The 144,179-nt window shown below is 38.5% G+C and overlaps 8 protein-coding genes and 1 pseudogene across 8 annotated transcripts; 4 read left to right on the top strand and 5 right to left on the bottom strand.

The window, feature by feature from the left end:
- Window positions 1–25,840: 25,840 nt before the first annotated feature.
- On the top strand, window positions 25,841–29,426 carry LOC138898110 (subtilisin-like protease; annotated as a pseudogene).
- A 4,508-nt stretch (window positions 29,427–33,934) lies between these two features.
- Window positions 33,935–35,912, top strand: LOC138898109 (uncharacterized). Its single transcript, XM_070184146.1, has 4 exons — window positions 33,935–34,223; window positions 34,302–34,996; window positions 35,072–35,641; window positions 35,781–35,912. The coding sequence occupies exons 1-4, from the start codon at window positions 33,935–33,937 to the stop codon at window positions 35,910–35,912; spliced, it is 1,686 nt and encodes a 561-aa protein (XP_070040247.1).
- A 38,436-nt stretch (window positions 35,913–74,348) lies between these two features.
- On the bottom strand, window positions 74,349–76,909 carry LOC104103629 (subtilisin-like protease). Its single transcript, XM_009611540.4, has one exon. The coding sequence runs from the start codon at window positions 76,871–76,873 to the stop codon at window positions 74,645–74,647; it is 2,229 nt and encodes a 742-aa protein (XP_009609835.4). The 5' UTR covers window positions 76,874–76,909; the 3' UTR covers window positions 74,349–74,644.
- Window positions 76,910–78,185: 1,276 nt separating this feature from the next.
- LOC104116383 (subtilisin-like protease) lies at window positions 78,186–80,546 on the bottom strand. The gene has a single exon (XM_009627228.3). It carries the CDS (start codon window positions 80,276–80,278, stop codon window positions 78,332–78,334), a length of 1,947 nt encoding a protein of 648 aa, XP_009625523.3. The 5' UTR covers window positions 80,279–80,546; the 3' UTR covers window positions 78,186–78,331.
- Window positions 80,547–83,839: 3,293 nt separating this feature from the next.
- LOC104116382 (intracellular protein transport protein USO1) lies at window positions 83,840–106,333 on the bottom strand. Its single transcript, XM_070182762.1, has 18 exons — window positions 105,954–106,333; window positions 96,009–96,230; window positions 93,862–93,957; window positions 93,153–93,205; window positions 92,924–93,020; window positions 91,735–91,808; window positions 90,959–91,073; window positions 89,884–89,994; window positions 88,858–88,934; window positions 87,990–88,056; window positions 87,788–87,853; window positions 86,713–86,820; window positions 86,442–86,572; window positions 86,246–86,312; window positions 86,092–86,159; window positions 85,930–86,011; window positions 84,636–84,706; window positions 83,840–84,543 (listed from the first exon to the last, which is right to left on the bottom strand). The coding sequence occupies exons 1-18, from the start codon at window positions 106,089–106,091 to the stop codon at window positions 84,165–84,167; spliced, it is 2,022 nt and encodes a 673-aa protein (XP_070038863.1). The 5' UTR covers window positions 106,092–106,333; the 3' UTR covers window positions 83,840–84,164.
- Window positions 106,334–108,275: 1,942 nt separating this feature from the next.
- LOC138898108 (uncharacterized) lies at window positions 108,276–109,625 on the top strand. Its single transcript, XM_070184145.1, has one exon. The coding sequence runs from the start codon at window positions 108,276–108,278 to the stop codon at window positions 109,623–109,625; it is 1,350 nt and encodes a 449-aa protein (XP_070040246.1).
- A 2,068-nt stretch (window positions 109,626–111,693) lies between these two features.
- Window positions 111,694–114,154, bottom strand: LOC104119699 (subtilisin-like protease). The gene has a single exon (XM_009631272.4). The coding sequence runs from the start codon at window positions 113,832–113,834 to the stop codon at window positions 111,879–111,881; it is 1,956 nt and encodes a 651-aa protein (XP_009629567.1). The 5' UTR covers window positions 113,835–114,154; the 3' UTR covers window positions 111,694–111,878.
- A 6,144-nt stretch (window positions 114,155–120,298) lies between these two features.
- Window positions 120,299–122,807, bottom strand: LOC104119700 (subtilisin-like protease). The gene has a single exon (XM_009631273.4). It carries the CDS (start codon window positions 122,752–122,754, stop codon window positions 120,484–120,486), a length of 2,271 nt encoding a protein of 756 aa, XP_009629568.2. The 5' UTR covers window positions 122,755–122,807; the 3' UTR covers window positions 120,299–120,483.
- A 3,586-nt stretch (window positions 122,808–126,393) lies between these two features.
- LOC104119698 (subtilisin-like protease) lies at window positions 126,394–128,825 on the top strand. Its single transcript, XM_009631271.3, has one exon. The coding sequence runs from the start codon at window positions 126,462–126,464 to the stop codon at window positions 128,730–128,732; it is 2,271 nt and encodes a 756-aa protein (XP_009629566.1). The 5' UTR covers window positions 126,394–126,461; the 3' UTR covers window positions 128,733–128,825.
- The last annotated feature ends 15,354 nt before the right edge of the window (window positions 128,826–144,179 follow it).

The raw sequence follows: 144,179 nt of genomic DNA, 5'->3' as shown, positions 1-144,179 counted from the left end.
GGTTGACCGGAGTTTGACTTTTTGTGCAAACGACTCCGGAATTGAGTTTGATGATTCCAATAGCTTCGTATGGTGATTTTGGACTTAGGGGTGTGTCCAAAAAATTATTGGGAAGTCCGTAGATAAATTAGGCTTGAAATGGTGAAAATAGGAAATTGAAAGTTTAGAAGTTTGATCGGGAGTTGACTTTTTAAAATCGGGGTTGGAATCCGATTCTGAAAATTGGAATAGGTCTGTTATGTCATTTATGACTTGTGTGCAAAATTTGAGATCAATCAGACTTGATTTGATAGGTTTCGGCATCGAATGTAAAATGTGAAATTTCTTAGTTTCATTAAGCTTGAATTGGGGTATGATTCGTGGTTTAATTGTTGTTTGATGTGATTTGAGGCATCAACTAAGTTCGTATCATATTTTAGGACTTGTTGGTATATTTGGTAGAGGTCCCGAGGGCCTCGGGTGGATTTCGGATAGTTAATGGAATTTAATTTGGATATTTCTAGAATGTTTTGTCTTCGATTCTTAAGGAATATGTGGTATAAAATTAAGAAAATGAGCTCTAAATTCAGTTTTGATTGAAGAATTAGATCCGTATTGAAATTACGAAGCTATAGCAAAAAGCATCTTCGAATTCGGACATTGTACGAGAGAGTTATACCTATTTCCGTGTCCGAAAAAAACAATCCCGTCACCAGCGCCCATGGTAGCATGGGGCACTAGCCCTGGCGCTAGGATGTTTAGAGGTTCTGGAAACAGTTCCACAGGCAGCTCTCCACGCCACCTGTAGCGCTCAAACATTAAAATCCCTATAAACAGGAGGTTTTTGCCATTTTTGATGAAAACAGAGTTGGGGAACTCGGTTTGGGCGATATTCAGAGGCAAATTTCACCACACAACTTGGGGTAGGTGTTCTTCACTCCCTTGTGATTGTATTCCATGAATTAATCTTCTTTTTTGGCGTTAGATTATTGATTTTTCAAGAGTAATCGGAGAATGTTTCTACAATTGAATAAAATAAACTTTCGAGATTTGAATATCGATTCAGTGTTAGATTTGAGTAAACTTATTATGGTTGGACTCATAATTGAATCGGTTGTCAGATTTTGTGAGTTTCGTCAGATTCCGAGACTAGGCCCCACTGTCAATTTTTCGAGCGGAGTTGGGAATTTTGTAAATTGTTAAATTGTAAGAATTAAATTAAATTGTGATTAATTTGCACGTTGTTTGAATATATACGAATCGTTTGGCTTGAATTGAGGAGATAGGAAGGCGTATGAAGGTTGATATGCGCGGAATGGAATTTCGCCTGTTCGAGGTAAGTAACACTTCTAAACTTGGTGTTGAGGGTATGAACCCTGAATATACGTGTTATGTGTTTTGTATTGAGGTGACGCACATGCTAGGTGACGGGCGTGCATCGTGTTAATTGTAACTCTGTTACTTATGTGGTACTGTGTAGTTACCTGATCTTATCTCTAACCATGAAATCTCTACGTACTAGAGCTATTGAGCTGCGATCCATGTTATAAACCATGTCTAGGGAACATGCCTATTCTGTTGAGACCCACTGAGGTCATTTCTGTTGTTGAGTTAACTGATTACATTGCATTTACATACTCAGTCATACGCATTCATATGCATATCATATCTTAGTCTCTATTACCATTTATTGATACATCACATCATTATTTTTGGGCTGATTATTTTCATGACACTGAGAGTCCGAGAGACTAGAGAGATTGATGACTGAGTGAGGCAGAGGGCCTGATGGTGAGGATGTTTATGGGATCGGGCTGCACGCCGTAGCAGGACATATTCGCTTTATATATATTTATTTATGATGGGATTGGGCTCCACACCGCAACATGTTTTATTGATTTATGCCATGATTGGCTTGTTATAGCGCTTGGGCTGAAGGAGCCCCTCCGGAGTCTGTACACACCCCTGTGAGCGCAGATACCTACTGAGTGCTAGTGCCAAGTGCCGAGTAATTGGGAGGATTGAGTGACTAGAAGGACTGAGTGAAATAATACTCTGATAGTATGCATATGGTTTTATTACTGAGTTGGATCGCATTGACATGTACACTTGACATACATGCATAGAGATGCATTTTTTCTCATGTTGTACGATATTGCATCATTCATGACTTCACATACTCATTGACATGTAGGCATAAAGATGTATTTTCCTCATGCCATTTGAAAATGAAACATCCTATCTGTTGTTGAAACGTTTTTGGGAAAAATCACAGTTTTACACAACGTACTCATATTTTGGTGAGTTCGGTAAAAGATCTGAGTTTCGCTGATATACTTGAAAAGCATGCCTATTTTTCTGGAGTTGTGAACGAGCTGAGCATTTTATCTGTGAGATACTTCTTTTATTTCTTCCATTATGTTGTTATGAACTGTTGTTGGCTATTGGTGTTGGAATCCGACCTGTGTTCCAGCTCGTCACTACTTTCAACCTAAGATTAGGTTTGTTACTTATTGAGTACATGGGGTCGGTTGTACTCATACTACACTTATGCACCTTGCGTGCATATATTGGATGTTGATATTGTTGTGATCGACGAGAGATAGATTTGAAGACGTACCTGTGTTCCGGTCATAGCTGCCTCTTGTTCATGGTAGCCCTAAAATTATAAAAATCTATTTTTGTACATTTCAAACAGATGATGTATTTATTTCATACCAGCTTTGTAAATTCTAATCTTAAAAGCTCATGATTTGTACTATCAGTCCTTGATAAATTTTTGTATAAAAGTGGTGTATTATCATTTCTTATCATAATAAATCTCATTAAATTGGATAGTTGTTAATTGGTTTATCTGACGGGTCGGGTTAGGTGCCATCACGACTAGATAAATTTTGGGTCATGACTGATAGATTTTGTCATAAATATGTTCACACTCGTTGAGTTCAAAACCAAAGTAACGCATTAATTAAAAAATAAAAAGTAATGTGGAAAAAAGTAACAATACTACCTATAATGCATATGTTAGGCATGCGCTATACCAATATGGGCTAAAGGCCCAGCCTAACGGCCTTGACTGGGCCTTTAGTCAAGTCAAAGTGGGTATAACATACACTATTTGTCCCCTTATTTTATTTTGTTTTTCATCTTAAGTGTATTTTACTTATAGGTATTATGCGATATTTGCTTGCTTCGAATGTATGACGATTTTTACAAGTTAATAAAAAAAGATAATATTAAATTATACTCATATTAAAAAAATATTTCCACAAAACTATTAAATATGTATGATATTATTGAGAAAATAAATTTAAGGGCCAAAGAACAATGCGTAACCGAAACCTTCCCCCAATAAGCAAATGTCCAGCAATAACCTTGTCATCGGCTCTTGTGTAACCAAAAGAGCGCGATGACTTGCAGCCACTGTCCCTGTTGTTGTAGAGCCAACAGTGAACAGTCTGCAGCGTCTCCAAGCCATTGTCATAACCGTCGTCAATAAAGCCGGTGAGGAACTTCAATAAATCGTCAAATGTAATGGAATGAATGGAGAGGAAAAGATCAATTCATCCTCATTGTCCTATGGGTTTAATTCTCAAATTGGGTATATTAGGTTAGTTTGAAAGTATAAGAATTTTCGTATATCCGTGACGAAGAGGAATGTGATGACGAAGAGGAGTGATGTACGGTGAGGGAACAAAAGAGTTTGCACCTTCTTAAACATCTTTTAAGAACAGTTGTATCTATAATTATGACTCTTCACTTGTCATTTTTTTTAAAAGGCTGTTGGATTTTCATACTAAGAAAATAGATGAAAAAGGCAAAAAAAGGAAAAAAAAGGAGATAAATAGGCTTTTTAGAGGTGCCACACCACTCCTTCATGTCCCTCTTTTATATTAATGTATTAATTTTTTATGTGAATGCAGTGATGCCCAATGTATGCCTGATTGTGTAATTGTATTTCATCATCTTTTCATTTTAGGCAAACACATGCCTTATATCGTTAAATTGGTAGTTGACCTTCAGCTAAATGTTATGCATTGTTGAAGCTGGTCAATCATAGGGTCCGCTTTGACTACTAAATACAAGAATTGTACCTTTTCACATTTATGTATAGATTCCATATTAGTATTGAACTTGCTTCAACTAAACTTGAATGATGAAAAATGAATATGGAGGAAACAAATTCTTATTGTGATATTAAGGACATGTGTTTAATTACCAGATGTAAGATTAACGGTATAATTTTCCTTCCGGCGTATTCTTCATGTATGGTTTGCCACAAAACTTATGGGAAAGTCATTCTTACAGCTAACCGAATATTAAACCGAGTACCCCATAGCAAAACGCAGTCCATTCCATATGAAAAATGGAAAGGAAGGAAGTCCAACTTGAATTATTTTAAAGTGTGGAAGTGTTTGACAAAAGTACAAGTTCATAAACCCAAAAGGGTAAAGATAGGACCGAAAACCGTTGATTATGTTTTCATAGGATATGCAACAAATAGTAAAGTATATCGATTTCTCGTTCATAAATCAGAAAATTTCGACATTCATAATAATACAGTCATAGAATCAAATAATGCTGAATTTTTCGAGAGTATATATCCGTATAAAAAGGAATGCGAGTAGATTGGTGAAAGATCTAAACGACTTCGGGAAGAAACAAAAGAAAGTACGTATAATCAAGAGGATCCAAGATGTAGTAAACATCAAAGAACGTCTACTTCGTTTGGACTAGATTTTGTGACTTTCTTATTGGAAAATGAGCCTCGAACATTTAAAGAAGCTATGACTTCTTCTGAATCATGATTTTGGAAAGAGGCAGTCAATAGTGAAATGGAATCCATACTGAACAACCATACATGGGAATTGGTTGATCTTTCTCCGGGCAATAAACCATTGGGTTCTAAGTGAATTTTTAAAAGGAAAATGAAAGATGATGGTAGTATTAACAAATATAAGGCAAGATTTGTGGTCAACGGGTATAGACAACGAGAAGGTCTTGACTATTTTGATACATACGCTCTAGTTATAAGAATTACGTCCATACGAATGTTAGTAGCATTAGCTGCGATATATAATCTTGAAATTCATCAAATGGACGTTAAAACGACCTTCTTAAATGGAGATTTGGAGGAAGAAATTTACATGGAACAACCTGAAGGGTTTTTGGTTCCTGGTAAATAAAATAAGGTATGCAGACCTATTAAGTCACTTTACGGACTAAAACAAGCACCTAAACAATGGCTTGCAAAATTTGACCAAACAATGTTGTCAAATGGTTTTAAGATAAAGGAATGTAATAAATGTGTGTACATTAAAAATGTTACAAATCATATAGTCATTGTTTGCTTATATGTGGATGATATGCTGATAATGAGTAATGACATTGCCAACATAAATGCGAACAATCGTATACTAACTAGCAAGTTTGATATGAAAGACTTGGGAGTTGCCGATTTAATTCTGGGTATTAAGATCCATAAGACTCCTCAAGGACTAGCATTATCGCAATCTCATTACAATAAAACAGTACTTGAAAAAATTTAAGTACTTAGATTTTAAAGTTGCAAAGACTCCAATTGACGTGAATCTTGCACTTGCAAAGAACAAAGGCTAGAGCATATCACCATTGGGTTATGCTCGTGTGCTGGGATGCATAATATATATATCATGAATTGTACTCGACCAGATATAGCTTGTACTATAAGTAAATTGAATCAATACACGAGTAATCCAGGTCAGTCTCATTGGATGGGCATGGAATGAGTTTTGGGATATTTAAAACATACCCAAGACTTTGCTTTGCACTACAGTAATTATCCTACGGTGATTGAGGGATACTGCGATGCAAATTAGATCATCGGTTCAATTGATTCTAAGTCCACAAGTGGATATGCATTCACTATTGGTGGAGGAGCGGTATCTTGGAAGTCATCCAAACAAACGTGTATTGCCTGCTTTATAATGGAGGTTGAATTTATGTCCTTAGATAAAGCCGGTGAAGAAGTTGAATGGCTCCAGAATTTCTTGGAAGATATTCCATTTTGGCCCAAACCGTTGGCACCAATATGCATACATTGTGATAGTCAAGCGACAATTTGAAAGGATGGGAGCGTTATGTATAACGGTAAATCTCGTCATATACGACGAAGACATAAAACCGTTAGGTAGCTACTCTCTAGGGGGATCATCATAGTTGACTACGTAAAGTCAAGCGACAATGTGTCGGATCCACTTACAAAAGGCCTAACTAGAGAGGTAGTTGAAAGATCATTGAGGGGAATAGGACTATGATCGAGGACAAATCATTGCGGTGGTAACTCTACCTAAAAGACTGAAGATCCCAAGATCTAGGTTCAAGGAGATCAAACAAAGTCATTAATGACGGTTCAACATTGTCAACTAAATTTTTTGGTCCATTCTCGTGATGAGACAATGTTCAATACCACGGATAAAGCATTAAGGCTTTTTAATGATTTCTAAATTTGATACGGGGTATATCAAAAAGTGTATCTACGGGATCACACGTGTAGGAATCACCCATGTAAGTGAGAAGTGTTAGACGCTTCAAGGAGAATTTTGCAAGGCCAGTTCTCTACACACTTATGAAACCAGGCGGTGTTCATGGCTGAAACGAACACAACAATGAGAACCAAAGACGGTTAAGGGTTTGTTGTGTGACTTATGGTTGTCTATGTATATACCAAAGTTTGACGGTGCAAAGATATCTAATCTACCGATTGATCGAGTATATCCAACATAAGTTCACTACGGAAAGTTCAAAGGGAATCCTACTTATCCAAACGCGATTAATCCTGCTTATAATTCACACAATGTTTCATGCATACTTTCGTGATATAGCCATTCCCCATTCATGTGAAGGGTTGTTGGGTTTAAGCTTCTTAGAGCTTAAAAGAGGGTGAATGAGAAATGGAGGGGAAAATAAAATTTTGATTTTACCTCCTTGACAAAGGGCATTGTCCCATATTGGAGGAGAAAAATACTTTTAATGGGTATATATACAATTGTTCTTCTTCTAGCTCTAAGAGATAAGAAGAAAGCAAGCCTCGCGTCGTCGTCGTCGCTCGGCTTCAAATTCAGATTTGGTCAATTGATTGATTAATTTTTTGGACCAAATTTATTTATTAATATAAAGATTATTTTAATCCAAATTAGCCGTTCTTTTTCCTCCGCATTTTGATTTCCAGTTTGGTTTTGCGTAAAACGCCATTTACGTAATGACCGTTTTACGTGAAAATTCATAACAGACATTCTGAAGAGTTGCACCTCTTCATTTAAAGTCAACACGTTGGCTATAAATAGCAGACTATTCTCTCAGATTTTCCTTACGAAAATTCTGATTTCTTCTTCTTTCTGCATTGTTTTAACAGAAAAGAAAGCAGTAAGTGTGATTTACTACTGTTCTTTGCATTCGTTGTCACTGGGTTTTGAAGTACCGCTATACCAGTGAGGTTATCCGTTCTATCATGGAAGAAAATAATCCTAAACCTCGGGTACTAAGAGGGGATTAAGTTCCTTAAGGAAACACTGTGAATTCAGTGGGCTCGGATTAATTCTGTTCTTCTTCATTTCTAGTTATACATTATTTAAATTTTTTGAATATATTTTTGAATAAAGAATACTAACGACAAACCCTTAGAAAATGTAAATGGGTTTAGTGAACGTATCACTCTTATTCTTTATTTTTTTATGTGAATGCAGTTGTCACGACCCCAAATTCCCTCTGTAGGGTGTCGTGATATCACCTAGTTTCTAAGACTAGGTAAGCCTATCAATGCGGAATAACTGAATATAAACTGAAATTTAATCTTTAACAGTTGAATAAATAAGAACTACAATTTAACAATTACAATCTCCCAAAACCCGGTAGGAATAAGTCACAAGCTTCTAAGAATTTATCCTCAATATCTCTATATATCATAGTCTAAAGAAAATAAGGAAGCAACATAATAAGGATAGAAGGGGACTCCGGAGTCTGCGGACGCTGGCAGATATACCTCGAAGTTCCCCTACTAGCCACGCGTATCAAAGCCACCCTTATCTCACCGCATGCGTTTCAACATCCACACCTTATACCACCGCATGCGTATCAATATCACAATATATCACCAATTTGCACCTCAAGTGTCCAAATAATTCAACTTACCAAAATAAATCAACAACAACAATATTTTTCACAATAAGGAGCTCACGACTCATGCCAAAATAAATCAACAATAATATTTTTTCCACAATAAGGAGCTCACGGCTCAATCACAATGAATACAAAAATCTTCACAAAATATTCAGCAAAATAATATTTCATAAATTTAACATCTTGACTTAACATCAAATTTTTAAATGTAAAATATTTCATATTTAAGAATATTTAAATTAAGAAATTCAACCTTCAGATAATGCACGGAAAAAAAAGAAATAGAGTTTCAACTAAACAGGTAAAACACTTAGTAGGAACATGTCAAGAAAATTTAAAATACAAAAATATATTAATGATGATGAATTATAACAAAATAAAATAATTTAATTAATATGCAACAATGCTCTACATAATTTAAAGACACAATCTTCCACATGTATCCCGTATACACACTCGTCACCTCGCGTACACGACTTTCAACACATCACCATTTTTATATCAATACCAATCCTAAGGAAACTTTCCCCCAAACAAAGTTAGGCAAGTCACTTACCTCAAACCCCGCTCAATCAGTCAAGTAGTATGCCTTTTCCTTGATTTTTCGACTTCGGTCGGCTCGAATCTAATCATAATTAATTCGATTCAATCAATACAAATTATAGGAAATAAATTCCACAAGAAAATACAAATTATTTCTAACAAAATCTGAAATTTAACCCAAAATATTGCCCGTGGGGACCATGTCTCAGAATCTGACGAAACTCACAAAATCTGACAACCCATTCAATTACGAGTCCAACCATACTAGTTTCACTCAAATCCGACTCCGAATCGACATCGAAATCTCAAAAATTCGTTTTATGAAATTTCTACAATTTTCCCCAAATTTTCATATCAAAACACTAATTAAATGATGAAAACAATGATATATTCGTGTATATTGACCAAATCCGAGTTAGAATCACTTACCCCGATGTTTTTCCTTGAAAATCTCTCAAATAATGACTCACCCGAGCTCTTAAAATCCAAAAAATGGGTAAAAATGGCCAACCCCCGAATTTATATGTTTTGCCGAGGGCATTTCGCATATGTGACTAACTTAGCCATTTCTGCGACCTCGGCCTCAACCCATGCCTGGTCGCGACCACGACCCATCTGCTCGCTTCTGCGACCTCGGACTCAACCCATGCATGGTCGCGACTTCAACCTCAGCCCATGCTTGGTCTCGACCTTGGACCATCTTCCCGCTTCTGCGACCTCGACCTCGACCTCGGCCCATGCTTGGTCGCGACCTCGACCTCGGACCATCTGCCCGCTTCTGCTACCTCGACCTCGACCCATGCTTAGTCGCGACCTCGACCTCGGCCCATGCGTGGTCACGACCTCGTCCTCGACCTCGGCCCATGCCTGGTCGCGACCTCGTCCTCGACCTCGGCCCATGCCTAGTCGCGACCTCGACCTCGGCCCAAACCTGCAAGCTAAATTCTGCAGGTGCGATTGCATCAGAAAGCTAAAATTTCCAACAGGTGTTTAAGTCCAAATTTCGATCTGTTAGCCATCTGAAACTCACCCGAGGCCCTCGGGACCTCAACCAAATACACCAACAAGTCCTAAAACATCATACGAACTTAGTCGAAACCTCAAATCACATCAAAAAATGCTATAACCATGAATCATACTCTAATTCAAACTTAATGAAACTTAAGAATTTTCAACTTCTACATTCGATGTTGAAACCCATCAAATCAATTCCGATTGACCTCAAATTTTTCACACAAGTCATAAATGACATAACGATGCTATAAAAATTTTCAGAACTGGATTCCGCCCATGATATCAAAAATTCAACTCCCCGATCAAATTTAAAACTTAAATTCTTATTTTAGCCATTTCAAGCCTAATTTAACTACGGACTTCCAAATAAAATTCTGGACACGCTTCTAAGTCCAAAATCACCTTACAAAGCTGTTGGAATCATCAAAACTCTATTCAGGGGTTGTTTACACATGAGTCGACATCCGATCACTATTTCAACTTAAACTTTAAACCTTGGAACTAAGGTTCCAATTCATCCAAAACCTTACCAGACCCGAACTAATCACCCTGGCAAGTCACATAACAATTGTAAAGCATAAATTTAGTAGTAAATGGGGGAACGAGGTTATAATACTCAAAATAACTGGCCGGGTCTTTACATTCTCCCCCTCTTAAATAAACGTTCGTCCTCGTACCGATTTAGAATTATACCTAGAGTGGTAAAAATAAGAGGATAGTAGCTTCGCATATCATTCTCGGTCTCCCAAGTCGCCTCCTCGACCGGATGACCCCTCCAATGTACGTTTACTGAAGAAATGCTCTTCGATCTTAGCTTTCTAACCTGTTTGTCCAAAATGGCCATTGGTTCCTCCACATAAAATAGATCCTTGTCCAACTGGACAGAGCTGAAGTCTAACACATGAGACGGATCGCCGTGATACTTTTGGAGCATGGAAACATGGAACACTGGATGAGCTGCAGTGAGACTAAGTAGTAGTGCAAGTCTATAAGCCACATCTCCAATCCTTTCAAGTATTCAAAAGGCCCAATATACCTAAGTCTCAACTTGCCCTTCTTCCCAAATCTCATAACACCCTTCATGGGCGAAACCCGGAGCAAGACCAGCTCACCAACCATGAATGCAACATCACGAACCTTCCGATTCACATAACTCTTTTGTCTAGATTGGGCTGTACGAAGTCGATCTTGAATCAATTTAACCTTTTCCAAATCCTCTTGAACCAAGTCCGTACCCAATAGCCTAGATTCACTCGGCTCGAACTAACCCATTGGATACCGGCACTGCCTCCCATATAAGGCCTCATACAGAGCCATCTGAATGCTCGACTGGTAGCTGTTGTTGTAAGCAAACTCCACAAGTGGTAAGAATTGGTCCCAAGCACCCCCAAAATCTATCACACACGCACGAAGCATATCCTCAAATATCTGGATAGTGCGCTCCGATTGTCCGTCCGTGTGAGGGTGAAATGTTGTACTCAACTCTACTCGAGTACCCAACTCACGATGTACGACCCTCCAGAACCGTGATGTAAATTGCGTACCCCACTCAGATATGATAAATTCTAGTACTCCATGAAGCCTGATAATCTCGCGAATATAAACCTGAGCCAGCTGCTCTGAAGAGTAAGTAGTAACCACCGGAATGAAATGAGCTGACTTGGTCAATCTATCCACAATCACCCAAACTGCATTGAACTTTCTCCGAGTCTGTGGGAGCCCAACGACGAAATCTATAGTGATCCGCACACATCTCCATTTTGGAATCTCTAACTTCTAAAGAAATCCACCCGGTCGTTGATGCTCATACTTCACATATTGACAATTTAGGCACTGAGCTACATACTCCACTATGTATTTATTCATCCACCTCCACCAATAGTGTTATCTCAAGTCCTGATACATCTTTGTAGCATCCAGATGAATGGAGTACCGCAAACTGTGAGCCTTCTAGAGAATCAACTCACGCAAGCCATCTACATTGGGTACACATAGCCTGCCCTGCATCCGTAACACACCGTCATCTCCAATAGTGACTTCCTTGTCATCACCATGCTGAACTGTATCCTTAAGGACAAGCAGACAAGCAGATGAGGGTCATCATACTGACGTTCTCTGATATGATCATAAATAGAAGACTGAGAAACCACACAAGCCAAAACTTGGCTCGACTCAGAAACATCCAATCTAACAAATTGGTTGGCCAAGGCCTGAACATCGAAGGCTAAAGGACTTTCTGCTACCGGTAAATATGCTAAGTTACCCAAACTCTCCGCCTTATGACTCAAGGCATCGGCCACTACATTGGCATTTCCGGGGTGATAGAGAATGGTGATATCATAATCCTTAAGCAACTCCAACCACCTTCGTTGCCGCAAGTTAAGATCCTTCTATTTAAACAGATGTTGTAGACTCCGGTGATCGGTATAAACCTCACAATGGACACCGTACAAATAATGCCGCCAAATCTTCAAGGAATGAACAATAGCTGCTAACTCAAGGTCGTGGATCAGATAATTCTTCTCATGTACCTTTTAAATTTATGGATGCATCGGCAATCACCCTACCGTCTTGCATCAGCACTACGCCGAGACCAATACACGATGCATCAAAATACACAGTATAAGACCCTGAACCTATAGGCAACACCAATACTAGGGATGTAGTCAAAGATGTCTTGAGCTTTTGAAAGCTCTCATCACAATCCTCGATCCACCTAGACGGAGCACCCTTCTGGGTAAAATTGGTCATAGGTGTAGCAATAGAGGGAAAAACCTCTACAAATTGGTGATAATACCCTTCCAAACCAAGGAAACTCCAGATCTCCGTAGCTGAGGATGGTCTAGACAAACTCTGCACTGCTTCAATCTTCTTTGGATCCACTTTGATCCCTTCGCATGAAACTATATGACCCACAAATTTCACTGAATCAAGCCAGAATTCACACTTTGAAAATTTTGCATATAACTTCTTTTCTCTCAAAGTCTGAAGCACAGTCCTCAGGTGTTGCTCATGATCTTCCCGACTCCGGGAATACACAAGAATGTCGTCAATAAACACAATGATGAAAGAATCAAGATAGGACTGAAATACACCATTCATTAAGTGCATAAATGTTGTTGGGGCATTGGTCACTCCAAATGACATTACAAGGAACTCATAATGACCATACCGAGTCATGAAGGTAGTCTTCAGGATATCTGGCTCCCGAATCTTCAACTGATGATAGCCTGAACATAAGTCGATCTTAGAGAATACTCTGGCACCCTGAACCTGACCAAATAGGTCATCAATATGTGGTAATGGATACCTATTCTTCACTGTAACCTTGTTCAGCTGGAGGTAATCAATACACATCCGCATTGAACCATCCTTCTTCTTCACAAATAAGACAGGAGCACCCCAAGGCGATACATTGGGCTGAACAAAACCCTTATCAAGCAACTCCTGTAACTTCTCCTTAATTCCTTCAATTATGTTGGGCCATACGATATGGTGGAATAGAAATAGGCTGAGTGTCCGGTAACAAATCAATGCCAAAGTCAATATCCCTATCGGGTGGCATACCCGGAAGATCCGCTGGAAATACATCAGGAAATTCCCTTAGTACAGAAACTGACTCCACGGTAGGAGTATCAACACTACTATCTCTCACATAGGCCAGATACGCATCACACCTCTTCTCAACCATTCGCTGAGCTTTAAGAAATGAAACAACTCTACTAGGAATGTGATCCAAGGCACCTCTCCACTCTGTCCGCGGTAGACCTGGCATAGCTAACATCACAGTCTTGGCGTAACAATCAAGAATACTGTGATAGGGTAACAACCAGTCCATGCCCAAAATAATATCAAAATCCACCATATTGAGCAATAATAAATCAGCTCTGGTCTCAAAACTACTGATAACAATCAAACACGAAAGATATACAATAATAGATTCACCCATGGGTGTAGATACATAAATAGAAGAACTCAAAGAATCACGGGATACGCCCAAATAAGGGGAAATAAGATGACACATAAGAATAAGTAGAGCCTGGATCAAATAAGACTAATGCATCTCTATGATATATCGAAATAATACATGTGATAACAGAATCGGATGCAACTTCCTCCGTTCTAGCAGGAAGGGCATAATATCTGGCTCGACCTTCCCCTTTAGGGCGACCTCTATCTGTCCGACCTCCACCTCTAGTTGGCTGTGCAGGTGGAGTGGCAACTTGTGTAGTGATCATGGCCTAAGAAGCCTGAGAGCCCTGTGGAATGGGTGGGGCTTGAGAAATCTGTGGAGGTGCACCCCTCCTAAGTCTGGGGCAATCCCTCATGAACGGAGTGTCACCACACTCAAAACAATCCCTCGGAGGACGTGGCTGCTGGGAATGGCTCGGGCCTGATCGACTGGACTGCCCGCTGAAAGCACCATGTATAGGAGGTACAGTAGATATTGGCGGTGCATAATATGGAACATGAGGTCTGGGAGTAGCCGGAATACCGTTGGAAGTTAGAATTACTGAATGAATAGGACGACTCACATAGCCTCTTCCATGACGGACAACAGCTGGGGCACGAGAACTGGTATATGTGCTAGACCCGCGAGGTCTCTTAGCTTCCCTCTCTTCTCTCTACTGAGTCCACATACCCTCCAATCTCATAGCAATTGACACCACATGTTGGTATGTGATGTCCATCTCCAGTTCTCAGGCCATACTGAATCTTATACTAGGGTGGAGCCCCTTAATAAATTGATGAATCCACTCTCAAACAGTAGCAACTAAGGCTGGTGCATGCCTAACCAAATCACTGAATCGGACCGCATATTCTGACATGGTTATAGAACCCTGACGCAGCTGCTCAAACTCTGCGCGCCATGCATCTCGAAGACTTTGAGGAACATACTCCCTCAAGAACATATCTTAAAATTGAGTCTAAGTGAATGAAGTTGTCTCAACCAGACTATCCAACTCGTATGCCCGCCACCACTAGTAGGCCACTCCTCTAAGCTAGAATGTCATGAAAGAAACCCCATTGGAATCCAAAATACCTATAGTACATAGGATACGGTGATATTCCTCAAACAAAACCCTAAGCATCCTCTGAAACTAAACCGCTAAATGTAGGAGGGTGGTACTTCTTCTACCTCTCGAGCATGAGCTGCTCCCTCTCTGTAACTGCTACCCTAACCTCGGGTCGAACTAGGACAACTAGTTGCACTGGTATAACCTCTGAGGCATGGTCAACCTGGGCCTGTGGCTCTGGGGTACGGGCAGCGGGATTATGTGCTCCTCCCCCGTCCTGAGATGTGGCAGGAGCAAGTGGAATCAACCATTCCTGAGCTAGAGTGCTAAACATGCTCAAAACCTGAGCAAGAGCCTCCTGAAGTGCAGGAGTAGTAACAGGCGTTTCAGGTGCCTACTCTCCAACTGGAACTACTGGTGGCTCCTCTGCAGCAGCTCGTGCAGGTGCCCTAGCTGCACCACGTGATTTTCATCGGCCTCTGGCTCGACCCCAGACACTTGCGGATCCAACAGGGGGCGTGGGTGTCTGATCATCGGATCCAGTTGTACGTGTCCTCACCATCCATGAGAGAATAGAAAGACAAGCGTTTAGAATATCGAAGTCAACAAATGCGCACGATAAGGAATCAAAAAAGTGAACATTTTCCTAACAGTTCCATAGCCTCCCGAAGATAAGTACAGACGTCTTTGTACCGATCCATGGGACTCTACTAAATCTGCTTGTGACTCATAACACCTATGAACCTAGAGCTCTGATACCCACTTGTCATGACCCCATATTCCCTCTGTAGGGTGTCGTGATGGCACCTAGTCTCTAATAGTAGGTAAGCCTATCAATGCGGAATAACTGATTATAAACTAAAATTTAATCTTTAACTGTTGAATAAATAAGAACTGCAATTTAATAATTACAGTCTCCTAAAATCCGATAGGAATAAGTCACAAGCTTCTAAGAATTTATCCTCAATATCTCTATATATCAGAGTCTAAAGAAAATAAGAAAGCAGCATAATAAGGATAGAAGGGGACTCTGGAGCTTGCGGACGCTGGCAGATATACCACAAAGTCTCCACGCACGGCTAATTCACGGATGCCTGGTCTGACAGGAAGTACCTGGATCTGCACAAAAAGATGTGCAGAAGCGTAATATGAGTACACCACAATGGTACCCAGTAAGTGCCAAGCCTAACCTTGGTAGAGTAGTGACAAGGTCAAGTTAGGCCCTACGGGAAATAATAAAAGACATGATGAAATATTTAACAATGTAATAGCAATAAAATAACAATGGAATGAATCAAATAAGTAGTATGTCACCATTTAATTACACAGAATGAGGGCAAATAATACCTCGCGAAAAGAAAATAGAAATTTACAACTTTAAAGAAATCACCAAAATAACCAAAGGCAAATGCAACCATAAAGAAATATCAACAAGGGCACTCCCGAGGTATCGCCTCGTAGTCCCAAATCATAAATAAATTCACAATATCTTATTTTCTTATATCACCACGAGGGCCTTCACATTTAATTTTAAAGAAAATATTTTTTTCTGAAATAGCATCCCGCATTTTAGCCACCCTTATCACACCGCATGACTTCTAGTAGTTCCCCTACTAGCCACATGTATCAATCCACCCTTATCTCACTGCATGCGTTTCAACACCCAGACTTTATACCACCGCATGCATATCAATATCACAATATATCACAATTTGCACCTCAAGTACCCAAATATTTCAACTTACCAAAATAAATCAACAACAATAATATTTTCCACAATAAGGAGCTCACGGCTCATGCCAAAATAAATCAACACCAATATTTTTTCACAATAAGGAGCTCACGGCTCAATCACAATGATTACAAAGTCTCACAAAATATTCAGCAAAATAATATCCATTATTTCCACAATACGGAGCTCACGACTCAATCACAATGAATACAAAAATCTTCACAAAATATTCAACAAAAAATATATTTCACAAATTTAACATCTTGACTTAACATCAAATTTGTAAATGTAAAACACTTCATTTTTAATAATATTTAAATTAAAAAATCCAACCTTCAAATAATGCACGGAACAAAAGAAGCAGAGTTTCAACTATACAGGTAAAACACTTAGCAGGCACAAGTCAGACACATTTAAAATAAGAAAATATATTAATGATGATGAATATAACAAAATAAAATAATTTAATTAATATGCAACAATGCTCTACACAATTTAAAGACGTAATCTTTCACATTTAGCTCGTGCACACGACTTTCAACACATCAACATTTTCATATCAATACCAATCCTAAGGAGAATTTCTCCCACACAAGGTTAGACAAGTCACTTACCTCAAACCCCGTTGAATCAGTCAAGTAGTATGCCTTTTCCTCGATTTACTGACTCTGATCGGCTCGAATCTAATCATAATTAATTCGATTCAATCAATACAAATTATAGGAAATAAATTCCATAAGAAAATACAAATGTTTCTAACAAAATTTGAAATTTAACCCAAAAATCGTCCATGGGGCCCATGTCTCAGAATTCGACGAGACTGACAAAAACCGACAACACATTCAATTACGAGTCCAACCATACTAGTTTCACTCAAATCCGACTTTGAATCGACATCGAAATCTCAAAAATTCATTTTATGAGATTTCTACAATTTTCCCAATTTTCCATCTCAAAACACTAATTAAATAATGAAAACAATGATATATTCCTGTATATTGACCAAATCCAAGTTAGAATCACTTACCACAATATTTTTCCTTGAAACGCTCTCGAAAATCTACTCACCCGAGCTCTTAAAATCCAAAAATGGGTAAAAATGGCCAACCCCCGAATTTATATGTTCTGCCCAGGGTTTTTCGCACATGCGACTAACTTAGCCATTTATGCGACCTTGGACTCAACCCATGCCTGGTAGCGACCTCGACCCATTTGCTCGCTTCTGCGACCTTGGCCTCAACCCATGCATGGTTGCGACCTCGACCTTGGCCCATGCTTGGTCGCGACCTCGGACTATCTGCACGCTTCTGCGACCTCGACCTCGGCCCATGCTTGGTCTTGACCTCGACTTCGGCCCATGCTTGGTCGCGACCTCAACCTCGGCCCATGCTTGGTCGCGACCTCGGACCATCTGCCTGCTTCTACGACCTCGACCTCAGCCTATGCTTGGTCGCGACCTCGACCTCGGCCCATGCCTGGTCGCGACCTCGACCTCGGCCCATGCCTGGTCGAGACCTCGACCTCGGCCCAAACCTATGAGCTAAATTCTGCAGGTGCGATTGCATAAGAAGGCTAAAATTTCCAGCAGTTGTTTAAGTCCAAATTTTGATCTGTTAACCATCCGAAACTCACCCGAGGCCCTCGGGACATCAAACAAATGCACCAACAAGTCCTAAAACATCTTACGAACTTAGTCAAAACATCAAATCATATCAAACAATGCTAAAACCACAAATCATACCCCAATTCAAGCTTAATGAAACTTAAGAATTTCCATCTTCTATATTCGATGCCGAAATCAATCAAATCAATTCCGATTGACCTTAAATTTTGCACACAAGTCATAAATGACATAACGGAGCTATAAAAATTTCAGAACTAGATCCTGACCCCGATATCAAAAAGTCAACTCCCCGGTCAAACTTTCAAACTTAAATTCTTATTTTAGCCATTTCAAGCCTAATTTAACTACGGACTTCCAAATAAAATTTCGTACACGCTCCTAAGTCCAAAATCACCATATGGAGCTGTTGGAATCATCAAAACTCTATTTCGGGATCGTTTACACATAAGTCGACATTCGATCACTATTTCAACTTAAACTTTAAACCTTGGAACTAAGTGTTCCAATTCATTCCAAAACCTCACCGGACCCGAACTAATTATCCCGACAAGTCACATAACAATTGTAAAGAATAAATTTAGCAGTAAATAGGGGAACGAGATTGTAATACTCAAAATGACCATCCAGGTCTTTACAACAGTGATGCCCAATGTATGCATAATTGTGTAACTGTATTTCATCATCTTTTCATTTTAGGAAAACACATGCTTTATTTTATTAAATTGGTAGCTGACCTTCAGCTAAATACTATGCATTGTTGAAGCTGGTCAATCATAGGGTCCGCTTTGACTATTAAATACAAGAATTGCACTTTTTCACATTTATGTATAGAATGCATATTAGTATTGAATTTGTTTCAACTAAACTTGAATGATGAAAAAGGAATATGGAGGAAACAAATTCTTATTGTGATATTAAGGACCTGTGTTTAATTACCAGATGTAATATTAACGGTATAATTTTCCTTCCGGTGTATTCTTCATGTATGTGTTTTTCTTAATTACTGGAACTCAAAGGATTTGTTATAATGATATTGATGTTGATTAACGACATGAATCAGTAGAGTGTTGTTACTTTTCTCTCACTTGGTTTTTATCTGCGAAAGACCTTTCTTTTGTGGGGCTCATATTGAATAAAAATAAAAAAAAATGAAGAAAACTTAGATGGGAGGTGTCTAACTTTGTTGAAAAAAAATGGGATAGGTGCCTGCCTAACTTTGTTAACAACTTTGTTGAAGAAAATGGGAGGTGCCTAACTTTGTTGAAAAATTATAGGACTAAATCAACAACAAGCCATCTTCTTTGTAGTAGTTGGATGGCATCTCTTACTATAAATAGAGGCCTCCATTCTTCATTTCAAACACACCAAAATAAGAGACAAGCAATAGAAGTTAGAGAGAGTAATTCATATATTGTAGTCTGTGAGATAAATAGTGAGTATGAATAATATTGTAGTGAGGTGTTTTAAATAAAGAGTGTTATTTCTTTTAAAATTGTAGTAGTCTCTTGACACTACTAAGTTGTAATATTATAGTGGTTATATTGCTCCGCTCGGGTATTATATTTTACCCATTAAAAGAGTTGGTGTCGTTGTTACTCTCTTGTGTTATTATTATTTGCCGTGGATATAATTTCTGGGCGGGATTATTATTTTTCCCAACAATGTGGTATCAGATCCATGGCGAATAATGGTACACTGTCTTTTCAGTACCCCCGTCTCACAAAAGATAATTATGAGAAATGGTGTCTACGTATGAAAGTCATTCTTGGCAAGGACAAGGAAGAAGGATCAACAAGCCCTCACGCTCATCCACCAATATTTGGATGATTCCATGTTTGAGAAGGTGGTAGTTGCTACCACCTCAAAGGAAGCTTGGGGGATTTTACAAAATTTTCTTCAAGGAGTTGACAAGGTGAGGAAGGTCAAACTTCAAACTCTAAGGGCTGATTTTGAATTTTTAAAAATAAAAGAATCCGAATGCATTTTGGATTATTGTTCAAAAGTGAAGGTTGTTGTAAATCAACTAAGAAGATACGGGGAGGACATAGAAGATGTACGTGTGGTAGAAACGATCTTTCACACGTTAACACCTAAATTTGATTTTGTGGTATGTGATATTGAGGAGTCTAAATATTTAGACTCTATGATGGTAGAGCAATTGGAGGGCTCTTTACAGGCCCACGAAGAAAAGATCAAAAGAAGACAAGAAGTGCCATTGGAGCAACTTCTTAAAACTCAGGCATCCTTCAAGGATTATGGAGGTGAAAAGAGCTATCCCGGGAATGGACATGGACGAGGCCGTGGCAGTCATGGAAGAGGAAGAAGTAACGGTAACAACTTCAACAATAAAGTTAAAATCTACCAGACATTCAGAGGTCGTTGCCGTGGACATAAAGAAGGAAGAGGACGTGGCTACTACCAAGAAAATAATGGACAAAGGTATAACAAATCTAAAATTGAGTGTTATAATCATTATAAATTTGGCCATTACTCTTGGGAATGTCATAACAATGTTGAAGAAAAAGCTAATCTTGTTGACGACAAGAAAGAAGAAGTTGAGTCAACGTTGTTGATGGCACTCAAAGAAGAAGAAAAGGATGATTGCAGCTCGTGGTATTTGGACAATGGAGCAAGCAATCATATGTGTGGATGCAAAGAGAACTTTGTGGAGATCAATAAAACAGTGAGAGGTAATGTGTCCTTTAGAGATACCTCAAAAATTCAAATCGAAGGGATAAGTACGATTCTAATCTCCTGTAAAACTGGTGACCACAAGTTAATTCAAGATGTTTATTATGTCCCAAAATTAAAATGCAATATTTTGAGTTTGGGCCAACTTCTTGAAAAGGAATATGACATCCACATGAAAAATATGCATCTTTGGCTTAGAGATTCAAGTGGAATTCTAATTACTAAAGTGCATATGGCTCAACATAGATTATTCTCTCTAAATCTTAAGACAATTGATGCAAAGTGTTTAAAGGCTAATGTGCAAGATGAATAATGGTACTGGCAAATGCGATTTGGGCACTTGAATTTGGAAGCGCTCAAATCAATGGGAGAAAAGAACATGGTGGATGGGATACCGTCAATCAACCATCTCAATCAATTATGTGAAGTTTGTGTTCTTCGAAAACATGTAAGGAAGAGTTTTCCAAAGGAGGCCATGTCAAGATCAACCAAACCGCTCCAGCTTGTTCACACTGGTGGGTGTGGGCTAATCAATCCATCTTCCTTTGGTAAAAGTAAATACTTTCTACTCTTCATTGATGACTTTAGTAGAAAGACTTGGATTTATTTCTTGAACCAAAAATCTGAAGCTTTTGCTGCTTTTAAAAATTTTAAAGTACTTGTAGAAAAAGAAAGTGGCTATGAAATAAAATCTTTAAGGAGGCGAAATCACTTCAAAAGAATTTAATGACTTTTGTTAATCTCATGGAATTTGTCGCCCTCTAACGGTACCTTATTCACCCCCAACAGAATGGAGTTGCAGAGAGAAAGAATCGAACAATTCTTAATATGGCTAGATGTGTCACGCCCCAAACTCGGGGAGCGCGATTGGCGCTCAACCGAGAGAACCCGGCGAGCAAGCCTATTAGATTTCCTTCTACCCAAACTCATCCATGAATAAAGAGAAGATGTACTACATTAATCAAACATTGAAAAGATTTTATTAACAACTTCCTTTTTATTCCCATTAGCAGCTCCATTCATAATTTCCAAAAAATTACGAGTTTATAGAATTAATGAAAAACATGATTTCCAAATACCAACATTTATAGTTCAATTCCCAACATCAACTGCAACCCACAACCTGTCTACGGAGCCTCTAAGTACAATAGAAGAGTAATATGGAAATGCTGGCAACAAGGCCCCGGCTATACCTTAAAATACAGTACATGAAAAATAAAAGATACATCACCCCGAAATGAAGTGGGGATCACCAAATCAGCTGAAAAGAGTGTACTGCTATCACTGATCAATGCCGCCTGCTGTAGAACTACTTGCATCCATTAAAGATGTAGCGCCCCCGACAAAAGGGACGTTAGTACCGTCGAATAGCACTGGTATTTATAGCTAAAAGTCCTCTTTCAAAATAGAATGCCCATATAAGAAAAGGCAACACATAGAAATAGCAAGTCACAATCATCAATATCCAAATGTCCAGTTAAAACATAATATTTTTCAAAATACAAACTTCATATACAATTTTGGTTGGGAGATCATTAGCACCGATATACCACCATCTTTGTTAGCACGGATTCCGATCACTCCCCGATCGGCTAGGCCATATCCCCACTAACAATATGGTTTGACATGTGATGCGAAAGAAAGTTGTTACCAAGAGTAGTGCCACCATGTGCGCAACATGGCGTCCGATCTCCACCCGATCAGCTAGGCCGCATTCCCACATATGCCGTGTGGGTTGACTTTTCCAATCCACGATTGTTACCAGTTTCATCCAAATTAAGGGAAATAATATCACAATTTCTCCAAAATTTCAATTTCATCCCAAATAAGGGGAATAATTACAATCTACCCCTACACCGACAGTGTAGTTTCAGGTGCGGGCCTTATGACCCACCCTTCCTCAGTTTTGCTAATGATGCTCCCAAAAAAAAATTTGATTTGATTTGCACACAGAGGTAACATAAATACAATTGTACTCACCACAACATCTTTCACATTATATAAATTCTCATTAGTATTTCCAATCATTCACAACGATAATATTTCCTTGGCTCATTTGGCCATTCACAAGATTTTTTATTCATGGTACGATGGATGTATTTCATATTTCACACTTTAACCTCTTTTAATTTCAAAGATCACCATCAAATATCAACATATAGAATATTCCCGAAATCACAACTTTAAGTTCATTAGAAATGAACAATTTAAGCACAATAGATTTCTTTCCGAGAAATGGAGTAAAATAATTGGCAATTGATGCACACGTTAAAATCATCAACAAGTAACACACCATTTATTCTTGAAATATTTTTCTCCAAAAAGGGCAATACACAATTTTCACTCACAAATATGTAAGAACGCAAAATACATTAAAAATACTCACAAAGCATAGTATTTGTTAAAATAGCCATATATGGCATGACTTGAGTACAAAAGCTTTTAGGCAATTCTATTTTCGAAGTCATTTTAAAAATAGTTGAGTCGAGGCTCATTTCATAATCTTTATCACATATTCTCATTTCATTGGCACCACTAGCCACAACTATAACTTAAATTCTTGTCACGTTGGCCACACTCTATATCCACAATTCACTTATTTCACTTCCAACAATCTTTATATATTATCAACAATAACATTTCCAATCAAGACTTTAGGTACACATATGACAATTAAGAGTCTTAAGAATATTGAGGTTTTCTTACACAATTTGGCATCATAACCTTCATTTGGAACACGACTCAAAGACATGGCATTTTAATACACATATCATTCTTGAACACACTCCCAAAGGATAACATAATGTGATAGGAACATTCGAAACAAGTTTTGATTACACAATTCTCATCACATTGCTTATTCTGGACAATTGAATTTATTGGGAATGACTCGGAACATAGAATAAGGAACTTGAGACAACTATACTTGGAACCTACGGGAACATCATGGAATCCAGTTCTAAGAGAGAAAATTTAGCCATTATACCTCGCTTTGAGATATCCTTTAATTACTACAACGTTCCTATAATTCTAGCAATCCCAATCTATTTTGAGACTTAACAAAATTGAACCATAATTAGGAAGATATTTATGGTTTCAGCTCATTTGAGCATTTTATCAAACACTAAGTGTGCAAATTTAACTACAAGGTTCTTCTACAAGATTTCCTTCACTCCACAACCCAATCTTTACTTATTTGAGCTTAACAATCTTCCCACAAACCTTATTAGTACAAGCATGTATAAATAATACTCTTACACCCAAGAATCATACTCCAAATCACCCATCTTTTACCCCAAACTCGAAATTGAAGACTAGGGGTTTGAATCTTACCTCTTAGATGAAGATATTGTAGGTTTTCCTTGTCAAACCTCCAAGATTTGAGCGAGACTTGATGAATAATTAGCCTAGGGTTTCCTCTATCTCTCTAAAATACTCTCGCTTCTCTCTAAAACATCAGATTTTGGCTCAAAAATGGTCCTTTGCGTGTATTTAACGAAGTAGCATCGGGTTATAAAAATCCAAAAACGAAGCTCCAGAACAGGATATGCGGTCGCATATGCGACAACATAATGGATATGTTGTCCGAAAAATTAGCCTCCAGAACTGGAAAAATCTGCCTGGGTTTACGATCACTATGCGGCCCGCATACCTGTTCTGCGGTCGCATAATGAACCACAGAGAAGTTCTACAGTCGCATAGTCGACCTCATAATGGCATCCAAAACTGCCCCTTTTCCTGCCTCACTCTGTGGCCATTATACGGTGCGTAGAGTGATTCTGTGGTCACATAATGGATCGCAGAAACGCATTTCTCTGCCAAAAAATTTCCTTTATCCCTCAATGCATTATTCAACCCAAAAAGTCCATAAGCCTACTCCGGCACCACGAAACCTTGAATTTATTTGCGAAATTTTATGGGGCTTTACACTTAAATACTTTAAAATTTTTCCGGGTGTTACAATATGCCCAAGAAATTTCGGGCAGAAGTTGTATCTTGTGCAGTTTATTTGAACAACAGGTCTCCAACAAAGGATGTTAGAGATCAAACCCCTCAAGAAGCATGGAGTGGAAGAAAGCCAAGTGTCAAACACTTAAGAATCTTTGGGATCATAGCCTATGCTCATGTGCCACATCAAGGGAGAGCGAAGCTTGACGATCAAAGTGTCAAACATGTGTTTGTTGGCTATGATACGAGTTCAAAAGCCTACAAGCTATACAACCCAAGTAGCAGCAAGATATTGGTAAGTCGCAATGTTGAATTTGATGAAGAATTGGCATGGAATTGGGAAGCTCAGGAAGAAACTTCATATGATTTTCTTCCATAATTTGGTGATGAAGAAGAACCAGAGACCGTAGAACCTGCGCAGGATACAACTCCACCTCCTTCTCCAACTAATATTGCATCTCCCTTTTCTTAAGAAAGTTCAAACGAACAGTAGCAATGGACAAGGATTATTCAAGAGCTCTATGACGACATAGAAGAAGTTACTAATTTTGATTCTTTATATTGTCTTTTTGCTGACAGTGAACTAATGAACTTTGATAAATCTGTTACAGATAAAAGGTTGAGATAAGCCATGGAGGAGGAGATCAAGTCAATAGAGAAGAACAACACTTGGGAGTTAACAACACTTCCCAAAGGTTATCAAGCAATTAGAGTTAAATGGGTATACAAGGCAAAGAAGAATGACGATGGAGATGTGGAGAGATAAAAGGCATGACTTGTGGCTAAAGGCTACAATAAAAGGCAAGGCATTGACTATGAAGAAGTCTATGCACCTGTTGCCCGCATGGAGACGATTCGTTTGCTCATCTCTTTTGGCGACGCAAATGAAGTGGAAGATCCATCAAATAGATGCCAAGTTATCTTTGTTGAATGGATATCTTGAAGAAGAAGTCTATGTTGAACAACCATTGGGCTTTATGGTCAAAATCCATGAATATAAAGTGTTGCGGTTGAATAAAGCCTTATATGGATTAAAGCAAGCCCCACGAGCATGGAATAGTTGCATCGATAAGTATTTTCAAGACAATGAGTTTACTCGTTGTCTCCATGAATAAACTTTTTACCTTAAAGTCCATGAATAAGCTCTTTTCAAGACATATCTTACTTGTTTGTCTTTATGTTGATGATCTTATTTTCACGGGTAATAACCTAAGTTTGTTTGAAGCTTTTAAGAAAGATATGTCTCATGAGTTCGAGATGGCAGACATAGGGCTCATGTCATACTACTTGGGCCTAGAAGTGAAGCAGATGGAGGATGAAATTTTTATCTCACAAGAAAGCTATACAAAAGATATATTAAAGAAGTTCAACATGCTCGATTGCAACCCCGTGAACACACCGATGGAGAGTGGGATAAAATTGTCCAAGTTTGATGAAGGAGAAAAAGTGGATCCTATATTTTTCAAAAGTCTTGTGGGAAGTTTGAGGTATTTGACTTTTACCAGGACAGATATACTCTTTGAGGTTGGAGTAGTAAGTAGCTTCATGGAAGCTCCTACCTCCACTCACTTGAAGGTCACTAGAAGAAGTTTTCGTTACCTAAAAGGTACGATCGACTTTTGGTTATTTTATTCTTCTTATAATGATTTCAACCTTATGGTATTTTGTGATAGTGATTATGCGGGAGATATTGATGATAGAAAAAGCACAACTAGCTTTGTGTTTTTCTTGGGTGATTCTGCTATTTCTTGGAGTTCAAAGAAATAGTCCATAGTTACTCTCTCGACTTGTGAAGCCGAATATATAGCATCAACATCATGTGCTTGTCATGATATTTGGCTAAGAAGATTATTGAAGGAGCTCAATTTGCCACAAATTGAAGCTATAGAGATTTGTATTGATAACAAATCTGTACAGACACTCGCCAAGAATCCGGTGTATCATGATCGAAGCAAGCATATAGATACAAGATATCACTTCATCAGAGAGTGCATTGCCAAGAAAGAAGTCAAGCTCAAATATGTGAAGTCTCATGATCAGGCTGCAGATATCTTTACAAAGCCTCTTAAGTTTGAGGATTTTTATAGATTGAGATCAAGTCTTGGAATGAAAAAGAAAAAGAAAAATTAAGGGAGAGATTTGTGGGGCTCATATTGAAGAAAAATGGGATAGGAGGTGCCTAACTTTGTTGACAAATTTGTTGAAGAAAAAATGGGATGGGTGCCTAACTTTGTTGAAGAAAATGGGAGGTGCCTATCTTTGTTGAAAAATTATAGGACTAAATCAACAACAAGACATTATCTATTTATAGTAAGAGATGCCTCTATTTTTCATTTCAAACACACCAAAATAAGAGAGAAGCAATACAAGTTAGAGAGAGTAATCCACAGATTGTAGTCTGTGAGATAAATAGTGAGTGTGAGTAATATTGTAGTGAGGTGCTTTAAATAAATAGTGTTATTTTTTTCAAAATTGTAGTAGTCTCTTGACACTACTAAGTTGTAATATTATAGTGATTATATTGCTCCGCTCGGGTATTGTATTTTACTCATTAAAAGAGCCGGTGTCGTTGTTACTCTCTTGTGTTTTTCTTGGGTGATTCTATTATTTCTTGGAGTTCAAAGAAACAGTCTATAGTTACTCTCTCGACTTGTGAAGCCGAATATATAGCAGCAACATCATGTGCTTGTCATGATATTTGGCTAAGAAGATTATTGAAGGAGCTCAATTTGCCACAAATTGAAGCTATAGAGATTTGTATTGATAACAAATCTGCACAGGCACTCGCCAAGAATCCGGTGTATCATCACCGAAGCAAGCATATAGATACAAGATATCACTTCATCAGAGAGTGCATTGCCAAGAAGGAAGTCAAGTTCAAATATGTGAAGTCTCATGATCAGGCTGCAGATATCTTTACAAAGCCTCTTACGTTTGAGGATTTTCAGAGATTGAGATCAAGTCTTGGAATGAAAAAGAAAAAGAAAAATTAAGGGAGAGATTTGTGGGGCTCATATTGAAGAAAAACAAAAAAGAAATAAAGAAAAATGGGATAGGAGGTGCCTAACTTTGTTGAAGAAAATGGGAGGTACCTATCTTTGTTGAAAAATTATAGGACTAAATCAACAACAAGTCATTTTCTTTGTAGTAGTTGGATGGCATCTCTTACTATAAATAAAGGCCTCCATTCTTCATTTCAAACACACCAAAATAAGAGAGAAGCAATAGAAGTTAGATAGAGTAATCCACATATTGTAGCATGTGAAATAAATAGTGAGTGTGAGTAATCTTGTAGTGGGGTATTTTAAATAAAGAGTGTTATTTCTTTCAAAATTGTAACAGTCTCTTGACACTACTAAGTTGTAATATTATAGTGATTATATTGTTCCGCTCGGGTATTGTATTTTACCCATTAAAAGAGTTGGTGTCGTTGTTACTCTCTTGTATTATTATTATTTACCGTGGATATTATTCCTCGGCGGGATTATTATTTTTCCCAACATATTTTATTGCATTTTATAGAATTTATTTGAATGAAAATTGTAGGGAAAATGATCTTTTGTTTTTAGGTCATGGCTTTCAACTTTAGAGAGGCGAATGTTTCATTATTGGCAGCAATGTTCGTCTTAGGTAGATAGAGTACTATTTTATAGTATGTTATGTTGGTAAAGGTTGTAGTCCACCAATACAATGGAATGCTTCTGTAACCTTTTATGATAATAGTATTGTTATTGGTGCATTTGCTATAGTTCACAATGGCATTCTTGTGATCGCTTCTGTCGGTAACCGTGGTCCACATAATACTACTTTGTCTAAGGAGGCACCTTGGATTCTCACAATTGGTGATAGCACCCATGATAGAAAGATAGTGGCAACAGCTGTGCTAGGGAATGGACAAGAATATGACGGTGAATCGATTTTTCAGCCCACAGACTTTCCTCATACCTTATTTCCCTAGGTATACCCTGGCTTGTTAGATCAAGAGGCTGCATTTTGTTTATCAGGATCGCTGGAAAGAACTAATGTTAAAGGCAAGATTGTGGTGTGTGATAATGGTGTGGGAGATGGAATTACTCAAGGCCAAACTGTAAAGGATGCTGGTGGTGTCGCCATGGTCTTAATCAATTCAGAGGTCTTGGGCGATACCACAATTGAAATTGTTCATGTCCTTCCAGCAACTACTTTGAGTCATGCCGATGGAGAAGATTTTAAAACCTACATTAACTCATCCTCCGCGGCAAGGACAGGAATCCATTTCAAAGGAACAAAGATAGGCTTTAGGGATGCACCATCTGTAGCATCTTTTTCCTCCAGAGGCCCAAACTCCGCAAGTCCAGGCATACTCAAGCCTGATATTAGTGGCCCTAGACTGAATATTCTTGTTACATGGCCTTTCTCATTAGAGAATATAAAAGGCACAGATATGACATTTAACACCATCACAGGTACCTCACCTAAGCGGCACTACAACTTTGCTCAAAAGTGCACATCCAGATTGGTCACCATCTGCAATTAAATACGCAATTATGACTATAACTGATCAATACAACCTCAAGGGTCAACCTATCCTCGATGAAAGGAAACTTCTTGCTGATGTATTTGCCATTGGTGCTGGCCAAGTAAATCCATTAAAAGCAAAATAACCAAGGGCTTATTTATGATATTCACCCCCACAAACTACATTCAATACCTGTGTGGTCTTGGCTACACAGAAAAGTGAAAGTACAAGAGGCGGGGTGAATTGTAGCCTGCTAAATTTTCTAGTCGACTATGGTATGCACTTAGTCGACCGATGCGGAAACATCCTGCACAATACTATTAGTACTTCGAGTCAATCAAATACTAATCTCAACAAACAGTAATTGCTTATAATAACATATGAAAGCAGTAAGGTAAATGACACCACGAATCTTATAATGGTTCGGAACCAATATGGTATCATACTCCAGTTTCATTGGGTTGCAAGGATATTATCTCTTGATCTCTTTGTAATATGAGTTGTGTACAGCTTGTGTGATTCACCACCAACGTTTACAAGGTTGATTTTCACTCGCTCACCATCAACGAACAAGGGTTGGTTTTAACACGTTCACCAACAACGACTCTTTGATTTTCACTCGCTCACCAAAGTACCGAATAATGACACAACATCTAAGGACACACTGCCTCTCCAATATTTTTCAGTCTCTCTTCACTCTTTTGTGTGCATAGTAAATCTATTAAAAGTAAATTTCAATGCTTGTTAAGAGTAGAATAAAGAACTTGTAGTTGGATAAACAATTGTATAGAAGTTTGCATATCTAATCCTTGAGTTTGCCAGTCTTCTTATAGGCGAGATTTGAGAACTGTTGTAGATTTGTCTTTGATAGATGCACACAATATTTTACTGATATTTGATTCAAGAAAGGTGCCTCTAATTTCTTCATGAGAGATGGGCTGGATTTAATAAATCCAGGGAGTGTTCCATGCCGAGATGCTTTGAAGAAAGGAGTAGCACTTCAAATTGTCTCTATTTGATAGGCTGGATTAACTTATCTAGGGAGTGCTTGGATGCTCCATGCTTTATTGAGGAAAGGAGCAGCACTTCAAATTATCTCTCATTATGTTATGTTTCCCATTCAAATTGTCTCTCATTATGTTGTGTTTCCCTTCCACTTTGAATCTCCCGTTTTACAGAATCTGCATACACTTGTATAACATTAGTCAACACTTCTTTACGGATATTGATCATGATTAAAATTCTAAACTTAACCAAAAGGAGATTGGGCTCATTGTGCATCAAAGTGTCAATTGTTTGTCAATATCGAGCATATCTGATGCGGAGCTGAACTATCCTTCTTTCTCCATTATACTTGAAGTGGAGAATCAAAACTATACAATGATAGTTGCAAATGTCGGTGATGCAAATTCCATTTATGTTGTTAGCATTACTCAGGCTTGTCTTCACCAAGGCGATACGGTGGTTGAGCCTATCAGGTTTGTCTTCACCAAGGCGAACCAACAAGCCACATATATGATATCCTTCACTAGAACAGGTGAAATTTCGGGAGGTTTTGTTCAGGGGTCGATATCCTGGATTTCAGAGAAGCATGTTGTTAGGAGTCCAATTTCTATCAGATTAACACAAGGAATACTTGCCAACGAGTCACCGGATGTTCACTTTGGCTTTGTATTTCGGGCCACACTCTGCTTGATTTATTTCATTGTATTTAAAGTTATCTTGTGGAGTTAAGATAGTACCCATAAATTCAAGCCAGTTTTTCTAATCCTTATTATTCTGTCACCGTGACACCGATTTCACTGTCTGCCATTATTGCCATCCCAAGTATTGGTTATACTTAAAATCTTTGCTCAAGCAGGTTTGAACAATGTAAGTTGAATCCTGTTACCTTGGCTGTTTTGAGTAGGTTAATTTAACCCATTGGGATGAAATTATAGTATTTTCTGAAACCAACTATTAGTTTACAGTTCATCACAGGAAATCTTATAACCTGTAAGTGTAATAAGTAAAAACATTAACTTGTTGCATTGTGGGTGAGAAGTTACAAGTACTGTGCACATGCTTTTATCCAATGTTTCCGCAGAAGCACAATTTCAAGTCTCCCAAGATTATTTGTTACTATAGTCAATGATCACTTATTCATGCACTTCTAAGCATATTCTTTTTATAGGTCTTAGGTGTGTACAAATATTTACAGTAAAATTTAAACCATTTGTTCTTAAATTCCTTTGTCTTTTTACCTCTTTCCCTTCTCGTTTTGATTGCTACACAAGTTACGATATTGTACTGATAAGTGATTCCTAATTATGGAGTTGGCATTTCATTACTTGAGTTTAAAATTGCTAGCCGTTATTTAACTTTGATAGCTCATTTTGAAGTTCTTTTATCTCGTTTTTTTATCATTGAGGTCCTCACATTTTCTTGGTTTTCTTCTGCACTGTTCTTGTTGCTTTTGCTTCCCAAAGCAGTCATAAATGTTTATACGTTTTAATACCTCATTACCAAGAAATCGTTCATCTACACCACATGGTCACTAAAAGGAATTCTTTATTATAGATGTCGAGAAGAACAATGAAAAAACAAAAGAAAGACCACATCTATTTACAATGAAAAATTCATCTGTTGGTCTGAATTTAGTCCTTGTGGAGGTTATGCCAAGGGGAAGAATGTGAAAGCAGAATTACATAGACTGATTTACGCAGGTTGGCATATATTCCATATGGCAGGAAAGAAACTTCTGTTTTATTAAGTTCCTTGAAAATGGCTAAATTATTTGCCAGAGCATACGCTTTTGAGCTGAAGCTACATATAAAACTTGATTGCATATACATTTTCTGATTATATGTCCATATTTTATTTTTAAGAGAAAAATAAAGACTAAAAAAAACCGACAAAACCCAACAAAAAATTGGATTGATGAAAACGACTTAATTTTTTTATTTAATTTCACTATTTGAGGAAGGAGAGAGAGAGAAAATAAGGCATATTAAATTTTAAGATATTATTTTGTATATAATTAGTAAATTGTATATCAATTTCAAATTAAATTAAAACTTCAATATTGAGGTTAAATAAGTTTGAAATGTAGATGTTTACCTCAAAAACGGATATAGTTGAATTTGTACGTAGTTCCAAAGGTACGTGGTATAACTTGACACAAATCGTAAAAGTTGGTAGAAATGTTGAATATTGACCGTAAATAATGAAATACAAACAAAGTTTAAAGGGGAATGATTTATGAATAAGCAAGATGAATCAATTATAAAGCTCAAAGGGATAATCTTTTAGAATAGGAGCGTATCAAAAGTATCTCAGTTATATTCTATATCACTGCCTTTTTTCTCCTCTTTACAGAAATATAGTCATCCCCCTTATAGTGGAGGGATCCTACTTTGGATATAATTAAAAATACATAGTGGGGAACCCATGATAGATTAGTTTTTCCCTGATTCCTGCCGAGATTCTCTCCCTTAGTGCGGCTGTAACGGCTCTTGTCCCTTGGCTCAATCTTGATCGAACTCGATATTGACTCGGGGCCCGGTATTGGTCGGTCTCTGTCTCTTAAGCTCGATGACGCCGCTTCACATCATAGATCGATTTTGGATTCGAGTTCGGTAATGACTTCGAGTTCGGTATTTGATCGGTCCTGGAAATTATAGCTCGGTAACCTGGCTTCGGATCTGATATCATGAAGATGACCTTCGGTCCATTATGTTCCAACCTTGACCAATCATATGAAGGTCGGAACTAGTTTTGACCGTAAACAAATAGTCCCCTCGTTTCTTGGAAAGAATGTGGCGCGAAACGATATGATTTTCAAGCGGTGTGACTCGATTCAAACTGACGTTTGCATCGATCCTGAACATGACGTACGTGATAGATGTCCCGTCAGTTTAGTTTACCAAGGTATTAAATGTGTGTCAGACAATGGTCGGCCATTGTCGATACTGAACTGTTATTGCCAACCCTATAAATAGCCTTTCTTCTTACCATTTTTCACTTTTACATCTTCAAGTCTTCTAAGTTCCCTTTCGCACCTTCTGAGTTCTTCATCTGTAAACTAGAGATTTTCACTGTAAAATTCCTCTTTTAGAACACCAAATCTTGTCATCTTCCTCTATCTTCAATCTTCAGATCCTAATGGCGAAAACATTAAAAATTGTTTCTCAGAAAGAAAAAGCTTCTTCTTCGCGGCCCACCGGCGACAAAATATCGGTGGAGCCACGACCTGAGGAGTGTGTTCCCGGGGGGTGTGTTCTTACCTCCGATTTTAAGATCGATAAAGCTTCGCCGATCCCCGGTCGATACGAGCCAGTATCGAGATATATGTGCTCGATAATCGAGGGCAATCTTAAACAGCTAAGGAAAGATTGCAACTGGGAGGACATAGAAGTGGTAATCCCGGCTCCCAAAGAGGATATTACTACTCATGTGAAAGAGTTTCTAAGTGTGTACACTTACCTTTCACGTTGGGCCCCCTCGACCTTGTTGTCATCGACTTTTGTCGTCAGTACCAAGTAACTCTAGGCCAAATCCATCCTTCTTTTTGGCGGATCGTTATTCTGATCCGCTTTTTCATGAGCAAAGTCGAGGGGATGCCTTTCACCCTCGACCACCTCATTAGATAATACAGCCCCCGCCTCTATCGAGGTGGGTTAATAAAACTCCAACACCGAGCTACCAAAGTGATGTTCTCGATCATAGATGAGGACAAAGACCGGGGCTAGATGGAAAGGTTCGTTCGAGTGAAGACTTTGGACCTAATCTCGGTCGAGAAGATACCATTTCCCGAAGAATGGAACATGAAGCATAAGTATAAGTCTATTGTTAGCTCATATTGTCTTGCTCCTTCATTTCTTTCTCACCGATATCGTTTTTGTGATGTAACTGTTGCTTGGATGCCTGGTGCAATTCTTGACCTTAATAGATGGGTACGGGACCTGGCTTTGACCTCTACATACGCCAAGCGCTTGTGGCGCGATTTATCGAAGGGACGATGGGAGGCCAAAAACCATGGTAAGCCACTTTCCCATGTCTTTGATAGTTCGAACAAAATATTCTTCTTATACTTATAATCAATCTTTTTGTGTGTAGGCTTGGGCAAAGATGCGGTTGTGAGGCCCCCGTCTAGCGAGAAAAAGACTTTGGCCCTGGTTCCAAAACCAGTGAAGGACAACAAAAGAAAAAAGGCCTCTACCTTCGAAGATCCAATACTTAAGATGAAGATGACTCGTAAGCTGAGGAAAACTATCATCTCTCTGACCGAAGAATTAGTTCGGCGCCTAAGAGATGAAGACGAAGAAGAAGATGATGACTCCGGGTTGATGTCCCGAGTAAAAATGAGCGCCGAGGCTCCAAAGGCTACTGAATCGATGATGGCCGTAAAGATTCAATTTTGTGATGGGGGAGTCTCGGCAAGAGAACTGGTCAAAGTCCCTGAGTCATCAAGAATCGAGGCTACCTCCCACCATAATAAGCCAATAGTGGGTACAATTGTGGGGGCTGGTCTCGAGGCCCCTCGAGATGGAGAGAACGCCCCAAGTAATTCACTTGGGGCAATAGAAATTGGAGGTTCCCCGCTGCTCCACTCGTTTTTCGAGGAAATAATTCGAGAGGCTCGGGCCTTGAAGACCCTTTCTGTCGAAGGAGGCCACGGAAGGGAGGATCCCTTTCATGATTATTTTCCTGGGGTCAAAGATGCTACCGTCCTGAGCGATTTGGAAGTCTCGAGGAAGGACTCGGTTGAGGCATCAAGCCTTTTTAACGAAGTGCAGCGAGATCTGAATCGGGTAAGCCTTAACTCTCTTGGTTAGCATTATCTCTGTGTTTGTTTTCCTCTTCTAACTTCTTTTCTTTCTGCATAGGCCTCAGCGCTTCATCGGAAAGCATGTTCTCGGTCCCGAGCTAAGCTTAGTCGGTACAAGGCCGACCTCCGAAGGTTCATGGAAGAGAGAAATGCCCTCAGACTTCGTTGTGAACAAAGAGAAGAGGAGAGCAAGGACCTCCGAGCCGAGTTGACCAAGGCTCACCAAGATCAGACCAGTCTGATCAAGAAGGTAATAAAAATCTTAAAATATCATGGGCTCGATTCAGGATCGGAGGCTAATATTTCGATCTCACAGCTGCAGCAGAAGCTCGAGATGATCGGGCAGCTTTGTGAGGAGGTTAATATAATAAAGGCGGAGACGTTGGGGTGGAAAGAAGGCATAGATCGCCTTGCTGCAGAGAAAGAGGTTGTTCGAGACCAATTATCTTCGGCCGAAAGTCAACTTCAAGGCATGAAGGAGAGGAGCTCGGTGAAAGCAAGAAAAATAGAGGAGCTTGAAGCTCGGTTGACTTCTGAACTTGCCAAGGCCAAATCTGAAGCTGAAAAAGTAAAGGCCGAGGCAGATGCATACGTGGTTGTCTATCGGGCCGATACCGAAGCCGCTCAAGTACAAGCGAGAAAAGCAGTTGAGACCGCTCAAACTCGAGCATACTAGGTTGCTGAACACACCAAATGCCAATCTCGGAGGGAGACCCTTGAGGTAAATCCATGCTCGAGGTTTCAATCTCACCGAAGAGATAAAAAAGGCTAAAGAACTTAAAGCCGAAGCTGGAGCTCTGGCTTCTAATGATGATGATGATGAGAGAAAGAGCGGGTCTGAGAGTGGGGAGGAGATCAATGGAGAAGAGGCTGCTCCCAGAGATAATCAGGAACCTTAGGGTTTTTTGTTTTTGTCCTTTTTTTGTGTAGGGTCCTGATGGGACCTTGTAAATACTCATATATATGAAGATCTTTTCCTTTCCCGATTTGTCTTTGTTTCATATTCTGCCTTGTGAAAACTTTGTTTCAGTCATGCCTTATGAAAACTCTGTTTCATTCATGTCTTATGAAAGTTTTCACAAGTTCGAGGCTTTAGGCAATTTGATCGAAGCCGGATCTTGAAGTCTTTATAACCGAGTGAGTGATTGCTCGAACTCGAAGTAATGTAGTCTGTAGGCTCTTAGACTTAGTAGCTGGTTTTGACTTTTATGGCCCCGGCATGTGCTTTTACGAAAGAATCTGCAAGCATAGCAAAAGAATCGATAGAGTTAGACGGTAAATTATGATACCATATCATTACTCCCTTCGACAGGGTTTCACCGAATGTTTTCAACAATACAGATTTGATCTCATCGTCCTCTAGATCGTTCATTTTGATGGCACATATGTAAGAGGTGACATTCTCGTTTGAGCCGGTCATTCCGTTATATTTAGGAATCTCGGGCATGCGAAACTTCTTTGGGATCCGTTTAGGAGCCGCGCTCGGGGGGGAAAGGCTTTTGTATGAATTTTTTGTAATCTAAGCCCTTCAATATCGGTGGTGCCCCCGAGATCTGATCAACCCTGGAGTTATATGTTTCCATTTTTTTGTCGTTTGCTTCGATCCTCCTTTCTCCTAACTCTATTCGTTTTTTCAGTTCTTAGAACATCTTAACAATTTCGGGATTAGTCCCCGATTCTTGCCCATTTGACCTTACTATAGCTGGCCCTGTTTTGTGGGTGACTTCTTGGGGTGGACTGGGCTCGAGTCTAGTCGGTGCCTGGGTTTGGCTCTGCAACTGAGCTATTGCTACTTGTTGAGCTTGCAACATCTCGAAGATCATACGCAAGCCGATTTCGTTTTTCATAGCGTTTTGGGTATTTTGAGCTGCAGACCGAGTTCCACCATGAACGTTGTTTTCAGGGTCGGAACGTTGGTTCTCCTCGATAGCCGCATGTGAATTGACGTCTATTGGTTCTTCGACCCGTGCTCCAACGGGATCGACGAGTGGCCTTCCACCCCCGGGGGTTAAGTTGTTGTTCTCATCTTGAAAGCCAGCTTCGTTGTCGATAGATAGGGCCATTAATTGAGAATTCATCATTTTCAACCTGAAATCAAAGAAACTTCCAAGAGCAAGTGTAAAATGGTGTGTTTTGTAGAGATTCGTACCAAACAACCACTGTTATCCTTGGACTCATAGTGGGCGCCAAATTGTTTACCCGAAAAATGGATAGAGTTGAATTTGTACGTACTTCCAAGGGTACGTGGTATAACTTGACACAAATCATAAAAGTGGGTAGAAATGTTGAATATTGACAGTAAATAATGAAATAAAAACAAAGTTTAAAGGGGAATGATTTATGAATAAGCAAGATGAGTCAAAGTATAAAGCTCAAAGGGATAATCTTTTAGAATGGGAGTGTATCAACAGTATTTGAGTTATATTCTATATCACTGCCTTTTTTCTCCTCTTTACAGAAATATAGCCATCCCTCTTATAGTGGAGGGATCCTACTTTGGATATAATTGAAAATACATAGTGGAGAACCCATGATAGATTAGCTTTTCCCTGATTCATGTCGAGATTATCTCCCTTAGTGCGGCTATAACGGCTTTTGTCCCTTAGCTCGATCTTGATCGGACTCGATATTGACTTGAGCTCGTATTGACTCGGGGCCCGATATTGGTCGGTCTCTGTCTCTTAAGCTCGATGATGCCGCTTCACATCATAGCTCGATTTTGGATTCGAGCTCGGTAATGACTTCGAGTTCGGTATTTGATCGGTCCTGGAAATTATAGCTCGGTAACCTGGCTTCGGATCTTATATCATGAAGATGACCTTGGGTCCATTATGTTATAACCTTGACCAATCATATGAAGGTCGGAACCGTTTTTGACCGTATACAATAGTATAAATTCCTTAAAAAATCCTATATTATTAAAACAGTATTGCAATAGGAACCATGTGTATATGAAAAAGTCTTATCACCATAGTTTATATTGCCCAAATGCAAAGTTTTGGTAGAATGACCCAATTAAGTGGGTACTTATCTACTTATATTTGAGATTTGAAATGTACATAAGTGAGAGGTGTGAACATATATATTACTAAATCTGAAAATAGATTCAACAAAAGAAATAAAATCAATAAAAGGTGTGAACATATAATACAAGATATTAAAAATCTATTCTAATATCTCTATAAATTTGAATTTCTTTCTCCAGTTGCAGAACATCACAAACAGCCCAAAAATGGAGAAAATAATATTGTTTTCTCTAGGTTTTCTATTTCTTTCTCAATCTATGGCCGCTGTGAAATATCCTCCTTGTTTCCATTGCGACTGTACTGGCAATAGATGCAAAAAACCAGGAGAAACCATTCCATATGAGTGGCCGAATTTACTAGGAGTTGAGATCATGAAAGTCAAGGCCACAGTAGAAAGCACCAATCCTAATGTTACCACCGTCCCGCTAGATTATCATTGTCTTCATATTTTAAACACGTGTTGTAATCGAGTGTGGCTTTGCCCCGATGCAAAAGGTCGTGTTAGAGAAATACCGATGGTTGGATAATAAAACACACAAGCGGAATAAGATTTGTGTACACACTACCCTGCTCAAACCTCACAGTACGAGATATTACTAGGTATATCATTGTTATTGTTGTTGGGTAATAAAACTCGTCGAAAGGATAAGTCAAACAATTTTGGTTGAAAATTAATGCTAGTAAATTGGATTCTAAATTGTCATCATTACTGCTTTTTGTTTAAGTTATGAGCAGCAAGAAATGTGACATTTTACTCATTTGTTCCATCTGATTTGTCAAATCTTTCTTCGTGAAACAATGGAGTAGTTTTTATTTTAAAAAGGTTACACCTAATTTTTTACCGTGCTTAAATATTTTCCGCTCCCATCTTCCCAGGGGTGTCCCCACTCAACTTTCATTTGTCCCCTATGCTTGTCCCCCATACTTGTCCTCCATGCTTATCCCACATGCTTTGTCCCCCATGCTTGTCCCCCACACACAACCCCCACAGATCCCCATTTTCTTTCTTCACGTGAAGGGGGAAAAAGATGACGAAGATATACCATCTTCTTCCCTCTATTAATTCCAGCAAGAGAGAGATCTGCAAAAAAAAAAAAAGGAAAAAAACAGGAGAAGGAGAAAAACCAAACGGTCTTCCTTGAATTCCGCTTCTCTCCAAAAACAAAAACCCTTAAACCCCAAAACCTGGTTGGACAGCTTCAAACTGATTCTCTCTATTCCAACAGAGAAAACATCCGACCATCGTCTCCACCTCTTGTTGATTCTCACAAAAGGGTATGACCCCTATATCCCCTCACACTCGCCTCTCACCCATTGACACCAATACACACACGGTAACATATAGTAGAGATTGTTGGGCTCCATTTTCAAGTTTCGTAAGCTCCATTTTGGACGAATTTTATTGGTTTCGCTGTTGTCAAGGTAATTTCCCCCCGACGTTATGTTTCTAGTCCATTTTGAGGCCATAAAGCTATAAGAATGTCATGTTGTGAACTTGAATCAAAGACTGTTGAATATATGTGGCTGAAATGTGATTTGTATTACACTCTGTTTTGAATTTAATAAGATTTAATCATTTTGTCCCATATGCTTCGTATGTATACATCATATCTCTATTTAAGCACGTTAAGAATGGAAATATCATTAAGTTTAACTATTATTGGTGTCCTTAACACTGAGAAAATGAAGGTTGGCCTCACTGCTCATTTCGATGAGCCTAATGCTTTGTCCTTTGTTTTTTTGTTAACTACTGTGAGCATGCCTTTGTAATGTGATGATTATGTTTGTTTTCTTTCCATTTTTGTTTTGGTTTGACGATAAAGAACTAAGACTTTGTGCACCATCTCGATTCTTGAGATGAGTACTAACACTTTTGGGCTTTATTGCTTTTAATATTATAATAACTAATTATTGATGAGTTGGGGATATTAAGAAGCATTTCTTATGGGCTAAAGTAATATATTTTGTTACTTGTCTCCAGTAATATTATTATTTTGGGGTATTCACTCAAAAGTGACTAACTTTATCGGGTTGGGTACTCCAAAAAATAGTTCTTATTATTGAAGACGGTTTCCACAATAATATCTTGTCCATAATCCATGGCCTCACGCTCATCTCAAATTTTAGGAAATAAACATCTTATAAATATCCTAGTTTTTCTTTAGGAGCGATTAATAATAAATTATCGTGGCTATGAGTACGGTTCCCGTGACATGGTCACAATATGTAAATTCCAGTTCGGGTGTGTATTTCATGTGACACGACCACAACTTCAAACAATAATAAAAATAAAGATGTTGTAGATCATGGGTACGGTTCCCGTGATGCGGTTCACAATATGTACAAAAATAAATGAGTGCACAACATCGCGACTTGTTCAAACAAATTCCATAAATATTAAAAGCGGATAGATGAAACATGGAAATCAATAAATCACAGTTTATCCAAAATTAATTTAAGCCAAGTTGTAGTCAATAAAGCGACCGTGCTAGAACCACGGGAATCGGGAAATGCCTTACACCTTCTCCCCGGTCAACATAATTCCTTATCCGAACTTTGTTTTCGCAGACCAATAATAAAAGAGTCAAACCTTCCTTTGACTAGGGATTCAAATAAAAGGTGACTTGGAACACCAAAAATCAATTCCAAGTGGCGACTCTATAAATAAAATAATCCCTACTCAAATTTGTCACTTTAATTGGAAAAACTCTTTAACCCACAATCCATAACACATATTTATCTTTTTGGGGGTATAAAAGGGGTGTGAAAGCTCTGGCGACTCTGCTGGGGAGTCTCAAGAATTCGAACTTGTACATTGACTTTGTTTGACTTTATTAATTTTTGTATATATTGTGATTTATTTGGGTCTAATGTGTTAGTTGTCCACTTTTTTCCTTTTTGATATTGTTGAACTGTACATATAAATTGTATCCTCTCTCGCACCCCTCTGAGTCTTCTTATAGTTAGTTATATTGTGTTTGCCTACCAGCATTACAAAATTCCTGTCTTGAGATTAAGCCAGTTAGCCTACCAGCTTCTGGTGAAGTATTTAGTCACACATGCTTAGGCGGGAGAGCCGTTAGCTAGCTAGTGTTGTTCTACTACTGGTGACGTTTGACGCTACTCGGCTCGGGTTGTCCGCCCGGGTAAGCCAGGTCTATATGCCATCTCCTTTAGGATTTGAAAATGTAGAAGAACAAGTCACACACAATGAATATCCCTAGTAGGCTACGCTTTATTTGCATTATGTGTATTTGACTTAGCAGCGCTCGACATAGAGGTCGAGTTCTTTTTTAGGACAGGCTTTGTTGAGACCATTATGTCATGTTACGTACTACTTATTGCATTAATTGGGAGGCTTGCATGTCGACTGCCTTTAGCATATATGAGTTGAACGAAGAGAGAAAAAGTGATGTGGTTTAGTGCATATGGTTTTTAAAGATTAAAAAAAAGAAAAAAAAAAGAAAATAGAAAAGAACATAGTCGATTTTTACCGAACTACGCGGGTCTGATTCTCACCGGATATGAGATACGGAGGCAAACATCATCGGTTCCGGCCCCCAATTTTTAAAAATCCAAAAATATATTTTCCTTTAATGGCTTCTTTAGAAAAACAAATTTTGAGACCAAAAATCCAAAAATATTTTCTTCTTTTTTTAAAAAAAAAAAAAAAAGTCTTTCACCCAAAATCCAAAAAACAAATATTTTCTTTCTTTTGAAATTTAAAAAAAAATCTTCTTTAGAAGTTTTCCTTCACCAATTCCAAAAAAAAGACAAAAAAAAAAAAAAAAAACAAAATTGAAAATATTTTCTTTGCTAGGAGATTTTGTCGGATTAATTGTATATGAAAAAAAAAGTTAGTTTATATATTTTATTTCTCATCCACCGAACTACGCGGGTCTGATTCTCACCGGATGTGAGATACGTAGGCAAACCTCATCGGTTCCGGCCCCAATTTTCAAAAAAGAAAAAATCAAAAATATTTTCCTTTTCCTTAATTCCCTATTTATAATTCTTTCCTTAGAAAATCAAAAAACAAATACAAAAAAAAATACTAAATCCAAAAATATTTTTTTTTTATATAGTCTCATAGTTTAGCTTTTATTTATTTATTTATATTCTTTTATAGAGTCAAAACCCGAGAAATCGGAATTTTTGTGTGTCAATAATATGTTTGATCAAAGCATAACCCCGTGTCTGGGTAGACATGTATACCATGAGTGGGGAAAGAGGTAAGTTTGAAAAAGGCACAGATAAGAAGGGATACCAGGTTTTCTCATTGTCGATCAGATACCACAGTTGTTGTGGGATTGGTGGAGAGACTTTAAGGAATATGAGCGAAACCAGATAAAGAAATACTTCGGACATTTGGTTCACATGATTACGATAAAGCCTAGGAAGGATCTGATTGAAGCTTTGATTCCGCACTAGGATCCTGAAAATAATGTGTTCCATTTTACCGACTGTGAAATGACTCCGACCTTGGAGGAAATCGCTCATTTCCAAGGGTGGGGCCGCAATCTTCGCCGTCAAAGGCCCATAGTACCAAAAAATATGAACGAGGGTAGGTTTCTGAAGCTTTTGAACATAAATTAGGAACAATATGAAGGTCTATGAGGCAAATGGGTTAAGTTGGGCTTTTTGTTTCAGTTGTATGGCCTAGAATGCAATTTCGAAAGGAATGTGGGAAAATTGAAATCAAAGGAAGATAAGGAAACATGGATGGTACATGGAAGATTTGCATTTATGGTCACTGTTTTGGGGCGTGTAGTCTTCCGGAAAGAGAGGGACGCATTGACATCCGCTTGGCAGGTGTAGTTGAGGCTCTGACCTCAGAAGGGGGTGATTATACTTTGGTCCCTATGATTCTTTCTTGTATTTTCCGTGCTTTAACTAGATGTAAAATGGGCGCGCGAAACTTTGATGGTTGCAATATTTTGTTACAGATATGGTTTTTGGGGCATTTCTATCGTCATCCTACGATCACTAATTTTAGTGAGCTATGGCCTAATCATACTTATGATCATCAGAAAAGAATTGACGAATGTGACTTACCAGATGGGATTGGCGCCTGGAAAGAACTACTTCTTACTCTGTCTGCCAAACGGATCACTTGGAACTACGATTGGTTCTCCTCTAAAGAGGTCATTTGTGAGTCTGCATACCATTCTTATTTGCGACTCATAGGATTGGATGGTGTTCAGTCTTATGCTTCACTTCGGGTAATGCGCCAATTTTCACGACTACAAGAGGTGCCACCAACACGAGATATGAGCAAGTTCTATTATAATTTTGGTAAAGATCAACCTCATGACGAAGAAGAAATTATGAAAATTTGGTATACAAGTAAAGTCTCGGCGTTGAATGATATGGTAGAAGACCGAGATCATGGAGATGTGAGCCCTGAATATACTACATGGTTTCATGACCCTTCGTCGCTTAGAGATAGGCCTGAAGGATCCAACAGGAGGAGAAATGATCAAAGAGATATAGAAAGGTTAAAAGAGGAATTGGAGCATTCCCGGATGACCATCTTTAAACAACAAACCCAACTGCAAGCCGGAGTCGCTCAGATTCGTTTAAATATTGAGAAAGATTATCAATCGGCCTTACGGGGCATGGATAAAGATCTAAATCATGCTAAAAATGAGGCGGCCCGCTTAGAAGAAGAATTGGCAAGCACTATTGGTTTAGTTAGAAGAGTTGAGGCAAATAACAATGTTGAAATGCATAAGCTGCAAGAAGACTTGAGTATCATTGAAGAGGATACGCATCAGCAACAATTGGAGTTTGATCAACAGATAGAGCAGTTTAAAAGAGAAAGGGCCCATTGGATACGCTCAAAGGGTCAGTTTCTTGCACAATTGGAAGAAATAAAAAGGCATAAGGGAGGTCATCAACATGCAGATTTTGAGGTAGAGCGGCGTCAGTGGATGATTGAGAGAGCTGTGCTAAACCGTCGTATTGAAGAATATGAGGGACGCGAGACTCATATGGGTAACGCCCTCAACACTACCCAGATATGGTTGCAGAATTGTCACGTGAATATGGGGCAAGCTAAAGGGCAAGTAATTCGATTGGCAAAGAAAGCAGCTTATATTCATGACGATCATCGTCATCTAAACAATGAGAAAGTTGGTCAACAGGCACGTGCCCTCGTTCCACAATTGTCGGGAGTGTTTTAGAATTTGTACGAGATGTTGGGGGGAGAGTGGAGGTCAAGGGATGCAGACCATTGATGATATCAGTTTAAGAAAGAATGCCATTGAAGATTAAAGTATTAGTGCAGTCAATTAGTTTTTAGTTTCATTTTGCATTTGTCGTATTTTTAATTTTATATTTGTCGCATTTTCAGTCATATTTATGTCTTTAGAGTCAATTTGAAAAAAAAATCAAAATTGTTATTATTTTCCCCTGAACTACGTAATGATCTGATTCATGCGGCAACATGATACGTAGGCAACCCACAAAAGGTTCGATCAAAATATTTTTCAATGATTCTAAGATGAGGGATCAAAATGAGGCGTGAGGTAAAAAAAATGAGAAGAAAATAAGAGCGTCAAAAGAAGTAACCTCATAAGCCGAAATGAAACATGAAGCCTCCAAAAGCATGCTAGAAATAGTGACAATGATAGGAGCATGGCACATTATGTGTGATTCATATCTATAAATTGCTTAACCCTAACACGTTTGTTGTCTCTTACGTAGTAAGCTTAAGGTGGTTGGTTTGTGGTAAAACTGGCAACACACCATTACTTCACTAGATCTAAGGGAGCAGTAGTAATGGCCAACGATGATGAGATCGAGTTGATCACTAACGACCCCCAGGGTCAATCAGTTGAACAAGATTCGGGAAAAATAAGAAAATTGAGATAGCAATTGTCTGATGTATATCAAGCTTGGGTGTCTGATCAGCCTCTACCCCGTGGTCCCTCAGAGGGAACTTCCACCGTACCCCTTACTACTCAACTACCGCTCCATACAACGAGCGACCACATCCTACCACCTGGGTATGTGCCAAACTACAGCCTCCACGTTGCTCCTGGTACCTCTAATGTGCGACCTCCAGTCGCACCGGTCAGGAACACTCCTCTAGTCCTGTCTGGCGCACCGGCATACACAATCCTGCCTCCACCTCCTGTGACAAGGCCAATCAACGAGCCACCATCTCATGCTTATGATGGCCAATACTACTCTCCAAATATGTCTTTTGGGGTCTCGGCTCCATATAATCAGACTCCTCAGTACGAGTCACCAGTGAAAAACGAAAAGCTTGCCAAGACAGTTGAGCCGGATGAGATGATAAGGAAAATGAAAAGTCTTGAACAAAACATAAAGAACATACAGGGACTAGGGGGTCACAAAAGTGTTTCGTTCAGTGATCTATGCATGTTCCCTCATATCCATTTGCCACCAGGGTTCAAGACCCCAAAATTCGAGAAGTATGATGGACACGGCGACCCTATCGCCCATTTGAAAAGGAAATGCAACCAGCTGAGGGGTGTAGGTGGAAAAGAAGAATTACTGATGGCTTATTTTGGGGAAAGTCTTGTGGGGGTAGCCTCCGAATGGTTCATTGACCAAGATATCTCTCACTGGCATGTCTGGGACGACATGACCCAAGCCTTCGTCAAACAATTTCAATACAACATAGATATTGCGCCGAATCGCAATTCCATGTCCAATATGAAGAAAAAACTAACTGAAAGCTTTAGGAAGTATGCAATCAAGTGGAGGGAGCAATAAGCTAGAGTTAAGCCACCCATGGATGACCACGAGTTGATCACTGTTTTTCTAGAGGCCCAAGAGCCTGATTACTTTCAGAACATGATGTCCGCAATAGGTAGACCTTTTGCGAAAGCGATCAAAATAGGAGAAATGGTCGAACATGGCCTCAAGACTCGCAGAATTGTAAGTCAAGATGCTCTCAAAGCCACCACCCAAGCTATCCAAAATGGATCGGGAAGTTTGGCAAATAGAAAGAAGAGAGATGAAGGGTCCATGATGACTTCGGGATCCAGGGAAGTTCAAAGAGGGGCATCGCACCCGTATGTGCAAGTCTAGCAGGGGTAACCCAGCTACCCTCAACATTACTATCCCCCGCCAATACCTAAGTACCCCGTGTACCAAAAATCTCGAGGTTGGAAGTTTGCTCCAATGTTCCAAATTCAAAGGTATACATCCTTGGAGGTCACCCCATCACAAAGCAGAATCAGGGCAATACGAAGGGTATAATAGAACCGATCATAATCAAGCCTGCCGCACAACCCCGTGTAACAAATACGAAAACCATCCCTTGGAACTACAACAAAACTGTAGTAACCTACAAAGGCAAGGAAATCATAGAAGAAGTGGGGGAAACTGGAGGTTTGACTCGATCAGGGAGGTGTTACTCTCTAGAAGAGTTGAGGAAGGCTAAGCAAATCAGAGAAGGTCAAATTCTAGTAAATCAACCGGTCACTGAAGAAGAGGCGGAGGAGTTTTTGAAAAAGATGAAAGTTCAGGATTACTCAATCATTGACCAGCTGAAAAAGACTCCTGCCCAAATCTCTCTGTTATCTCTGCTCATACACTCAGGAGAGCATGCCCGTGTATTAATCAAAATCCTAAACGAGGCACATGTCTCAGAGAATACCACCGTGAATCAGTTAGAGAAGATGGACAATAGATTTTTTGAGGTGAACAAAATTTCCTTTACTGATGATGAACTTCCTGAGGAGGGATCCGGTCACAATAGAGCTTTGCACTTAATTGTCAAATGTGAGGGGCATTATGTGAAGCCAGTCATGGTTGATAGAGGCTCGAGTGTATATGTATGCCCCATCTCTACCTTGCAAAGTATGAAGATCAATACAGACAGGATCCGACCCAGCAATGTTCGTATACGGGCTTTTGATGGCTCAGCGAGAGATACCATTGGGAGATCAACCCCACCATGACGATTGGGCCTGTTGATTTTGAAATTTTCTTCCAAGTAGTGGACATGGAAACTTCTTATAACTTTCTTCTTGGAAGGCCATGGATCCATACGGCCCGAGCTGTGCCATCCACCTTGTATCAGATGCTCAAATTCGAGCACGATATGCAAGAAATTATTGTTCACGGAGAAGACGAGTCATCTATTTATAAAGACCCGTTAATCCCATGTATTGAGGCCAAGGAAGGATGTGAGTCTATTGTCTATCAGGCTTTCGAAGTGGTTACTATGGACCATGTTGAGGAAGGAAAACCCATTCTACATCCGCGTCTCTCCGCCACATCTATAATGGTGGCTGCACTTATGATGAGACAAGGTTATGAGCCAGGAAAAGGTTTGGGGGCATCATTGAAAGGAATTTTACAACCCATTTCTCCGTTCAGTAACAGAGGTACTTTTGGTTTAGGCTTCAGGCCAACACAAGCAAATGAAGACAAAGCCAAGAACTGCAAAAAGTATGGGTGGGTCTTGCAGCAACCTATCCCTTACATTTTCTGTACTTTTGTCAAGCCACAATTCAAACATGGTCAAAATTCCTCGGCGCATTCAAACATTGATAAAATTTGCCATGGTCTCAGCCAGATGTTTTCTAAAGTGAATATGATCCAGGCGGGCGAAGGCACTAGTCGTGCCGATATGCATCTAATTGGCCCAAAAACCATGCTCAATAACTGGGAAGCAACTCCTCTCCCCACAAGGAAGGAGTCTTGGCAGTTGACTTTTGCAGCTTCTTTCTTTTGTACTTTGGGTTGCTTTCAGGGTTGTAATCCAAATATCTTAGTATGATTGTTTTATTTTGATGTTAACCCTTCTATCCTTTCAAATTCAATGAAATGCAGTTCAGTTTTGTATTAAATTTTGTATCTTTTCCTATTTCTAATTCCTGCCATTTCAGTTTTGTTAATGCCGCTTTAATAACATGACATGCATGCAGAATTCACGCCCAGATCTCAAAAAGTTGTCTAATTTTGAAATAATGCGTCAAGAGGTCGAATATGATGAAGATAAGGTTTTTGATGAAATCAAAAGAGAGTTGGAACAATTTGAAAACAAGCCTAGGCCCAACCTCAATGAAACTGAGCCAATTAATATCGGAGGTCATGAAGAAGTCATAGAAACAAAGATAAGCATTCACACTGAACAAAAAATTAAATATGCCTTGATTCAACTTTTATTTGAGTATAGAGATGTGTTTGCTTGGTCTTATGATGATATGTCGGGTTTAAGTGCCGATTTAGTTGTTCATAAGCTTCCTACATATTCTGATTTTCCACCAGTCCAACAGAAGCAACGTAGATTTAAAAAGGACATGAGTGATAAAATCAAAGAGGAAATAATGAAGCAATTGAGTGCCAATGTTGTCAGAGCCGTACGATCACCACCTGGGTGGTAAATGTTGTGCTTGTGCCAAAAAAAGATGGAAAAACTAGAGTCTGTGTTGACTACAGAGACCTGAACAAAGAAAGTCCAAAGGATAATTTTCCTTTGCCGAACATCCATATTCTTGTAGATAATTGCGCAAAGCATGAGATACAGTCGTTCGTGGATTGCTATGCTGGGTACCACCAGATTCTAATGGATGAAGGTGATGTAGAAAAGACCGCTTTTACCACTCTGTGGGGTACCTATTGTTACAGGGTCATGCCATTCGGTTTAAAGAATGCAGGGGCAACTTACATGAGGGCCATGACCACCATTTTTCACGACATGATGCACAAAGATATTGAAGTATATGTCGATGATGTCATCATAAAATCAAAGACACGGGCCGATCACGTGAATGATTTGAAAAAGTTCTTCGAACGGCTTCGAAGGTATGACCTTAAGCTCAATCTAGCCAAATGTGCATTTTGGGTTCCATCTGGGAAACTCCTCAGTTTTATAGTCAGTCGGAGAGGCATCGAATTGGATCCATCTAAGATAAATTCCATTCGAGATCTGCCACCCCCGAAGAACAAAAAGGAGGTCATGAGTTTGCTCGGAAGGTTGAACTACATCAGTAGGTTCATTGCTCAGCTCACAACCACGTGTGAGCCCATCTTTAAGTTGCTGAAAAAGGATGCTGCAATCAAGTGGACAGATAATTGCCAAAATGCTTTTGACAGGATCAAAGATTATCTATCAAAACCCCCTGTACTGGTCCCACCTGAACCTGGTAGAACTTTGTTTTTATATCTATCAGTGATGGATAATTCCTTTGGATGCATTCTGGGGCAACATGATGCAACAGGCAAAGAGGAACAAGCAATATATAATTTGAGCAAGAAGTTCACCAATTATGAGGTTAAGTACACCCTTTTAGAAAGGACATGTTATGCCTTGACTTGGGTCGCTCAGAAGTTGAGACATTATCTTTTGTCCTATACTACTTACCGCATGTCCAGAATGGATCCTCTAAAGTATATCTTCCAAAAGACAATGCCCACCGGCAGGCTCGCAAAGTGGAAAATCCTGCTCACAGAATTCGACATCGTCTATGTCACTCGCACCGCGATGAAAGCACAGGCTTTGGCCGATCATTTAGCAGAGAATCCAGTTGATGATGAGTACAAGCCACTTACCACATACTTCCCAGACGAAGAGGTCAAATCAATAGAGGAAGTAGTTCCAGACGACAACCCTCTATGGAAAATGTATTTTGATGGAGCTATCAATATCAAAGGAGTTGGGATTGGGGCAATCCTTATCTCACCTATTGGACAGTATTACCCTGCAACAGCCCAACTTTGGTTCTTCTGTACCAATAATACGGCAGAATACGAAGCCTTCATCATGGGTTTGAAAATGGCCCTCGATCTGGATGTGTATGAACTATTGGTTGTGGGAGATTCTGACTTGCTTATCCGGCAAGCCCAAGGCAAATGGGAGACTCGAGATATCAAGCTTATTCCATACAAACAATGTGTACAAGATTTGAGCAAAAGATTCAAATCTATCGAGTTTAGGTACATGCCCAGGTTTCACAACGAGCTAGCTGATGCTTTGGCTACTTTAGCCTCGATGCTCCCTTATCCGGGAAACACCCATATCAATCCACTAGAAATCCAAGTTCGGAATCAACACGGTTACTGGAATACAATTGAGACAGAACCAGATGGTGAACAATGGTATCATGACATAAAACGATTCCTGAAAATGAGAGAATACCCAGAGCATGCCAAGGGAGATAAAAAAAGAACTATAAGGCGGCTCGCCAGTGGTTTCTTCCTGAATGGGGAAATTTTGTACAAAAGGACCCCAGATTTGAACTTGTTGAGATGCGTAGATGCCACAGAAGCTGAGTGGATCATGAGTGAAGTGCATTCGGGGGTATGAGGACCTCATATGAATGGATATGTTTTGGCGAAGAAGATTCTACGGGCAGGGTATTATTGGCTTACAATGGAGCGAGATTGCATCAGTTTTGTTCGCAAGTGTCACCAATGCCAGATTCATGGTGACCTGATTCACTCGCCACCTTCGGAGTTGCATCCCATGTCCTCTCATTGGCCTTCCGTTGCTTGGGGAATGGATGTTATTGGGCCAACTGAGCCAAAGGCTTCAAATGGGCATAGATTCATTTTGGTTGCAATTGATTACTTCACCAAGTGGGTGGAGGCCGTCACTTTCAAAGAAGTCACCAAGAAAGTAGTGGTAGACTTTGTTCATTCCAACATCATCTGCCGCTTTGGTATCCCAAATACCATTATCACTGATAATGCAGCCAATCTCAATAGTCATTTGATGAAGGAGGTATGCGAGCAATTGAAAATTATGCATCGCCATTCTACCCCTTACCGGCCAAAAGCCAATGGAGCTGTTGAAGCGGCAAACAAGAACATCAAGAAGATTCTTAGGAAAATGATCCAAGGTTCGAGACAATGGCATGAAAAATTGCCTTTTGCTCTTTTAGGATACCGCACGACTGATCGCACATATGTTAGTGCAACTCCTTATCTGTTGGTATATGGGACGGAAGCTGTAATACCGGCTGAAGTCAAAATTCCCTCTCTTCGAATCATTGTGGAGTCGGAGATTGAAGATGCAGAATGGGTAAAGACTCTATTAGAACAACTAATGTTGATTGATGAGAAATGGCTAGCAGCAGTGTGCTTTGGCCAGTTATACCAGCAAAGAATGGCACGCGCTTACAACAAGAAAATGCGTCCAAGGTAATTCGAGGTAGGCCAACTCATTCTGAAATACGTTATTCCACACCAAGTAGAAGCTAAAGGAAAGTTCTCCCCAAACTGGAAAGGACCCTACATCATCAGGAAAGTGTTACCAAAAGGGGCCTTGCACTTGGTAGATGAAGAAGGACGGGTACCAGACATGACTATTAATGCAGATGCAGTCAAAAGATATTATGTCTGATATATACCCATTGTGGAACTTTCACGCATGATTTTCTTAGATCGAGATGACGAAGGCTACCATTGCTCGCTATTCCAAGAAAGTGTCAACCTTTTGTTACCCCTTTTAAGCTGTATTTTTCTTCTTCCTTGTTTTCCACTTTTTGGAACATGTGTAAAAAAAAAACAAATCTGAGTCATTGAACTACGTACGACCTGATTCTGAAAGGATACGTAGGTAGCCTTACCCTGGGTTCGGTCCCATTGCAAAAAAAATCCATATTCCCAATACTCCAAAACTGGGGCAGAAGTTTGTTTTTATCTTACGGTTTTTTCCTGTAGAAACAGTTCCAAAAGTTGTAATTCAGTTCAAGGTTCCTTTTTCCTTTTCCTATTAAGAACTTCTGATTGATCTTTGAGAATACTTGAAGTCCCCATGCTAGGGGCATTGTCCAACCTTCCGCGTGTCATATCTAAAAAAAGAGTAAAGAATAAATGAGAGTCTTGTCGGTGAAAACCCGTATGGGAACTGTAAGGTGACAGTGATTAGAGAAATGAGAGAGGTTAGTTAGCAAAAACTCGCAAAGGGCGTTACTAGCCGAATGAGGGTCTTCGATACTCCGGCATGAGCACAACTAAGACAGTTTCAAGATGAACATTTGCAACGTATTTTGAGAATTAGACAGCTCAAACAGATCAGGAATCCAGTCCAAAATGCATGACTTGATTCATTGAAGTCGGCACATATCTCCAGATAAGTCTCCTTATTTATCTCCCCCGAAAGGGACACCTTTTATTTCCAATTGCTCTTCTATTCTTTTCCATAATTTTTCTTAGATTCCCTTTCGGTCTAATCTTGCATCAAAAGCAAAGCAAAACTGCCTGCAAAACTGGTTACAGCTTCCCCGTAATACCGAGCATAATTTGGAGCATATACGGCATTGACGAAGGCAGGAATCCATATGTGATCTCTTTTGATAAGGCGGACAAAATGTCTCAAAGAAACTAAAAAGGCCAACGCAAGCAAGACTTGCTTCATGGGAAAAGTTGATAAGCACTACAAACACAAACTAGTTCTGAGTGCAAGGCAACTAAGTTTGATTTTAAAGAAAAATTGCCCTGCCTTAGATACAAGGGTTAACGCTACTGTGGACATCCGGGTATAAAACAACCAGGGGAGACGTGAGAAAGACAAAGTCTCCAGAAAATGATATAAAGTATCCGTGCATCTCGGTACCACTCTGATAGAATCAGTTCTTCGACAACGGGGTGTCTGTGAACTCAAACTCCTCAGTGCATCAAGGCCACAAACTAACCACCACTTTTAAAAACTCACAAATTTTCTTTGTTTGAAGTAGGAACAAAGTAGTGCAGAATGGCAGTTCTCAAAGGACGAATGTCACCAAATGTAAGCTCCTTAAAATCTTCAGTATGCATCACTACTATCCATACCTCTCATTTTCATAGCCTAACCCAGGCAAAACCTTTTCACCTAGGGGGATCCAGCTCATAGGTCCGGGTAGAAGTATTCTTCGCCCAGGCTGTTTTACGTAGCTTAACCCAGGCAAAACCTTTTCACCTAGGGGGATCCAGCTCATAGGTCCGGGTCGAAGTACTATTCGCCCAGGCTGTTTTACGTAGCTTAACCCAGGCAAAACCTTTTCACCTAGGGGGATCCAGCTCATAGGTCCGGGTAGAAGTACTCTTCGCCCAGGTTGTTTTACGTAGCTTAACCCAGGAAAAACCTTTTCACCTAGGGGGATCCAGCTCATAGGTCCGGGTAGAAGTACTCTTCGCCTTGGCTGTTTTACGTAGCTTAACCCAGGTAGAACATTTTCACCTAGGGGGATCCAGCACATAGTTCCGGATAGAAGTACTCTTCGCTCAGGTTGTTTTACATAGCTTAACCTAGGTAGAACCTTTTTGCCTAGGGGGATCCAGCTCACAGTTCCGGGTAGAAGTACTCTTCGCCCAGGTTATTTTTCGTTGCTTAACCCAGGTAGAACTTTTTCTCCTAGGGGGATCTAGCACATAGTTCCGGGTAGAAGTACTCTTCGCTCAGGTTGTTTTTCGTAGCTTAACCCAGGTAGAGCCTTTTCTCCTAGGGGGGATCCAGCTCATAGTTCCGGATAAAAGTACTATTCGCTCAGAATGTTTTACGTAGCTTAACTCGGGTAGAATCGTTTCGCCTAGGGAGATCCAGCTCATATTTTCGAGTAGAAGTACTCTTTGTCCAGTTTTGTTTTTTATAGTTTAACCCAGGTAGAACTTTTTCACCAAGGGGATTCAACATTTTTTTTCCCAGTAATACAGGGCACCAACCCCTGGTTATATTTCCTTTTCAGTAATACATGGCACCAACCCCTGGTTATATTTCCTTTTCAGTGTAGGGTACACCAATCCCCGATCTCCTTACCAGTATAGGTTACACCAATCCCTAGTTGTGGTCTCCAATATAGGATACTTCATTCCCTAGTTTATTTGAGCTTAAATGCAAGGTACACCACTCCCTGATATCATTGCCAATATAGGGTATCCCATTCCCTTTCCACATTTTTCCGACATAAGGTACACCAATACTTAGTTGAGACATTCTTTTGGGATCATGACCTTTTCAGGGTACACCATTCCTGTTCTTTTATTTATTTCAATAAAGAAGTAGTTTAGAATTTTTGTTACAATAACTCACGAAAGTTTCCTAGTGAAAACTGGGGTAGAAAATCTTTGTTCGTTTGTTTGTTGTGATGTCTGAGTAGGTTTTACCGCAAGGCACAATGTTCGAGATGAACAAAAGAAAAAATCTCAATCCAGAATAAAGAAAAGAAAAGGAAAAGAAGTGAATCCAAATGCAGAAGCAGATGGAAAGGATATGGATTACTCAAGACATGACTGAAGTTAAGAGCTTCACATTTCCCGTTTTGCTCAGAAGAAGCCATAGAAGAATGAACTAGCACCTACAGCTAGCAAGCATCAAGGTTCAGATCAGAGTCTACATGAACAACCAGTCAAGACTCAAGATCAAGGTTCAGAAGACTTATAAATAGGAATCTTGTAACTTATAGCTGATAGGCTTGTTTAGTTCCTTTAGATTTTGATGTAATAACAGGGCCACGGACCGGAGCCTCGACGGAACCTAGCTCGACTTTCGAACTCATCACTCCATCATTCTTCTTGAACTACATGCGACCTGATTCCCTTATAACTCGGAATATGTAGGCTGTCCAAAACCAGGACTCGGTTGCACCTTTTTCTTTTATTTTCTTCCTCTTTTGAATAACGATATGGTCAAAATTTAGTCACACGACTCACTTTATCTTTGCCTAAAAACTTTTAATGTTTCCAAGCAAAGAGGGGCATGCTGTGAGCACCTAATTTTTTACCGTGCTTGAATATTTCCCGCCCATCTTCCCAGGCGTGTCCCCACTCAACTTTCCTTTGTCCCCCATGCTTGTCCCCTATACTTGTCCCCCATATGCTTTGTCCCACATGCTTGTCCCCCACACACAAACCCCCCACATATCCCCATTTTCTTTCTTCACTTGAAGGGGGGAAAAGATGACGAAGATATACCATCTTCTTCCCTCTATTAATTCTAGCAAGAGAGAGATCTGCAAAAAAAAGAGGAAAAAACAGGAGAAGGAGAAAAACCAAACGGCCTTCCCCGAATTTCGCTTCTCTCCAAAAACAAAAACCCTTAAACCCCAAAACCTGGTTGGACAGCTTCAGACTGATTCTCTCTATTCCAACAGAGAAAACATCCGACCATCGTCTCCACCTCTCGTTGATTCTCACAAAAGGGTATGACCCCTATCTCCCCTCACACTCGCCTCTCACCCATCAACACCAACACACACACGGTAACATATAGTAGAGATTGCTGGGCTCCATTTTCAAGTTTCGTAAGCTCCATTTTGGGCGAATTTTGTTGGTTTCGCTGCTGTCGAGGTAATTTCCCCCGACGTTATGTTTCTAGTCCATTTTGATGCCATAAAGCTATAAGAATGTCATGTTGTGAACTTGAATCAAAGACTGTTGAATATATGTGGCTGAAATGTGATTTGTATTACACTCTGTTTTGAATTTAATAAGATTTAATCATTTTGTCCCATATGCTTTGTATGTATATATCATATCTCTGTTTAAGCACGTTAAGAGTGAAAATATCATTAAGTTTAACTGTTATTGGTGTCCTTAACACTGAGGAAAAAAAAAGGTTGGCCTCGCTGCTCATTTCGATGAGCTTAATGCTTTGTCCTTTGTTTTTTTGTTAACTACTATGAGCATGCCTTTGTAATGTGATGATTGTGTTTGTTTTCTTTCCATTTTCGTTTTGGTTTGATGACATAAATTGGTGGAGCTCATATTTTGATAAAGAACTAAGACTTTGTGCACCCTCTCGATTCTTGAGATGAGTACTAATACTTTTGGGCTTTATTGCTTTTAATATTATAATAACTAATTATCATATGTTTTCTCCTAATGAGTTGGGGACATTAAGAAGCATTTCTTATTGGCTAAAGTAATATATTTTGTTACTTGTCTCCAGTAATATTGTTATTTTGGGGTATTCACTCAAAAGTGACTAACTTTATCGGGTTGGGTACTCCAAAAAATAGTTCTTGTTATTGAAGACGGTTTCCACAATAATATCTTGTCCATAATCCATGGCCTCACGCTCATCTCAAATTTTAGGAAATAAACATCTTATAAATATCCTAGTTTTGCTTTAGGAGCGATTAATAATAAATTATCGTGGCTATGAGTACGGTTCCCGTGACATGGTCACGATATGTAAATTCCAGTTCGGGTGTGTATTTCATGTGACACGACCACAACTTCAAACAATAATAAAAATAAACATGTTGTAGATCATGGGTACGGTTCCCGTGATACGATTCACAATATGTACAAAAATAAACGAGTGCACAACATCGCGACTTGTTCAAACAAATTCCATAAATATTAAAAGCGGATAGATGAAACATGAAAATCAATAAATCACAGTTTATCCAAAATTAATTTAAGTCAAGTTGTAGTCAATAAAGCAACCGTGCTAGATCCACGGGAATCGGGGAATGCCTTACACCTTCTCCCCGGTCAACAGAATTCCTTATCCGGACTTTATTTTTACAGACTAATAATAAAAGAGTCAAACCTTCCTTTGACTAGGGATTCAAATAAAAGGTGACTTGGAACACCAAAAATTAATTTCAAGTGGCGACTCTATAAATAAAATAATCCCTACTCAAATTTGTCACTTTAATTGGAAAAACTCTTTAACCCACAATCCATAACACATATTTATCTTTTTGGGGGTATAAAAGGGGTGTGACAATTGCTATTTACAAACATAATATTGAAGAACACATTAAGAACTTCTATTTTTCTGGTTTATATTAAGAAGTAAATGTGACAAAAAGTATTACAATAGGAAAATGCACCGAGAATCCCTTTAATTCACCAACATATTTATTTGTGATGATATTTATATATATGATTTGGTAAATCTAAGATTTGAACAACAAAAGTCTATCTCCAACAAACGGTCCTCTATCTTGACAAAAGTTCCCACAGATAAAATTTCTTTCTCCATTTTCATTCGTTGACTCATCTAAGTGTTGTTCCTTCCAAATAATTAAAGTCGCACCAATCTTATTATGAGAAATTTAGTTTGGATATTCTTAAGATTCACAAATCTATAAAAAATCAATATACTATACAAGAAATAAAATACCAACTTTTATCACTTAAAATCAGAAAACTTTTCACAAAAATGGTGGAAAGTAACAAAAGCTACATATTGCAGTACTCTCATGGCTAGCTATCCAAGCTCATAGCTCAAAAAGGTCATAAATTAGTTGCAGAGATATATCCTTTTATAAACAACTCTTATAATAAACTCGAAAACCATTAGAATGAGACCATCCTCTAAAATACTATATCGTTCCACTTCGAGCCTTCATCAATAGAAAAGAAAAGAAGACCGGCTGCAAATAAGACCTAAATCCAAAATCTCATAAAAAGATACACTTTTAGACACCACCTAATCCTTCCCCTCCTCACTGGCCTAGCTAGCAGGCCACCTGAAGTGCTTCACTGGGCCTTCACGAGAAATGCAGCAACCCCTCGCAGAAAATTGGTTCTTGTGGGTAGAGAATATTTTTTTTTGGTCATGTTGTACTGGCATGTCAACATGATTATAATATTTAAATAGGTTCAAAAGCTGATGTGACAGTCGTTAGAATTTAGGGCAAGAACATATTTGGTACCAAACACAAACGGAGGATATAATTGAGCTATTTTCGATAGTTCGAGGGCAATTTTGACCCTTTTTCGTAATATTTAAATATGTCCAAAAGCTGATGTGGCAGCCGTTAGTTTTTAGGGTAATAATGGTCCAATTGTTAGACGGCGAGGACAAATTTGGTGCCAAAAACAAACAGAGGGTATATTTGAGCTATTTTCGATAGTTCGAGAACAATTTTGACCCTTTTCCGTATACATAATGTGAATCTTTCTTAATAAGTCTATATATAAATAGGTGATTTGATATTTTCTTGATTCTACATACTTTTGATTGTAATTCCATAATAGGTGATTCGATATTTCTTATTAATATAGGTGTGTTGATATTTTTCTGTTATCGTTCTTCGCATATTACATTTATTTTATATTTTAATATTTTTAGAGTCATTTTCTTTTCAAGAAGAAAAAAAAAGAATAGGAAGAGGAGAACAAATGGCCAAGGAATCAAACCGAATCATTAACAAAATGCCAGAAGCCAGACCAGCTAACATACTCAGCCCTAAACACTTAGGTAATTGACCAGAAAGACCTCGTAAGGGGCTGGTTTTAGCCTAATGTCTCCAAAACTGGCGTTATTTAAAACATAACCCTCTGACATACACTCAGTTATCGCTCTTTAGAGCATTTCACCTGAATTATTAGAGTTTATGATGCATTTACTCTACATATCTGTTAAATTGTTCACAAAATCTACTAGGTTGGCATGATTTTCTCTTCAAGATTTTTCTACTGGATTGATTAAGTTTATGCTTTAAATATAGGTCAGCCTGTGGAATAAAACATACCCGACCCCTTTCTTATAACATTTGTCTTCTTCTCCTCCTTTAAATAACCCTTCACTTGATTATCGAAACCCAATTAAGCTTAACTAATGAAAGTGGTCGCCGCAACCTCTATATATTTTTAAGGGCAAAATACGAAATTAATTGCATTCGCTAGGCGAGAAATATATAAAATATGTATATATATTATCGGCTATTATTTTTTGGAGCAACTAAAAATATATATTTCTCTATTTTTAACTGATCAAATGAATAAGAAGGGATTGAGCCCATCCATCCCCAAGAGTTACAGTAAGTCTAAACTAAAGTAGGCCCCTTAATTTGGCTGGAAAGACTTTAATTGTCGTGATATATCTGTAGGGTCTATCCCCATAAATGAAAGAAAGAAAAAGAAGGAAAGGGGTTCATCCCCATAAATGAAAGAAAGAAAAAGAAGAAAGGGGTTCATCCCCATAATGAAAGAAAGAAAAGAAGGAAAAGTGTGTGCAAATTGTCAAATATAGTAAGTTTCAAAGAGTGAGGCTTCAGCTATAAAATGAGAGCTTTTGTCACGATCCAATTTTACCCATAGGTCGTGATGGCGCCCAACACTACAGTTAGGCAAGCCCACTTAATAAATTAAGCATATATTGACAAAATTTAAAACCAAAAAAATAATAAAATACCAAATTTTACCAATGTGTGTGCCAAGACCTGGTGTCACAAGTGTATCAGCATCTAGTAGATTATACAAAATATCAATTACTCTCTGAAATAAAATAGACAGAATAGAAAATACAAGGAGAGACACTAGTAGCTGCAGAACGGCTCAGAAAGGCAGCTCACCACTATGCCCCTAGATAGTGTGGGTGTAAGACGATAGGTCCCCCACTAGTACTTGCCTCAGGTCCTGCACAAAAAGTGCAGCAAGTGTAGTATGAGTACGTAAACAACGTGTGCCCAGTAAGTATCAAGCCTAATCTCGAAGTGGTTGAGACGAGATGGCCGACATTGACACTCACTATGGGTAAATAATAATAATTGAAATACAACTAAAATATTTAAATCAGCATGATTCACAGAATTTACAATAATTTATTTAACCAGCAGAATAATCAAATTCCTTCAAATACAACAATTCTCAATATATTAATTAAATTCCTTCAATTCAAATATTTTCCAATTTATCAATTAAATATCATTTACATGAATAACAATTAATTCATTAACAAGCAGAAATAATAATTCATTAAATTCCAAGGATTTTTCAATTAGTTTCGCAAGCTGAAATAAACTATTAAAGAATCATATAATTATTATTATTAAGCACGATTTCTGTCGGGGACGTACGGCCCGATCCGAAGTATCGTGTACGCTGCCGAGGGACGTGCGGCGTGATCATAGATGCATATATCCTGCCGAGGTGTTCGGCCCTCTCCACAAGAAAGGAGGACATTTTCTTATGTACCTCCGGAAGGAGATTAATTAATCTAAACAGAAAATCAAGCATATAAGATTTTCATCCTTTAATATTTTTATCTAACAATTCACAATATATTCATATATATCAATTAATATTAATTAAATAAAGAATATAATTTATATAAATAATTCACGCTTAGAGTCCTAAACTACCCGGACTTTAGCATTAATAGTAGCTACGCACGGACTCTCGTCACCTCGTGCGTACGTAGCCCCCGCAATTAGCAATAATAATTCAATTTAATTCCTATGGGGTAATTTTCCCCTCACAAGATTAGACAAGAGACTTACCTCGTATCAAAGTCCACTTTCCGATTACTACGTCGCGTTGAATTCTCGATTCGACGCCGAAAATCCAAAACTATCCAAATATTATACAAAATAATTAATATATGCTAAATGATTCGAAATTTATCTATTAAATAAATTACCATATCCAGAATGGTAAAATTTCTAAAATTCACCCCGGGTCCACGTGCTCGGATTCTGGAAATTTTTGGATGAAAACGTTACCCATAATCTCAAGAACTTAAATATATAATTTCTACCCAATTCCATAACTATTTTCGTGGTTAAAATCTCACTTTTATAAAAATCTATGTTTTTCATCTAAATCTTAGAAAATCAAAGATTTACTAGTTATAATCTACCTATAATCTATGTATTTAACTCAAGGTGTGTAGAATTAACTTACATTTAAATTGCTAGTTGAAACCCCTCCCCCCCCCCTCAAAAGCTCTGAAATTGCCCAAATGTGGAGAGAAAATAGGCAAAAATGGTGAATTCCTGTTCTTTTAAGCTTTCTGCCAAACAGGTCTTTCGCACCTGCGGAGGTTGGAATGCACCTGCGGAAAATCCTCGCAGGTGCGAGTTCCACTCGTCTGGCCAATTCTCGCATTTGCGCGTCTAGCCTCGCAAATGCGCGTTCGCAGGTGAGCCCAATATTCCGCACCTGCGATGGCAGGCCTCCCATTCCTTTTCCGTTTCTGCAAAGAAATCTCGCATATGCGAGTGTCGCGCCTGCGAGCTTCTGTCGCATCTACGAATGTCGCACCTACGACTGGCCAAGTTTTGGCTCCCAACTTCCAACTCGGTCTGAGCCTCATCCGATTGACCCTCGGGGTCCCCGGGACCTCGCCCGAACATACCAACAAGTTTGAAATCATAAAATGGACTCGCTCGAACTCATGAAACGTGTAAAACAATATCAAATTTATGAATCACACCTCAAACCAAATTGATTCAAACTTAAGAATTTCAATTTACTTTCAATGAGCCGAAATATACTTAAACTACTCGGAATGACACGAAAATTTGCGTGCAAGTCTTAGATCACTATACGTAACTATTCTCAAACTTGGAATTCCAAACGGACTTCAATTACTCAAAGACCTATCCCAAACCAAATTTAAAGAATTTTAAACTTTCAAATAGTTAATTTTTACTATTAAGCGTCAAAACGCTCCCAGGTTATCCAAAATCCGATTCGGACATACGCCCAAGTCCAAAATCATCATACGAACCTATTGGAACCATCAAATCCCGATTCCGGGGTCGTTTTCTCAAAATATTGACCGAAGTCAAACTTGTCCATTTAAAGCTAACTTAAGGAACCAAGTATTCAGATTTCAACCCACACACTTCCAAATCACGAACCAACCATCCACGCGAGTCATAAATTAATAAAAGCATGTTTGGGGAGTTTTATTTTAGGGAACGAGTTTCTAAAAGTTAAAATGACCGGTTGGGTCATTACATTCTCCACCTCTTAAACAAACGTTCGTCCTCGAACGGGTTTAGAATAATACCTGCAGTGCTAAATAAGTGTGGATATTTTCTCCGCATGTCCTCCTCGGCCTCCCTAGTCGCTTCCTCGACTAGTTGGCACTTCCACTGGACCTTTACTGCAAAAATCCTCTTGTACCTCAACTGGCGAACTTGTTTATCAACAATGGCAAATGGCTCTTCTTCATAACCCAAAGTCTTATCTAGCTGAACTGTGTTGAAGTCCAACACATGTGATAGGTCAACATGATACTTCTGGAGCATAGATACATGGAAAACCGGATGAACTCCTGATAGACTGGGAGGTAATGCAAGCTCATAAGCAACCTCCCCAACTCATCTCAACACCTCAAATGGACCTATAAACCTTGGGCTCAACTTGCCCTTCTTCCCGAATCTCATAATTCCCTTCATCACCGAAACCTTCAAGAGAACTTTTTCACCTACCATAAATGATAAATCACACGCTTTCTGATCCGCGTAACTCTTCTGTCTGGACTTTGCTGTACGAAGTTGCTCCTGAATCAACTTTACCTTTTCCAAGGCATACTTTACCGAATCAGTTCCATATAACTTAGCCTCACCGGTCTCAAACCATCCAATAGGTGAACAGCATCGACGGCCATATAAAGCCTCCAATTGAGCCATCTCGATGTTGGATTGGTAACTGTTATTATAAGCAAACTCGGTCAAAGTCAAGAAACGATCCCACTGACCTACAAAGTCAATCACACGTGCCCTAAGCATATCCTCCAAAATTTGAATTGTCCCTTCTGATTGCCCGTCGGTCTACGGATGAAAGGTTGTGCTGAGCTCTACACGGGTCCTAAATTCACTCTGTACTGCTCTCCAAAAATGTGAAGTAAACTGAGGGCCTCTATCTGATATAATGGAAATTGGCACACCGTGCAACCGAACTATCTCCTGAATATAAATTTGAGCCAACCTCTCTAAAGTATACGTAGTCACAACAGGAACAAAATGTGCCGACTTGGTCAACCTATCAACAATCACCCAAACTGCATCATACTTCCTCAAGGTCTGCGGCAACCCTTTTACAAAGTCCATGGTAATTTATTCCCATTTCCACTCTGGTATGGTCATCTGTTGAAGTAGGCCACCTGGCCTCTGGTGCTCATATTTAACTTGCTGGCAATTTAGACACCTTGTTACATACTCAACTATGTCCTTTTTCATTCGTCGCCACCAATAATGTTGCCTCAAGTCACGATACATCTTCGTAGCACCTGGATAAATAGAATACCGGGAACTGTGTGCCTCCTCCAGGATCTTTTACCTCAGTTCATCTATATTAGGAACACACAGACGATCCTGGAGTCGCAGAACACCATCTGCACCAATAGTAACTTCCTTGGCACCACCTCATAGTACCGTTTCTCGAAGAACCATTAAGTGTGGGTCATCATACTGGCGAGCCTTGATCTGCTCAAATAGTGAAGACTGGGCTACGACACATGCAAGAACTCGGCTGGGCTCTGAAATATCTAACCGCACAAGTCTGTTGGCCAAGGACTGGATATCCAAAGCTAATGGCCTCTCTTCTGCTGAAATGAAAGCCAAACTACCCATACTCTCTGCCTTTCTACTCAAGGCATCTGCAACTACATTGGCTTTACCTGGATGATATAGGATAGTAATATCATAATCTTTTAGCAATTCCAGCCATCTGCGCTGCCTCAAATTTAGGTCCCTCTGCTTGAACAAATGCTGTAAACTACGATGATCAGTATAAACTTCACAAGACACCCCATAAAGATAATGCCTCCAAATCTTAAGGACATGAACAATCGCAGCTAACCCCAAATCATGTACCGGATAATTCTTTTCGTGGGGATTCAGCTGACGTGAATCATAAGCAATAACTTTCCCTTCCTGCATCAATACACAACCCAAGCCGACGCGTGAAGCGTAATAATACACTGTATACATTCCCGAACCGGAAGGTAACACTAACACTGGTGTTGTAGTCAATGTTGTCTTGAGCTTCTGAAAGCTTGACTCAAAATCATCAGACCATCGGAACTGAACACCCTTCTGGGTTAATTTGGTCAAAGGTGCTGCAATATATGAAAAACCTTCGACAAACCAACTATAATAACCTGCTAAACCCAAAAAACTCCTGATCTCAGTCGCCGAAGTGGGTCGATACCAATTCTGAACTGCCTCAATCTTTTTGGGATCAACTTTAATACCCTCGCCCGATACAATATGTCCCAAAAATGCTTCAGACTCAAGCCAGAACTCATATTTAGAGAACTTAGCATATAGTTTTTATTCCCGCAATATCTGAAGCACTACTCTCATATGCTGCTCATGATCCTCCATACTGTGCGAGTAGATCAAGATGTCATCAATGAAGACAATGACAAACGAATCATTATATGGCCTGAATACCTTGTTCATCAGATCTATAAGCGATGTCGGGGCATTAGTTAAACCGAAAGACATTACCAGAAACTGATAATGACCATATCTAGTACGGAAAGCAGTTATCGGAACATCCGAATCTTAAATCTTCAACTGATGATACCCCAACCTTAAGTCGATCTTAGAGAACACCCTAGCACCCTGCAACTAGTCAAATAGGTCATAAATATGCAGCAATGGGTACTTGTTGTTAATAGTAACTTTTTTCAATTCGCGATAGTCAATACACATCCGCATTGTTCCATCCTTCTTTTTCACAAATAATACCGGTGCACCCCAAGGCGATACACTCGGTCTAACAAACCCTTTGGCTAGTAACTCTTCAAGTTGTTCTTTCAATTCTTTCAATTCTTTCGGAGTCATGCGATACTGTGGGATAGATATAGGTTGGGCATCTGGAGCCAAGTCAATACAAAAATTAATATCACGATCAGGTGGCATACTTGGAAGATCTAAAGGAAAAACATCGGAGAACTCCCGAACTACTGGCACTGAATCAATAGCCGGAGTCTCTGCAGTAATATCCCGAACATAGGCTAGATAAGCCAAACAACCCTTTTCAACCATGTGTTGAGCCTTTATAAAAGATATAACCCGATTAAATGAACTAACCGGCGAACCTTTCCACTCCAGCCTAGGCAAAGATGGAATAGCCAAATAACAGTTTTGGCATGACAATCTAGAATAGCATGATATGGAGATAACCAATCCATACCTAGATTAATTTCAAAATCGGTTATCTCAAGTAATAAGAGATCTGCTCTAGTTTCATAACTACAGAATTTAATAATACAAGACTGGTAGATCCGGTTCACAATAATAGAATCGCCTACAGGAGTGGACACATAAACAAGAGTACTCAAGGAATCACGAGAAACACCCAGGAATGGAACAAATAGAGATGACACATATGAATACGTGGATCCTGGATCAAATAATACTAAGGCATCTTTGCCGCAAACAGAAATAATACATGTAATCACAGCATCTGAGGCCTCTGCATCTGGTCTAGCCGGAAAATCATAGAACCGAGCTGGAGCGCCAACTGGCTGGCCTCCACCTGACTGACCTCTACCTCTAGGATGACCCCTACCCGCATGTCCTCCACCTCTTGGTGGTCGGTCTACTGGTGGAGCAACTGGTCCGGTAAGCATAGGCTGTTGACCCTGCTGTACTGGTCTACCCCGAAGCCTGGGGCAAAACCTCCGCATGTGACTGGGATCCCCGCACTCGTAATAACTCATCGATGCGATGGGTTGCTGACTAAAAGTCTGGCCCTGGGGACCTGAATACCCACTGGGAGGACCCTAAATAGCTGGTGGGCGGTAAGAACTCTCTAGTATAGCACTGAGATAAGGTCGCACTGGAGTACCTCGTGGAGGTAGTGGTGCTAGAAATGGGGGTCTGCTGGACTACCCCCTCACGAACTGACCTCTGCCCCCAGACGGAGCACCTCTGAACTCTCTAGAGTACCTAAACTGCTTATCTCTCATAATATGCTCTCGGCTACGATGACGCACACCCTCAATCCTCCAGGCTATCTCCATAACTAGCTCATAAGAAGTACCCATCTCAACCTCTTGAGCCATAGTGGCCTGAATGCTAGTATGTAAACCGGCTACAAACCTCCGCACTCTCTCCACCTCACTAGGGAGTATCATAAGTGCATGGCAAGATAATTTAGAAAACCTCGCCTCATAATCGGTCACTGACATATGACCCTGCTGGTGCTGCTCAAACTGAAACCGCAACTCTTCCCTCTGAGAAGGTGGAATATACATGTCCAGGAAGATACGGGTGAACCTGTCCCAAGTCATGGGAGGAGAATCTGCTGGTCTGCCAAGAACATAAGACTGCCACCATCTACGGGCTCTACCCTCTAGCTGAAAAGTAGCAAAGTCTATCCCATGAGACTCCAATATCCTCATGCTGTGCAGTCTGTCCCTGCAACGATAAATGAAATCCTGTGGATCCTCATGTAGCTCACCCCCAAAGACAGGATGATATAGTCTAGTCCATTTGTCCAATAGTTTCTGAGGATCGGCGGCTACAGCTGGCCTGGGCTCAGGTGTATCTGCTGCTGCTGGCTGGGCTCCATCCATGGGTAGTGCACCCTAGGTCTGATATACAGCAGCTGCATGTCCATGAGCCTGCGTGGTAGGGGTCTGTGCTCCCCCGCCTGCCTGAGATGTGGCTGGGTCTTCCAGAAATAAATCGGCCTGAGTCATATTGTCCATGAACCGCAGCATACGACCCATGACATCCTGAAATCCCGGTGCAGATGTGAAATCCATCGGATCTGGCTCTACCACAGGCACCTCATCATGTTCCTCAATAATAAGGTTCTCTGCTGGACCCACTGGCGGCATAACTGGAACAGTCCTGGGACGTCCTCGCCCTCTACTACGGGCTGGAGCCCTCCCTCGGCCTCTGCCTCGGCCTCTGCCTCGGCCTCTAACAACTGGGGGAGTAGCTTTTCCCTAGCCTGGAACCTCATTCGATCACGTTCTCACCATCTAAGATAGAATAAGAGAAGGATATTTAGCACTACCTCAATTGCACGATGGAATATGAAGAAAGATAATTTTCTAACACCCCACAGCCTCTTGAAAATAAGTATAGACATCTCTGTACCGATCTGTAAGACTCTATTAGGCCTGCTCATAACTTGTGAGACCTACGTGAACCTAGTGCTCTGATACCATGTTGTCACGGCCCAATTTCACCTATAGGTCGTGATGGCGCCCAACACTGCAGCTAGGCAAGCCCACTTAATAAATTAAGCATATATTGACAAAATTTAAAACCAAGAAAATAATAAAACACCAAATTCTACCAATGTGTGTGCCAAGACCTGGTGTCACAAGTGTATGAGCATCTACTAAATTATACAAAACCTTAAATACTGTCTGAAATAAAATAGACAGAATGAAAAATACAAGGAGAGACACTAGTAGCTGCAGAACGGCTCAGAAAGGCAGCTCACCACTATGCCCCTGGATAGTGTGGGTGTAAGACGATAGGTCCCCCACTAGTACTTGCCTCAGGTCCTACACAAAAAGTGCATCAAGTGTAGTATGAGTACGTAAACAACATGTGCCCAGTAAGTATCAAGCCTAATCTCGAAGTGGTAGAGACGAGATGACCGACTTTGAATCTCACTAATAATTGAAACACAACTAGAATATTTAAATCAGCATGATTCACAGAATTTATAATAATTTATTTAACCCGCGGGAATAATCAAATTCCTTCAAATGCAACAATTCTCAATATATTAATTAAATTCCTTCAATTCAAATAATTTCCAATTTATCAATTAAATATCATTTACATGAATAACAATTAATTCCTTAACAAGTAGGAATAATAATTCATTAAATTTCAAGGATTTTCCAATTTATCAATTAGCTTCGCAAGCTGAAATAAACTATTAAAGTATCGTGTAATTATTATTATTAAGCACGATTTCTGCCGAAGACGTACAGCCCGATCCAAAGTGTCGTGTACACTGCCGAGGGACGTGCGGCGCGATCCATAAATGCATCTATCCTGCCGAGGCATTCGGCCCGCTCTACAAGAAAGGAGGACATTTTCTTCAGTACCTCCGGAAGGAGAGTATATTTATTATAAGATAAATTCGGGAGGAAGAATAATTTTTTTTAACAATTAATTAATCTAAACAGAAAATCAAGCATATAAGATTTCCATCCTTTAATATTTTTATCTAACAAATCACAATATATTCATATATATCAATTAATATTAATTAAACAAAGAATACAATTTACACAAGTAATTCACATTTTGAGTCCTAAACTACCCGGACTTTATCATTAATAGTAGCTACGCACGGACTCTCATTACCTCGTGCGTACGTAGTCCCCGCAATTAGCAACAATTATTTTATTTAATTCCTATAGGGTAATTTCCCCCTCACAAGATTAGACAAGAGACTTACCTCGTCTCAAAGTCCACTTTCCGATTACTACGTCGCGTTGAATTCTCGATTCGACACCGAAAATCCAAAACTATCCAAATATTATACAAAATAATTAATATATGCTAAATGATTCGAAATTTATCCATTAAATAAATTACTTTATCCAAAATGGTAAATTTTCTAAAATTCACCCCAGTCCCACATGCTCGGATTTTGGAAATTTTCGGATAAAAATGTTACCCATAATCTCAAGAACTTAAATATATAATTTCTACCAATTCCATAACTATTTTTGTGGTTAAAATCTCACTTTTATAAAAATTTAGGTTTTTCATCTAAATCTTTGATTTCTAAGATTTACTAGTTATAATCTACCTATAATCTATGTATTTAACTCAAGGTGTGTATAATTAACTTACCTTCAAATTGCTAGTTGACCCCCCCCCCTCAAACGCTCTGAAATCGCCTAAATATGGAGAGAAAACGGGTAAAAATGGTGAATTCCCGTTCTTTTAAGCTTTCTGCCAAACAGGACTTTCGCACCTGCGGAAAATCCTCGCAGGTGCGAGTTCCACTCGCCTGGCCAATTCTCGCATCTGCGCGTCTAGCCTCGCACCTGCGCGTTCGCATCTGCGCCCAATATTCTGCACCTGCGATCGCAGGCCTCCCATTCATTTTCCGCTTTTGAGAAGAAATCTCACATCTACGAGTGTCGCGCCTGCGAGCTTATGTTGCACATGCGACTGGCCAAGCGCAGGTGCAATTTTGATAGTAGCTGGGAGCTTCAATTTTGGCTCCCAACTTCCAACTTGGTCCGAGCCTCGTCCGATTAACACTCGGGGACCCCGTCCGAACATACCAACAAGTTTGAAATCATAAAACGGACTCGCTCGAACTCACAAAACGTGTAAAACAACATCAAATCTATGAATCACACCTCAAACCAAATTGATTCAAACTTACGAATTTTAAGTTCTTCAATTTACTTCCAATGCGCCGAAATATACTTAAACTACTCGGAATGACACGAAAATTTGCGTGCAAGTCTTAAATCACTATACGGAACTATTCTCAAACTCGAAATTCCAAACGGACTTCAATTACTCAAAAACCTACCCCCAAACCAAATTTAAAGAATTTTAAACCTTCAAATAGTTAATTTTTACTATTAAGCGTCAAAATGCTCTCGGGTTATCCAAAACACCACTCGGACATACGCCCAAGTCCAAAATCATTATACGAACCTATTGGAACCGTCAAATCCCGATTCCGGGGTCGTTTTCTCAAAATATTGACTGAAGTCAAACTTGTCCATTTAAAGCTAACTTAAGGAACCAAGTGTTCCGATTTCAACTCACACACTTTCAAATCCCGAACCAACCATCCCCACGAGTCATAAATTAATAAAAGCATATTCGGGGAGTTTTATTTTGGGGAACGGGTTTCTAAAAGTTAAAATGACTGGTTGAGTCATTACAGCTTTGGTTGTCATTTCTACACACCAACAAAGAGAAAGAAAGAGTGAGGTTTCACGGACAGGGTATAAGAAAATAGTCTGTGAGAAAAATAGAGAGTGAGCGATATTGTAGTGAGGTGAGAATATCAAAAGAGGGTTATTTCTTTTGAGTGTTGTAGTGGTCTTTGAAGTGTTTTACTCAGACCTACAAAGTGTAAAATTCCTTGCTATAGTGATATCAGTTGCTCCTCTCGGGGCCTTAGTTTTTTTCCTTATTCAAAGGGATTTTTCACTTAAAAATATTTGTGTTCTTGTTATTCTTTTTATCCTTGTTGATTACCGTATCTCGGTGCTACATTATTATTCCGCTTTTATTACCGTGAATATTATTTCTGTAGGGGTTTATTCACAGCAACGGGTATCAGAGCATAGGTTATGTTCGCTCACAGAAGTATTATTCATTGTCGGTAGTACTATACTTGGTGAAAAAAATGTCCGGAGTAAAATGCGAGGTAACAAAATTCAATGGAGATAACGGTTTCTCAACATGAAAAAGAAGGATGAGGGATCTTCTCATCCAACAAGGATTACACAAGGTACTAGATGTTGATGTCAAAAAGCTTGATATCATGAAAGCTGAGGATTGGGCTGACTTGGATGAAAGGGCTGCTAGTGCAATCAGGTTGCACTTATCAGGTGATGTGGTAAATAGCATCATTGATGAATATACCGCACGTGGCATACGGACAAGGTTGGAAAATCTATACATGTCTAAAATGCTAACAAATAATTTATACCTGAAGAAACAGATTTATGCCCTACACATGGGTGAAGGTATGATTTTTTTTGTCACATTTAAATGTGTTTAACAGACTAATCACATAGCTCGCCAACCTTGGAGTAAAAATCGAGGAAGAAGATAAAGCCATCTTGCTATTGAACTCATTGCCATCTTTGTATCATAATTTGGCAACAACCATTCTGCACGGTAAGACTACCGTTGAGTTGAAAGATGCCACAACCACTCTTCTACTCAATGAGAAGATGAGAAAAAATTCTGAAAATTAAGGACATGCTCTCATCACAGAAGGTAGAGGCAGGAGTTATCAGAGGAGTTCGAGCAACTATGGTATATCCGGAGCTCGTGGGAAGTCTAAGAAACGATCCAAATCAAGAGCCAGAAATTGCTACAATTATGATCAACCATGCCACTTCAAAAGAGATTGCCCAAATTCAAGGAAGGGCAAAGGTGAAAGCACCGGAAAGAAGAATGATGACAACACAATCGCCTTGGTGCAAAACAATGACAATGTTGTCATTTTTATAAATGAGAAAGAGGAATACATGCACTTGTCAGGTCCAGAGTCGGAATGGGTGGTTGATACAGCAGCATCTTACCATGCCACACCGGTAAGAGATCTTCTTTATAGATATGTAGCAGGTGATTTCGGCACTGTGAGAATGGGTAACACAAGTTACTCAAAGATTGTGGGGATTGGTGACATTTGTATGAAGACAAATACCGGATGTACATTCGTTCTAAAGGACGTATGACATGTACTTGATTTGCAGATGAACTTGATCTCGGGAATTGTTTTAGACCGAGATGGATACGAGAACTATTTTACAAATCAAAAGTTGAGACTCACCAAGGGATCATTGGTGATTGCAAAGGGAGTTGCTTGTGGCACGTTGTACAGGATAAATGCAGAAATATGCCAAGGTAAATTGAACGCGGCACAAAATGAGATTTCTGTAGATTTGTGGCACAAAAGAATGGGTCATATGAGCGAGAAGGGATTGCAGATTCTTGCTAGAAAATCACTCATTTCTTATGCCAAAGGTACAACAGTAAAACCTTGTGACTGCTGCTTATTTGGTAAGCAACATAGAGTCTCATTTCAGACATCGTTTGAAAGAAAATTGAATATACTTGATTTGGTATATTCTAATGTTTGAGGTCCAGTGAAAATTGAATCGATGGGCGGTAACAAATATTTTGTTACTTTTCATAGAATATACTTGATATATTATAGAATTGCTAACTGAAGTAGTTCAAACATTACTTTTTAAATCCATTTCATAGCAATTTTTCAGTATGATTATGCTTCAATTTTGAGATTGCATTTTCCCTTCACACACTTAGTATAATATGTTAAAATGTGTACCAAAATGTGTACAAAGTAGCATATGATATAATATTTTAAAATGTGTACCATAATAATTGAAGTTAAGAAGTAACATGTCAACATCACCTATCCAAAAAATAGAAATGCTAGCTAACACTTTTTAAGGAATTTACCAATTAATACACTTCCTTTTCTTGATAAACACCAAAATTGATGATTTTTGTGGACCATTTCATGATTGGGAAATTGGATTTGATGTCATCACCTAGTATTAATTTCACCTAACGTTTCCAAGTGCTAGGGAGGAAGTATTTATTGTAAGATTGGTAGGGAGTCTGCTCAACAGATTGCGAGTCACTTGAAAATGGAGAAAACAATAATCCCTTTCTCTCTTGGTTTTCTATTTCTTTCTCAATCTATGGCTGCTATGACGAAATACCCTCCTTGTATTAGTTGTGGCTGTACTGGCAATAGATGCAAAGTACCAGGAGATCCAACTCGATATGAGTGGCCGGAATTGGTCGGACTTGATATCCTGCCAGCCAAAGCTACAATAGAAAGAACGAATCCTAATGTTGCCGTAATCGTGCTAGATGCTCATTGTGCTCATCTCACGGACTTGTGTTGCAATCGTGTGTGGCTTTGCCCCGATGCAAGTGGTATTGTTAGAGAAATACCAATGGTTGGGTAAGAGAAGGGGGTGGAAGAGGTGTTGCTGTTCCGATGATGGAGACTAGTGGTGATTCTGTCGCTGTTCTTCTCTATTTCTTTGTCTATTTGTGAAACAATTTCACAGTTTCAGCTTCAAAATGAAAGTCTGTTACCTTGAAATCAAATCACATTAGAGATCTTTGTGTCTTGTCCTCATTTTCCGTTTGGTTGTAATTATAATGTATGTGATCTTTCGCGGAGCACTGACTTTGTTAAATTTTGACTTACTAGTAACGGCGGGCTAAATACACACGTAATTTCGAAAATGGTCTAAGAATAACCTTCGTTATACTATTGGATTATATATACCCCTCTTGTCATACTTTGGAACAAATATACCCTTATTTTAGATGGAGTGCCACGTGGCATCACCAGATGAAAACGACCCATATTTTTTTACCCGATCCGTTTTTAAAAACTCACCACCCGACCTGTTTTAAAATTTAATTTTTTTAAAGCATATATTTTGTATATATATATATATATATTAAGTTTTTTCAGTTTTTTTAAATTATTATTTTGTACAAACTGGGGAAATTGTTTTTTGTAAAAACTGGAAAAAAAAAAAAAAAAGACTCTCCTAAAGCAGTGGACTACGTATGCATTAGTTTTTAAAAAAATAAAAATATTTTGCAAAATCTTTTTTTTTTCAGTTTTTACAAAAATAATATTTTTAAAAACTGAAAAAACTAAAAAATATATATTTTGCAAATTCCTTTTTTTCCAGTTTTTAAAAAATATATTTTTTTTCAGTTTTTACTTTAAAGTATTTTTTAAAAGAATATATTTTTTTGTAAAAACTGGAAAAAGAAATTGCAAAATATATATTTTTCAATTTTTTCAGTTTTTTAAAGTATTTTTTTTGTAAAAACTGAAGGAAAAAAAAAGATTTTGCAAAATATTTTCATTTTTTTTAAACTAATGCATATGTGACTAGTCCACTTCTTTAGGAGAGTTTTTTTTGTTTTCAGTTTTTACAAAAAAAAATACTTTAAAAAAACTGAAAAAACTTAAAAATATATATTTTACAAATTCCTTTTATTTCTTTTTTTCCAGTTTTTTAAAAAATAAAATTTAGTTTTTACAAAATATATGCTTTAAAAAACTGAAAAAACTAAATTTTAAAACGGGTCGGGTGGTGGGTTTTAAAAACGGATCGAGTAAAAAAAAATGGGTCGTTTTCATCTGGTGCTGCCACGTGGCACTCCATCCAAAATAAGGGTATATTTGTTCCAAAGTATGACGGGAGGGGTATATATAACTCAATAGTATAACGAAGGGTATTCTTAAATCATTTTCGAAAGTACAGAGGTATATTTAGCTATTTTCCGTACTAGTAATTAAGTAGCAAAGTTGAGATCAAACAATTAGACAGATTAAATAGTACAAACATACATTAATTAATTAGTGGCTACCAAAAATTTCTCAAAACAAGATTAGATGGTCTAGTACACCAAAATTTATATGATTATTATAGGGTTAATTTCACTGATGGTCATTGAACTATCTTTCAATTTCACTAAAGTCATTTAACTATTGTTTGTCACTTAAAAGTAACTAAACTTTATCATTGTCACTTAAAAGTTATTTTGCCTCAAACCCCTACCATAAATATGACATGGCATTAAATTTTATGATAAAAATCCAAAAATAAATGTCACATAAGCTAATATGGGTCATACCCAATTTAGATCCATTTATCTTTTAATATGATTTGATCCATAATCCAAATGAGTTTCGATTAAAAAAATATATTAATTCCACATTAGTTTAAAATGATTATCCTATACTATAAAGTTTTGTCTTTTTTATCACAGCACATTCATAATTATTATGTACTAAAACAATCTATGCTAGAAAATTCTTATCTAGTTACTTTTAAGTGCAATATGCGATTTCGTACTGCATTTCACGCCTGTTGCTATAAAATTGGCCATTTTAGTTGCAAACAAAGTGTATACTACTTGGTACTCATGAACATTTAGCGAATCTACATGGTATATAACAGCGAATTTACATGGTTTTTTTCCCTCAGTTGAAGGCTGTTTTATTGCTTTGGTACACAGAATTATTGGAATCTCCTCAACCATTCTATGAAGAAATGCAAAGGATATCATATTAAATACAGTGAAGTCTCACTGAAAACATGATTTTTGTAGTTTTCAGCTATTCAGAAAAGCTGCAACCTTCTATTATTCCAGAAACAAACATAAAGATGGCTAGTGTGGGAAATGGCATTCACAAGTCCACTTCCAGAGCATCTCCTTATAGCCCCTTTATTCCAATTTAACAGATATTGGGCTTCTGACAACATATTTGTTAGAGATCCATGATATAGCTCCTTGTACAGAACGGCCGGTGATGCCACCTGTTTGGGAAAAGGAAACTGAATAAGTTGCCTGTTGGTTCACCTTGGTGAAGACAAGCGTGGTAGGCTCGACAACTATATAAACTCCTTGAATTCGAGTGATGTTAACAACGTAAATTGAGCTTGCATCGCCTACATTTGTAACTGTTCTTGTATAATTCTGAGTCTCAGGTCCAAGTATAATGGAGAAAGAAGGATAGTTCAGTTCTGCCTCAGATATGCTTGATAGTTGTGAGCACTTGACACTTTGTTGCACAATAAGCCCGATATCTTTTTCCTTGTAGCCAAGACCACACAGATATTGGATGTAGTTCTCTACTTGAATGTCATAAATAAGTCCTGGATTACTTGCTTTTGATGGATTTACATGGCCGGCGCCAGTGGCAAAAATATCAGCAGGTAGATCCCTCTGATCAAGGATGGGCTTACCTTCAAGATTGGACTGATCAGCTGTGGTCATTATTGCAGATTTAATAGCAGCTGGAGACCAATCAGGATGTGCACTTTTAAGCAAAGCTGCAATGCCACTAAGGTGAGGACAGGACATAGAGGTTCCGGAGATTATGTTAAATGTCAAATCAGTGCCAGTTTTGTTCTCCACAGAGACGGGCCATGCAGCAAGGATGTTCACTCCAGGACCAATAATGTCGGGTTTGACAATGCCCGGACTTGCTAGGTTAGGACCCCTGGAGGAAAAAGATGGCACAGACGGCGCACTCTTAAAGCCGATGCTTGTGCCTTTGAAACGAATTCCTGCTGAAGGTGTGGAGGTTGAGTTAATGTACGCTTTAATCTTTTCTCCAGCATTATAACTTACATGTGTCGCGGGAAGGACATGAGCATCAGCAAAAGTTCCATCTCCGTCAATCTCTAGATTGACAAGAATCATGGCGGCACCACCAGCATCCTTTACAGTTTGGCTTTTTTCGAGTCTTGCTACACCGCCACCTCTGTCACACACGACAACTTTGCCTTTGACATCAGTATTATTTAGTGATCCTGATGAACAAAGTGCAGCCTCTTGATCGGACAGGCCAGGGTATACCAAGGGCAATAAAGTATGAGGAAAATCTGTGGGCTGAAAAGCCGATTCACCGTCATACTCTTTTCCATTCCCTAGCACAGCTGTTGCCACTATTTTCCTATCATGAGTGCTAGCGCCAACTGTGAGAATCCAAGGGGCCTCATTTGATAGTGTAGAATTTAATGGACCATCATTACCGGCAGAAGCACTCACGAAGATACCCTTTTGGATTGCAGCAAAAGCACCAGTGGCAATATTATCATCATAAAAAGGAGCAGAAAATCCACCAATGGAAAGAGAGAGCACGTCAACACCATCGTCTATTGCAGCATCCAATGCAGCCAGAATATCAACATCTGAACAACCATCTGTACACACCTTGTACATGGCAATGTGGGCAAGAGGTGCCATACCGGCTGCTGTACCATTGGCATTACCAAACACATTTGCATTATCAACAAAGTTACCAGCTGCCGTACTTGAAGTATGCGTGCCATGACCTTCCTCATCAAATGGTGGATCACTTGAACCACTCACAAAATTCCTCGCACCAATGAGCTTCTTGTTACAAGTCACATTTCCTGTGAACTCGCATTTCCCTTTCCATTTTGCCGGTGGTGGTGGCATGTTATGATCACAAAAAGATGGATGTCCTGGAGTAATTCCAGTGTCCAGAACCCCAATGATCACACCCTTACCATAATTTGATTCTTGCCAAAACCCCATATTCTGGTACAACCCCAAGAAATTTGGAGTATGTGTTGTATGCAAAGCCAAAATCTTCTCAACCCTCGCCGACACAAAACCATCTTTCTTTTCCATTTCTTTTACTTCCTCAGCTGACAATCTGGCCGCAAAGCCAATCGCCACATGGTGATAGGAGTGAATAATACGCGGTGGCACCTCCAAACCTTCAAACTCTTCCGGTAAAAAGGAGTTATAGTAGCTTTCTAGATCAGCTGAATTAGCAAGAACTTGTGCAGGTGGCTTGTTTACATGGACAAGGTAAGTTTGCAAACCAGTTGAACGTTGAGCAATAGTCAATTGGAAACTTAAAAAGAAAGCAACAGAGAAGATAAAAATGCAAGTCATGTTTGATCTTTGTACCATCATACAACACCTAGAGAAGGTTTAGTTATTGATGATCTGAACTTAGTTAAGGAACAGGCTATATATATTATGAGCTGAGGAAAGAAGAATTTGATAAACCAATGCAGGAAAACAAAAACATAGGTAATTTCCAAGAGAGCCGGCTTACGAATAATTAATGATTTAAGAGAGAAATATCATAAGAAGATAGGAACTAAACAAGAATACTGGATTTTTAGGAAACAAAAATTGATATTGTTGCCGAAGGCGATAATTCTGGTGTTTATGGAAGATATATGTTATTGTAAAAAGAGTATTGTATATTTCTCAACTCCAATAAACTCCAGCCGTATTATTTTCTAATTGCTGTTTTCATAGTTTGTCATGCATAGATTATGGATTATTCATTTCATAGGTTGATTAAATTATAACTCAATTGTAATCATCTGAAAGCAGTAACTCCATTGCAGTTCTGTTTTGATATTTGCAAAGAACTCTTAAGTCTATCTCTCTACTGCTTTACAGTACTGTACTCAACATACGTATACTAAAGTAATACTAAGATCTTTATTACTCTATTAAACAAATTAAGGGGGCGGGGCTATCTAAGTTATGCTTCTTGGATTCTTTTATTCTTCTTAACAGTTAACGTACTCTAGTTTGCATAATCTTCCTAATTTACCTATAATTTGAATATCGCCAATAATAAATAATTGGACCAAGATAGTGCTATTGACGGGTTGACACGGCTTGCGCCCAAAGGCGAATCCAGGATCTAAATTTAATGGGTTCAGTTTTTAAGATTTTTAACATTGAATTCATTGTACTGTTAAAATTATATGTTCAAATCTTATATTTGTTGAGATTTTAGTAGGTTTTTACATATAAATTCATACTCTTGTGTCGAAAGTTATGGGTTCAGTTGAACCCATAGCTGAAAGGCTACATCCGCCCCTGCCTGCGGCTATGGAAAACATGTGTGTTTGGTATGACGGACATACTTACTGAGAAATGATTTTAGTAAAGTAAGTTATTTTCTGATATTTGGTTCTTTGATAAAAAAAAAATTCAATCAAAAAGGCAAAAGTCATTTTTCTTCACAACTGTGCATATCAAACTCTTAACTTCATAACACTGCTCCAATCAACACTTAATATTATTATTAATATTTATGACTGACATACTTATCCGATTTGCTAATATTATTATCAATATTTTAGTAAATGTTATTAAAGATTGTGACAACTAGAGTACAATCATCCGCAATAATAGTTCCGTTGAACAGGATTCTGACATTAGGACTTGATGTTATATGACATTTAGTTATGTATAGTTTTTGACTTATAATATGACAGAAGCATAGTCGAGCAAAAATACAGCCATTTCCATGTCATAGTCGAGTTAATTTACTTGGGCTTATGAAAGCTAACATAAGAGAAGGGAGTTAGAAGTCCAGTTCTAGAGCATCTCCTGGTTAGCTCCTTATTCCAATTTAACAGATACTGGGCTTCTAACAACATATTTGTTAGAGATCCATGATATAGCTCCTTGTACAGAACGGCCGGTGATGCCACCTGTTTGGGAAAAGGAAACTGAATAAGTTGCCTGTTGGTTCACCTTGGTGAAGACAAGCGTGGTAGGCTCGACAACTATATAAACTCCTTGAATTCGAGTGATGTTAACAACGTAAGTTGAGCTTGCATCGCCAACATTTGTGACTGTTCTTGTATAGTTTTGCGTCTGTGGTCCAAGTATAATGGAGAAAGAAGGATAGTTCAGTTCTGCCTCAGGTATGCTCACTTGTAGCGAGCAGTTGCCAGTTTGTTGCACGACGAGCCCAATCTCTTTATCTGTGTAGCCAAGACCGCATAGATACTGGATGTAGTTATGCGGTTGGATGTCATAAATAAGTCCTGGATTACATGCTTTTAATGGATTTATATGGCCAGAACCAGTGGCAAAAACATCAGCAGGTTGATTCCTGTGATCAAGGATGGGCTGACCTTCAAGATTAGATTGATCAGCTGTGGTCATCATTGCAGATTTAATAGCAGCCGGTGACCAATCAGGATGTGCACTTTTAAGCAAAGCCGCAATGCCACTAAGGTGAGGACAGGAGATTGAGGTACCTGAGACAATGTTAAATGTCAAATCGGTGCCAGTTTTGTTCTCCACTGAGACGTGCGTTGCTGCAAGGATGTTCACTCCAGGACCGATAATGTCTGGTTTTACTATGCCTGGACTTGCCAAGCTTGGACCCCTGGAGGAAAAAGATATTACAGATGGTGCACTCTTAAAGCCCATCTTTGTGCCTTTGAAAAGGATTCTTGCCAAAGGCGTTGAGGTTGAGTTTATGTACGCTTTAATCATTTCCCCTGCATTGTAACCCACATTTGTTGTAGGAAGGACATCGACATAAGCTAATGTGCCATCTCCGTCAATCTCTAGATTGATTAGAATCATGGCAACACCACCTGCATCCTTTACTGTTTGCCCTTTCTCAAGTCTTGCTATACTACCGCCACTTTTGTCACACACAACAACCTTGCCTTTGACATCAGTGCTATTCAATGATCCTGATGAACATAATGCAGCCTTTTGATCTAACAAGCCAGGGTATACTAAGGGAAATAAGATATCATGAGGAAAGTCTGTGGGCTGCAAAACTGATTCACCGTCATATTCTTGTCCATTCCCTAGCACAGCTGTTGCCACTATCTTTCTATCATGGGTGCTAGCACCAACGGTGAGAATCCAAGGGGCCTCATTTGATAGTGTAGCACTGAGTGGACCATCATTACCGGCTGAAGCGCTCATGAAGATACCCTTTTGGATTGCAGAAAAAGCGCCAATGGCCATACCGTCGTCATAAAAAGGAGCATTATATCCACCAATGGAGAGAGAAAGCAAATCAACACCATCATCTATTGCAGCATCGATTGCAGCCAATGTGTCAACATCTGAACAACCAACGTTTGAACACACCTTGTACATGGCAATGTGGGCAAGAGGGGCAATGCCGGCTGCTGTGCCATTGGCATTGCCAAACACATTTGCATCGTCAACAAAGTTTCCAGCTGCTACGCTTGAAGTAAGTGTTCCATGGCCTCCTTCTTCATATGGTGGATCGGTTGAACCGCTCACAAAATTCCTCGCACCAATGAGCTTCTTGTTACACGTTATGTTTCCTGTAAATTCACATTTCCCTTTCCACTTTTTTGGTGGAGGTGGCATGTTATCATCACTAAAAGATGGATGTCCTGGATTAATCCCAGTGTCCAGAAGCCCAATGATCACACCTTTACCATAATTTGACTCTTGCCAAAACCCCATATTTTGGTACAACCCCAAGAAGTTTGGAGTATGTGTTGTATGCAAAGCCAAAATCTTCTCAACCCTCGCCGACACAAAACCATCTTTCTTTTCCATTTCTTTTACCTCCTCAGCTGACAATCTAGCTGCAAAGCCAGTAGCCACATGGTGATATGAGTGAATAATGCGTGATGGCTCCTCTGAGCCAGCAGTTGCTATTGGTAAAAATGAGTTACAGTAGCTTTCTAGATCATCTGAATTAGACACAACTTGGGCTTCGGGCTTATTTACACGGACAAGGTAAGTTTGTAAGCCGGTTTGAGGTTGAGCAATACTCAAACTGAAACTCAACAAGAAAGCAATGGAGAAGATAAAAATGCAAGTCAGAGTTGGTTTTTCTAACATTATTCAAAAGTTTAATTTATGGATGATGATCTGAAAATAAGGAACACGACATTTATAGTATGAATTGAGGGAAGAAGGATATGATAAACCAACGTATGAAAACAAACACATAGCTTTCTGAAACAGCCGGCCTACTAACATAAGTTGTTGTACTTTAGGATAAGCTGAAAAACATCATAACAAGATAGGAAGTAAATTAAACAAGAATGTAGTATTTTTTAGGAGACGAAAATAGAATTATTTGTTTCATTGGTTGAGTAAACTATTAGCTCAATCCTAATCATCTAAAAGCAGTAACTAAGGATAAAATATGGGTTTATCAAGTATCTGATTATTCCTGGTATTTTATGTTAAATCATACTATATTAGAAGTGGGAAGACCTTAGTGCAAAGTTGAATTACGAAAATATCCATAAAAACTGATTGACTATTTTGCCCTTCACCAAAAAAAAAATAGATTAAATAATTTCAGCTACATTATTCATTATTAATGCCCATGAGTCCCTTCCAATTCATTACAAGCACTCATATGATCAGCTTTTAGTAAGACTTGGTTTTCTCGGCCAATGTTTATCTAATTAAGCTTTAGTGCAAATCCTACAAAACATGTCCATATTCAATAAAGACAAAAGCAATTAGAATTTATTACAATACGTAAAAAGCACCGATAAATGCCAAAGACAATTAAAACTCAACAGACTATCCAAGTTAACTTACAAACACCAAATATTCCAGGTGTGAGTGGACTTGACAAGCTTGACTTTTTGGTGTTTATTTTCATTTTTCACATCTCCCATGGAAGAATTAAGTGCAATTATGTACTTCATCTTCAAGTCATTTATTTATTTTTCTTCCTTCTGGGCAGAAACAAATACTCCGTTCATTTTTACTTGTCCACTATTGACTTTGCACAACCATTAACAAATAATAAATAAAGTGCATAATTTACTATGATACTCATATTAATTGGTGTATAGTTTTAATAGATTTAAAAAATAATTTGGAATGAGTAATTAATGCTAACGGCAAAACACAAAAAATAAACTATTTTTCTCTTGATATGCGAAAAGTAACAAGTAAAACTAAAATTTTATTTTTAGAATACTTGACAACTAAAAGTGAATGGAGTGGAGCGATAAATTTCAACATTTGACGAAGATGCAATGCATTAGCACCATTTCTTGCAATTCGTTTTTACTTTATTTCTCTAGCAAAATGCTTTTTTATGATGCATATATACATTCTACTAAAGACCAAAAACAATTATTAGGAGGGATTTAAAAAAACTGAAAATGAGAGATCTAAAGGAAAAGAAAAAAGAAAAAGATGAAGAGGAAGATCAAAAGTTGTTTTTTTCCTAATAATTGTGGACCTTTCAATTTCTCTCGATAATACCATTTTATTTTTTCCTATCAGACATTCTATGTATATATCTCTTTTAATTTTCATTTGTAACAAAAAGAGAATTGAAATACAAGAAGCTGCTAAGACACCAAACGGTTCTTTCTTTCTGATCCATCTTTAAGTCTAGCTGTAATATACTCTCTAAGCTAAGTATCAATTTTTTATGTATGTTGCAGCTTCAGATGTGTAGGAGTTATTCGATTCTTGTGACTCTTGTTCTTCTTCTTCTTTTCCTACTACTTGGATCAAGTTTTCACAATAAGTAATGTGATTTGATCACATACATTCTTTGATGTTGTATGTTACATCCTGGGTAGTGAACTAACCAAATTTTCTTTTGGTCATTAGGTTGATAATTTAAGGGAAAAGTCATAAAAAGACAACGGTTTATCAGCTGTGTTTTATTTTTCTTGAAGTTTTCAGTTTTTGTTAGAAAAATATATTAATATTTGTTGTTGTTTTTAATTATATATTTTTGGTAGACTTTTTAGCCTTTAAAAAGCTATTGCGATCGTTAAAAAGGGTCGGATGGGCGTGGCTTAGACCGTAAGTCTTGTAGTGACAGGATCGTAGTAATGCCACTTTTATCGCTAAGCTTGCATTCTCCACTTCGGTTAGAGGATTGATTTTCTTAACCTTTTTGGCTTTTGAGATTTAACTTTTGGAAATATTTTTAAAATATGTATGGGGTAGGATTTTGTTGTTTAATATACTGTTTATAATATTTAACACAAGATATATTTTATATAAAATTTTATAATACACGTACATCGCATTTCCAAGCAATTAATCATTTTGCAATTTAAGACTACCAAATCATTTTGTAACTGTTAAGTCGGTCATATAAGCTTACGGTTCATCATTTTGAGCTTTTGTTTTTTTCCTTCGATTATACATCGATCATACGCATGTTAAAAAGTATTTTTGTGATTTAAAAAGTTTGAACTTATTGACATGGAATACACGTGCAACGCACGTTTTCAGAAACTAATTTTAAAATACGACGTTAAATAAATTATGATTACACTCATATTGGGGTCCTGTTTTGATAACAGCTTTGTTATTCCGGTGTAGGAGATGATTATTGTCAAAATTTAATCTCTCCCCCTACTTTCTAAATTGAAAATCCTTGAAATTTAACAGAATTTTAATAAAATCTGTAATGACGATGCTGTTTGATAGTACTAGTATTCTTATAAACAATCCCATTTGACGAAATACAATCCTTTAATTTTCTTTTTTCTTTTTCATTCACAAACTTGAAATGCAACAAAATCAATGAGGCGAATGGCATATTAGTAGATCGTCTATCATTATACAGTTTCATCCAACAACGACGACAACAAAGAACAAACCCAGTAAGTTCCCACAAGTAATTTCCTCAAATAAATAAAACATATCTGACTACTAAGTACTAAGTATGCCAAAAAGATAACAACAATAACAACGTAGAAATTTTGTACATATCAGACGAAGCGTAACCAAAATCCAAGGAACAAAGTCCTATAATATAAGCTTAACACTATTAAAATCCAAATAACTCATCATTCATGGGAACTCCTAACTAGTTGTCGTCCTTTTATCAATAACTGGTCAAATGGACCTCATTCCCAATACCCTCTCAGTTGATAAATGCTATGCGTCAATATTACGTTCCATAAAGGGCAGCCCAGTGCACTAAGTTCCTGCTATGCGCGGTGTCCGGGGAAGGGCCGGACCACAAGGGTCTATTGTACACAACCTTACCGTGCATTTCTGCAAGAAACTGTTTCCACGGCTCGAACCCATGACCTCCTGATCACAAGGCAGCAACTTTACCATACTCCATCTGATCAAAAAATATAGAACTACGTTATACGAACAATGAAATAATGGCAAACCACGATCACATTGCCCACAAAGAAATGGTCACTTTCTCATCTGCAAATGTATCTTGGATATGCATTTGCATGTTTACAATCTGTAGATAAACTAATTTCCTACAGGTTTGTTCAGTGAATTGCAGTTGTACATCCACAACTTTGACAATTTACAGAATGAATTAATGCATGGAACTGCATATAGTGATACAACTTACAAAGAACATTCAGAGTTTTTAGGAGCTTAAATTTCAGAGTTGCTTAATCTGCGTACCTACATGACTACTTATACATTATTAGAAATGGACCAAATTTGTTTGAACAGGTGTTTGTATCTATTTGCTCGTCGCTGAGTCTCCAGATTTCAACTCTTTCTCCAGCTCATCAAATTCCCAATCACCTATCTCTTCTGCAGAGTAATCGCGAGTAATCTTACCAAATTCAGATTCTAACTTTGCCAACTCTGCTTCAGGGTCCAGGGCCTGCTCTGTTTTGGCAGATGGTGGTTCATTTTTCTTGCTTTCCCCAGCTACGGCAATTTTTATGGCCTGCTTTTTAGGATGTGAAATATTATCATCTACCATTTCATGGGAAGAATCGTCTCCCTCTTGGACAGGGATTTCCATTTCTAAATTTGGTCGTTCAATAGATTCAAATTCCTGTCTTAGCTTCTCAATGTTTTCAAACAGCTTTTTCATATCTGGATCATCTTTCCTAAAGAAACGGGACAAGTAATTTACTTTATGAACCATCGCACCTAAAAAAGGATATAATAACAAAGAAAACACGATAATGCACAGCCAAACCTGGAGATTTTCTCTTGTTGAGAGTAGAACTGCTCCCTCATGTTGTCAACTACACTAAATGTGGTTATAATCTGCACTTATGAGACATAAATTTGAGAAATCTAGATTGATTTTACAAGGAATATGGAAAAGTAAAAGGCAAGACCAATTCATCCGAAGATGCTCTCGAGCTTATCTTTAGAAGGTCTACTTAATAGATAGAAGAGGAAAAATTAGAAGTATGAATGAACAAAAGTAGCGCAGGTGAGAGGTTCAATGATATGGTTTTAATTAGAAAAATTGTATTATACCAATTCTCAGTTAATATAGTGTACATAACCACAAGTAAATTTCTCAAACCATCTGAATGTATCAGTTCTTCAGATTATTTTCAGTTCAACTAAAGTACGGTACAATATTTTTAAAAAGATAAATAAGAATGTCAATGATACTACTTTTTATATGCAACAATGAATTTTTATCCAAATAATAAAATTTATAAATGTCCCAATATAAAAATAAGAAACTAGTACCTGAAAATATGTTAAAACTAGTGGATCAAATAAGAAACACTAGCCTTTTAAGCATTTTTTTGATTTTCTTGAAAGTGTGATTTACTTATGTCATCATTGGATACACCATTCAAAATTGTTTCGTTATAGTCTATATATTAGATTGTTATACAAAACTACAAACTGTTAAATAAATAAAAGCTAAATTAGATAGATCAATAGAAGTATTGAATATAATTAAATGTTATCCATATTAATTAACGCTATTCACCATCGTCTTGTTAAAAAGATTCTCATAAAATTAGAAAAAAATATATGATGATGAATTGGAAAATTTGTAACTATAGTAATAAAGCAAAACTAGTAAATTGAAATAGTATCTTAAAGTTATAAATCATTAGTACCTTACTTATAACATACTCAATATTATAAATGTCCTACCCTCTCTGGCTCCTTCATTTGATAAAGAGAAACCCTCATAAAATAAAAGCAACCCCAGTTAACTGAATTGGTAGATCTAGAATCCTTCAAAAACATAATACTTCTCAACTACGATACTAATCTTTGTATGATAATATTTTTTATACATATAGTACTTTGATTAGGTTCAGTTTGATACTTCTTTAGTTTTTGTATAAAATAATAAATTACTCCTAATTGTTCGTTACGGTTATACACTTGTACCTAAACCTTCAGTCCAATTGGTTCAGTTGGTTTAGAAAAACCTTTGACATCTCTAGCATAACTCTCTGGATACCAGGCAGTAACATAAAAGTGAACGTATATGTATTTTGTTTTTCTACCTTGGCTTCATAGTCCAAGTATTCCTCCTCCAGACTTTTCCTAGGGCTCAATGATTTTGAGACACCAGATCCCACAGCTGCACTGTTAGACAAAAATAAAACAACAATGAGACTCTGCAGTGCATTATAAGCTAACAAACACATGAAAAAAGAGGGCCTTACCCTTCACCTAAAGTCTTCAAGTTCTCAACAAATTTAGAAATACGATCAATAGAAGGCCTCAACTCTTTCTGTGCAAGCAAAAGATATGGTTTAGAAAGATGTGCTGTGCTAAGCACAGTTAAAAAAAAACTCTGATCATTTACCAATCAAGTACCTCATAAGCAGAGAGGAGTTGCATCACCAAGTTTACAAAATAATCCTCATGCTTTTCGAGTTCAACACTACAAAAGTAATCAACACCAAGAATCCATTCAGGATAACACTGAACAACCTAAAACAGAGTTATACTTTAACGTCCTTCCGGTTCTAAAATCTGGAAGAATGATTATACAGTAAATCAAGTAACATACCTGACCTCCTTGTCTTTACTCTCAGTAAATGAAGACTGAAGGGTCCAAGTATCTTCCAAAAAATTAATCCATGTACCAAGGATATTTGCTTCAACTTTACATGAGCCAATGGATTTTGTCAGCTCGTCTTCCTATGAGGATGAAGAGATAGGTGATGGCCAGTGCAAGAAGTAAGGATAGGAGACACATAACAGGCATACCAGGAGCTGGAACTAGAATCAATGCAAAGGGAATTAGTACACAAGAACAGACATTTAAATAAAAGACGAACCCTAGTTTTTAAATGAGCAACAATCTGATCATTAGCTTCATAGAACTGGTCCCTCTCTTCTCGGACATTTTGAAGGCGTGCATTAGCCGCAGCCAATGAGATATTAACCTGAAAGAAGAAACCCATTAGCCAGAGCCAATAACTTGACAACTAGCACAATTTTTCCGGGAAAAAAAAAATCAAAATCCAATCAAAATGCAAACTCGAACAATTTGATCATTCAAAACCAATCTTGAATCCCTTTACAAAGAAATCTCAACTTGACAGATACAGAACAATAATTTGCATCAACACGGACATGGTGCAGTCACTAATCATGTAAGTCAATAAATTTATAAAATTGGTAAAGAGATGCATCCTCTTAACCTCAAACATTATATATAAGGTTACCCGCAGCACATATCTCTCTAGTATTCAGACTATGGTCCGACAAGTTGCTTAAAGGGAGTATAGACCTACATCTTCTTGTAGTCATGAAAGAGAGAATGATACCTTTTTTTACAGACCACATGATTTTTCAAAGGTCACAGAGGACAAGTAACATGTAAATTCTTAGAAGATAATTCGAAGTACTCCCTCCGTTTCAATTTAGATGAGGTAGTGTGACTCGTCACGGAATTTTTTTTAAAAAGACTTTTGAAATTTGTGGTCTTAAAAGCTTAAGGGGAAAAGCTTTGTGGGGCCATGACATTTGTGTGGTTATAAAAGCTTCTCAATAAGGGTGAAATGGGTAAAATGAGGAGTTTAAAGTTGAATTATTTTCAATTATAGAAATATGTCATTCTTTTGGGAACGGGCTAATAAGGAAAGTGTATCATCTAAATTGAAACAGAGGGAGTATTTTTTTAGATAACGTAAAGGTAATTTTATTCAAGCTAATAGCAAGAAGGTTCTGCAAAAGAGTACAAAAGATCATTACAATGACTCCGCTACATCTTTGACATCATGAAGTCAAAATAATCAAAAAGATGTTCCAATTCTCTATCCCGTGTTCCTTAAACCAGAGAAACTTCTTTACTATTTTTTTCATTTAAAGAAGTCACCAAGGGAATGCCTTCTGTCAACAACATAGTACCTGTTTCAACTGAGCTTCAATCTCAGCTCTTTGTTTCTCCAGTGCAGAAACCTCTGTCGCTAATTCCTGAAAACCAAGCAAATGAACCCCAAACCCCCTTTAGGCCAAACAATCCCAGGAATCTATACTTGGCATTTACTCTTCAACCACGATTGGTGCAAAAGCACTTCGCCTATAATTTAACATTGTGCACGCATGTTACCTTCTCCATTTCACCAACCTCGCTAGTCTTGGTCACACGAAATTTTAGTGCCTCCTCTTTCTGAATTCTGTCAACAACAAATAATGATAATAAATCAGCTAGCTATGTAGATACACATTAAGAATCAAGTAGCAGCAAAAACACTTCACACAATTCATTATTAAGTGATGCCATCATTCAAATATCAGATCCCACTTTAATAACCTTTAATCACATGACCAAACATGGGACTGAAGTTATCATCTACAACCCCTCACAAATAAGATGCATTATCCTGCACCCAAGGGTGTTGCCCAGTGGTCAATGAAATGGAAGGAGAACCATGAGGTTTCAGGCTCAAATTCCAGCAAAGGCAAAAAATTTCTTCCCGATATTCAAGCCTTGGTAGATAGAATTACCCGGTACTTGTGCTAGTGGGAGGTACCAGGTATCCCGTGGAATTAGTCGAAGTGCACACAAGCTACCCCGAACACTACGGTTATCCAAAAAAACAATATGATGCATTATCCCCCACCCTCACCCCCAAAAAAATTCTTATTTGCAGACCAAGTAACCCCTTAGTGTATAAAACATACAACACATGCAAAACAGAAATTTAGCATATATGGTTTGTGGAAACAACTCTGAGAAATGAGTTTAAGCTAAGTTAGAGGCAAAACGAATACAGATCCTTTATAGAGGCAGCTCTGTCTCACCAAATGGCAACACAAATAAAAATGGAGATTGCATAGTGGTGCTTGTTTAGTGATGAAGCGAACAATTTGCGACTTTAAAATGGTGTTTTTTCTTTTTTGGGGATAAGGTTTGCCGCTTTACAAGGGGATTAATAAACCACAAGGACATAGCAACTGAAATATGCACTTCCAACCTGTGGTCGGATATCTTCTTTTCAGCTTTGCAGGTGGAGCTAGCAAGAGATTCAGATAAGACTTTCAACTTATCAACCTGCAAACAGTCATGTACCATAATCTTATGAAAGATGCAACGAACAATTGATGTAGAAGAAGGGATGAATTTTGCCGAAAATACTGGGCCTCATTACTCATTAATGAATAACGATCCACCTGTTCTTTCCATAAACAAATTCGATGAATCATTTCTAGAACTTTGAAGGAACTAGGACATGCTGACCAAATTTGTCTGTCAAAATTGAAATATAAGACAAAAGATGGCAAACAACCTAGGAATATAAGTTGACACCGAAAAGAGATGCTTGATACCTACCAGTAACAAAATATTTCCTAACAGATATTCCCTATGTTTCCTTTTAACCGCTATTATTTGGAGAGTCAAATATTTTTCATTTGACTACAACTTTATATACATTTTATAAATATTTTTAATTTATAAAAATTCATGACCTATAATACTTTTTATCTAGTTACCATATTTTAAAATTATTGTTCAATAATTAGGAGATTATGTCTGAATTGAGACAGTAAATTAAATGGTACGACCTTCGAACTCCAATCCCCTTCTCTAACAGAGGAGAGGAGTAGAAAGGATAGAAATAAAAGCAGCTAGTTGACAAAATGTAGATGCGTAAGTAGAACATATGCCCCACTTGAAACAAAGAATGGTTAGGACTGGGAAATGATTAGATTTTTCTACGAAACGAAAATTTATCATGAGAGAACAAATTTAAAAGATGGCATACACACCAATGGTAGAGAACTTCACAAAGTAGGTCAGGAGTAATGATTTTAATGGAATCTAGACAGTAATAATATGGACATCACATATTATTGAGTGTTTGTTGTCCACCTGATGCAGCCATAACAATCAACATATCAAATGGAAAGGTGAGCAAAATGCAATTTCCCAAACGGGGAACCAAAGTTCCTGTTTTTCAGAAAACAACATTTGAAAGTAATAGGTAAAAGAAGTGATCTACCTTCTGAACATGGACTTCAGGGGAATCCCCATATTTAAGAGCTTTTTTCTTCAGTAGAAGCCCTTCTAATTTAGAGCAGACCCGAATATGTGCAAGTGCTTCTTTCAGAGCCTATCAATAAAATGAAAACTGACGCGTTCAATCAAGTTTTCTATTTCTAACGACAGAACAAAAAAGGAAGGTTTAGCCTAATTTATGAAGTACTAAGAAAACTTTTTGAAAAAAAACTTTCAGTTTCTTATCATATTCGCAAGATAAAACCAAAACTTCTGAAAGTAAGGCCCGGAGAGAATTCTATTTGAGGTGATGTTGATAGCTGAGGCACAGTAACATACCAACCATTTTAAGTGCAAATGACCATTGTTGATGCAAACGGGAAAGCTCTCTCGTGCAGTAAGCTCATACAAAATTTATGAGACCTTACAAAGGTCTACAATTACAGCAAGAAAGTTTTTTTAACAAGTAAAATTAGAACCATAAGAACTTTTTAATAAGAGTAAGACCAGGACCATGAATCTTTTTCATGAAAACCAGAAAAGTGAGTTAAATCTGAAAACTAGAAAAGTGAGATTATATAGAATTAGATAGTGCATATCTTATATCCCATGCATGTAAACCATCTATTCTACCATCTTAGAAAACAGTCACAGACCTTATTTAGAAATCTGAAAGAGAAATTATATTCCTGAATAGGAGTTAACAGACTGGCAAGAACCAGAACAACAATGGAGAAGAACACCTGAATATCGATTCTTCGCTCTCCTTCAAAATCATGTCATTTTCATATATAGTCCAATTACATTCTTCAAATACAGATTAAGATAAAACAAGCAATCCAAATTTATGAAAATACATTCACATGTTTCAATAATATAAACTCAATTAACCATTCAATGACAAATAATTCCACAATGATAGTTTCTTTATAAAGCATGCAATTATAATAACTTGCAATTCAAATAAACTTCTTGATGGCATGCTCAGTTTCATTATGCCACAGGAGCAAAAAGGAAACAACAGAACAGCAATAAGGTTCACTCCTTTTTTTCCTGGATAAATAAGCAATAAGGTTCACCTCTATTGAGGCAGCAGTCTCTTGGGGCATCAATTCATGACCCTCACCATTTGGGCCCTTTGCTGCTTTTATTTCATCAAGTTTTTTCTTCAACAATGAGACCTCAGCATCAATTCTACAAGGAAGAAAGATGAATGATGCATCAACTTATAAACTCTTCCTGACAAGTTTAAACATTTTTCACAATGTATTCTATGCTTATAAAAAAGATTTAACAAGAACTGGTTCTAAAACTGAGCTTCAGTTATGAATTTACAAACGCGGTATTTTTCGGACTTAAGTAGACCACAAAGATATGAAAAATCAGAAAAATATTATATGGTACCTTGCTCATGATTCAAGAACTTGACAATGACCACTATTTACAATACTCCACAAATTAAAATTATCCTTCCTTTTGGGACAATTCACGAATTGAACACTGATACTGCCATTTATTTTGTATAGGTACTGATAGTTACTCCACAACAAACACAAAATGGAAGGCTACAATTATGATTTCATTTGCATTAACGGGAAAAGGAAGAGGACAAAAAGAAAAAAGGCAATAACTTAAAATTTTGTTTTTAAACACATTATCATTTTCTCCATCGTAAAGAACAAGTAGCACAAAACTTCCCCTCTCACCAAAATAAGACCGCCTAAAGATACCAAATTGCATCAGTCAAAGCTCATAATACATGGCAGCTCCGTCTCAAAAATATTTAGCTCCAGACAGACAGGTATTAAAAAACACAAAGATCTCAAGAACGTGAAGTGCGCTAGCAAGAAATTACCTCCCAAGATCAGCATTAATTTTCAAACCTGTGATAGCACTTTCTGCAAACTGGAGCAGCTCATCTCGCTTTACCTGCCAAAAGAAAATTATGTTTTCACAGGATAGAAAGCCATGACAGCAAGTTTTTGTCTTTAGGTAATATTTTATTTATTGGGCAGCCTGATACACTAAGCTCTCGCTATGCGCAGGGTCTAGGAAAGGGCTGGACCACATTGGGTCTTATGTATGCAGTGTTAACCTAATCTATTTTTCTAACATAGTTAGTTAATATCCTCCTCTGTTATCTATTGTGTGATAACAGAGGGGGATATTACCTAAAAAGTTAAACAGGTTAGAAAAATAGATTAGGTGAAAGGGGGCATTGGAAAACAAATGCAAAATTAGCTTCTGAAAAATGGAAAGGAGTGGAGCGAATAGAACTGCATTAATTCCTTGAGACCGGTCAAGACTCAACAGCACATAAAAACATTTTCACCTGAGCACAAGCAGATGGTAAAACAATGTATGCCAAAGTATGAAGATTCTCCTAGTGTTCCCACCCCTGTCAAATTTGATCCACAGACGGAACAGGCAGAAAATGTAATAGAAATGTGTAAATGAACCTGGAAGAGCCTAAGAATCTCACTGGGCCTAGATGGAACACAGATAAAAACATTCAGAACAAACACAGACAAGGAGAAAGTAGGCATCCTTGGAGACGAACTTCAGACACCAAGCCATTGGGGAAACTACAACGTTTCAAATAAAGTGGTCCACAATGTGGCTGCTCAAGGACATCCGCAAATAGATCTTATAAGTATTGTGGGGCATCTATAATCCATAAATTAATACACAGTGGTTTCAAGGATACAGAATTTTCCTTTTCCACAGGTTGAGTATTTCTATTAAGCTAGTTGAGATTTTATTAAGGAGATACAATTAGTTATCAGACCAAATGCAGATGTCAGTACACTTTAGGACAAAATGGCCTGCGATTTAGTTGGTGGTCTGGTTTAGCTAACCAACCACAGTGTAAAATTTCAGAAATTATTAGATAAAAGATGTCTCACAATTGAACTTCACAACATTTTCAGCCTCCGTGAAACATAGTCCTGCAGTGAAAACTATTGGACGGAGAGTACAAAATACATAGAGTTCCAATTATGGTTTTCTATTGATAAAATATAGAAAGGACTATTTGACTTTACCAATACTTCATCTTGGTAGCTTGAGAAAGCTTTTGCCAGATCCTGGATACTGCTGACTATTGCATAGTGAACCGCTTTTCCTCCGGTAAGACACAGTCTGCAAGTAACCAAATAAAGTTATATCTTGACAATGAATACCTAGCCAACAGATGCAACATAAGCCAGAACATAATGAATACCAAAGCTACTAAAGCATAAACTCATGGCCAGTGATATTGATTAAACTCACGCAAACAATTCAAGGAGGAGATCGACTTCTTCTTCATTTGGCGCTTCAAGAATCTGAATCACAGGAAAGAGTAAACCTGCTGTTAACCTTAAGAATCAGCAATCTTGAGAGCTAGATATCGGGCAAATTACATACATAAGAGAAAAAACGAAGGACATTACATTATCTGAAAGGATGAAACTTAAAACACCAATCATTCTCCATATATGTCTTTGTTCAAATAAAATAATACTCCCTCCATTCCAATTTATGTGACACTTTCCTTATAAGTCTGTTTCAAAAAGAATGACATATCTCTATATTTGGAAACAATTTAACTGTAAGCTTTCTATTTTACCCATTTTACCCGTAATGAGAAGCTTTTATAGCCACACAAATGAAATGAGACGTTTAAGACCACAAGTTTCAAATGTTTTATAGCCATACAAATATTATAGCATGTCTAAGACCATTTTTTTAACTTACAACTCCATGCTGAGTCAAACTATGTCACATAAACTGAAACAGATGGAGTAGTTGTCTATATCTAAACTTTCATTTTTTAACCTAAGAACTTTAACGGAAGACGTTTCTTAAGAAGCATTTATTTGAATAGATCAAAGTAATCATGAAAATGAAAACGTAGCAACAGAATTGGTAAAGGAAACTAAAAATGTATGTAGCTTCTTTAGAAAAACCAAACACAGCCTAGAGATATTTATTTACATACCATACATATTGATATGCCCTCCAAAGCTTGACTGTACAGAAAGACGTCACGGAAGTTCATTGGTTCACCACCCATCTCAGAATCATAATAGAGAACCTATCAAATTGGACACGGGATAAAGCTATCTGTGTGAAACAAGTATATTGAGGTTATAAGCTTTCTGAAGGGTGAATCATGAGAATCCAATCAACAATAAACAACATATACCCATAATAGAAAAGAATACTGCAACAATGTGATTTGAGTTTACTCTCCATCTAAGCAACACAAGTACAAGACCTGCAACTAAATAAGAGAGACAAGGGGACCACAATCAAAACAGTCGACAAGAGAGGATTGCTCAATGGTAACCATCCTTCACCTCCAACCCTGAGGTTGTGGGTTCGAGTCACCAGGGAGCAAAGCAGGGAGCTCCCGGGGAGGGGTTAAAATACACACACACACGTATATATAAAAGAACCAAAACAGTCAGTATTTAATTGAGGTGATTGCTTTTACAACAACTAGCATAACATATAAAGCATAGATGTTTTCTCTAAAACTATTCAAGAACAAGCAGAAATGATCCACGAATCAGGATCAGCAAAACTTGATATGCATTTGTAAAACAACCAAAGGCAATCTGATATCCATTAAGATTTGCTTCAAAAATAAGCTTGTGGAAAAAGAAGTTTTATCAAACATGCTCAGCTTCATCAGTTTCTGACATGTTGGTTTCTCGTAGACTGCGTACTTGCTGCATTAACTATTACTGGACTGAAGATGGTATATGAATCACGCTCTAGAGAAACTGAGCTAATGATAGTGGACATAGCAGCTTTAGTACGTGGCAAATAACTATAGTGCAGGAGTTCCACAATCAGACTTCAAATCAGCTGACGAAGACATCCCAGAAGTATGCAGAACAAAACAAGATGCAGCTGCTGCTTAGTGATCAAAAGCAGCATAAAAGGATTGAAGGGAGTGGAATCTATACACTCAACCGACACTCCTTGATATTTATTTCAGAACCAGCAAAAGAGCCATTTAGGGAACTACTGGATACACCTTATCAAAAAGGAGAGTACTAGACACTAGGGGTGGGCGTCGGTCGGCGCGGTGCGGTTTGCAAGAAGTTCGGTTCGGTTTATTTGGTTTTCGGTTATTATTTTGGTGTACCGACAACCGAACCAATATAAATTCGGTTGGTTCAGTTTTACAAATTACGGTTCGGTTGATTTTCGGTTTTGTCGGTCGGTCTTGGGGCTGCCATATTTGGCTTTTTTCTAACTGAAAATTGAGTTTTATATTTAATATCTTTAAAAGGTAGCTTAATTATAAGCTGAAAAACTTGTAGTTGGCGACATGTATCCCAAACGGCATTGAGCATCAAACTATTTCTGCCATAAAAAGAGACTGTTTTACCTCACAAAAATGAAGCAGCAACATCAAAGAAACAAAGAAGTAAAGTGCAAATGCTAGCTAATACCAGAATCTAACTGACTATTCACTATAAGACTATGCATCCTAAAAATGGTTACTAAAGCACAAAAATACATTCATGGATACAAATTTACCTGATTAGCGAATTCCAATAGAGAACTGAGACCCACCACACTTCCCTAATCCTTAGCCATGACATATGTTTAGTCTTTAGAAATCACTAGCCAGAAGCCCATAACCCAATATCTCAAATTCCCATACCCAAACTTCGGTTATTCGGTTAACCGAATAATCGAGGAAGCAAAACCGTAAACCGCACCGAACACCAATGTTTTAAAAAATATAAACCGCAAAAACAACCGAATTAACCGAATAACCGAAACCAATAAAACCGAAATTCTCGGTTCGGGCGATTTTTTCGATTCGGGCGGCATTATGCCCACCCCAACTAGACAACAATGAACAAATTCCTCAACAGATTATTCCATGAGATAAAACAGCACCAATGGATCTGTGGCAAACTACTAAAACATACAATTATTTCACTTAATGCACATATAATCCCAAACTGAAGAACAAAATAATTCTAGAATATTACCATTTCCTTTTCTTTACATGAAGAACAAAAGGGAGAAATTCTTTCTCCGCAGAGAAAATCCAAATCCTGCTTCATCACAAAACAGGAACGGTAAAAGAGAAAGAGCATGGAAGGTCAATTTACTCACCAGCGATTGTTTTCTTGGATTCTCCTTTGCTTCTTCAGAGGGATACTGCTGCTCGTTGATCTTATCCTTATCTTCAGCAGAAATCTCAGTCCTCTTTTCAATTTCTTTAAGTACAGCTAACCACATTTTCAGCAATCGAACTCTCTCTGGTCCCCTGCAAGAAACAGAAGCTTCTTCCAATCTTTTGACCGTCTGTTTGAAGCTTTTGAAGTTCCTATTCCCCTGGCATAAACAGTAAATCATCTAGTTAACTCTTCAGTTACAAATAAGAATAGAGTCCAAGCACAAGGGAGCCCAAATATAAAACCTTACAGTTCCTGTAGTTTCAGAAGTCCATTTGAGCTGGCTGCCTATATTTCTTACTTTTCTTAAGCAAACATTACTTTTAAATTATTGTTACAGTTCAGCTATCATAATGCTAAACAATAAAACAAGTTTGTTCCCTTTTCTTTCGAGGACTACAATACAATAATACTCTCTTGCCTGCTTTTTTTCTTTCTTTTTTTGAGATGATAACAGTTTTCTATATTCAAAAGCACAAAGGATGTGCATACCATAATATCTTAGGGAATAACCATAAATAAATATACATAAATCTATCTATCTTCTTACAAAGACCCAAGAGCATCTATTATAGCTTCTGAGTCCTCTATGTATTCCAGTTTACATCAAAAATGAAAAAGCAGTAGACAATTCATTTTTATCTTCTGAATTGAGTTAGCATTGTCTTCAAAACATCTAGAATTCCTCTCATTCCAAAGAGTCCACCATATGCATGCAGGAATCATACCCCATCTATTCTTCTCACTTACAGATCTTCTCCCCTTGTTCCAGTATAACAGCATTTCCATGGTGCTATTGGGCATGACCCAGTGAATCCCTGTTAGTGCTAAAAAGATGTTCCAAACCTGAACAGTCACTGAACAGTGCAGAAAAGGTGACGGTTGGTTTCATCCTCCCTTCCGCATAGGTGACATCTAGAGCACAAAGGTATTCCCCTTCTCCTCAAATTGTCCTGTGTTAAACATGCCTTTCGAGCAACCAACCAAACAAAACATGCCACTTTGTAGGGTATTTTTACTTTCAATATGTGTTTCCAGGGCCAAAGATCAATCAAAATATTAGTTTGATTAAGCATCTAATTGGAAGAATTGATTGAGAACCTTCCTGAGTTGTGCCCCAACCACCACACCTTTTTTTTTTATAAGGTAAATTGTATTAATCAAAAGGGAGAAAAAACTCCTGCATACAAGAAGTATACAAAAAGTAGAGAATTTACATCAGAACATGATTCTCTACAAATGACGCCCAATCTTCTACACAAGTAGGGGCTACATGTGTGCACCAAAAGGCGATCAAAGATAGAAGACTATTCTTAATGTGTGAAAACGGAGACTCAATCCCCTCAAAAACTCTCCTATTTCTCTCTCCCCAGACTAACCACATGAGAGCTAACGGGGCGAACTTCCACGCCTTTTGCTTGCTTCTTCTACGGAAACCGGCCCAGCTATATAGTATTTCCTTTACAGTGTTTGGCATCACCCATTGAACACCAAAAAGATTCAGGATTGTCCTCCATAAACCCCAGGACACAGGGCAATGCTGCATAAGATGATCAACTTCTTCCCCTGAGCTTTTACACATGTAGCACTAACTAACATGTGTAATTCCTCTCTTTCGCAGATTTTCAGATGTCAAGATCACTCCCCTCGCTGCTAGCCATGCAAAGAAGCACACATTCGTTGGCGCCTTAGGAATCCAGATCGATGAGTATGAGAAAGTAGTCTCCTGTCTCACCAACATACTCTGGTATAAGGACTTTACGGTGAATAAGCCATCGCCACGCAACCCCCATCTCCAAGAATCATAAGATGGATGGGGCATATCTTGCCCGTATAGCAGTGCCAACAAATTTTGGAGCTCCGCAATCTCCCAATCTTGCATGTTCATTCTAAAAAAGAGGTCTCATACTATCCCCTTCATGCTCCTTGCGAATTTGTTGGACCATCAATTCCTTCTGATTTGAAACTCTGAAGACGTGGGGGAAAGAGACCCTCAGAGTAGCCTCTCCACACCACCTGTGATTCCAAAAGCTGATTCTCCTTCCATCTCCCACCTTGTAAGTAATGTTGCCATAGAAAGCTTCCCAGTTCTTCATGATGTTCCTCCACATGCCACACCCGAACGGTGTTGTGATTGCCTTGGTCCTCCAACCCCCTCCCGTGGAATCGTACTTTTCTGCTATGACTTCACTCCATAGAGCATGCTCTTCTACCCCGAATCTCCACAGCCACTTCCCCAGCAAAGCTCTGTTGAATACCCTGAGATCTTTTACTCCAAGTCCGCCCCACTTCTTTGGGGAAGTGACTGTCTGTCAATTCACTAGATGAAACTTTCTAGTTCCATCTGCCGCATCCCAAAGAAAATTCCTTTGAAGCCGCTCCAGTTTTTCTGTGATGCTTACATGTGCTTGCAACAGGGATAAGTAATAGGTAGGGATACTCGACAAAGTGCTTTTAATAAGCACGTCGTTACCGCCTTTTGACAAATACCGTTTCTGCCAGCCTGCTAATCGTTTTTCAACCCTTTCAATGACAGGATTCCAAACAGTAGTATCCTTTTGCAAAGCGCCCAATGCTAGACCCAGGTAAGTAGTGGGAAGAGAGCCCACCTTGCATCCGAAAACATGAGACAAAGCATCAATGTTAGCAACCTCACCTACCGGGAAAATCTCACTTGCCAAGGTTGATTTTGAGTCCTGATACTATCTGAAACCACTGCAGTACCTGCTTCAGGCAGGTCAACTGGTCCATATCGGCATCACAAAAAACCAGGGTGTCATCCGTAAAAAGCAAATGAGAGACCCTTCGGGCACTGAGCACCCCGATCGGAGCTGAGAATCCTCTCAAGAAGCCTCCACTCGCTGCACGATCTATCATTTTACTCAGAGCATCCATCACTAAAATGAATAGCATGGGGATAGGGGGTCACCTTACCTGAGCCCCCTGGAGCTGCCAAAGAAACCACACGGGTTACCATTAACCAGGACAGAGAATCTGACTGATGAAATGCAGAACTTGATCCATCTCCTCCATCTTTCCCCAAACCCCATCCGCTTCATAATGAAGTCCAGAAACTCTCAATTGACATGATCGAAAGCCTTCTCAAGGTCCAACTTGCACAGTAATCCGGGTTCTCTATTTTTCCTTCTGGAGTCTACAAGTTCACTTGCCACCAGAGCAGCATCCAGGATTTGCCTACCTTCCACAAACGCATTTTGGGAGGACGAAACAGACATGTCAAGAACCTTCCTGAGTCTGTTGGAGAGCACTTTAGAAATAATCTTGTAAATGCTCCCTACTAGACTGATAGGCCTATAGTCTCTGATGCAAAATGCGCCTTCTTTCTTAGGCACAATGGTAATAAAAGAAGCATTGATGCTTCTCTCGAAAGCATCATTCACGTGGAAGTATTTGATGGCTTCCATCAACTCCCCCTTAACGGTGTCCCAACAGAGCTGGAAGAAGGCCAAGCAGAAACATCATGCCCAGGGGCCTTATCACCAGCACAACTCGACACAGCATCGTGCACCTCCTACTCCTCGAAAGTTCTTTCTAGCCACTCATTGTCTCCCTCCCTTATGTGGTTGAACTCTATTCCCCCCAAAGTAGGCCTCCAACTAACTTACTCTTTGTATAAGTTCTCATAAAACCCCATTATCGCCCATTTTACCTCCTCCTCTCCCTCGATCCTCACCCCATCTACAACTAGGGACTCTATGAAGTTTCTCCTTCGATTTGCAACCGCAACCCTGTGGATGAACTTGGTATTCGAATCCCCCTCCTTTAACCAGAGCGCCCTTGATTTTTGTCGCCAACTAGTCTCCTGAGTTATTGCTAACTCGACTATTTCACTCTTAACCTCCCCCAATCTCACTTTCTCAGGTTCATCTAGCTCTCTCGCCCCTTCCCCTCGCTCTAATTCCTCCAATTCATGCATAAGCTCCCTCATTTTGACCTCCACCCTCCCGAAGACCTCCTCATTCCACCTAATAATATCTCCCTTGAGCAATTTGAGTTTCTTCGACAGACGGAATGAGGGTGACCCTGATACCCCGTAGCTGGTCCACCATTCTTGCACTTTGTCACAAAATCCTGGCACTTTCAACCACATGTTCTCGAACCGGAAGGGAGCACGAACCCCCCTCCCTCTGCATCCATCTAGCAAGATGGGCAAGTGATCCAAAGTCAGCCTAGGTAAAGGGATCTGCAACACATTCGGCACCAGCTCATCCCAGGAGGACGATATCAGAAATCTATCGAGTCTGGACCTTGAGTTTGAATCCTCCGCCCTGGCCCAAGTAAACCTTTCCCCTAACAAAGGAAGATCAATAAGAAAGTGATCATTGATGAAGTCAGAAAACTCCTGCATGGCCCTCGAAATCAAATTGCACCCTAATCTCTCCTCCGGGAATCTAATAGTGTTAAAGTCTCCCCCTAGAACACATGGAATGTCCCATTCCCCCATAATATTGGCAAGTTCCTCCCAGAAAAACACCTTGGACCCTTCCCCTACCGACCCGTACACTCCCCCAAATCCCCACTCCACCTCACTCACTCTATCTTTGATGAGAGCTGCCAAAGAGAAAACTCCCTTCTTAATCTCCTTTACCTCCAAGCTTCTATCATCCCACATAAGTAGAATGCCCCCGGCACTTCCCGCTGCTGGGACCCAGTCATATTTCACCCAACTACCTTCCCATACATTTCTCACGATCGCATCCGACAAAACTTCCATTTTGGTCTAATGAAAACAAACTAGGTTGGCACCCCACTCCCTAACTCCCACTTTGATGATGGCCCTTTTGTTTGGGTCATTCATCCCCCTGACATTCCATGAAAGGATCTTAACTTCCATAAGCAACAATAGCCCTCATTTCCCCACCCCCACCCCCCTAGCCGAGGTCCCTTTCTCCATGTCACACACTCGACCCCTTCTCTGATACACCACTACATCCCCTATTTTATTTTGATTAACACATTTACCCAACTCCCTTCCCGCGCCTTCGTAACAAGGTTGTTTCTCAATCTACCTCAACAGTTCTAGCACCCTATCTTCCTTCCCTTCAAAAGAAACACCTAAGAACTTCCCAAAGTTTAATAGTTTATCCTCCATCCATAAGGACATATCCCCTTCTCCAATCCGTGACGAAATTGGACATGCGTCTTCTGTAATTACCTTTTCCTTGCCCCTACCGGAGGAATGCAAGACCATGGCATTGCTAGTAATAGGAACTCTGGGTGCCGGGTGGATCACGGCGTTTCTTTGAGAGGCACCAACCTCAGGAATTAATGCCTCTCTTGGAGGAGATTGTATTGTAACCTCAGCACATCTAAGCACAGTGGGAGATGAGGGGGCGATGGAGCTGGGTCCATCAGAGGCGGGGGGCCGTAGAATAACACCGCCAGCTTTAGCCGGTGCTGCCCCTGGAACAGTGGTCGAAGAGGGGCACAAGTCCCTAGTGCTTGGTGAAGAAATAGCATTGTGTGAGGCATCATTGGCAGAAGAAGGAGGAGTGACTGCTCCCATATGTTTAGGAGCCTTATCGGACACAGCTTGATATAATCTGGGCCCCTTTGGATCGATTCTAATAGAATTGGGAAAAGTTGCTGGGCCCATGTGTGGAGGCCCAGGCCTATGCTTGCTGAAATCTTGCCCGACCCTATGATAGTTAATAGAGGACCAACCTATTCTGCCTTTCCAGCCCGCATCACTAACCCATTCACGTCTTTTCCTCCTGTTAAAATTGTCTTCTTCTCCCAAAATCAAACCTCCCGTCACTTCTCGATCTACCGACTGATTCCAACTTAGTCCACTGATCCGGTGAGCCCTCCCCTCCCCTCAGAAACTGATTCGGTGAGTCCTCCCCTCCCCTCAGAAACTGATTTCCCCTTCCCTCCTTTCTATTTGACCTTTCCTTTTCTTCCGCCAAAATCACAGGCATAAAGATAGGGCGAAATTCAGGGCTCAACCAAACCCTGTAGCTTAAGTAGCCATCTTCCACCACAGTGGAGACAGGAATTCTGCCCCCTTTCCTCACCACAATCCTTACTCGCGAGAGATCGTGCAAGCTGCAAGTGACATCAATGAAACCCCCACAGATTTCCCCAACCTTCTTGAATAGGTCAAGACACCAGAGGTGCACCGGAAGACCCACCATGTTGACCACCAATGTTTCGCAAGCGAAACGAGGGTCGAGACACCCATCGTGCTCCACCCATCTGTCTAACTTTAAGAAATTCCCGTCGAACCACCTGTTTCCTCTGACAAGAATTTCTGACGCTTGAGACTCGTCGACAAATCGAAAGAGATATTGCGTGTCCCCCAGTTGCGATATTTTCAGCCCGTCCTTGACGTTCCATGCCTCTGCTGCCCAGTTCCTAACAGCTTCTGGAGAACCAACCCATTTGGAGAAAGACTCAATCAAACAAGAGTCCAAGAAACCTTTACGCCTGAGAGTGTGCTCCTCGGACAGCGAGAAGTGTGGCTTCTGCCCTACATAAAGCTTTCGCTGGCATCTTCCCCCAAGTTCGAGGGCTGGCCAAGATGCAGCTTTACTAAAAGACGTGCTTTCCAATTTTCTAGATTCTAGGGAGAAGTAGGAACTTCTCTCTGAAGAGTCCGTCATAGCTAAACCAAGAGCCTCGCGAGGGGACTGACTAAAGAAGAGAAAGTGAGAGGGAGTGAAATCTGGCCGGAAAAAGACACCTCCGTCGCCGGAAAATAGCAAAAGTGGTCGGAAGTTGAGGTTGATGGATGGGTGAGATCGGAACAGCCTCGCGAAGAGGCTGTCTGAAGGAAAAAAATTGGGATCTGGCCTGGAAAGGCGTCACGCGCCGGCGCGTGGGGTAGGGGTGGTCGGAGATCTGCCGCGCGCGACGGCGCGTGGGGTGTCAGATCTCGGCGATTCTTGCTGGGGTGGTGTGAGTCGCGACAGGGTTGGCTCTCGAATGGTGGTGGTGAGGTCCTAGGATTCATGATTCATGGTGGTGGTGATGGGGTGGATTGGGTTGTCTGTGTAGTAAACTACGCTTTCATCACTCATGCCTAAGAAAATTCAGTAGATAAAAACAAAATGCCCCAACCACCACACCTTGTCTACGTCCTGATTGACCCCAGTCCCCAGTGAATTGATTGAGTTTGTTGTAAAAATCTGCAATTCTAGTGATTTCCCAATCATTTAGGAGTCTTCTATAAGTGAGATTCCACCCTTGAGCTGACCAAACCTCATTCATAGTGGCTTTCTGTTGCTGAATTATTGAGAAAATGTCAGGGTACATTGTCTTCAAAGGCTCCTGTCCCAACCAGTTGTCTTCCCAAAAAGAAATGCTCTGTCCACTACCCACTTTATAGCTGATTTTGTTGCTGAAGATTTCTGATTGTCTTCCAAACACTAACCCCATAGGTAGTGTTTACTATCTTAGTTTTCCAGAGCCCTGCCTCTCCATATTTGTCTTCAATTACCATCCTCCATAATGAATGTTCTTCAGTTGTGAATCTCCACAACCGTTTTATGAGGAGGCTTTGGTTTCGTTTCCTCAATTTTTTTATCTCTTGCCTGCTTATATCAGGATGTTCTCTATTCTTTCATTATCCTTAACACTTGCATTATCTTCGTAGTTATTATTTTAGAGTTTGCTGCTGTTGTTATACCCATGTACAATGAAAAGCTCTTTTTTGCTCTTTCTTTCCTTTTTCTTTGTTCTGCTTCAGTGCCACTTTGATAGTTCTACTTCAAAGAAGATCTTTCGTTTCACTCGTATCGTTGGGTTGATCTTTTAGCTCCTTTTTTTTTCTTTTCATTAATGGCAGAGCCAGGCCAGCTTCACACACTCAACTAATAAACCATATAACTGCTACCTCCCACCAGCACAAATACCCACCAAGACTTACGCAGATAGAAAGAGTTAACCTAGTTCCACCTCTCCTACAATTTGAACCTTAGTTCACTCGGGTTATTACTCAAACTTTTTACCACTAGGCAACCTCGTCAAGCGCTGATATGTTTTCATTTTACTTTCTAGCTATTTAATTTATACTCTATAATGTTGACATCGTCTAGGTGTGATATACATAAAACTCCATAGCCCTTACAAACAGAGGTTTAGGGATCTTTACCCCTGCATGACGTACAAATCTCTAACTTTATCAGAAAACCCACTTCATGTCAAGAATCAAGCTTTCTTATATAGTTTATCTCATAGGCGAGTCAGCCCATCAGTCCATCACCCTAGTATCAGGACTTGGTTATTGAGTTCCCGAATTTTGTGAAGTAGAACATTCGACAATAGCCAATTCGTCAAATATTACCAAGCCTAATCTGTTAGATAAACTTAGCACTATTCTTGAGCAACATTCAACAACTCAAGTTTTAAGGAAGGAATTAAAACCAAAATGGATTTCAATAGAGTTCTACCAGTAAGCAAATTACTCAATAATTCCTCACTCTTTTACCTTATTTAAAATAAAATAAAAAATCCATGGTGTTCCCTCTCACCTCAGTCAACACCTTTCTTCTCACTATCCTCCTCTTTCTTCACTCTCTTGAATAGCTTCTTATGCAAAAAAACGCTCAAACAATACCCCTTTATGTTGTGTTCTCTAAAACCTCCACCACATAATTCACTGGAATAACCAATTCCAAATCACCCTTCTGCTTCAATTTAGATGACCAACATTTGTGCTCCAAAAATTTCTAGACTAAGGAGCGTAATGACCCGTTTGTCCATAGATATTTTTTCCTTTTTTTATTTTTTTTCAAAAACATGTTTGTCCATGAAATTTTGCAAATTTTAGGAATTTTTCGAAAATGAATTTTTTTAAAACCAAAAAGTGGTTTTGACCACTTTTAAACCACTTTTTCAAAATTTTCAAAAATTTTTGTTTCCTCACTAGTAAAACTACAATATTTTTTCAACTGAAATGCATGTCCAAACATAATTTCAAATTCCAAATACCTTTTTTTAACTTAACTCCAAATACAGAGTACTTTTTTTCAAAGATTACAATTTTTATGTCCAAACGCCTACTAAATTCGATTTTCTCTTCCTCTACCTCAACCCCCTCAAACTTACAACCACCGTCCTCTCCGTCCCTCACGTGACTCATGATTCTCTATAACAATATCACGCACACTCATGTGCCCGCTACCTAGCACAATTTAGGCTCCTCAATCAATAAATCCATGGAGCACAAATTTGGGTCATCTAAATTGAAGTTCTTGGGTGAGTTGAAACTGGTTATTCCAGCCAATTTTGTAGCTGAGAATTTGAATAAGACGGCGAAAAGGGGTAATGTTTGAGTGCTTTGCATAAGAAACTGTTCAAGGTAGCGAAGAAATAAGAGGATAGCAAGAAGAAGGCATTGTCTGAGGTAAGTGGTGTTGAGTCCCATATCGTTTGTGGATGGGCATTTGGACTCCTTATATGGTCTTGGTCAATCTTCACCTAATGATCTAGCTTTTCGGGTTGAGATATGCCCAGATTCCATTTCTTTATCATGGTATCAAAGTTAGGCATCTTAATTCTTGTTTAATTCGATGTTGGGGCCCCATATTACATTGTACAGGCTACAGATGTCCAGTTCTGTACGTGAGGGGTGCTGAGTCCCACATCGTGTTTGTGAGATGGTTTCACCACCTCATGAGCTAGCTTTTCGGGTTGACTTAGGCCCAAATTTCATTTCTTTAACAGGAACACCATGACATTAGCGATGGTGCATTGGTGCTTAGAGGTGAGATGGAATTGTCGTTGGTAGAACTCTATTGGATTCCATTTGGGTCTTAATTCTTTTCCAGGTACTCGATTTATAGTGAGCTAAGTTTATTTATATAAAAGTAGTAATAAATAAATATACAAGAAGAGAAGAGGGAAGTGGAGAAATTACAATGCGGTGGTGAAGCTCGGCAACAGCTTGACCGGCTTGTTGAACGACAGAGTCGGCATAGTTCTTTACGGTGCGGGTGAGATTGTTGTTGTTCCCAACCTCCACTGCTTTGCTCATCGCAGATTTCAACCACGACATTTCTGCTATTCTTCGAATTAGGGCTCTATAGTATATGACGCCAGAAGAGAACAGAAGAAGATTAATGAAGCTACTACAAATTTTTCTTTTTCCTGATATCTAATCAATAAATGGGAATAAAGATGAAGATTGTTGTTCTTCTCTCCACAGCTTGGGATGGGCAGGAAACCCAACTTGTTTTGCGACTTCAATTTTTACTTGACTTGGAAGACAGACCCGTTTACTGACGAAGTTTGTTGTATTTTAGGACAATCAGGGGCGGCCGGTCCATAAAGCGGGTAAAGTAATTGCTTTAGCCCACATTTATGGGCCCCATTTTTTGTTATATCTATATTATATATATAAATTAAAATATATATAAAATAAAACGGGAAGTTTAAACACAAATTTAAAATAGTGGATCACGAGTCCACAACTTTCTCAAAGTTTGCAAAGTGAACACAAGCAGAACGTGTGCACCGTGCATTGTGCAATTGTGCACAGTGCACTAATAGTCTAATAGCTATGCCATTATATTATATATTATACTTTGTTCTTACTCACAAAACTTTGTTGAGCAAAGTAAAGACAAGTAGACAACTTGTGCAATGTGCACTAATAACTATGACACTATATTATATTTTATACTTTGTTTTTACTTTATTTTTCAACGGTTCAACTTATACCTAACGTGAGTAACACTATACCACTATATTATATTTTTATACTTTATTCTTCATTCTTCAATTAATCACACTCCATTCTTCATTCTTCAATAGCCAAAGATCAAAGCTTATTTTGGATCTTCAGAGTTCAGTGTATTGATTCAAGAAATAGTGGAGTGTTTTTGTTTGTTCTATTTTCATGATTCAAGTCTTACAAGTTACAACAAGCATACTCGAACAGAAAATTTAATTTCATATCAAGCTATCCGTTTTTTAACCAGGTTCTATTATTCTATCTTTTATTATTTTCTCATCTAAAATTTGATATTTTGTTATTTAGTGCATTTTTAGATTATTTATTATTATAAGAAGATAAGTATGTCAAATAGAAAGTGTGAATCTGGTTATGAAAAACTCAAGAAAAAAAGAAGAATTCAAAATCTAATACAATCTCAAAAAGGTGCTCTTGACAAATTTTTATTGAATAATAAAAATCTTGAATCAGAAAAGTTGGGAGATTGTTCTCTAGATGACCAAGTTAGTAATTCAGTTGAGTTAGATAATTCGAAAATTAATAATATTCAAGTAGAAAAAGAACAAGTAAGTGACAAGCCGAAAATAGATCCTCAAAATAATACATTGATGCTTATGAATGAAATAAATAATTCAACTCCTATAAATATATATGATCTTAGTCAATGGACTAATATAGATACAAAGTTGAGAGATCTATTGCTAGAAAATGGGCCAATTAGAATAATTGACACAAATTTTCCGAATGATACATTTTTAAGACATTTTTCTACTACACATTATATTCAAAAATTGGTGAATGGTGAAAGACATGATAAAAGATGGTTAGTTTATTCTAAAGACTTAGATAAAGTATTTTATTTTTGTTGTAAGTTGTTTAGTTTGAGTTCCGGAACTTGTAGTAGTAAACTAGCTAGTGAAGGTAGTAATGTTTGGAGAAATATTAGTACTAAGCTCAAAACTCATGAAACAACAAATGAACATATTATTAACATGGCTGCATGGATTGATTTAGAAATAAGACTGTAAAAAGATAAAATAATCGATAAAGATGTTCAAGAACAAATCAATAGAGATAGAGAGCATTGAAAAAATATATTGTCAAGAATTATTGCCGTGATCAAAACTCTTGAAAAAAATAATTTAGCATTTAGAGGAAAAAATGAAAAGATATATCAAGAGAATAATGGAAATGTTTTAAGTTTAATTGAAATGATTTCAGAATTTAACCCTGTCATGCAAGAACATATTCGACGAATTAAGCATGATGAAATTCATAGTCATTACCTTGGGTATAGAATACAAAATGAATTGATAAACTTATTGACAAGTGAAATTAAGAATAAAATTATTAAAAAAATTATAGAAACAAAATATTTCTCTATCATACTTGATTGCACTCCAGATACAAGTCATGAAGAACAAATGTCTTTTATACTGCGGAGTGTGGATATTTCGGCAACTCCAATAAAAATTAATAAATATTTTTTAGAATTTTTAAAAGTAGATGATACAAGCGGAAAAAGGTCTTTTTGAAGTTATTATAGATGAAATAAAAAATATTGGACTTGATATTGATAATTTAAGAGGGCAAGGATATGATAATGGGTCAAATATGAAGGGAAAACATCAAGGAGTGCAAAAAAGACTTCTTGATGTAAATCCTAGATCATTTTATACACCATGTGGTTGTCATAATCTAAATTTGTTACTTTGTGATATGGCTAATTCTTGTACAAAAGCTATATCATTTTTTGGAGTGGTACAACGTATATATTCACTATTTTCATCTTCTACTAAGCGATGGAAAGTATTAAAGGATAGTGTACCTAGTCTAACTCTTAAATCATTGTCACAAACTCGTTGGGAAAGTCGTATTGAAAGTATTAAAGCAATAAGATTTCAAACTCCAAAAATAAGAGATGCTTTATTGAAATTAGTAGAAATTAGTGATGATCCAAAAACTAAAAGTGAAGCTAATTCCTTAGTAACATATGAACTCGAAAATTTTGAATTTTTATTGGGTATGACTATTTGGTATGATATATTATTTGTTGTTAATTCAGTTAGCAAAAGTATGCAGTCAAAAGACATGCATATTGATGTTGCCATAGATCAATTAAAAGGTTTGATTTCTTTTTTTAATAAATATAGAGAAGAAGGATTTGTAACTGCTATGATTTATGCCAAAGAAATTGCATTTGAAATGAATATTGAATCCGAATTTCGTAAGAAACGTGTGATATCTAGGAAGAATTTTTTTGATGAGAATGTTGCTAATGAAATCTCAAAGTCTCTTGAAGAGTCCTTTAGAGTTGATTACTTTTTATACATTGTAGACAAGGCTATTGTTTCACTTCAAAATAGATTTGAACAAATTGAAGCATATGAAAATATTTTTGGTTTTCTATTTAGTGGTAAAAAACTAAGATCACTAAATGATGGAAATTTAAAAACACATTGCCTTAATCTTGAATTTTTCTTAAAGCATAATAATCAATCCGATATTGATGGTTTAGATTTATTTTCTAAGTTGAAAGTATTAAGGAAAATAGTACAAGTAGAAGATAATAGTTTAATCGATATACTCAATCAAATAAAGAGACTTGATTCTTTTCCAAATGCCTATATTGCTTATAGAATAATGTTAACAATTTCAGTTACCGTTGCTTCACCGGAAAGAAGTTTTTCAAAATTAAAATTGATAAAATCTTACCTAAGATCAACAATGTCTCAAGAGAGATTAAATGGGTTAGCTATATTGTCAATTGAGAAAGACTTATTAGGAGAAATTAATTATAAGAAAATTATTAGTAACTTTGCATCTAAAAAAGCTAGAAAAATTGACTTCAAATAATAATAAAAAAATTAAAACATTAAGGCCCCTCATTAAAATTTGGCTTTAGGCCCCAAAATACGTCGGGCCGCCCCTGAGGACAAAGGAGAAATAAGCCTTGAAACAAATTGTCATTGCTTTTAAAGATGAAATACTGTAATAAAATATACAATTAAAATTTTATTATTTTAGCTAAAAAATTTATGTAGTTAAAAATAATGGAGCTCTAGAGCTCTAGTAAAAAAGAATTATAGATTTCTTCGTAAAAAAAGAGAAAATAAACAGTTAAAATAAATACTTGTTGCATCTAAATAAGAAAACAAAATTCACAGCTTGAATTCTATTATTTTTGCTTAAACTTTTTACTTGGCAAAAATAATGGAGTTTCAATTAAGTCCTTTTTACATATTTGGCCCGAAAAATGCACAATTAGAAGAAACTAAAAAAATTTAAAGATGTAAATATGCATTGCTACATTAAAAAGCATAAGAAATACTTAATAAAAATAAATAAATTATTATTTACGACTATGCAATAGTTACACTTAAAAAATAATATCTTGAAAGATAATTTTTTTAATTTTTTATCACTCTCACGCGCCTAAAATTTAGGTGCCTTAGGGGTTAAAGGTTATCAAACTTACAAGTTGTTGGGGGATACAATTAGAACCAAATATAATTCACATGTGCACCAAATAAAGTGTCAAATTCACGAAATATTCCGAAATATAATTGCACTCATCCTTGGCTCCTGCTTTGTTATTCTAGTATAGGAAATGATTCTCGAGAAAATATCATTATCACTCCCTCCCTCCCTCCTTTCTAAATTGAGGATACTTAAACTTTATAGGGTCTCTCTACTGCTTTACGTGTACTTGCACAAGTCTATTAAATCGGTAAATTAAAATATTTACTATTCCATTATTAAAAAATTGTAACCGAGCTTTGCTTCTTGATACTTGTATTTTCTGTAGCTAATAACTCTAAGGTTTCACAATCTTATTAATTTGCCAATATGCATAATCTGAATTCTGAACTACACAGATAACGCCCATAATTATTTTATTAGTCGGGGATCAATTGCTTTTGACAGGTCGAGACAGGTCGACAAGTCCTGTGTGTGTTTGATATGATCTATTTTTCAAGTTATTTTCTAGTGTTTTATTGTCAGAAAATATTTTCTATTGAAAATTGTTTTCATCGTCACGTGAAAAATGATTTCTCTCACTTTTAGCGGAAGTCAATTTTCTTTTTCACAATTATTTAAACTCTAAACTTACATCGCTACATCAATTAATACTAAAACATCCAATACAGTTCCAATTAAAACTTTGTTGCAAACCACAAAAGTAGAAGTCAACTTGGCTTTTGCTTCTTGGCCAACTGAAATATTAATTGATGAAACGAAACGCGTATCTTGTCTAGCACATTTCCAATGTCAACTTCTACATTCTTTTGTATTAATATTATTATTATTATTATTATTATTATTATGTGTATTAGTTATTTGTTCTAATTTTCTAATCATATTTGATTTTCCAATTTCTTGAAAGAATGACAATATATTTACCATAATTGATTTTGTCTTTTACGAAAAAGGAAAATATAATTTTTTTCATATTTGGCTAGTCCTTTCTCTTGGAATAAAAAATTTTGACTTCAATAAATTAAGAATCTTTTAAGGTGTTAGAGAGTCATGTTTAGAGGAATAATTTCGGACAAGTGTTAGTCTGCTAGTTTGCCTCTTTGTGTTTTGTACTCTTTTTTATATAGTGGATTGCTCATATCCGCCTGTGGATGTAGATCAATTGACTGAACTACATTAAATGACGTAAATTAATTGACTAAACCACGTTAAATGTTTGTGTCTCCTCTGTTATATTTCTCTTGCATTGTCTGATTTATTTTCATTCAAGGTTTGTCTTACTAGCTTTCGCGTGACACCTGATTATTTCGATTCTAACAATGTGTACATGTGTATTGCTCGGTACAAGTCTTCCCATCCATGTTTCTCCTTTATTTGTTTTTCCGTTTTTTAGCCATACTTAATGTATTGGTCAATTTCTGACTTAGTAAGATTCTCAAGAGAGTTTGAAAATATGAGCTTCGAGCTTTAAATCTTTATTGATAAATATTTGGTATATTTACATTGTAAGATACATGAGTAAATACACGGAATAATAAACCAAAGTTAACATCTTGATATATGGTTTTATTTCATAAATGAAAAATCTTGATCTGCACGTCAGTGAGATCAGCACCTTCATTTGTTTATTTAAAAAAAGGAAAATCGAACAGCAATTGGGCTCCTAACAATATGCTTTTCAGAAATCCATCTGAGAGATCCCTGATTAGAACTGGTACTTGGTCTAGTAGCCAAAGGTGTGAACGTCACTTGATAGCTCAACTTTTGGTTCACCTCTGAAAAAGCAAGTGTAGTTGGCTCAACTTTCACATCAACGCCCGGTGGCGAATCAATTTCAACACTGTATGTTGAGTTGGCTTGTCCTACGTTCGTCACATTTCTTGAATATGTTTGAGCTGTTGAGTTGCTTCTGACTTGGATCGAAAATGATGGATAATTTAGTTGACCTTCTAAGATGCTAGTTATTGCTGAACATTTAACTTTGCGCTGCAAAAAGATCCCAACTTGTCTATCCGTGTAATTTAGGCCACATAGATAAGCTATGTAATCGGCTTGTTCAATGTCATATATCAGGCCGGGATCATTTGCTTTTGATGGATTAACGTGCCCTGCACCTGTGGCGAAGACGCTAGCTGGAAGGTACGTTTGATCCTCGATGGAGCTCAATCCGAGGTTTAAGACATCGGCTGTTGTCATAATTGCTGACTTAATTGCAGCTGGAGACCAATCAAGGTGACTACTTTTTAGCAGCGCTGCAACACCACTGAGATGAGGACAAGACATTGAGGTACCTGAAATCATGTTGAAATTAGAGTTCGTGTTTGTGTTGTTTTCCAAGGAAACATGCCAAGCTGCTAGGATGTTAACACCAGGACCAATAATATCCGGTTTTAGAATTCCAGGACTTGCATAATTTGGACCCCTGGAAGAAAAACCAGCAACCACAGGAGCACGATCATCTCCGATTATAGTTCCCTTGAATACTATTGTTGCAGTAGGGATTAATGTTGAGTTTATATACTCTATGATTTTTATACCATCTGCATAGGTAACGTGTGTCACCGGAAGGACATGTGCCTCGGCTAACGTTGTGTTAGCCAGGGTTTCTGTATTCATAAGAATCATGGCAGCACCACCAGCTGCCTTCACTACTTTTCCTTTGTCAACTCGCGTAGTTTTACCAACCTCACACAACACTATCTTTCCCATGACATTCGTGTTGTTCAGCGAAGTAGGGGTACAATACTTAGCATCAGAGTCACTAGCATTGCTTCCAGGATAGGCAAGAGGCAACAGTGTTGGAGGAAAGTCACTTGGTTGAAAAGCTGATTCCCCATCGAATTCTTCACTGTTTCCAAGCACAGCAGTAGCTTTAATTTTCCTGTCAATGGTACTTGCACCAACTGTTAAAATCCAGGGCGCTTCATTAGCCGTTGAAAAACTGGATGGTCCTGAATTTCCAGCAGCACAACTGACAAAGATCCCCTTTTCCATTGCACTAAATGCACCAAGCGCAATGTTGTCAGAATAGAAATTATTAGTAAGTCTACCAAGGGAAAGCGAAAGCACGTCGACACCATCTTCTATTGCCATATCCATTGCAGCTAAAGTGTCACTTTCAGAACAAGTGATACCTGAGCACACTTTGTAAATGGCAACATGAGCTAGAGGTGCAACGCCTGCTGCAGTTCCATTAGCATTGCCAAATATATTAGCTCCTGGCACGAAATTTCCAGCAGCTGTGCTAGCAGTGTGTGTACCATGTCCATTTTCGTCCCATGGTGACCCATTCCCTGAGGACAGGAAGTACCTCGCTCCAATGAGCTTCTTGTTACACTTTGTGACATTAAATTCACACTTACCCTTCCATTTAGCAGGGGGTGGGGGCATCCCATCGTCACTAAACGAAGGGTGGTCCGGGAAAATTCCCGTGTCAATGACACCAATAATCACACCTTTCCCATAATTTGAGTCATTCCAGAACCCCATGTTCTGGTGCAACCCCAAGAAGTTGAGACTATGTGTAGTGTACAAATCAAGTTGCCTTTCGGGGCGTGCAGAAACAAATCCTTCCCTTTTCTCCATTTCCTTGAGATCATCTGGATATAACTTAGCTGCAAAACCTGTTAGAACGTTTCGATAAGAATAAATCAATCGTGGCGCCTCACGAGAGCCATCTGAGGTTGTTGCAGGCAAGAAAGAAAGGTACCAGCTATCTAAATCTTGATATGTGCTAGCGCCTTCACGATCAGGGAACTCACAATGAACAATATAGACTTGTGAATTGCTTTGTTCTTCTTCAGGCCTTTCATCTACAGGGTGTTCATTTGCATTAGCGGTAAATGAGAGAACAGAAAAATAAGGCCAATTACTGTGAGAATTGACCTGAATTGAGCCATGGCAACTTTACTGCTAGTGAAATATCAGTTTTCTGTGCTAATGAGTTTGGATTATATCTACAATGGAGGGATGAAGTTAGAAAAAAGAGGTATTTGCCTAAGGATTTTGGTTGGAGTTCTGGAATTTTAGTTGAGGTTATATGTAGTTCTTGGAAGTATTTTTTTATTTGCTAGTCAGAACTCAGAAGCTACTATAGACATATGAACTAGTCATGCGGGGGGAATCATGAAAATAAAAAAATAGGCCAAAAACTGAATTGGTCATCTACACGCTAAAAACAATTTTAATTTAATCTAACTAATCTTTGAGAAATGAACTTTAGCTAGCACCAACATATAGACAAAGTCGTTACTATTCATGATAATTTTTTCTATCTCAATAATGTTCGAGTCAACTTGGACATGTTGGGAATAAACCCCTTATAGAAATAATATTCACGGTAATAACAGCGGAGTAATAAAGTAGTGCCGAGATACGGTGATCAAGAATAAAAAGAACAACAAGGACACAAAGATTTTAACGTGAAAAACCCTTCTAAATAAGGGAAAAATCACGGGCCCAAGAGGAGCAAAGTAATCCACTATAATGAGAAATTTTACACTCCATAGTCCCGAGTAAATACTCCAGGAAATACTATACACTCAAAAGACATAACCCTCTTTTGTGATTCTCACCTCACTACAATATCGCTCACACTCTATATTTTTCCTCACAGACTACACTGCATTTGAATACCTCACACTGCTCTCTATGCTCTCAGGTATATTTCTCTCTGAGATTGGTGTGTAGAAATGAGAGCGAAGCTCTCGTTTTATAGTGTTGAGCGCTCAATCCTCCAACAATCAAAATGATTGGTTATTGCAATTTGCAATTGCAAATTGCTTTGTCTGACACCTACTATTTTTAACAATTTGCAAATCAAATCCAAAATAAGTCATGATGAAATCTCACACTTTTCCTTCCTTTTCTTTTTTTCATTTATGGGGATGGACCCCATAAATCTCCCCCTCTAGACCCATTCACCTGAAGGAGATAACACCAGACTTCTAGCTTGAGTGCATATCGACAAGTTCTTTGCACAATTCGAACTTGTCTCTTGGTACCACCTTGGTCAGCATATTTGCGAGATTCTCACTTGTAGAAATCTTCAAGACTTTTAGAGATTCATTCTCTACCATTTCTCGAATCCAGTGATATCTCATGTCGATGTGTTTGGTCCTTGCATGGTACGTGGAGTTCTTGCTAAGGTCTATTGCACTTTGGCTGTCATAATAGATGACATACTCCTTCTGATGCAATCCAAGCTCTTGAAAGAACCGTTTCAACCATATCATCTTCTTGCCAGCTTCAGTAGCGGCAATATACTTCGCGTCAGTTGTAGAGAATGCAACACACTTTCTGCAACCTCGACTGCCATGATATAGCTCCCCCTGAAAATGTAAACAAATATCGAGTAGTGGATTTTCTGTTATCAATGTCACCTGCCATATTAGCACCTATAGCCCTCCAAGATTGGATCGGATCCTCCAAATCACAAACAATCTCCCGCAGTACCTCTCAGGTACCTGAGTAATCCACTTGACTGTTTCCAGTGTTCTTTTTCAGGATTTTCAAAAAACCTGCTCACAATACTAACCGCGTGAGCAATATCAAGTCTAGTGCATACCATTGGATACATCAAACTTCCGACGGTAAAGGAATAAGGAACTTTGGTAATGTTTTTTTCCCCTCCATTGTTGTAGGACACATCTTCTTACTTAACTTAAGATGACTAGCAAAAGGTGTGATGATTGGCTGAGCATTATTCATGTTGAAGCGTTCCAGTACACGTTCAATGTACTTCTCTTGAGACAGTCACAACTTTCTTCTTGTTCGCTCTCAAACTATCTTCATACCTAAAATTTGTTGTGCTGGGCCCAAGTCCATCATATCAAATGACTTGGACAAATCTCCCTTCAACTTTGCGATCAACTCCTTGTCTTTTCCTACAATTAATATGTCATCCACATACAACAATAAAATAATAAAATTATTGTCAGAAAATCTTTTGAAGTATACACATGGATTAGAATATGTCTTTATGTAAGTTTGACTTTTTATGAATGAGTCAAACTTCTTGTACCACTGCCTTGGTGCCTGCTTCAACCCGTAAAGACTCTTATTCAGTTTTCACCCCATGTGTTTCCTTCCAGGTACTTCAAATCCTTTTGGCTGCTCCATATAGATCTCATCTTCCAAATCTCCGTGAAGAAATGCAGTTTTCACGTCCAACTCCTTCACTTCAAGATCTAGGCTAGCTGTTAAGCTCAAGATTGTTCAAATAGAAGTCATTTTGACAACAAGTGAGAAAATTTCGTCAAAATTAATACCTTTCTTCTGTTCGAAGCCTTTTACCACTAGTCGAGCTTTGTATCTGATCAGCTTGCTATTTTCATCTTTCTTGGGTTTAAAGACCATTTTTGAGTGATCTTTTATCGTTTGGAAGTTCAACCAGCTTGTACGTGCCATTTTTCTGTAGAGATTCCATCTCTTCTTTCATGGATTTCATCCACTGGTTCTTTTTTTATGGGACAACACCTCCTTAAGACTTTCTGGCTCCCCCTCATCAGTGATGAGGACATGCTCTGTGGATGGGTACCTGCATGACTTTACCCTTGGCCTCTCTGATCTCCTTAGAGGTCGAGGTTGTTCTTCTTCCTGAGTGGGGTACTCCACTTGCTCGACATCATCATCAAGTTGCTCCCCCTGCTCAATAACTTCACCAGGTTACTCCCCCTGCTCGACAACCTCGTCGGCCCTACTTTGTGCACTTGTGGGATTATTAGAAGTAGAAGGAATGGTAACAAGGTTAGGGATTATACCATTTTTGGCCTTCTCTGACTGATCATATACAACTCCAACTTCACTTTCTCAGAAGACTACCATCTCTGCCTCTAATGAACTTCTTCTTTACAGGATCCTACAATCTGTACCCGAACTCTTCATCTCCATATCCAATGAATATATAGGGAACAGATTTATCACCCAACTTTGTTCTCTACTCCTTTGGTACATGTGCAAAAGCTCTGCAACCGAACACCTTTAGATGTGAGTAGGACACCTCCTTGTTGGTCCAAACTGTCTCTGGGATGTCAAACTCCAATGTAACTGATGAACTCATATTGATCATGTAACAGACTGTCTGAACTGCTTCACCCCAGAGTGACTTAGGCAGTTTAGCCACTCTAAGCATGCTTCTCACCTTCTCAATAATGTTGCGGTTCATTCTCTCAGCCATACCATTGTGTTGTGGGATTTCAGGAACTGTCTTTTCATGTTTTATCCCATGGTTTGAACAGTACTCTTCAAATTCCCTTGAAGTGTACTCACCTCCATTGTCACTTCGGAGACTCTTTAGCTTTTGGCCTGTCTCCCTTTCCACCAGAGCATGAAACTTCTGAAAAATGTGAAACACCTGATCTTTGGTTTTCATAATATAAACCCACAATTTTTGTGAATCATCATCAATAAAAGTAACAAAATATTTATTACCGCCCATTGATTCAATTTCCATTGGACCACAAACATTAAAATATACCAAATCAAGTATATTCAATTTTCTTTCAGACGATGTCTGAAATGAGACTCTACGCTACTTACCAAATAAACAGTAGTCGCAAGGTTTTACTGTTGTACCTTTGGCATAAGAAACTCGTGATTTCCTGGCAAGAATCTACAATTGCTTCTCACTCATATGACCCATTCTTTTGTGCCACAAATATAGAGAAATATCATCTTGTGCCGGGTTCGATTCACCTAGTCATATTTCTGCATTTGTCCTGTACAACGTGCCACGAGCAACTCCCTCTGCAATCACCAATGATCTTTTGGTGAGTCTCCACTTTTGATTTGCAAAATAGTTCTTATATCCATCTTGGTCTAAAGCAATTTTCGAGATCAAGTTCATCCGTAAATCAGGTACATGACACATGTCCTTTAGAACCAGTATGCATCCGACATTTGTCTGATACAAATGTCACCGATCCCCGCAATCTTTGAGTAACTCATGTTACCCATTCTCACAGTTCCAAAATCACCTTCTACATATATGTAAAAAAAATTCTCTTACCGGTGTGGCATGGTAAGATGTTGTATCAACCAACCCATTCCGACTCTGGACCTGCTAAGTGCATGCATTCCTCTTCCTCATTTATAAAAAAGGACAACATTATCATTATTTTGCACCATGCGGTTGTGTTGTCGTCATTCTTCTGGCCACTGCTTTCACCTTTGTCATTTATTAGATTTGGGCAATCTCTTTTGAAGTGACCCGGTTGATCACAATTGTAGCAATTTTGACTTTTGATTTGTACCGGTTCTTGGACTTCTCACACCCTCCGGATCTACCATAGGTGCTTGAACTCCTTTGGTAACTTCTGCTTCTACCTTCTGTGATGAGAGTCTGCCCTTGATTTTCAGGCTTCTTTCTCATCTTCTCATTGAGTAGAAGAGCCGATGTGACGTCTTTCAACTCAATGGTAGTCTTACCGTGCATGATGGTAGTTGCCAAATTATCGTACGAAGATTGCAACGAGTTCAATAACAAGATGGCTTTATCTTCTTTCTCGATTTTTACTCCGAGGTTGGCGAGCTGTGTGATTAGTCCGTTAAACACATTTAAATGTGACAAAAAATTCGTACCTTCACCCATGTGTAGGGCGTATAGCTGCTTCTTCAGGTACAATTTATTTGTCGGTATTTTGCACATGTATAGGCTTTTCAACCTTGTCCAAATTCCACATGCGGTGTATTCATCAATGATGTTATTTACCATATCATCTGATAAGTGCAACCTGATTGCACTAGCAGCCCTTTCATCCAAGGCAGTCCAATTCTCAGCTTTCATGGTATCAGGCTTTTTGACATCAGCATCTAGTACCTTATGTAATCCTTGTTGGATGAGCAGACCCCTCATCATTCTTTGCCATGTTGAGAAACCGCCATCTCCGTTAAATTTTGCTACCTCGTACTTTACTCATGACATTTGTGTCCACCAAATATAGTACTACCAATAGTGAATAATATTTCTATGAACGAGCAGAACCTGTGCTCTGATACTAGTTGTTGGGAATAAACTCCTCACAGAAATATACAGGGTAATAACAATGGAATAATAACGTAGTGCCAAGATACAGTGATCAAGAATAAAAAGAACAACAAGGACACAAAGATTTTAACGTGGAAAATCCTTCTGAATAAGGGAAAAATCACGGGCCGAGAGGAGCAAAGTAATCCACTATAATGAGAAATTTTACACTCCGTAGTCCCGAGTAAATACTCCAGGAACCACTATACACTCAAAAGAAATAACCCTCTTTTGAGATTCTCACTTCACTTATCTCTATTGTTCCTTACAAACTACACCGCCTGTGAATACCTCGCACTGTTCTCTATGCTCTCAAATATATTTTTCTCTGAGATTGATGTGTAGAAATGAGAGTTGAAGCTCTCTTTTTATAGTGTTGAGTGCCCAATCTTCCAACAATCAAAACGATTGGTTATTGCAATTTGCAATTGCAAATTGCTTTGTCTGACGCCTACTATTTTTGACAATTTGCAAACTATTTTTGACAATTTGCAGATTTGCAAATCAAATCCAAAATAAGTCATGATGGAATCTGACACTTTTCCTTCCTTTTCTTTTTTTATTTATTTATGGGGATAGACCCCACATGACACACCTTAACTATTGAGAAAGATTTTAAAAAGTCCCATTATATGTGATGTTAGTTGTTCCTATTTCTATAATGAAGATATGCCAACTCTTAATTAAGTTTTTAACATTTTGAGCTTTGTCAATATTTGACAAATTCAAGCTAATCCACATTGGCCTTTTGTTTTGAATGAGACAAAACAGGCCTTGTGCCTTCTTTATTCCAGATTGCTAAATTCTTGGCAAACACGGAACAACACAAAATATATCTTATCTACTTAAAATTCTGTTTTAGATAGATCGCAAGTTTAATTACTTGAATTAAATTCATGTTTGTAATATATTTCATTTTTGTATAGTTGAGTAGTAGAATAAGAATATGATTGTATTGACGAGAGTGAAAAACAGACGACATAAATTTCAACTCTGATACATTAAACTTGATACTAAAAAGAAATAAAAAGGAAAACACACATTTGTTATTAATAGTGTCACACTCTTGCTAAAAAGATAAAACAGGAAACTACCAAAGAAAAAAAAAGAGAAGAAGATACATTTTCACGTCGTAAGGTGAAACTGGTTTTATTACAAATGTACAATCTTGATCAGCATGTCACAAAGATAAGTTCCTTCATTTCCTTTTCAGAAAAAGCTGAATCTCACAGAAATTGGACTCCTAACAATGTGTTTGTCAGAAATCCATTTGAGAGATCCCTGATAATAACCGAAACTTGGATTACTAGGCAAAGGTGTAAACGTCACTTGATAGCTCAATTTCTGGTTCACCTCTGAAAATGCAAGTGTAATTGGCTCAACTTTCACATCAACGCCCGGTGGTGAATCAATTTCAACACTGTATGTTGAGTTGGCTTGTCCTACGTTCGTCACGTTTCTTGAATATGTTTGAGCTGCTGAGTCGGCACTGAGTTTAATCGAAAATGATGGATAATTTAGTTGACCTTCTAAGATGCTAGTTATCTCTGAACAGTTAACTTTACGCTGCAAAAAGATCCCAACTTGTCTATTTGTGTAATTCAAACCACATAGGTAAGATACGTAATCGGCTGGTTCTATGTCATATATCAGGCCGGGATCATTTGCTTTTGATGGATTAACGTGGCCTGCACCTGTGGCAAAGACACCAGCTGGAAGGTACGTTTCATCCTCGATGAAGTTCAATCCGAGATTTAAGACATCAGCTGTTGTCATAATTGCTGACTTAATTGCAGCTGGAGACCAATCAGGGTGAACACTTTTTAGCAGCGCTGCAACGCCACTGAGATGGGGACAAGACATAGAGGTACCTGAAATCATGTTAAACATAGAGTTTGTGTTTGTGTTGTTTTCTAAGGAAACACGCCAAGCTGCTAGGATGTTAACACCAGGACCAATAATGTCCGGTTTTAGAATTCCAGGACTTGCATAACTTGGACCCCTGGAAGAAAATCCAGCAACCACTGGAGCACGATCATCTCCGATTATAGTTCCATTGAATACTATTGTTGCAGTAGGGACTAATGTTGAGTTTATATACTCTTTGATTTTTAGACCATCTGCATAGCTAACGTGTGTCGCCGGAAGGACATGAGCCTCGGCTAATGTTGTGTTAGCCAGGCTTTCTGTATTCATAATTATCATGGCAGCACCACCAGCCGCCTTCACTGCTTCTCCTTTAGAAACTCGTGATGTTATACCAACCTCACACAACACTATCTTTCCCGTGACATTTGTGTTGTTCAGCGAAGTAGGGTAACAATATTTAGCCCAAATGTCACTGTCATTGCTCCCCGGATAGACAAGAGGCAACAGTGTTGGAGGAAAGTCACTAGGTTGAAAAGCTGATTCTCCATCGTATTCTTCGTTGTTTCCAAGCACAGCAGTAGCCTTAATTTTCCTGTCGATAGTACTTGCACCAACTGTTAAAATCCAGGGCGCTTCATTAGATGTCGAAAAACTGAATGGTCCTGAATTTCCAGCAGCACAACTAACAAAGATCCCCTTTTCCATTGCACTAAATGCACCAACTGCAATAACGTCTTCATAGAAATTATAAGCAACACCTCCAAGGGAAAGCGAAAGCACATCGACACCATCTTCAATAGCCATATCCATTGCAGCCAAAATGTCACTTTCAGAACAATAGATATAAGAGCACACTTTATAAATAGCAACATGAGCTAGAGGTGCAACGCCTGCTGCAGTTCCATTAGCATTGCCAAATATATTAGCACCTGGCACGAAATTTCCAGCAGCCGTGCTAGCAGTGTGCGTACCATGTCCATTTTCGTCCCATGGTGACCCGTTCCCCGAGGACTGGAAGTACCTCGCTCCAATGAGCTTGTTGTTACACTTTGTAACATTAAATTCACACTTACCCTTCCATTTAGCAGGGGGTGGCGGCATCCCACCGTCGCTAAACGAAGGGTGGTCCGGGAAAATTCCAGTGTCAATGACACCAATGATCACACCTTTTCCATAATTTGAGTCATTCCAGAACCCCATATTCTGGTGCAATCCCAAGAAATTGAGACTATGTGTGGTGTACAAATCAAGTTGCTTTTCGGGGCGGGCAGAAATAAATCCTTCCTTTTTCTCCATTTCCTTGAGATCATCTGGTGATAATTTAGCTGCAAAACCTGTTAGAACGTTTCGATAGGAATAGATCAAACGTGGCGCCTCACGGGAGCTATCTGAGGTTGTTGCAGGTAAGAAAGAAAGATACCAGCTATCTAAATCTTGATATCTGGTAGTCTTGTCGCCATCAGGGAACTCACAATGAACTATATAGACTTGTGAATTGCTTTGTTCTCCTTTAGGCTTTTCATCAACAAGGCGTTCATTTGCATTAGTGGTGAAGGAAGAGAAGAGAAAAGTTATGCCAATTATAGTGAGAGTTGACCTGTATTGAGCCATGACAACTTCAGTGCTAGTGAAATATAGCTGACTATTTGTGCTAATGTGTTTGGATTTTGGTAAGTGTTTTGGAATTTTTGAAGGCTATATATATATATAGTTGTTGGAAGCTTTTTGTTTATTTGCTAGTCAGAAGCTATTATAGATATGTGAAATAGTCATGCCTGGAGATTCTTGGATGAAATAGAAAAATGAAAGTGGATTGGTCATCTACACGCTAAATCGACTTGATTTTATTTAACTCTTCTTTGATAATGAACTTGAGATAGCAACAACATATAGACGAAGAGGTCAATCTACATTATGCCCTTTTTATGTAAGTAATGTTCGAGTCAACTTGTGATCACCTCAACTAATTTACTGGACAACTTGTTCGACCCACAAGTGCAGTTTGCCAAGGTAATTATGCTCACAAAAGTTGGAGCACACGAGCCCACGTTTAAGTGTTATGGCTGGAATTCAAACTCAAAATATCAAGATTATGCACATAGGTCAATCATTAGACCATCTCCTGGAGATTAAAAGAAGTCAAGCTAATAACTTCAGAGCTCAAAATAAGTTTATTTTCTTTTACAGTTATTGATTCAAGACCAGTTAATGTTGTACGTATTTGTTAAGACATAATTACTTGCATCAACACTTAAGCTGGTTCCTTAATTACTGACTTAGTCATTTACCCATTTAATCTTCAATCTATTGGATTCTTCAAATATAAACAAGAGCCCCTTTGGCTTAGCTGAATCACATGCCCGCTTGCATCGACGCTTAAAAAGTACTTTTGAAGTGCTCGAGCTGATTTTATAGCTACGTAGTACTCTTAACTACAACAACAACACAGACTATTTCCAAATGAAACTCGGCATTTTTTCCTTCAAGAACTCCCACCTTGCTCTTGGGGTGACTCGAACTCACAACCTCTTAGTTGAAAGTGGGGGTGCTTACCATCAGAGCAACCCACCTTGTCAAACTGTTAACTACTAAATATATAATTTGGAGCAAACTCTACAAACATAAATGCAAATTTTAACTTTATATGTAATGAGATATTACTTACAACTTCGCCCTCTACCTTTAAAGTGAAGGATTCAAATTTTCACCAATGGTCTTCCTTTTTCATTTATGAGCGCATACTTTCTCCAAATAAAAAATGGATAATGATTTATAGGATCCCAATAGATTTGATGTTGATTACTTACTTCTATAATAAAGATATGCCAACACTTAAGTTATTTAAACTTTGAGCTTTGTCAATCCTGACAAATTCAAGCATTACCACTTTGGTTTTTTGTTTTGAATAAGATAAAATAATGTCTGCCTTCTTAACTCCAAATTGCTAAATCCTTGGCAAGCAAGGAACAAAAAAACATCTTTCTTGTCTGCTTAAACTTCTGTTTCAGAGGCTGTAAGCTTAACAATAACAGTATTTTTTGTTGGTTTCCCACTCGTCTCATACGCGCTTTAGGGCCCGACTAATCTGGATTTCCGACGGAGTGTCCCACCTTCAGGGCGGAGCTAGTCCTTAGCTTACGGGTGGCCAAACCCAATAGTTTTTATCCAAATTTTTTATTTGTCTTATAATCCATTGAATGTGTACACGATATTAATTTAGAACCCAGTAACTTCACATAACTATAATGCCGAACCCATCAGCTTCAAATCTTAGCTCCGCCTCTGCCCACGTTGGGGTAAAACACTATGTACCAAATGCGACTCCATTCCCACAGTATATTCCAATTAGCAGCATATATCATCATCTATCTAGTGTTAAGTATATTCTCAAAAAGTCATAACCTCATATTCAAAAGTGCAACATGTGTTATTTAATTAATTTGTTAAAAGTAAACTATGAATATAGAAAGACGAGAATTGTTAAAAGTAAACTATAAGTATAGAAAGTACGAGAATTGTTAAAAGTAAACTATAAATATAGAATGTATGAGAAAGAGACCTTGCATCTGACCTCTTCAAGATGGGAAATCAAGACAAGGATACAATGGCCTATCTATTGGTTGAAAGAATTAGTAAGGCGCTCTTTGCTGATTTAATCTAGATTTTCCTTTTTTTTTTTTCCTTTTTAATTTGTATTGAAATAGTAATTTCATTTCAGGTTAAATTATGTTGTAGACTTGATAGATAAATAAATATACTGATGTAACCATATAAGTTTTTAAATAATGAAACACTTGACAATATTGAATATTCCTTAAACAATTTTGTTGGAATTAATTTTATTGGCATAAATTCTTGTAAATTCAGATAGACTAGGATAATACAGATAGTCTGCCCAGTGTATAGCGTTTAGAGGAGTTAGCTTTAATTTTTATATTTATTCTGGCAGAAAACTAATATCAGAAAGAGAGTAAAAAATGAAGGAAAAACAATTTTCAACGAGAGAAAATCACAGAAGCATGTTCAAAGACTTCTTCTGTGGCGGTGAATTGGATTATCATTTCAAAATTGACATTTCCTTATTTTTAATATTTCAGTGTAATACTATGACGTTATCTCTTAAAATAATCTATCTGTCATTAGTAAGTTATACCAATAATTTGTAAAACTTCAAGGACTAACTTCATTTGATCAAATACCAATATATAGATAACTATTTGTAAAGATCTTAGAAGAAATTTTGAAATGTTAAATGCGATTGTGAGTTATATACTACTAAATCTTGCAAGTGGTTTAAATGTAATTTTACAAGAAATATAGTGTTGTCACCAAATTGAATCAGTAAAGCTAATTGTTTTTCTCGTTACACTAATTACTTTTATCTTTGAAACATGTGAATATAAAATACAAATATGTGTTTAACTAAAGAAGAATTAACCTAAATAGCCTAAAAATAGCCAATGTATATGTAATATATGCATAATTCATCTATAATTCATGTATTACTATATATAGTTAATATATAATCTATGTATAGTGAGGATCAATATTGCCAAAGCTCAAAGTTTATCCTTTTTCCTTTATTTGGAGGGAGGACTTCTTTTCCAAGGGAAATTGGAGAAAAGGATGTTCGCTACTGATGAGATTTGAACCTTCCATCTCAATTGTGGAAGTCGGAAAGCTTACAAGGTGACCGAGCTAGCCCTCTACGTATATATATATATAAGTTTATATATTGATATAATTTGAACCTGCAATTTAAAGGCAAAGGCGAAGTAATACGATTGAGTAGGAGAGCTAAGTCATTAAAAGGATAAGTCTTGATCATGTAATAATGCCAAGAAAAGAAAAGAAAAAGTTGAGTAGATTCAAAATGAAGGTCTAACATTCAAATTGCAGCTACAATAATAAGTGTGTCTTTGCTCCAATGTTTGTGAGCAGGATTACCTTGGTACTGTACTTGTGAGTTGAACAAGTTGTCCGGCGAATTAGCAAGTTGACTCGAACATTACTTCTATAGAAAATGTATATTTTTGATTGACTTCTTCGTAAATATGCTGTTGCTATGTCAAGTTCATTATCTAAGATAAGTTAAATAAAATGAAGTTGCTTTAGCGTGTAGATTACCAATTGACTTTCCTTTTTCTATTTAATCCAAGAATATCCAGGCATGACTATTTCACATAGCTATAATAGCTTCTGACTAGCAAATAAAAAAAGCTTCCAATAACTATATATAGAGTCATAGACTCTTCAAAAATTCCAAAACACTTACCAAAATCCAAACTCATTAGCACAAATAGCAGCTATAAGTTGTCATGGTTCTATACAGGTCAATTCTCACTATAATTGGCATTACTTTTCTCTTCTCTTCATTCACCACTAATGCAAATGAACGTCCTGTTGATGAAAGGCCTAAAGAAAAACAAAGCAATTCACAAGTCTATATTGTTCATTGTGAGTTCCCTGATGGCGATAGGGCAACCGGATATCAAGATTTAGAAAGCTGGTATCTTTCTTTCTTGCCTGCAACAACCGCAGATAGCTCTCGTGAGGCGCCACGATTGATCTATTCCTATCGAAACGTTCTAACAGGTTTTGCAGCTAAGTTATCTCCAGATGATCTTAAGGAAATGGAGAAAAAGGAAGGATTTATTTCTGCCCGCCCCGAAAAGCAACTTGATTTGTACACTACACATAGTCTCAATTTCTTGGGATTGCACCAGAATATGGGGTTCTGGAATGACTCAAATTATGGAAAAGGTGTGATCATTGGTGTCATTGACACTGGAATTTTCCCGGACCACCCTTCGTTTAGCGACGGTGGGATGCCACCACCCCCTGCTAAATGGAAGGGTAAGTGTGAATTTAATGTTACAAAGTGTAACAACAAGCTCATTGGAGCGAGGTACTTCCAGTCCTCGGGGAACGGGTCACCATGGGACGAAAATGGACATGGTACGCACACTGCTAGCACGGCTGCTGGAAATTTCGTGCCAGGTGCTAATATATTTGGGAATGCTAATGGAACTGCAGCGGGCGTTGCACCTCTAGCTCATGTTGCTATTTACAAAGTGTGCTCCCCTACCACTTGTTCTGAAAGTGACATTTTGGCTGCAATGGATATGGCTATCCAAGATGGTGTCGATGTGCTTTCGCTTTCCCTTGGAGGTATTACTTATAATTTCTATGAAGACGTCGTTGCAGTTGGTGCATTTAGTGCAATGGAAAGGGGAATCTTTGTTAGTTGTGCTGCTGGAAATTCAGGACCATCCAGTTTTTCACTTTCTAATGAAGCGCCATGGATTTTAACAGTTGGTGCAAGTACGATAGACAGGAAAATTAAGGCTACTGCTGTGCTTGGAAACAATGAAGAATACGATGGAGAATCAGCTTTTCAACCTAGTGACTTTCCTTCGACACTGTTGCCTCTTGCCTATCCTGGAAACGATGCTAGTGACTCTTATGCAAAATTTTGTACCCCTGATTCGCTGAAAAACATAAACGTCATGGGAAAGATAGTGTTGTGTGAGGTTGGTAATATAACGCGAGTCAATAAAGGAAAAGCAGTGAAGGCGGCTGGTGGTGTTGCCATGATCCTTATGAATACAGAACTCCTAGCCAACACAACATCTGCGGAGGCACATGTCCTTCCGGTGACACACGTTAGCTATGCAGATGGTCTAAAGATCAAAGAGTATATAAACTCAACATTAATCCCTACTGCAACAATAGTATTCAAGGGAACTGTAATCGGAGATGATCGTGCTCCGGTGGTTGCTGGATTTTCTTCCAGAGGTCCAAATTATGCAAGTCCTGGAATTCTAAAACCGGACATTATTGGTCCTGGTGTTAACATCCTAGCAGCTTGGCATATTTCCTTAGAGAATAACATAAACACGAACTCTTATTTCAACATGATTTCAGGTACCTCAATGTCGTGTCCTCATCTCAGTGGTGTTGCAGCACTGCTAAAAAGTGTTCACCCTGATTGGTCTCCAGCTGCAATTAAGTCAGCAATTATGACAACAGCTGATATCTTAAACCTCGGATTGGACTTCATCGAGGATCAAACGTACAATCCAGCTAGTGTCTTGGCTACGGGTTCAGGCCATGTTAATCCATCAAAAGCAAATGATCCTGGCCTGATATATGACATAGAACCAGCTGACTACGTACCTTATCTATGTGGTTTAAATTACACAGATGTACAAGTTGGGATCATTTTGAATCGCAAAGTTAGATGTTCAGAGATAACTAGCATCTTAGAAGGTGAACTAAATTATCCATCATTTTCGATCCAAGTCAGTGTCAGCTCAACTGCTCAGATATATTCAAGAACTGTGACGAACGTAGGACAAGCCAACTCAATATACAGTGTTGAAATTGATTCACCGCTGGGACTTGATGTGAAAGTTGAGCCAACTACACTTGTTTTTTCAGAGGTGAACCAAAAGTTGAACTATCAAGTGACTTTTACACCTTCTGGTACAATTCCAAGTACCAGCTATAATCAGGGATCTCTAAAATGGATTTCTGACAAACGCATTGTTAGGAGCCCAATTGCTGTGAGATTCCTCTTTTTCTAGAAAAAAGGAAATGAATGAGCTAATCTCAACGACATACTGATTTTTCATTTGTAATAAAACAGCATAAATGGTGTGATGTTAACCTTGGTTTAAGATTCTGTGCATTTAGTCATTACCTTACGATGTTGTTTACCCGAAAAACGGATAGAGATGAATTTTTAAGTAGTTTTAAGGGTATGTGGTATAACTTGACATAAATCGTAAGAATGAATAGAAATATCAAGTGTTGACTGTAGAGAATGAAAAATAAACAGAGTTGGGAAGAAGATGATTTATAGATTAAGCAAAATGAATCAGTTTATCAAACTAAAAAAAGGTAACTCTTCAATATAGGAGTGTATGATATCTCAGTTACAATGTATGCAAAACCTACCGTTCAGAAATAATAATCATCCCCATTTATAGATTCTACTTTAGATATAATTAAAAATACATAGTGGGAGACCCATGATAAATCAGCTTTTCCATAATTTCTGTCAGGATTCTCTCCTCTAGTGGGATTGCAACGGCTATTGTCTATGAGCTCGATATTGACTCGAGCTTGGTATCGACTCGAGCTCTCGATCTTGACTCGAACTCGATTCTGACTAGGATCCTTGTATTGATTCGGGGTCAGTGTTGGCCGGTCTTCTGCCTCATAAGTTCAATAACTTCACTTTGCATCATAGTTCGATTTGGATTCGAGCTCGATAATAATATCGAGCTCGACATTGATCGGTCCCTAGGGCTCGAAGCTTGGTGACCTGACTTCAGACCTAAACCTGATTATGAAGATGCTTCTCCGATCCAAAGTATTATCATTTCGACTAGTTCGTACGAAGGACTAACCAGTTTTTTCCGTATACAGATAGTCCCCTCGTTTCTCGGAAAGGATGCAGTGAGAAACAACATGATTTCTCAACGGCTCGATTATATATAAGCCGACGTTTACATTGGGATCGATCATGACGCACGTGATAGTTGTCCCGTCGGTTTAGTTTTTCAAGGCATTTAATGCGTATCAGATAGTGGTCGGCTATTATCGAAATTGAACCGCCATTGCTATATCTATAAATAACCCCCCTTTTCATTTTTAATCACTTTTACATCTTCAAACTCTAAATTTTCTAACTTCTTTCTCACACTTTCTGAATTCACTCGCAAATATGTGATTCTTCTCTGCAAAATCTTTCTTTAAAAACAACACATCTCTATTACCTCCTTATATTTTCGATCTTTAAATCCAGAAATGGTGAAAACATCAAAAATCATTCCTCAGAAAGAAAAAGCTTCTTCTTCACAACCTGTCACCGACAAAACACCGGTGGAGCCACGGCCTGAGGAGTGTGTTCCTGGGCGTGTGTTCTTACCTCCAATTTTAAGGTCGATAAAGGCTCGTCGATTCCCGGCCGATGTGAGCTAGTATCAAGGTATATGTGTTCGATAATCGAGAGGCACCTCGAACAACTAAAGAAAGATTGCAATTGGGAGAACAAAGAAATAATAATCCTGTTTTCTGAAGAAGATATCACCACTTATGTGAAAAGGTTTTTAAGTGTGTATACTTACCCTTTCACGTTATGTTCCCTCGATCCTGTTATCATTGATTTCTGCCGTCAATACCAAATAACCCTAGGCCAGATCCATCCTTCGTTTTGGCAGATCGTTATTTTGATCCGTTACTTCGTGAACAAAATCGAGGGGATGCCTTTCACCCTCGATCATCTCATTCGTGAACAAAATCGAGGCGGATTAATAAAACTTCAGCGTTCGACTACCAAGGTTCTATTCTCGAGTATAGATGAGGATAAGGATCGAGGCTGGATAGGTAGGTTCGTTCAAGTAAAGTCTTTGGACCTGATTTCAACTGAAAAGATGCCTTTTCTCGAGGAGTGGAACATGAAGCGTAAGTGTAATTCTGCTATTATCTTCTACTATTTTGCCCCTTCATTCCTTTTCTCACCGATGTCCCCCTTTTGTGATACAACGGTTCCTTTGATGCCCAGTGAAGTCCCCGATCTCAAGAACTGGGTACGGGATCTAGCTTCGACCTCCACCTACGCCAAGTGTTTGTGGCGCGATTTGTCAAAGGGCCGATGGAAGGCCAAATATCATGGTGATCCTCTCTCTCGTATCTTTAGTAGTTCGAACGAGATGCTTTTCATATACTTAAATCAATTTTCCTGTATGTAGCTGTGGGCAAAGATGCGGTAGAATCAATTTTCCATCAGTCGAGGAAGAGGCTTCAGCCTCTAATACAAAGCTGATAAAGGATAATAAGAGAAAAAAGGCCTCCGCCTCCGAAGATCCAAAACCGAAGATGAGGATGGCTCAAAAGTCGAGAAAGAATACTATTCCTTTGACCATAGAATCAGTTCTGCGTCTAAGAGATGAAGAAGAAGAAGAAGAAGAAAATGACTGGTCCGTGCTGGTGGCCCGAACGAAAAAAACCATCGACGCCTCAAAGGCAGCTAAATCGATGGTGATTTATAAAGCAACGCCTCATACTGAGGAGGTATAGGAGAAAAGTTCAGGTAGAGTCCCCTAACCGTTAGAGATCGAGGATGCTTTCTACCGAAGTCGACAATCTGTGGGTATATCAGAAGAGACCGATCCTAAAGCTCTCTGAACTGAGGAGAATGCCCCAAGCGAGTCGCTTGGGGCAATAGTAATCGGGGACTCTCCCAATCTCCCTGCCTTTTCCGAAGGGGTGATTCAGGATGCCCAAGATTTGGGGGTCCTCGAGATAAACCGATCACATGAAGGGGAGGACCCCTTCCGTGATTTGTTTACTGGTGTCGAGGATGTTGCTGGCCCTAATGATGTGTTGGGCCTTTTCTATAAAGTGCAACATGCTCTAAATCGGGTAAGCTCTAACTCCCTTCGTTGATACCACTTTCATGTTTGCTATTCTATTCTAACTTCTTTTCTTCTTTCTTCGTAGGCCACAGTAGTTCATCAAGAAGCATGTTCTCGGTCTCGGGCCGAGCTGCGTTGGTACGAGGCCGACCTTCAACGGGTCATGGAGGAGAGGAACTCCCTTAAACTCCTCTTAGGGAAAATGGGAGAGGAAATCAAAGACCTCCGAGTTGAGTTGGACAAGGCTCACCAGGATCAGATCGATCTGTCCGAGTAGGTAATGATACTATTAAAAGCCTATGGGCTCGATATCGGAACGATGGCTAATATTTTAGTCTCACAGTTGTAGCAGAAACTTGAGATGATCGGGAAACTCTGTGAAGAGGTCGATGTGATAAAGGCAAACTCCTTGAAGTGGAAAGCAAGTATGGACTGCTTTGCTACAGAGAAAGAGGCTGCTCGAGCCCAATTATCATCAGCTGAAAACCAACTTCAGAGCATGAAGGGGAAAAGCTCGGTTCAAGTAAGAAGAATAGAGGAGCTCGAGTCTCGGTTGGCCTCCGAAGTTTCCAAGGCCAAATTTGACGCTGAAAAGGAAAAGGCCGATGCGGATGCATTTGTGGCCGTATATCGGGTCGATGCTGAAGTTGCTCAGGTACAAGCAAGCGAGGTAGCCGAGACCTCCAACACTCGAGCGCATTGGGTTGCTGAACTTGCTAAGTGCCGATCTCGGAGGGAGACCCTCGAGGAGATCCATGCTCGAGGTTTCGATCTCGCCGAAGAGATAAAAAAGGCTAAAGAGCTCTAAGTCGATGCTAAAGCCTTGGCTTCCGATGATGACGATTGTGATACTAATGATGGGAGCAAAAGTGGGTCCGAGAGCGGGAAGGAGCTCGATGGAGAAGAGACTGCCCCCGTAGATAACCAAGAAACTTAGCCCATAGTTTTCCTTTTGGTTTTCTGTGTAGGGTCTTGTTCGGACATTGTAAACATTCTTGTATATATATATATATATATATATATATATATATATATAAAGATCTTTTATTTTCCCGACTTTCCTCTGTTTTATTCTCTGCCTCATGAAGATTTTGTTTCATTCATGCCTTATGAATATTTTCATAAGGTTTTAGGCAATACGATCGTATTTGGACCTTGTAGCCTTTATAACTGAGTGAGTGCTTGCTCGAACTCAAAATAAGGTAGACCGTAGGCTAAGTAGTCGAGTGAGTGATTGCTCGAACTTGAAGTGATGTAGCCCATAGGCTTAATGGTCGAGTGAGTATTTTCTCGAACTCAAAATAAGAGTAGCCCGTAGGCTTCGTAGTCGAGTGAGTACTTGCTCGAACTCGAAGTGATGTATCCCGTAGGCTTTATTGGTCGAGTGAGTATTTTCTCGAACTCGAATTAATACAGCTCGTAAGCTTAATGATCGAGTGAGTAGTGATTTCTCTAACTCAAAGTGATATAGCCCGTAGGCTTAATGGTCGAGTGAGTATTTGCTCGAACTCAAAATAAGAGTAGCCCGTAGGCTTAGTAGTCGAGTGAGTGCTTGCTCGAACTCGAAGTGATGTAGCCCGTAGGCTTATAGTCGAATGAGTGGTTTCTCGAACTCGAAGTAAGATAGCTCTTAGGCTTAATAGTCGAGTGAGTGTTTGCTCGAACTCGAAGTGATGTAGCCCGTAGGCTTTATTGGTCGAGTGAGTATTTGCTCGAACTCGAATTAATACAGCTCGTAAGCTTAATGATCGAGTGAGTGGTGATTGCTCGAACTTGAAGTGATATATCCCATAGGCTTAATGGTCGAGTGAGTATTTTCTCTAACTCGAAATAAGAGTAGCCCGTAGGCTTAGTAGTCGAGTGAGTGCTTGCTCGAACTCAAAGTGAGTGATTACTCGAACTCAAAGTAAGATAGCCCTTAGGCTTAATAGTCGAGTGAGTGATTGCTCGAACTCGGAGTAAGATAGCAGTTAGGCTTAATAGTCGAGTAAGTTATTGCTCGAACTCGAAGTAAGATATCAGTTAGGCTTAATAGTCGAGTGAGTGGTTACTCGAACTCGAAGCATTGCAGCCTGTAGGCTTTATGGTGTAAGTTTTTCAAAACTCCTTCGGTAGTGGTCGGCCCTTAAGCCTATTTGAATCATGAAGCATAACGAAAATTTCAAAATATGAGTTATCGGTAAAGAGGTCATTATACATGTGTTCGTATTTTGCGCCAGGGCTCGAGCAAAACTATGCGGACATGGTTCGTTTTAACCATTTGGCCCTTACACCTTTCCCTATCGAGATCCTGTTTGACATGACTTTGGTATGAAATAAATTTCATGTATCGAACTCGATTTATTCGATGATAAATCCCTCCAGTATTCGAGGTTGATCGTAAAGAAGCCTTGTATACTTTTGAATTGTCCTCAGGTAGCACATTGTTGTTGTCTCGCTAAAAACCTTGCAGGAAAAACTCAGTTGGGATAAAAACCTATCTAAGAAAAAAAGAGTGCAACGCGTACTTTAAAACCTGAGGTCTCGATATTTTTGGTTGAACTCCTGCAATGAGTTAGCGTCGAATATATATAGACGAAAGAAGGGAGAAAATCATACCTTAACAATAATATCGTTTGAGAAGTGATATGTTCCAATTGTTTGGTAATGGTTCACCATTCATCGTTTCGAGTTTATAAGACCCTATTCCGACTATATTGAGGACTTGATAGGGTCCTTCCCAATTAGGGCAGAGCTTCCCTTCATTAGGATCTCGAGTGTTGGTGGTGACCTTCCTTATAACTAATTTCCCGATCCTGAAGTGGCAGATGTTAGTTCTTCTATTGTAGTACCTTTCAATTCGTTGCTTTTGCACAGCCATTCAAACAAGTGTCGCTTATCATTTTTCATCTAATAATTCGAGGCTAGTACTCATAGCCTCATGGTTTGATTCCTCCGATATATGTCGAAACCTTGCACTGGGTTCTCCGACTTCGACTGTAATTAATACTTCGGAACGATACACTAAGGAAAATGGAGTTGCCCCCATACTGGACTTCGATGTTGTTCTATATGCCCAAAGGACTTCGGGCAGAATTTCTCTCCATTTCTCTTTAGCTTTGTTCAACCTTTTCTTCAGGTTTTGGATGATAGTCTTGTTTGTCAATTCGGCCTGTCCGTTCCCACTGGGGTGATACGGTGTTGACAGTATCCTTTTTATTTTATGGTCTTCGAGAAATTTTGTCACTTTATTGCCGATAAAGTGTTTCCCATTGTCACACACTATTTCGGGGGGTATCCCAAATCGACATACGATGTGATCCCAGATGAAGTCTATAACCTCTTTTTCTCTCACTTTCTCGAACGCCTGTGCTTCAACCCATTTGGAGAAATAGTCAGTCATAAACAAAATGAATTTAGCTTTACCTAGGGCCGATGGTAGAGGGCTGACGATGTCCATTCCCTATTTCATGAATGGCCATGGAGATAAAACTAAGTGAAGTTATTCTCCGGGCTGATGGATCATCGGTGCAAACTTTTGACATTTGTCACATTTTCGAACAAACTCCTTTGCATCTTTGTCCATATCGATCCAATAATATCCTGCTGTGATTATTTTCCGGGCTAATGAATCGGCACCAGAATGATTTCCACAAGTACCCTCGTAAATCTCACGTGGGATGTAGTCGGTGTCTCCTAGACCTAAACATACTGCCAATGTTCCATCGAATGTCCTTCGGTATAATGTTCCATCTGCATTCAACGTGAATCGAGCAGCTTTGGTTCGTAGGGCCCTCGAATTTTCAGGGTTCGATGGGAGTTTCCCGTTTTTCAAGTATTCAATATACTTATTCTTCCAATCCTAGGTTAAGCTTGTAGAATTTATTTTGGCATGACCTTCTTCGGTCACGGACCTCGAGAGTTGAACGACAGTCCCCGAGCTGATCTCATCTTTCTCGACCGATGATCCCAAATTTGCAAGTGCATCAACCTCACTGTTTTGATCTCGAGGTATATGCTGTAAAGTCCATTCTTTGAAATGGTGCAAAGTTACCTGCAGTTTGTCCAAATACCTTTGCATTCTATCCTCTCGAACTTCGAAGGTTTTGTTTACTTGATTTACCACCAGTAAAGAGTCACACTTGGCTTCAACGACCACTTCTCCCAGGCTTTTAGCTAACTCGAGACCTGCAATCATGGCCTCATACTCGGCCTCGTTGTTAGTCAACCTAGCAGTTTTGATAGATTGCCTAATAGTGCTACCCGTAGGCGACTTTAAAAAGATGCCTAGCCCAAACCCTTTTAGGTTCAAAGCCTCGTCTGTGAAAAGGGACCATACCCCCGATGACATACCCGATTTCAACAAGAGTTATTTTTTAACTTTGGGTACGAGGGTTGGCGTGTAGTCGACGACGAAGTCCGCTAAAATTTGAGACTTGATGGTTGTACGAGATTGATATTCGATATCATACCCACTGAGTTCGATGGTCCATTTGGCCAATCGGCCTGATAGTTCGGGCTTGTGCAAAATATTACGAAGTGGGTAGGTGGTTAACATGCATATGGGGTGACATTGAAAGTACGGTCTTAACTTTCTAGAGGCACTTATTAGTACAAGTGCCAATTTCTCTAAGTGTGGATATCTAGTTTTTGCTTCTCCTAAGGTTCGCCTTACATAATAAACAAAAAATTGCGTACCTTGCACTTTTCGAACTAATACGCCACTTACCGCGATTTCAGATACCGCCAAGTATAAGTAAAGTTTCTCATCTGCATCTGGAGTGTGCAGCAGTAGAGGGCTAGATAGGTATCGTCTCAATTACTCTAATGCATGTTGGCATTCCGGGGTCCAAGTGAAATCGTTCTTCTTTCTGAGCAGAGAGAAAAATCTGTGACTTAGATCTGACGACCTTGAAATAAATCGGCCTAAGGCAGCAATCAGTCCCGTTAGCCTCTGCACGGCTTTTACACTATCCACGACGGTGATGTCTTCGATGTCCTTGATTTTATTGGGGTTGATCTCGATCCCTCGATTCGATACCATGAAGACAAGAAACTTCCCCGATTCGACCCCGAAAGCACATTTCTCGGGGTTGAGCTTCATGTTGTATTTCTTTAAAATTTTGAATGATTCCTGCAAATGAGCCAAATGGTACTCTGCGCGCAGGGACTTAACTAGCATCTCATCAATATAAACTTTCATTGATTTACCTATTTGTTCCTCGAATATTTTATTTACTAGGCGTTGGTAAGTAGCTCATGCACTTTTTAGCCCGAAGGACATTACATTATAACAATAAGCTCCATACTTGGTGATAAACGAAGTCTTTTCTCGGTCCTCCGGGTTTATTTGGATTTGATTGTACCCGGAATAAGCATCGAGAAAAGTAAGGATCTCGTGGTCGGCCGTGGCATCGATCATGCGATCGATGTTAAGCAGTGGAAAAGAATCTTTGGGGTATGCCTTATTTAAATCCTTGTAATCTACACACATTCTAAGTTTGTTCCCTTTTTAGGGACTACAACCATATTGGCTAATCATTCGGGATATTTCACTTCCCGAATAGACCCTATTTTGAGAAGTTTAGTTACCTCGTTCTTTATGAATATGTGTTTTATCTCGGACTGGGGTCTTCTCTTCTGCTTCACTGCTTTGAACCTAGGGTCCAGGCTTAGCCGATGCATCATTATATCTGATGGGATCCCTGTTATATCTAAATGGGACCAAGCAAAACAATCTATATTATCAATAAGAAATCGAATAAACGTTTTCCTGAGTTCGGGGGTTAATCCCATTCCCAGGTATACCTTTCGTTCGGGAAGATATTCGATTAGTACGACTTGCTCCAGTTCTTCAATCTTGGATTGGGTAGAGTCGGAATCATCGGGGACCATGAAGGATCTTAGGATCCCTTTCTCATCATCTTCGTCAATCTTCTGATTTTCTAGTTGGTTCGAAGATGACGTATGTGATTGCTATTTGGCATCACGTTCCCTTTTGAGCCCGACCCATTTGTTGATAAAAGCGAGGATATCGGAATTGCTTCTTCGACGGCAAATATTTCCCTTGCGGCCGGTTGTTACTCGTACACTATTTTGATTCCCTCCGATGTTGATAATATAAGAACCTTATGGAAGGTCGAAGGTACAGATCTCATATTGTGAATCCACGGGTTTCCAAAAAGGGAGTTGTATCTCATATCGCCTTCTATTACGTGGAACTTTGTTTCCTGGATAGTCCCGACCATGTTTATTGACATAATTATCTCGCCTTTGGTAGTTTCACATGCCATATTGAATCCATTTAGAACCAGGGTTGCGGGTACGACCTGGTCCTGTAGACCGAGCTGTTCTATAACCTTTGATCTAATAATGTTGGCCGAGCTACCTAGATCAGTTAACACACGCTTAACTTTAGTTTTATTCATAAGTACAAATATTATCAGTGCATCATTGTGAGGTTGCATGATTCCTTCTGCATCTTCATCATTAAAGGACAAGGTTCCTATGGGTGCGTAATCCTAAGTTCGAGATCGATTTTCTCTCATATCTGATGTCTTAGTGTGTTTAAGTACCGGCCCCTGAGGGGTATCGACGCTATCGATGATCATGTGGATGATGTGCTATGGTTCTTCCTGTTCGTTTTGTTTACCGAAATCCCTATTTTTGAAATGGTTTTGGCTCTGTCGCTTAAAAATTCTTGAAGGTGCCCTTTATTGAATAACCGGGCTACCTCCTCTCTTAGTTGCCTGCAATCTTCCGTTATGTGCCCATGGGTGCCATAATATTCACATATTTGATTGGCGTTCCTCTGGGCAGGATCAGTATGCATGGGTCGAGGACATTTAGTGTCCTTGATACGTCCGATAGCCGACACGATGGCGGATGCATCGATGCTAAAGTTATACTCCGATGGTCGTGGTGCTTCCTTAGGTCCGGTATGCCTATCGAACCCATTTCTGTTCATTAGTCCCCAAGACCCTTGGCTTCGATCATTTCTCTTTTTGTCTCGTACGGGGTTACGTGAAAGTTTGCTACCATGACGATCTCCGTTGTACGACCAGTATCGATCCTTGCTTGACCTTGGTTCTTGATCGGTATCCCTTTTAAAACTGGACCCGGAACCCAACTGGTCATCTTCGACCCATATTTTAGATTGATACTGATTGTGCACATCGGCCCAAGTAATAGCTGGGTATTCGATTAGGTTATGCTTCAGCCGCCGTGAAGCTATCGAGCTTCGTTCATTTAGACCTTGAGAGAAAGCTTTAACATCCCAATCTTCTATGACTGGTGGTAGATCCATCCGTTCCATTTGGAAATGAGATACAAATTCTCTTAGCATCTCGTTATCCTTTTGTCTTACCTTGAATAGGTCCGACTTCTGGGTCTCGACTTTTATGGCCCCGGCATGTGCTTTTACGAAACAATCTGCAAGTATAGCAAAATAATCAATAGAGTTAGATGGTAAATTATGATACCATATCATTGCCCCCTTCGACAGGGTTTCACCAATTTTTTTCAATAATACAGATTCGATCTCATCATCTTCTAGATCGTTTCCTTTAATGGAACATGTGTAAGAGGTGACATGTTCGTTGGGGTCGGTCGTCCCATTATACTTAAGAATTTCGGGCATGCCAAACTTCTTTGGGATTGGTTTAGGGGCCGCGCTCGGGGGGGGGAGGCTTCTGTACGAATTTTTTGGAATCTAAGCCTTTCAATATCGGGAGTGCCCCCAGGATCTGATCAACCCTGGAGTTGTATGTTTCCATATTTTTGTTGTTTTCTTCGATCCTCTTTTCTCCTGATTCTATTCGTTTTGTCAGTTCTTCGAACATCTTAACAATTTCGGGATTAGTCCTTGATTCTTGCTCATTTGATCTTACTACAACTGGATCCGTTCTATGGGTGATTTATTGGGGTGGACTGGGTTCCGGTATGCTCGGTACCTGTGTTTGACTCTGCAACTGAGCTATCGCTACCTGTTGAGCTTGCAACATTTCAAAAATCGTACGCAAGCTGATTCTGTTTCCCTCAACATTACGAGTGTCTCAAGGTGCAGATCGAGTACCACCATGAATGCTATTTTCAGGCTCAGAACGTTGGTTTTCCTCAATAGCCACATACGAATTAACGTCTAATGGTACTTCGACTCGGGCCCCAACGACATCGACAAGCGGCCTTTCGACCCTAGTTGTCAAGTTGTTGTTTTCTCCTTGAAGGCCAGCTTCGTTGTCGATAGGTAAGAAAATTAATTGAGAGTTCATTGTATCTAATTCGAAATCAAATATACTTTCAACGACAAGTGTAAGAGGGTACGTTTAGCAGATTCGTACCAAATAACCACTGTTATCCTTAGCCCCACGGTGGGTGCCAAACTATTTACCAGAAAAATGGATATAGTAGAATTTGTACGTATTTCTAAGGGTATGTGTTATAACTTGACACAAATCGTAAGAATGAATAGAAATATCAAGTGTTGACTGTAGAGGATGAAAAATAAGGAGAGTTGGGAAGAAGATGATTTATAGATTAAGCAAGATGAATCAATTTATCAAGCTAAAAAAGGGTAAATCTTCAATATAAGAGTGTATGATATCTCAGTTACAAAGTATGCAAAACCTACCCCTTCAGAAATAATAACCATCCCTATTTATAGTGGAGGGATCCTACTTTGGATATAATTAAAAATACATAGTGGGAGACCCATGATAAATCAGCTAATTCTTGTCAGGATTCTCTCCTCTAGTGGGATTGCAATGGCTCTTGTCTATGAGCTCGATATTGACTCGAGCTTGATATCGACTCGAGCTCTCGATCTTGACTCGATCTTTCGATCTTGACTCAAGCTCGATTCTGACTCGGATCCTTGTATTGATTCGGGGTCAGTGTTGGTCGGTCTTCTGCCTCATAAGCTCGATAACTTCACTTTGCATCATAGTTCGATTTGGATTCGAGCTCGATAATGATATCGAGCTCGACATTGATCGATCCCTAGGGATCGAAGCTTGTTGACCTGACTTCGGACTTCAACCTGATTATGAAGATGCTTCTCCTATCCAATGTATTACCATTTCGACCTGTTCGTACGAAGGACTAACCGGTTTTTACCGTATACAAATGTAAATGTATCTTCTTCTCTTTCTTTTTTATTTGGTAATCTCCTGTTTTATTTTGGAAAAATTTCACATAAGAACAACTGGGCTCACTACTTTTCAATTTTATAGCCCATATTTCAATTACAACCAACTAGCCCAAAATTAATAGGTTAAGAATCAACATCCAACTCCAATAGGTAGATTGCTCAAGCTTTTTAGTTAATTTTTGAATCAGTAGCTGTGACTCAAATATTAGTTAAACAAACCAAATCCATTTGGTTGGTGAAAATTAGATTTTTAACAAGCTTAAATATGTGGGTTTAAATTTCTAATTTGATTTTGTGAGAAATTTGGAGTGGGTGTTATTTAGACTTGTTAGAAATAGTATAAGGAGGTTGTATATAAAATTTGAAGTCATTTAATGGAGATTTGGACTGGTTTTGAACAAGAATTGCAACTGAAAATCGTGGAAGAAGTTTGTCTACAGATGCTTGTATAAAGGTGTATAATAGTGTATAATATGATGTTTTGAGTTTGTTAGCTGTTTGGATCGAGTGTTGTTCCAATTGGTTGAAAATATCAAAAGGAGTTCAAAATTTAAATTTGAAGCTATGAGAACACGAATTTAACTCCATACCTTTTAGAAACAATAGTTGTATGAACACAGATTTTGAATTTGCTAGTGCTTTCAAAATATGCACAATATGGGCTAGGTCGAATAAAACTTAAAAACATGTGCTGATAGGTTATATGTATATCCTTGTTATGTTTTTTTGATCTAACAAACTTACTGTCAAGAACCAGATAAGGAACCTGTTACACATTCTCAAGACCTTAAGATCAAAGGTTCTAGCTTGGGATATGGTTCAACTCTTCAGAGTCAAAGGAACAACAGAGGGAACATATAGCCGAAGAAACTGCACAAGTCAACTGTCCCAGTTGTAAAGTTGATGCATGCACACGCTACAGTGCAGGAACAGTGCAACAGTTATGTCACGACCCAAACCGATGGGCCGCGACGGGCACCCAGTACCTTACTCAACCGAGTACCAACATAACATATCTTTTCATATCATTCTATCATAAATAACTGAGCCGGAAAGGCTGCCGTAAGATAAGTAGAATACAACATGCAATACCAACTTATACATAAGACATATGGGCCTATAAGACCAAAATAACTACTCGTACACTGAACATAGGCCGACAAGGCCAAACAATCTTTTACGTACATGACATTTGTCTACAAGGATCTAAGAATACATAATTGTCATAAAGGTCGGGACAGAGTCCCGCCATACCAAACAATACACGTCTAAATCATACTGACTAAATAAGCAACTCAGGAGCAAATAAAGAGCACCAACATCTCCCGCTGAGCTGATAGCCTACTTGGAGGGCTCTCGACCTGTCTATCGGGACCTGGGGGCATGAAATGTAGCGTCCCCAGGAAAACGGGACGTGAGTACAAATAATGTACCGAGTATTTAAGGAATGAAAATCAGTAAATAATAGACATGAGAGAAACATGGAGTAAAAGACTCGACATGTAAGTCTGAGTAACTTTGTAAATCATGAAATACTTATAGTGCCATGCATATGCGTATGAATGTCATGTCGTGCATAGGTACATGTGTTAATAACATCATCAAGCCTCTGAGGACATCCCATCATATCATCTCGGTCACTGTGGGCAAAATCATTAACGTATAACAGCTGATGAGGTGGTGGTGCGCATATAACGCCGTAACCTTTTCCCATATCCCATATATGTATATATACATATATATGCATATATAACGCCATCTGGTCATGAGTCAATGTACATGTATAAATGAATGAAATGCATATGAAATACGTCAATAAAATCTCTCGGAACGTCATAGGACCATTATACCTTTGATTAATGTCATAAAATAAATTTATCAACTTATGTATTTTCTGAGACCCATGAACAGATGATAGAATAATAAGACACATGGGGAATCAAGAATATAGACACCCCTAGTATTTCTATGAATACAGTCATTTATGAAAGTTGCGTATTTTGCTCGTTTTATTTGTATCATTTGGATTATGTCAAAAGAAAGAAGGGATAACCTTAACATACCTGAGTCGATTCTCTTGACAATCCTCTAACACACGTTAATTGCGACAAAATACGGAACAAGTCGTATGAAAACCTCGAAGCAATAACGTTGCTATGCAAAGATAATCTTGGCTGAAACTTTTCCTTAAGTGATTAGGAGTAACGTTTCTATACAAGGAAGTCTTGGTTGAAGCTCTTATCTTGCTTATGTGACTTATGTTTGTAACATGCAAACATTTACGTTTGAATGCATATAAGAATGGGTTTGTGACTTATGTTTCTTAAGAATGGATATGACTCACGTTATATGTGTCTTTCTTTTATTAAATGGAAATGACTCACATTCTTAAGACTTGCCACATAGCATAGTGACTTAAGAGTCACAATTCTTGGATTGGTTTGCTAGCACGTGGAGAATGTTTTGTCTTAACCACATTCTTTAATTAATCACCTACAACTCCTTAATTAACTAGGTAATGTCCCATTATCCAATAATTAACCAATTACCCACATAATAAGAATTATTGCAAATTACTACTCACTTTTAATACACTGTATACATCTTACTATCATGGCCATGTGGTACCTTGTATGATACTAGTTCATAAATACCAGATATTTTAGATCGGGCCGTATTTTATCATAAAATGTCAAACTTCGACAGAATTCTTTTTCTTCAATTTGCTCACCCTCCCACCTTCACGAATTTATTCATCACTTGTTTGAAATAGCATAATGCTTATAATCTCAAAATAATCTCATTCCCGAACTTCTATTAATTTACTTATGGCGTACTTTCACGTACGAAAATATAGGGTGTAACAAGTCAACTTTATGGGGAGTGTCTTTTACCTACCTTACTTACATCATCCTAGTGATGTCACAAATGCATTATTAACATTAAGGAAGGTAAAAAAAATGACTCGAACACTTAGAGAATTTGCAACAACAAAAAACACTATGTGTGATTGATCATTAAGAAAACGATTCTCAAGTGCACCAAGAACAACACTGCTACAGATCAGTTCCCCATATTAAGTTATTGTATGTCCTTAGTTGAGTTGTAACTTTGTAATAGTTCTTCAATTGTAATTTCTACTTAGCTTGTTTAGAAGCATTCCGTAGGAAACCCTTTGTAAATCATAAACTCTTGTGTTTGTGTCTTGGTTAGAGTTAGTTGAGTTGTAAAGTCTTTGTAATAGAGTTATTACAAAGTGGTTTGTAATAGTATGTTACAAGTTAGTGAGGGATTACGAGGTTAATTCCTATATTGCATAGGTTGTAATCTGAAAGTTGCTCAGTAGCGAAATTGAAATCCTACAAGGGTAGGTCGTGGTTTTTAATCCCATTGAGCTGAGAATTTTCCACGTAAAAACTCTCAGTGTTATTTACTTTCTATTATGTTCGTGTAATCTGTGGAAACTAATAGAGAACTTGGTT

Source organism: Nicotiana tomentosiformis, chromosome 8 (assembly GCF_000390325.3).
Source record: "Nicotiana tomentosiformis chromosome 8, ASM39032v3, whole genome shotgun sequence".
Lineage (NCBI taxonomy): Eukaryota > Viridiplantae > Streptophyta > Magnoliopsida > Solanales > Solanaceae > Nicotiana > Nicotiana tomentosiformis.
Note: the sequence above shows the minus strand (reverse complement) of the source record. Positions and strands in the feature narration are given on the sequence as shown.

Excerpts from the sequence above, each read along its gene's own strand:
- LOC138898109 (XM_070184146.1), top strand. The coding sequence starts at position 33,935 with ATGGAAAGGTTCGTTCGAGTGAAGACTTTGGACCTAATCTCGGTCGAG. Across the intron at positions 34,997-35,071 it reads TGCAGCGAGATCTGAATCGG|GCCTCAGCGCTTCATCGGAA; the intron begins GTAAGCCTTAAC and ends CTTTCTGCATAG. Across the intron at positions 35,642-35,780 it reads CCGATACCGAAGCCGCTCAA|GCTAAAGAACTTAAAGCCGA; the intron begins GTACAAGCGAGA and ends GAGATAAAAAAG.
- LOC104103629 (XM_009611540.4), bottom strand. The coding sequence starts at position 76,873 with ATGATGGTACAAAGATCAAACATGACTTGCATTTTTATCTTCTCTGTT.
- LOC104116383 (XM_009627228.3), bottom strand. The coding sequence starts at position 80,278 with ATGGAAAAGAAAGATGGTTTTGTGTCGGCGAGGGTTGAGAAGATTTTG.
- LOC104116382 (XM_070182762.1), bottom strand. The coding sequence starts at position 106,091 with ATGTCGTGGTTGAAATCTGCGATGAGCAAAGCAGTGGAGGTTGGGAAC. Across the intron at positions 91,809-92,923 it reads GCTACCAAGATGAAGTATTG|GTAAAGCGAGATGAGCTGCT; the intron begins GTAAAGTCAAAT and ends TTCTTTTGGCAG. Across the intron at positions 86,160-86,245 it reads AACTCCTCTCTGCTTATGAG|AAAGAGTTGAGGCCTTCTAT; the intron begins GTACTTGATTGG and ends TTGCTTGCACAG.
- LOC138898108 (XM_070184145.1), top strand. The coding sequence starts at position 108,276 with ATGATACAAGCGGAAAAAGGTCTTTTTGAAGTTATTATAGATGAAATA.
- LOC104119699 (XM_009631272.4), bottom strand. The coding sequence starts at position 113,834 with ATGGAGAAAAGGGAAGGATTTGTTTCTGCACGCCCCGAAAGGCAACTT.
- LOC104119700 (XM_009631273.4), bottom strand. The coding sequence starts at position 122,754 with ATGGCTCAATACAGGTCAACTCTCACTATAATTGGCATAACTTTTCTC.
- LOC104119698 (XM_009631271.3), top strand. The coding sequence starts at position 126,462 with ATGGTTCTATACAGGTCAATTCTCACTATAATTGGCATTACTTTTCTC.